Genomic DNA, 144179 nt, shown 5'->3' with positions numbered 1-144179 from the left:
ACTACAATCTCAATCCTCCATAAGCATCCATAGTGCAAAAAGCTGCTGAGAGCTACACTATTTTGGAATTTGGAGAGGAGAGGAACAAGGGAGAAAGAGCTAAGAGCATGTTAGGAGGTATTTGGAGATGCCTCATCATATTTGCTTCTTTAGTTAAATATGCTTTCATGTTTTTAGTGTCTCTCTTGATATGCCTATTTAGATTAGTTTTTGATTGACTAACACTAACAATTTAACGATTTTCTTGTGTCTTTTGTGTTATTTATCTTAGACTAACCTTGTCCATTTTGCAGGGCATTAATATGTAATCCTTTCTCATATGAATAAAATGGTAGCTACCCCTAGGTAGCAGTTCGCCTAAAAAAATTTTTGAAAAAATTAACATTTAATTAAAATCCCCTTTCCATTTTAATTAAATTCAACATTTAATTAAAATCCCTTTTCCCATTTAATTAAATTTACATTTAATTAAAAATTCTGATTTCTCTCACCCCACTTGCATTTTACAACATATGCAAGTTGCATCTCCTTTTGGCTAATCCTATTTTCCTCCACCCACTTGCATTTTCCTACAAATGCAAGTTGCACCACAATTTTAAATAAATATATTATTTATTTGAAATCCTATTTATCCCCACCCACTTGAAACCTTTAATGGCTTCCCTTAAAGTCTTCAAGCCTTTAATGGCTTCCTTCTAGAGTCTTCTCAAACCTTTAATGGTTTCCCTAAAAGTCTTCTAAAGCCTTTAATGGTTTCCCTCAAAGTCTTCAAGCATTTAATGCTTTATCCCCCTTTTTCTCATTTAAATAAATTAAGATTTATTTAAATAAAATCCAAAATTTACATTCACATTTAAATAAATTAATATTTATTTAAATATCTATTCAAATGCAAGTTACATTCATTTTAGTTGAAATAAATCTTTTTATTTTAATTAAAATTTCCTATTTCTCCCACTTGCATTCTCCTACATTTTCCATTAACTTCCTAAGCATTCTTCTAGAACCTCTCAAACCCCAATTAATTAGTCTAATTCTTCTATCATGGCCACATCCCTAAATTTTGGGGAAGTCACTTCTAATTTTGGAAGAAAGTCTTCTAAATGCATTTAAAGTTTTATCTTTTCAACAAGTTAACTTTGTCGAGTTCCCCAAATTTGTAGGACTCTCACAAAAGTCTTGAAGGTTATCTAACTTCCAACAAGATAACCTCCAAGGTCTCCAAAGAGCTTTTAATGATCTTACAAAACTTCACATTTTCAACACATTGAGCTTTGCACAAGATTTTGTCCATTGGACAATATCTTTATTCATTGGATAAAAGCTTTATTCCATGAATTTGCCCACATGGGATTAACCATTAAGTCTTCTAAAGAATTTAATGCCTCCCCCCTCTCCTCTCAAGCAATCTCATGGTGACACTTGTCAATGGGATTGGGTTGAAAATCTCATATGGATTGATAACTTTCAATCTTGACCCTCCTTAAGGCAATTCAATCTTGGCCATCCAATTCTCCAATTCTTCTATAAATAGAGCACATTTCTCCTTCAATTCATATCTCAATCTTGTGCATCTAAATTATAGTCATTTTGTAGGTTAAGGAGCTCAGCTTGTCATCTTCAAGCATTCAAGCCATCTTCAAGCATCCAAGCCATTTAGCATTAGCATTAGCGTTTTAGCTTCATTTTAGTATATCATCTAGTTAATTGCATATCATCTCATAGTATTTTATACTCATCTAGCATCATCTAGTCTTCAATTTGGAATACATTTAACATCTTAATCATCTAGTCTTGCATCTTGCATCCTATCTCTATCTATCATCTCATCTTAGCTAAGATCTTGGTTGCATCCATTTTGATCTTAGCACATCACTAAAATCTCGTTCTCTAGGTTGTCATCTAAGAGATCAAGTGCTCTTCCAAGTGAGGGCCACCTTGAATCTTGAAGATCTTTAGATATAGAGGACAATGAGGTGATTTTATGATTTTTAAATCCACTAACTTGTGTATGATTTCTAACTCTAATACAATGCTTCATTGGTGTGTTTGAAGTGTTTTTCTCCTTGCAGGTTGAAGACCACATTTTTGGCATACAGATAGAGAAAGAAGTGATTAAAGTTTGAAAAGATAACGTTGGTTCAAGTAATAACAATGATAAATCATGAATTTGGACCAAGAACAAAACATTGTTAATGATGAAGTAGTAGATGCACAAAATCTCAAGACCAAAAACCCCATTTTAACCCTATCAGGGCCTCAAAATAATAAGGACAATCAGAACAACAATCATGCATGTAAGCCAAAAACTTCTTATCCTCCTCAAAGGAAATTCACTCCACTAGGTGAATCTTTGGAAATAACTTTGAGAAAACTCATCTCTAACAATTTCATTACTTTACCCAAAGCAAAAAATTATGAACCCAAGGTTAAACCTGCATGGTGGAATGATCAGGACTATTGTGAATGTCATAGAAGTAAAGGGCATAAGACCAATGATTGTCAGAGATTGAAACATGCCATATAAGATTTGATTGATAAAGGAGACATGTCCGTAGATGGTCATAAATCCAATGACTAACATGTGGCATTTAAGGATCCTCTTCTGAGTTATGAGAAAGGAAATTCCTCTAAATCAAGAAATGAGAAAGTGAACTATACAAACAGGTCTTATGACTATGTTATAAATCATATTTCTGAAAGTGATTCTCATGTGAATGTGATTACTATCAATAATAAACTTGATTGCAATGTGACAACATGACATGGAAAAGTCACTCTTCAAGGAACACCACCTAAGCCATCTTCCATGACTAATCAATACAATGTCCTTGATCAACTTAAGAAAACACCCGCTCATATATCTATCTTAGAGCTTTAATATTTGTCACCTACTCATAAAGAAATTTTGGAGAAAGCTCTACAAGAAACCAACGTATCCCGAGACCTTGATCCTACACAATTTCAAGCCATGGTAGGACACTTAACCACACCTCATTTCTTGTCTTTCACTGAACATGATGATCTTGCCATAACCCAACCTCATAATGCTCCTCTTCATATAGAAGTCCTTGTACATAAGTACCGAATAAAACGAGTCTTGATAGATGGAGGGATTGATTTGAATATATGTATTGTTAAATTAGTCCTTGCATTGGGGTTTTCAGAGAATGTTGTGGATCCAAAGAAAAATATCACAATCAAATCTTATGATGAGGAAGAGAGAGCATCAAAAGGTTATGTTGTTTTACCCATTAGAGTTGGACCGGTAGAAAAAGATGTGGTTTGCCAAGTACTTGATCTTGATCTAGCATATAATATACTCCTTGGACGACCTTGGATACATGCAATGCAAGCAGTTCCTTCCACATATCATCAATGCTTGAAATTTCCTTATAATGATCAAGATATTACAATTCAAGGAGATCCCAATCCTTTCCAATATTACAATACCATCAAGCAGAAACCTGAAATAGTTTTCCCGAATAACCGACCAGTTTCACCTCCTATATCAAAAAATGATCCAATTTCAGCACCTTCAACATCTAAAACAGATGAATCCACATCTAAAGCAGCTGAACCAAAGCTTAAGATCAAAGATCAAGGTATGGGAGAATATTGCATTGAGCAAGCCTTTTGTGTTTCACAACTCCCACTTTCACCTAAATCTTATGGCAAGCTAGTGTTGGGTAGACAAACATCTTTTTATTCTAGGAGACAGTTGAATGACACTTTTATTAGATGGGGGACATTATCGGAGGAGAGTGATGAAAAATATATTAAGGCATGGTTATATAAAGAAAAAGAAGACAAGGCAGATATATCATAACTAGACATTCAATTACCTCTTGAACAATATGGAAAAGGATTCACTATAATGCAAAAGATGGGATATGATCGCCATGGTCCCATTGGATTAAGAAAGAAAGGGATTGTGGAACCTATACAACCTCCTTCACAAGCTCTTAAACAAAAGGATTGGGATATAATGAATATATTGAAGAAGCTACACATAATTTGTATGAGCGGATTCAAGAATTACAAGAAAATAGTGAAACTGATTCTCATGAATGGGAGGTTCTTTCAGAGGTGTCTTCCAAAGAGAAGCAAATAGATGTAATTCATTCATACAATAGACCTAGCAATGAGGGACTTAGTTTAAGTTATAGATCATTAGAGAAAGAACCACAAAATGCTACAATTGACTCTCATGAGGAGGGTTGGATATCGGGTGAATCAGACAGCCTTGAGGTAGTTATCGATCTTGAACTCGAAGATATAGTCATTGACCTCTGAAACTTTTACATTCTTACTATCATGTTGTTTGATACCAACGAGCCTAATGACCTTCCCCTTCTGCACCCTAAACTTATAGATTAGGGGCATGAAGACCCACCTGAACTCCAAACCTTTCCAGATGACCACACTATCATAAACTTATTGAATTCCACAGGTCTTTTATATGTAGGAGTTAGTGATATAGATTTAACTGAGAAGCTTAATACTAAAACCACATCTGGAGAAAGTGCTAAGCCTTTCAGTCATAAAAATGCAAAAATGAATAATGGATCTGATGGTGAAAATCGTAATGTAGCCGTATCAGATCTTGAGAAAGTAAAAAGAAAAGACGTATTTTATGGTGAAAACCGTAATGCGACAGTATTAGATCTTGAAAAAGTAAAAAGAAAAGACATATCTGACAGTGAAAACCTCTCTGAGGCACCAAAGGATGAGAGGCTTGACATTCTTCCCCAACCCGAATATCAAGAAAGATCTTCAGTCATCATAGAACCAACAATACCTATCAACATTGGAACATAGGACAATCCTAAGAATCTTCATTTGACAGCATCATTATCACCAAAAGAGAAGGAAAATTTTATCAAGTTTTTCAGAGAAAACCAAATCAATTTTGCTTGGTCGTATGCAGATATGCCTAGTTTAGATCCTGATTTAATCATGCATCATTTATCCATAGCTCCTCGAGTTAAGCCTGTAAAGCAAAAGTTGAGAAAAATGCACCCACATATAGCTCTATTGGTCAAAGTTGAGTTGAAGAAGCTGCTAGATGTAGGATTTATTAGATCTATTGATTATGCTGAATGGATTTCAAATATAGTACCTATTTCAAAGACAGATAAGAGCATCAGAGTCTACATAGATTTCTGAGACTTGAACAAAGCATGTCCAAAGGATGATTTTCCTTTGCCTAATATAGATATCATTGTGGACTTAACTCCAGGACATGCTATGTTCTCTTTGATGGATGGCTTTTCTGGTTATAATCAGATAAGGATAGCCCTGGAAGACCAATACAAGACAACATTTACCTATCCCTGGGGGACCTACTGTTGGAATGTTATGCCATTTAGATTGAAAAATGCAGGAGCTACATATCATAGAGCAATGAAAACAATCTTTCATGACATGATGCACACATTTATTGAAGATTATGTTGACGATATTATGGGAAAATCATATACTAGAGAGGAGCATCTTAGCATTTTGCAAAATATTTTTAATTGGATGGAGAAGTTTAATGTACGTTTGAATCCTAAAAAGTGTGTTTTTGGAGTGACATCTGGTAAGCTCCTGGGATACATTGTGTCAGTAAATGGAATAGAGGTAGAACCCGAGAAAGTGAAAGCTATTATGGAGATGCCACCTCCCAAGAATATCAGTCAATTGCGCTATTTACAAGGAAAATTGCAATCCATTTGGAGATTCACATCTAGTTGATAAATGTCATCCTTTCTCACATCTCTTGCACAAAAATATACCTTTCAAATGGGATGACAAGTGTGAAGAAGCTTTCCAAAGGTTGAAGGAGTATCTAATGAATCCACCTATTCTTATGCCTCCTATTGAAGGAAAACCCCTCTTATTATACATATCAGTTACTCAAGCATCCCTTGATGCTCTTCTAGCTCAAGAATATCATGAGGGGAAAGAAAGAGCAATCTATTATATCAGTCGAACTCTTGTTGGCTATGAAATAAACTATAGTGCAATTGAGCGAGCATGTTTGGTCGTAGTTTTTGCCTCCAAAAAATTGTGTCATTATATGTTAACTCATACTATAAAGCTAGTAGCCAAGAGAGATCCTTTAAAGTATTTGCTCAGTAAGGCAGACTAGACAAGGAGATTAGCAAAATGGGTGCTCATTCTTAGTGAGTTTGACATACAAGATGTGCACCATAAATCTATCAAAGGACATGTGATTGCAGACTAGTTAGCAAAGACACCTTTATCAGATTTTCAACGAGTATGTTCAGAATTTCCAGATGCTTCAATTTTAACTATCATTGAAAATACATGGAAATTATATTTTGATGGATCATATACTCAACATGGATCGGGAGTTGGGATATTATTTGTTACACCACAAGGAGATGCCATACCTAAGTCATACCAATTATCATTTCCTTGTACAAACAATATGGCTGAGTATGAAGCATTAGTGACTGGAATAAAGATGGCAGTGGAGTGGAAGATAACAAATCTCAATGTTTATGGAGATTCTTAGTTGGCTATCAATCAAGTGAATGGTGACTATCAGACAAAGGATGAAAAGTTAATGCCATATAAATGTATGGTAGATGACTTTAAAAAGTATTTTATCTCTATTCACTTTGAACAAGTGCCTTGGTTAGAAAGCAAAGCACTTGATGCTATGGCAACCATTACTTCCTTGTTGGAGATACCTGAGAAGCATGAGCGATATGAATTTTTAGTTGAACAATTATATACTCCTACATATGAAGATTCACAATCCCAAGTCATATGTCATTTGGTTGGACCTGATTCTCCCATATATGACAACATATATACCTATTTAAAATCTAATACCATGTCACCTAACTTATCCAATACCCAAAAACAGACCTTTATTCGCAAGGCCTCCCGTTACACTATTATAGCCGACACCCTATATCGAAGAGGTCTTGATGGTACTCTTCTTAGGTGTTTGGAGCATGACGAATATCAACCCGCCTTGCGAGAAGTTCATGAAGGCATTTGTGGAACTCACTTTAGTGGTCCAACTTTAGCTAAGAAACTCATTCTTGCAGGATATTATTGGTCGACAATGGAGACAGATTCATATCAATTTGTGAGAAGACACAAGAAATTTTAAATACATGATAATCAAATACATGCACCAGCACAAGAATTGCAACCTTTTGCAACTCCATTACCCTTTTTTCAGTGGGGACTTGACCTCATGGGTAAAATCCATCCACCATCCTCTAATGGCCATAAGTTCATTATCACTGCTACAGAATACTTTACCAAATGGATTGAAGTTGTGCCCCTCACTAATATCAATGGTAAACGAATTGCTTCATTCATTTTGAATTAAATTATCTACTGTTATGGTATTCCTCAAACCATTATCACTGATAATGGTAGACCTTTTAAAAACAAAGATGTTGAAGAGCTCTATAGCAGATTTCATATCCAACACAGTTTCTCAACACCTTACTACCCACAAGACAATGGTCAGGCTGAGGCCTCAAACAAAATCATTTTGAAAATTCTAAAGAAAATGGTCAATGAAGTTGGTCATGACTGGCATATACAATTAAATCCTACCTTATGGGCCTATAGAACCAGTATTCGCACAACCACTGGCGCAACGCCTTATTTCCTAGTTTATGGATCTGAAGCCCTCTTACCCATTGATGTTGAGTTGCCATCACTGCGAGTTTCATTAAAGGGGTTGATACCAAATGATGATTACCGTGTATCCAAATTGCAAGAATTAGAATTGTTAGATGAGAGGATACAAAAAGCATTTAATCATTTGATGGCTTACCAGCAGTGAATGTCAAGAAGTTATAACCATAAAGTTAAGCCTCGTGTTTTCCAAATGGGTGATCTTGTTCTTAAAGAGAATCCTCGTAATCAACAAGATAGAGAAAATAAAGAAAAGTTCGAACCCAATTAGTTGGGTCCCTTTATTGTTGTAGCGGCATACGAATCAGAAGTTTATCATCTCTCTACACCTGAAGGTGAAATGTTGGATGATCCAATCAATAGTATACATCTTCGTAAGTTTTATACTTAAGCATTTTCAAAAACCCTAATGCAAGGGGAAAATATAAATTAAAAAATTAAGAAAAATACAAAAAAAATAAAAAATCAAGAAAAGTACAAAAAATATTAAAAAATTACTATAAAAAGTGCAATAAAAGCAAGTAGTGAAAACCTAGTAATAGGGGTTGCTTGTGACAAATTAGCCTTTCCATCTATTTTGATTCTAGTACTCATAACCATTGTATATAGCCATAATAAATGCCTTCAGCTGCAATCTATCCATTGCATATCACACCTACCTCCTATCATGTCTTTTGAGCTTGTGCTTTCATATGCCTATGATCATAACCACTTCATTCATAAATAAAATTTTCACCCTATCCATTACGCACCTATCCAAATTTCTTCTATTCCTAATAAGGCAGTTCATTCTTATACTAGGGGCAAATCCTCGACCTAGTTATGGAATGGGATCTTTGAGTGCCACATGTCAGAGGATAACAATTTGGACTTTGATGAACGGATAACAAGTAGCAAGACAACATGCGTTTTAAACATTTTCAAGATATGAATCATTGATGATGAGTGTCAAAAATCATGAAATATCAACTACAACAATCAAACAAAACATTGACAATCTACAAATCATGACAAACTATTGAATGGGATGGTTATATATGTTTTGACATGAAAACATGCTTTTGGCATGGTTGATTCAATGTTTCTATCTTGATTTATGTTCATCGTGTTCCCTATGCTACTCCGAGATGTCTCAGACTAGAGGGGTTGTGATGGGGTATGGTTATTTTTCTTTGTTTGTTGCTTGTGGTTTATTCTTTAGTAATGTATACACTCGTCTAAGGACGTGATTGGCAAAAGATCATTGAGGACGTTATGAGTTATACATGAAAGGGGATAATCATTGTCTGTTTCTGCAAGGAATACTCAAGTCATCTTGGTCTCATTATACCTAGATGCTTGTATTAACTTGCTAAGTCAAAATCCATGTAAGAAATATTCAGTTCATCCTGGTGTAATTATACCTAGGTATTTGTATTATCTTACAACATTTTAAAAGCTCAATGATGAAATACAACACTTCTACAATGTGTTGAAAAGATGACAAAATCAATCAAGTAGGTTTTGCATTTTGCATTATTCATATAGGTGTTGCATTTCATTTATTTAGTCATGCATAAAGATCAATGGTTGTTTAGAGGTGTGATTGAGTATACTTGGACAAATAAAAAACAAAACATTTGCATTCATTTCAGTATTCTTAGGGTTCATTCCATCAATTTAGAATTAATTACATTTATCATTTAGAGTCTTTTAGGTTCATTCATTTATTACATCATTATAAGCATTCCATAAATACATCATCATAAAATCATATTATATCACATGTATATATTTGCATTTCATCATATAGTAAATCAAATCACATATGCATCACATCCCCATTATGAGCATTTCATTAATAAAATATGAAAATAAACATATAAGAATGATACATCCATCATAAGTATGCATCATAGGAAACATTCTAAATCACTGCATATAACATCATGACAGATACACATCATAGTTTTGCATATAGAAATCATCATCATATGGAATAACATAATATCATCAACATCATAAACATAGATCATAAGAAGTAAAAGCATATAGGTCATCAAAGATCATCATCATAATAAGCATGCAAGACAAATAGAAACCACATATAGAGTCCATAAAAGTTGGTCTGCATATCATGAATCATAAAATGTCCAAGTATACAATGATATCTAAATCTAAAAGTGTACAACTCCCAAAAGATGTAATAAAGAAATCAAGTCTCAATAAATCAAGTAGCACTACCACTAGAGGTTGTGGGTCTCTGAGTTCATGTGCTTGCTCCACCAGATGGTCCTACCCCTAGATCTGAATCTCTGCACGGTGGCCCCATGACACCATCACTTTATGTTTGAGCTCGTCTAGATGGTCATTGAGAAGTTGATACAAAATTGCATGCTCTCTGACTAGGGAACCACACTCTCATATAAACCACACCAGTGAGGTATCTCCTTCCTAGCGCGAATCATCTATCTAATAGTATCCCCATGCACCCCATGTGTCCCAACCTACTTCACAACCTCTAACATGCTCTTAGCATGCCTATATCTCTCAATGGCACAGTCTCTCTCGAACGTCAAGGCCTGCATCTGAATCTGTAGCTGATCAACCTGTGCCTGTAACTGACCAACCTAATCTCTCAAAGTATCCCTATCACCCTGTGGTTGTTGTGCCTCTGCCTCCTGAACCTGTGGTTCTTTTATGGGTTGTGATCTAACAATCCTCTGCCTAATCAGAGGTACATCATCCTCTGAATCATATCCCCCATAACCACCAACACCTCCAATATCCTGCACAATATGCAACAGACCACCTGGTACTTTGTGCCTCGGCCTGTATCTCTAACTCTGCCTTGGCTTGCATCATCACCCCTCCCTCGGCCCTCCACAACACCTATATCTCTACCTCTGCCTTGGCCCCCTACATCACTTGAATCTCTGCCCCCATCTCTCCCACCTCTGCCATGAGCCATAGGAAGTCCTCTAACTCCAACTCCAAAAGGTCCACCTCGTACTCGAGCTCTGCCTCCCCTAGGACCTCCTCTCCTACCTCCTCTCTCATCATCTCCTCCCTCTCCATCTCCACCCTAACATCACCTCTTCCTCAGTTGTCTCTCTCCATCATCATCATCATCATCATCATCATCATCATCATCATCATCATCATCTGAATCACCTAACTCGGTGGTGGCTCCGCAGGATCAATCAGTCTAGGGAAAGGATGCTCTATAAAAATATCGAGCATACTCCTCTGTCATACCAGCATCCAATATGTGTGGTCATAGATCATATGCAGTATGAGGCATGGCAATAAACTCTGCATAAGCAACATCAAAAGACAACAATAGTCCCCACTCTAATCTGTCCTTGTATGTTCGAGCATACAAGGCAACTCCCTGTGGCATACCCTGAATCCTCCCAAACTACCTGTAAATACGGTCAATCAACTACCGCTCAATGATATAAGAGATCCTATAGATGAGGTATAAGCTGTGGTAAATCACTAGAAGTACTCTGGCATCATCCAACCATGGCTCACAAGTGACATATGGTCGCCACACAACAGTGTCCATAGTATCCAACATATATCTCCAGTACTCAAGCTTACCTAGCTTGGGCTAGGTAACGACACCTAGATACAAGAAAATGAAAGGTTGTTCATCTCCTCGGACCCGATCATGAATAGGTCGTGCGATAGCTATGTGCTCCCAGCACCATATCTATAATAGTGTAACACCTGAAGCCAATCTAGTAGCGCCATCATAGACCACTTGATGTAGATCATGGTACAAATGTGCTAACATACAAACTCCCCATGCATATTGTGTCCTGTGTTGTATCATCAGTAGTAGAATGTGACCCCAACCAATTGAAAGACCACGGGAACTCCTGTTAGGATAGATAAATCGTTCAATCAAACTAGCCAATATGGAAGGCAAAGGCTCATATTACATCAGCATGTCCTCCCATCGAACCTCGAACCATCAATGCTCTAACCACCAAAAACCGTCCTCAAAGTTGTTGTCCCACCCATCTCATGATGATCATACTGGACGAACTCACTAGTAATAGGGATGCAGAGAATCCTATATACATCCTCTAAGGTCACACTGATCTCTCCAGTAGGAAGGTGAAAAGAGTTATGGTCACTATGCCACCTCTCTGCGAGTGTTGTCAATAACCCCCTTTTTGTCCTGATCTCAGGCATATGTCGGAGGTGTCTCAATCCACAAGCATCTATGTGCCTATTCGCTGCAATGTCTGAATCGAGTATCAAATGTCTCATGGATGGGAATCTCTCCCAACACTGGAGGACATCCAAATCCTCCTGGAATAACACACATTGTTATCTAAGTCAGTTATCTATCAATCAATCAAACTATCAATGGCAAATAGTTGCCTAGTCTATCAACTCTTCATCAGAGACTAGATCGGTCTCTTTGAGTAAATAAACAAATCATCCATCATGATTTTTAATCAAATCCAATTATTCACACTGCCTTAGCAAAAGCGCTAAAGTTCTAAACGAAGGTGCTAAAAAATACAACATTTGCGTGAAAGCGCTACAAGAATGAATAAAAGTGCTATAACAATTCACAAATGCGCTAAAAAACATGAATGCGATATTTTAATTTACAGATGCGAAACAACATTTGTCAAATGTGTGATAACTAACAAACACACTATTTCAATCAACAAAAGTGATAAAAGAATTCACATTTGCGCTAAAACAAACAAAAGAGTAAATTTTTTTCACAAAAGCGCAAAAACTTTTAACAAAAGCGGAAAAACAATATATGCACGAAAACAAATCCTAAATGCGTTAAAATCGAAATAAAAAACGAAAAATTTAAAAGAAAATTTTGATTTTAGCAAAAAATTACCTAAAAAATTTATCAAAAAATTCACAAAGCAAGGATTTCAGATACTCATCAGTGGCCCATAATCAGGAGGTCTCTAGAATCTCCTATCGCGCTCAAATCGGTGCCTGTGAAGTGGGACAACCATTGTGATAGCTGGCAACACTCTACTGGACTCTTCTTCTCTCTCTAATTTCAAAAAGCTCCAAGTGTGCAAATGAAGTGGAGATGGGCCCAAGTTACCTTTTATAGCCTAATTTTGACCTAATGGAGGAAATTTATTTTTTTCATAAAGCAAGAGGCATTTTAATTTTAAATTCTCACAAATTAATTGAGCACTTTTATGGATTTCGTGAGATTGATTGCTCATACAAATTTATCCAAATTTTTTGCAAATCAACCTCTCGAGGGGGCACATACCATCGAAAATTTTATCAACATCAGGGGCAAAGTTGAGACTTGATTTTAATTCTAATTTTTCTTTGAAACATTGGTGTTCCAATATTGTCTCAAAGAGGAGCAAAATGTATACACTCAACAATGACTATGATATATTAGATGAATATCTATTATTTATTTAATAGCTATTCTTCTATTAAATAAATAGATTGAAAATTTAATTTATTTAATTCATTATCTTTTTCTTCTATTCTTCAATTAATTAATTAATCTTTCATTATTCTTCTAAGAGTCTTCTTTAATTAAATAATTCAAAATTATTTAATTATTTGCCTTTTCCACCTCACTTTCTTCCACATCAGCTTATCTTATGTGGCTAAATAAATTAATTTCTTTTATTTATTAAATTAGCCATATTTAATTATTAACTTCTGGGTCAGTGCAAGAAGATGAGTCCACTTTTTGGCCAAAAAGTGGAAGTGTTTTCCCTGATTTTCAGATTTTGTCTCATTTGAGCTTAAATTTTGAAACACTTAGAGATTGAATCTTGGAAAACGTCAGTAATATAAAAGATAGCCCTCTGAGTGTACTTTCCAAATATGTAATTTATTTTAATACCCACATAATAAAAAATAAATTTTTGATTGGAGTTTTGAAAACTATGTTTTAAAAATGTCTGTTTCAGGACCATACCATGCATGTGTACGACCCACACTTTTTGACACAATTAAAATTATTTTCTCAAACTGTTTTGGGAAATGGTTTGTAACACACTAAAGATTGATGAGCATATTTTTCTGTATTTTTTTTTCTAATATTTGTTTTTAAATTAATTTTTTAATGGCCGTAATTATCTTTTTAAAAATTTGACGTGTACGACCCACATAATTTGATGTAAACTTAACATTTTTTTATTTTTATTTTTTTTAAATACAAAAGAATTTTTTGTAGATTGATGACATATAATTTTTTTTCCGAAATTCTTTAAAATAAAAAAGTTATTAAATTAACAAAATTAGTTAATATTTCAAATTTATGGACCCGATTTAGTATAAATTAAATGAAAAATAGTTAAAATAATCAATTTTTAAATAAATTTATATATTTAGAATCTAGACAATATAACTTGAAATGGCTTTTAATTTCGTATAAAAATTCTATAATTAGAGGCACATAAACTATTTCAGAAGTTCGTATTTGTGCTTTCATTCATGGAGATTTGAATTTGCAGGTCCATGTCTCAGGTGTGGCCATCTCAGGCCTATCCCAGGCCTAATCTCGAGCCAAGTGGTGGATTGTGGAATCAAATTCCACAAAACGGGCCCCCGTTTTCAAACAAGGGCGGCTAGTGGAAAAAAAAGGAAAAATACGATTTAGAAATGGGGGCCAGTTTTTAAAAAATGGCCCCCCGTTTTTAAAAATGGGCCCCTGTTTCTAAAAAATGGGCCCCCATTTTGTTCTAAAACGGCCCCCCGTTTTAGAACAAAATGGGGGCCCGTTTATTTTTGCTTCGGACCCCTATTACCTTTCGGCTCAAGAGCTCGAAGCATAAACGGACCCCCATTTTTTGAAAATGGGCCCCTGTTTATAAGAGCACGTTTTCCAACGCGCGGACTTCCGCAAATTTGTGACTCATTACCTTGCACTTGCCCTTCTATTTCTTAGTCAAGAGGAGGAAGACACTTAGTTGTCCTCTTACTCCCTATATTCTCTCCACTACTCCTACATCTTTGGAGGAGGTTGTGTCCACCTCATCCTAGTCAAACTCCACTTGTCTTGCATATCCTAAATCATCTCCAACTATCCTATATTCTTGGGGTTCCTAATTGCGGTCAACTCTAGCTAGCTGCCACTTGGATTTCTCTCCCACCTTTTTCCTCCATCTTGTATGTGTAGGAGGAACATCTTCCAGCTTTTTCTCTCACATTCCAACCAATTACTCATAGCCATTAAAATATCAAGATTCACTCACAATTGTTGATCTTTGCCATAGGATTTTGCTCATGAAAATATATAAAAAGAGCATTTCTCCAACAATTTGGAGCTAATCATCATCTTGCACTCTAGTTATCTTTAGAGCATTTGCAACATTTTGTCCATTCATCTATTATCATCTTGAAAGCAAAAAATCAGTGCAATCTAAGAGCAATATCAGGAAGCAAGATCAAAAGTGATAAGACACAATGAAACGACAATTAGAGGTTTATTGTTCTTAATATTTCCCGTTTACTTTGTTTCATTCGTAATCTAGGATTTACTATAGGATTTTACTATTGTGGTAGCTTAACAGTCTTGCAGGTTTCTCCTTGATTTTTCTAGGTTAAAGATCCATCTGCATGGTATGGGAAGGCTCCCCATTGTTGTGGGTAGAGCCGCCCATAGTCATGGGTGGGCTCCCCACCTGTGGGCTCACCCTGTGGCAGTGGTAATGGATCCCCACAGTCGTGGGCTTTCCCATGGCTGTGGGTCGAGCATGGGTGAGCTCCCATGGAGCCCCATAAAAACACACATAAAACATATATTTTAAATATGAATTTATATTTCCGTTTATATATATATATAACAGACAAAAAATTCACAATAAACTTCCAGGTATAGATAATATAAACTTTTTGGATCCATGATTCCAAATGCACAGATTTGCAATTAAATTTGATCTAACCCCCAAATTTCCAAATTTTCAAAACAAAGGCCACAGATTGAATCTTTTCCAAATATTAAATTTAATCCCGGAATTAACATTTGAGAGTCTAGAAACCCACAAATCCCCCATAATCGGACAATTCCTTCTAAATTTTCTCATTACAGTAAATCAAACAAGTTGATTTTCATTCAGATTGAAATGAATTTTACATGCAAAAATAAAAGGAATCTAAAAACCCTACCTCTTTTCGCTATCTAGAAATCATACAGAGGTAGAAGCAATAATCCTCAAGAAAATCTACGGCTTCGCAAGGCACAAACCAGAAAGCTTCAATTCAGAAAAATTCAAGCAAAATCTCCCAATTCTCTTCCTTTGTATTCACTTATCAAATTTTCCCAAATTCATTTTCAAAACCATATTTTCCCCAAATTCCTCTACGAAAACCCCCTATTCTGAATTCATACTCCCAACAAATTCTTCACAGGAAAGCCAAAAAACTTTCTCCCCTTTTCCCCAAAAAGTAGAAGATATCCTATTTCCCCAAAAGTAACTCCCCATACAAAAAGCATGCAAGATTCATCGATTAATTTCGTTAATTAATTTATTTTTGTAACTCCCCACACATGCAAATTTGAATTTTGAAAACAACTAAATATTAATTACCTTTAAAATTAATTTTCCATGCGCACAATAAAGTCCATAATAAATATTTAATTCCCTTTTAAATAATTATTTTCAAAACGGGTAGAATAGATTAAATCACTTAGCTAATGCAATTGGCTTAATATAATATTATGAAATTTTAATTTCATTAATTAATTAATCATTAATACTCAATTACCTTTATATATATTAATATTAATACCTTCTCGCAAATAAAACATTAAACTAAACACAGGGGTAACAGACTAAGACTAACGTGAAAACGCGATGCCTTCTGCCGCTGCCCTAAGGCCGACTGTGTCTGCCGCCGTCGCTGCCCTAAGGCAGTCTATTGCAGCGAAACCAGCTGTCCAGCTCCCTGTTCCCCCTTTAACGGTTGGTGAGGTTGCTTTGCCTGGCTCTGCGGGGGTTTCGCCTGGTGTCGTGAATGGGGGTTCTGTGGGGGTTTCGTCTGGAGCTGTGAATGGGGGCTCTGTGAGGGTTTCCTCTAAGGTTGGAGATACGGTGCTTCCTGCGCCCTCTGTTGCTGATCGGGATGCCTATGGCTGTTACTGTATGCAAACCTTTAGTTTTCAAGGTGTCTGATGATACTGATATGGAGATCATCCACACTTCCTCTGTGTTTGAAGCTCATGGTCTGATTTGCAAGTTTCAGGGTTTCTGGCCAAGCCTTCCTCAGCTGCACACTTGGATTTCTCAAAGCTGGGAACTGATCATAAAAGGTTCAGTTAACATCTTTCCTTCTGCCAAGGGTTTTTTCATTGCCAAATTTGAATATGAAGAGGATAGATCGAAAATCTTAGGTATTAATCCTTTCAGCTGGGAAGACAAATTTATTTTGATGGTTAAACCCTGGTTCCCAGGTTTTAACCCATCTACAGATTCATTTAATGAGAATCCTATTTGGGTTAGGCTCCCTAACCTTCCCCTTCATCTATGGACGAACTCTCTGCTAGAGGAAGTGGGGGATGCTTTAGGCGAATTCTTAATGATTGATAAGGATTCTTTCCAGATTTATCACTCTACTTATGCTTGGATTTTGGTTAACATTGATGTCTCTAAAGGGCTTCCCGCTGAGTTAGAGATTAAATCTTCCTTGGGATCTTGGGTCCAACCACTCGACTTTGAAAGTATCCCCTTTAGATGTTGAAAGTGCTCCCAGACTGGACATGTTGTTGCACGGTGTGAAACAAATAAAAAGAAAAAAAGATCTGCTACTTGGTGGAAGGGTGCATCCTCTGAACACTATTTTGTTAAAAAGCAAAGCTTCTCCCAGGTGGTGGCACAAGTTCCTCAGGCTGATGTGTCTCTGGTTGCTGCCTCTGTTCCTCAGGAATGTGTGGATGCTTGCACCCCAACTAATCGTTTGAAAAATGTTGGATCTTCTTCTTTAATGGATGACCCTCCCGCATCCCAGATTGCTGTTGGATCTTCTGTTGTCCCTACCTCTGTTGTTCCTGCCTCTCTGGATGCTGGCTTTGTTCCTCCTGATGATGGGAGGTCCTCTATTCTGGATCCATCCTCTTGGCAAAAGGTTGCTGCTAGGGTTGAGGAGGGATGGAATACTGTTAAAAGTAAAAAATTGAAATTGTCCCAGTCCTCTTTTGATATGACCCTTCGATCCCACAAGGGTAGGACAAACTCTTGATCCTTCCTGGTTGGGTTAGGGCTGCTGGTTTTTTGCAGCCTGTTGGTGTTTGGTGGGGGTATTTGTTGTTCCCCTTCTTTTGATTGGCTGTGCCGAGTCTCTATTGTGTTCTGTTTCTTTGAGTGGACTTTCAAGTTTATCTTTCGGTTCGGGTTACAGGTCCTTCTAAAACCTGTCTTGTAAAGGGTTTCTGGTCCCTTAAAAACTTGTTTTTCCTTAATCAAAAACAGACTAAGAATAACAACACAAAGGGTTAACATGATTAACACTGACAGGAACAAACAACCAAAGTACAAGGATACCTGACAAGGATGTTGTTCCCATGGGAATGTGGTACGACAAGGGTCTGACCGATTATTCCAGTTTTTCCACTTTACCATTGGGTCATAGAGCACGCTCAGACCTGAAGGTTCAGGTGGAGTCGATGCCCGATACCTGCAACTGCATAAACAAATTATCGAACATGTACATATAAACCATATAATATTATAATGTGAAAAGGGAATGGAAGCGACGTAGCTTGCTCGTAAAGAGCAGTGCAACACTTTTCCCTTTCACCCAAGCATATCAACATGCATAGAAATTAAATTAAACAAGCACATATATATATATATATATATATATATATATATATATATATATATATATATATATATATATATATATATATATATATATATATATAATCCATCTCAGTAATAAACTGACTAACTGATCATAGCTATTCGTCATTTAAACACACCATGATCATCATCATATAAATCAACATCCAACGATCCATAAAGTATATATCGAAATAGCCACATAAACTACAACAAAGGTCATCCAGAGTTAAATCAAGTCTGATAAAGGGAGGGGCATTACACTATGTATCTTTAATCAAAATTTATTATCTATCTCGCCACTATGATGTTAATGTGGAAGGTCAAATTCCTAATCTATTGACACCTAATAGAGATTTTTTCACTGTTAGATACATCATTCTTTGTTTCTTTTATGTTTGGTGGCACTTAAGAGAGGTTTTCACTAAGGCCTTGATATTTTTTTAATCTTTGTTTTTGTTGTTTTTCTTTTTTCATGACTAGGTAACTCAACCTATTCCTAGAAGTATGTTGTCACATCTAGGTTAATATCAAAACTATTCTTGTGATCATTGGCTAGTAGTCTTTGTGGAGTCCTATGAATTCAATTATGACTTCATTATTTTTAAATGTGTCAAGAGACATGAGTCTTTTTTATCCTAAGAGATGAGTTCAAGGTGAATGATGGATATTTTGATGGTGTAAGTAGATATTCATAGAAGAGGTCAATAAAATCATTGAAGAAGTCATTGATGCTTTATGTCACATTCAACAATGGAATAGGGTTCTTTTATAATTGTAGAGGTGTTAATCATATTGTAAGATTCCTCATTGATGAACATGTTTCTCATTCCATGACTATTATAATTAAATATGATGAAAATTGGCTCAAGGATACTTTTCTAATGTATTTCCATGTATTGTCCTTTATAGCCCATGATTTTACATATGGAAAGCATGGTTAAATATGTTATACTAAGAAAGAATAATGCAATCTTTATCCTTATAGGGCTAGGAACTAATATCACATTCAAAATTCTTCTTAGCTACGAAGCCATGCTATACGAATATTGTAGAACATTAGTTGTTTATCGGATTGAGGAACATTCCATGAAATTGTTGGGATAGAGGAAGCTTGTTAATATGAAAGGTACTATGAAGATCATATTCCCCATAGATAGTGTTAATGATCTTACTTGGAATTTGGGAGCAAAATCAAAAGATGATAATGCTAAAGAGGTAAGATGATCAGCGTGTGATAAGATAGTACTGAGGTAGAAGTGAAATCTTATTTACCAAACAACATTAGGATCTATTATAGGGACCTTCCAACATTTTGTAGTACTAAAGGGTTCAAGGTCAACAACAATCGTGATTTTTGTTTCTCCATAATGGAAATTTAAGCACTATTTATAAGCGGTGGGGGGGGGATGACCTACATGACGTGGCTCTATGGCCAAACAAGGACAATGATATAACATAATTCAATGTCAATAGCATGACACTATATTTGTTACATCATGAGACCAAATTGAATAGAGAGCTATATGGTACCACTAAACCCTCATTTTGCATTAGCATATGCCTTCATGGTGATATTTTTTGTTCCAATTCATCTTCACAATATCTCAATTAATTTACCAACTTCAAGGTACAAAGATTCAATTGAGACACATTATCAATCAAGACTCATTTGAATTCTTGTTTACTGATAATGAATTAGATATCAAGAGTTTTCTTATGTGAGGGGTCAATGAGAAGCATATTGTGTTGGCTAAATGTGAGTTAAATAAGAGTTGGATGATTGGTCTACCAAGGCTTGTAATTAATCATAATTGACGTCATTCAGAACTCATAACTCCTATAACACATGTCCCAATATCTTGTTATGAACAATATATGTTTTGAGTAGCTCCAAGATGTATATCTAAGTTAAAGTTTTCTTAAGTTGATCAAGAAGATTGTATTGGGTGGCTTGTGTGGAGGATGTGGTGGCCCCTTGGATGATAACCCAACCATACCTAATGGTGACTACCTAATTTGAGAATTTAATTTTAATTATGGTAACTCATAGATTATCTTATTTAATATAGCCAATAATAGATTCCTTTTAAGTGGATGGTTTCTTAGAGTTGACATTATGGATGCAGTTATAATGGGATAAACCTTGGATGGATGTTGAGAGCTACTTTTTATCATGTTTGGGAAGGTTCTAGCACATGCTTATTTTCTCATTGGGTGAGGAGAATAGATTTCCTTCTATTCCAATCTCATTCTAGTCAATGAGATCCTAAATATAGTTCTTTAGATTAAATACATTTAACTATGTCATGGTCCTTAATACAATGACATTCATGATACTCATTGTCTTTATACCACGAAGGTTTTTCTTGGTTCTCATCAAAAGGTTTACCATTTAGAAATTTAGCCATGTTCACCTACATGAGTTTTTGAAATACCATCTCCATGTGTTCCAGTACATTTTGGATTTACAAGAAGTTTTGTGCTATGCCCTTAATCCTAGACTATACTTGGGGTTATGAGTAGTGGACTTATGAGTACCTTAACTCCTAATTAAGTCATGTTATCATTAGTATGTTGCTATTTACTCATTTAGATCAGCGTAGGTGATATCCTATGCATAAGTAGGGTATATATATAGGAGGTAATGAGTCTTATCTCATCATGAGATGGTGATTTTTTGTTCTCATTGGAGATATTTGGAGATTTTTCCCCTCAATGTGACTTATTATTTCTAGCTATTATACAAAATTTGCATCATATTGCAATTATCTTCTTCATTTGTTAAAGTTATTTCATAACAAGGGGTACCGGAGCATGATCTTAGCCAAGTCATATTTCAATTTTGGAGGTTGTTTTGGAAATCGCATATATTTCAGATTTGGGCGAGCTTTTTTCCTAATTTTTGTAGGATCTTTTAAGAACGTATTGAAGCATATTCAGTATAAATTTTAGAGGAAATGGAGCAGAATTGGGTAGTTTAGTGTAGAATTATGGTTTCTACTCATTTTTTTTGTGAATCATATATCTCCTAAATTTGAGTAATTTTTTTTTTTAATTTGACAAGTGTTTTTTAGGAGGTCATTGAAGAGTGTATAGTAAACATTTTAGATAAATTAGAATAGAAGCAAATGACTTACTGCAAAATTAGTGTTTCCAATAATTTCACTCTCAAGGCTACAACTCTATTAATTTCATGGAGATTTCCATTGGTAAGTGTTATTTTTGTCCTATCAAGTTATAGTAAAAGTTTTATATTATCTTGATTTTATTTGTGATTCATTGAAAAAGTATCATTTTCTATCATGATGCAACCTTCTACAAGAGGCAAAATGAATTTTCCACACTAGGAAATCTCTTGATACGAATGAGGGAATGGTTGAGGATATTATTCCCAATGAGGAAATCAACAAGGGTAAGGAAGAAGTTTCATCAATGACGTGGGATATTTATCAATTGCAAGGAGATATATCAGAGATACAAAGCATGTTAAATAATTATATAAATGGACCAAGAAATGATGTCTCAAGTAACGAATGCTAATCTTCTAAGTTAGCTAATCTTGCTCCAAATTCTAATATTCATTTGGGATGTCGAAATTTGATAGCAAGGATCCACTAACCAAATGGAGATTTGTTTTGATGTGTGTTGATCTCTAAAGTTTACACTAAAGAAACCATAGTCTGGAAGTTTTACAAACATAGAATTGTGATCTGTAAAACAACCTTTGAGTTTTAAAGAAGTCGGCTCTTTTGATATCCGAAGTTTGAAAAGGAAAAGAAATACTTCTACAAAACTAAAATTTAACAGAGATATTAGTCTAAGGTAATAAGCCAAAATTTAAATTAGTTTCCTATTCCACACAACATAATATAATCCATAATGACTAAACCAAATTCATGGAGATTCTAAAGAGTGTATGCATGATTTTTAATCCTAATTTATATTGCAACATTATGAAACACAAAGTCAAAACTAAGAAAACAAAGAACAAATATTTCTAGATAAACTAAGCACAAAGCACCATAGGCTCTTCATTCTTGGGGGAGAACAAATTACAAAAAGCTATTGAGGCTCAATTTGAGATATTCAAATCCCTCTATGAGAAGCACACACTAGAACTCACTGGAAGAGATGTTCATAGGGCTGTTACTGTAATGTAGATAGAAATTGGTGAGCATGCAACCTTCAACATCAATTAGAACTAGAACTATTGATTACTCTTCCTCATATAGTAGCATGTGTTGAATTAAAGAACCAATGGCATGTCTTCAAATAAGTGTCAAATCCTCCCTCTCTCCCAAGGAGTGATGTGTTGCCACATGTCTTGGTGGCTTCTTCCCACGACGATCCCACTTGTCAATCGTTTTGATTACTTCAACCAATAGCACAACGTTATGGTGTACTCTCTCTAACGGGCTCCCAAAATTTGAGCTCGTGTGACAAGTGCCACACTGTGAAGTGACCTTCGCTTAAAAGCTTCCTTAGCTTTTTACTTTTTGAGAGTACACACTAGGTTGACATGCAGCTTGAATTTTAATATTATTTTTAAATGCATGCACACACACATTATTATTTAAAAACAATATTAATATGGGGTAGATTAAGGATGGAAAAGAGGCATGACAGATTTGTATGGTAAATCATGTAATCAGCAAAACTTAAATAGGCTACAGGAAGTATTACATCACTCTTCTACAATTTTCACCCCATATGGGGTTTCTTTGAGTTAAACTTGTATCAATCTTATCATTTTCATGATATATGTGCTCTTCTATCTGTTAAAGCAATAATGTTGATTTGTACTTAACCTCATTTTTGGACTCACATTTTTATGCAATTTTCTTTCAAGAATAACAAGTAGATCAATCTACCATTTACTAGACAATTACAAATTCATGTTGATAAGACAAAGATTGAAATATCCACTTTGTTCATGAATCATAGAAACTATGTTAGCTAGTGTTCCATGTGGATGCACACCTAAAAAAAACTTGATGTTTATGTTATGCAAACCTCTGACTTGGGGGAAACATCCCCCATCATTTTGCCACTACCAGCATGTACCTAGGGGTGTTTTTGAAATCTTCCCTTGTTTAGGAGACTACAAGGAGACTCTAAAACATCTCAAGGACCCTTACGGGACTTGATCACATCTCCTAAATGCACTAGAAGTTTCTAGGTGTCCCTTGCATCATTCAATTCATAAAGTGCACTTTTTCAATCAATGTTTGTGCCAATAACTCTAAACCCAATGGTTTATGGTCTCCACCCACACCCTAAATAGTCACAAAAAGTTTTCTGAAGAGTGAAAATTTGGTTAAAAAAAGTAAGGACTTGATGTTACAAAAACATAGTGATAAAATTGTGCTCTATGAAGCTTTGTGTGGATTTGAAAGCCTTACTTTGGGCTTCGCAATGCTACCCCAGGACCCCATGAGGGGTGTTGCCCCTCAACCCCATTGTGGGCACACTACCCCTTGACCCTCACACCACAACATTCTACCACTATCCCCAAATCTAGGCCCTTGGTCCCCCATACTCATGCCCCCCAATCCCAAGACTCAATGAAACATAGATAATTACATCATATGTTTTATCCTTATTAAGTATAGTACTAGTGGAAAACAAAGAGCAAATGCAAAGGAATCATGTTGGTAAAACTACCAATGGAAGATCTATGAGGTTTATGGATCAACATTTGCAATTAAAACCACCATAAATTTCAAAAATTATTTATGTAAATAGAAAAATCTTAATACGTTAAAAATTCAAAGTTTTAATATGCCAATCAATAAACATTCAAAGTTGTAATATGCCAATCAATAAACACTCTTCCCATGTCACAATCTTCCAATTTCCACCACCCATGAGAATGAGATATTAGAAGTGATTATTGGAAACTAACAAAGACAAAAAGTGATATTGGAATTGCATGGAATGCTTTTATTATTTCTCAATGATTATACATCTTAAAAACACCACAAATGTAAAAAAGATAAGGCATTTCACAAGTCGGACCGTTTATAGCACTCACTCCTTGAGACATGTTAGCTGTCCAAGGTTTGGATAGCCAAGATTTAATGCTAACTGTAGTGGGTTCCATTCAACTGAAGCAATCACAAAAAGTTTTCTAAAGAATGGAGAATTGATTGAAAAAAGTTAAGGACTTGATGTTACAATAAACATAGTGATAAAATTGTAAAAAAGGTGTGCTCCATGAAGGCTTGTGTGGTTTTGAAGGCCTTAATTTGGACTTGGTGGTGCTATCCCTAAACTAGAAAAGGGGCACTTACCCCTAGAACCCCACCCACTGCCCCAAAGCCGTGTTGGCATGTGTTCGTCATTGATGTCAAAAGGTGAGTGTGTTTGTTGATGTTAAAAGGTGAGGTAAGTTTGTTTGTCAAAGGTGTTTGAGGTCATTGCCAAACTTGTGTGTGCGTCCACAGAGGTTGAAATGCATGACAAGCATGTCTAATGCAATTAAGATATGAAGTATCAAGATTGGATAAACAAGGTTTAATTGTCAATAACAGGAAGTTGCTTTGAGAGCAGTTTAGCAGTTGAATGCGTTGGTAAGTTGCTTGCAAATAGTTTTGATGGATGATCAAGTGCATTGTTTATATCCATGGTATATTTCCTTGAAGTTCTAATGTTGAAAAAGTAGACAGGGTTCAATGACTAAGGGTTTGCAATGTGTGTTTTAGTTTTTGTCTTTATGGTGACAGGATGGTGACAGGAAATCAACAGCAACAAGAACTTCATGAAAGACAGTCAAACAACATAACATTAAATATTAATGTTATTAATCATTTAAATGACTTCTAAGATCGAAGCACAATCTTTCAAAGGCATGAGAATGATTAGTTTTGAAACTACCAACGGCCATTTCCCGTGACAAAACTGTTTGGACTAACTGTTTTTGTTTGCAACGATGGACTTGGAGATTTAAATGAAAGAATAAACGGTGAGTAAGGATCGTTGTCGTATTCAGGATTAAGAGTTTCATTCTCTGTTCTCCTGATGTTAATGGAGAAATAAGCAAATTGTCGATGTTCAAATTGTTGATGAAGATGATAATATTAAAGACATATAAATGAAATGTGAGCAGATGCGTTAGGTGAAATAAGACATGAACTTTGATGTTAAAGTATGCAGATTGTAGAAGTTTTGTTTGGCAGAGAGTTAGTTTGATGATTTGAATAGGCAAAGTTATGAGAGAAAGAATGATGGATGGTGTATGGAATAGATTTGATGGATGAAAGGATAAATGTTGTGAGGTGTGTGTGTGTAGAGACAATAGATATTGTTTCGAGTATGTGCATAATAGAACAAGAGAGCAAATAGAAGGGGTCAGATGATTCACTCAAATACAAAGAGCCATATACATCAGTAACTATGATTCTATGATTGTAGATAGTATCATAGAAAGAAAAGATATTTATGTCCCGAGAATGAAACATTGTATTTTTCATAGGTCATAAATGTTCTTTGATGTCATTGTATCTTTTGTATTTGGAGAAGAGTGAGGGATGTGATTGTGAGTTACAGAATTCATCTGTAACCAGTGATGTTAATGTAAGCAGAGTAGTACTCTGTGTGCTTCAGTCTATTACATACTAGGAGTTGGTGCTCCTAAACTTGTAAGGAGTTGGTGCTCCTAGAGTTGGTAGTCTGAATGTAACTAGTGAGGTTGCTAGTGAGGCATTTTGTTGGTTGGTGCTCCTAAGGTTGGTGCCCTGAATGTAACTAGTGAGGTTCATGGCCAATGAGGCTTAATGGAGATTATCTTTATAGTGGTTTTTTCCCTTTTAGGGTTTTCCACTCAAACATCTGTGTTATGTGTTGTGATGTGATTCATGCATTTTCAAAGTTAATTTATGCTGATGTATGTTTTAGTTTTAATGATTACAAGTATAGAGATTTGAATGAATTAAAAGTTAAAGTTATTGACCACTAATTCACACCCACCTCCCCTCTCAGTGGTCTGGGGTATTCCAACAAGTGGTATTAGAGTTGTAGGTTCCTAGCAGAAGTCTAACCGACTTAGGTTGATCTTGGAAAAGGAATACCATAGGTAAGAAGTGTAGAAATAAAATTTCATCTAAAAGGGTGAAAGGTCTGCGTAAAAAGAAAGAGTTGTCTAAGATTTCTAATGATCTTGATTCCAAAGAATGTCATACAGAAATGTTTGATGTAAAAAGAGATGAATCTCAATTCATGGAGATTGCAAATGATTATCAAAATGATCGAGAAACTGATGTAGAGGAAGGAGTTGTTGATCTTGAAGCAGAACTTGTCGTTGTCCTAGTTGAGGTCAAGAATCTTAGACAAGATAATCAAAAACTCAAGATACAATTTCAAGAAAGCATTAAGTCTAATGAGGTGTTGATTGAAAGTCTTAAAGAATCTAAGAGAATAATTGGTGAACAATAGTACCAAGTCAAGGGAGCATAGAAAATGAAAGAGGAGATTTCTTTGTTAATAGAACAAGCCTTGAAACAAAGAATTGTTAAAAGTAAGACTTAGAGAATCAAGCAAATTAATTAACAGACTGAAAACAGAGATTGAAGAGAATGAGAGGATAGCAGAAGTAGCAAAATCTGAGTTGGAAGTCAAAAAAAATGAATGCCAAAAACTTGAGGCAGAAACAGTAACTCTAAGAAAAGATCTTGAAGATCACAAGATTCAGGTAGAGAAGAATCAAAAGTTTGAACAAAGCACCAACAAGTTAAGTGAAATGTTAAACAAACAAAAATTTGACAAGGATACTACTAGCTTAGGCTATGAAAATGGACAGAGTTCTATGGTCAGAGAAACTCCTAGGAAGACGATAGGTTTAAGTTATCATGTTGTTGCTCCTACGAGTGAGAACGAGGAGAAATCAGAAGATACGATTGTTGAAGGTGAGTGTTCCAAATTTATCAACAAAGAAAGAAGAAGTAGAGTCAACACTTCCACAGGATCTCCACCTATTTGGCAAGATCAATCGGTGAGGTACAATTATTCTTTTCTTGGTTATTGTTATGGACATAACGTAATTGATTGTAGAAGGAGGTCTAAGAGGAGTCAATTTGCATCCACTAAAATATGAATGTAGTTTGTCACAAGTGTAACAACTTTTGTCACCAAGAAAGAGAAAGTAGAACTCATACAAGATATAATAATGCATGAAACAAACATAGAAGTGTCTTTGGATTGTCAAGGAATTATTTTGTTCCTTTGGTTGGTCACAAGGTCATATGCTATAGATGCAATAACTTTGGGCATAAAGCATAATATTGCAGGAGTAATTTAATGGAATCATCTAGATATAACAAAAAGACAGGCACTCTCATCAAGCAAAACCAAGAATCTATGAAAGTTTGGAGAAGGAGACAAGAACAAGAGAAGAAAGAATCTATGCTTGTACATAATGCACAAGAGGCATCACTGAGTGCATAAAGAAACTCATGGGGTCAAGGGAGATTATCATTGCTTTTTCATTCAAACCCTTTGAAAAGACAAAGTAGTTGTAAGAAATAATGGATAGACAGTTGAAGGTTTGTATTTGACATTGTCAAATCAATGTTTGATAGCAACAGAGATTCCAATACAAGGTCTGAATACCAGTCTGCATGATCACAAGGAATATCTTCATAAGTGTGTAACAGTAAGACTTTCCATGATGAGAAGTCTTAGATTGGTTCTATGAAAACTTTACAACCCTAGACACATTTGGTAAAGTGACAATGTAAGATAGTGCAGGAGGTGTATCATGTGATGATTTCATTATTCTCATCTCATATGCAATGATATAGTGCAGGCGGTGACGTTTGACAAAGTGATCAAGAGATCTAAGGGAATCTTGAAAATCACAAGGAGTCTATAGCAAACCATTCATTGACCTACATTGTAAGGTAATAGGATTCTAAACAAGGACCTGTAGTCCTTCACAAGGAGAACTGCAGAGTCAGTAAGGAATATTTAGTTTTGAAAGAGATTTTATAACTCATTGAAGGGTGACAGTGTTATGACAGTCATGAAGCCTAGTGGGACACGGTAGGAACAGTTCTTTTGAGTAGCAGAAGGGGCCTTGATAAGACAAAAGAGACAGAGCATTTGAATTAGGACATTGAAGATAACTTTCTCCGTCAAGTCAATTTTTGTACCATGTTAATGCCTTTTTGCAGTTGGATTTGGTGTATTAGCAGAGCATGAGCCAGTGATGTTGGTATAGTGTAATGAATTTCTTAGAGTGTGTTGATATCAGATGTATGAGTCTGCACTTCCATTAATCATTGAGTATATGTATACTTTGACAACAAGAGAGAAGTATCATCTCTTGGTTGACAAGGACTATAGAGTGGTTGTTGAAATCTAGAGGAAGATGAGTAGTGAATAAGCATAATGAAGACAGGATACTATCATGCTTACAATTTAAGAACATCAGGCTGTGAACAATGATATGAAGCATGAAAATTTCATAAAGAGGCAATCCCAAAGGTCATGGTAATGAAGAAGCACAACACCATAGGGTAGTTTCCTCAATAGTCATAGGTCAATATGATCATCATCATGAAAAAGGGCAGATGTAAAAACAAAATGAGCCTCACATATTAAGACAGTCAAGACAACAAAGAGTACTTTTGTTGGCACTGCAAGAAGACAATCAAGTAACTAGAAAAGTTTGTTTTCAGGCTAAAAACATCATGAATATCATAAGTCTCAGAAGATTACACAAACTAACAGTCAAAACAACTGACTATAAGTTATTACATGTAAAGTGACAGACTATTGTAAAGTGACAATATCAGTAGCAGAATATATCAAGATTTGTGGCATGGACATCATGGGGTTATTGCAATGACATCATATGTTGCAATGTATAGTTTTTGGATCAGTATTGGATCCAAAACAGTCAGTCAATGTTGTAGCAGTATACAAATATAACAAAGCATGTCACTGCCAGGACATTGACAGTGTTACTATTTACTAGTGTTGCAGGATTTAGTATGGTATTGTGTTGACTTCAATGGAAGAGTTAGGTGTTGTGATCTTTGGTGTAAGACTATGCTTAAGCCATTATCAAATGTTGGCATCTCAAGGTTATAGCTACTGTCATTAGTGAGTACGGGGAGCAATCATTATCAAATAATTGTTCATTCTCTTGTTAATCTTTTTGATCAAGGAGCAGATCCAGTACTCAATGTGTTTTTTATCTCTTTCACAGGTAATACATCAGTGCTAATGCTACAACATAGGGGGAGATGAACGTGTTAGGATGGATTGTAGATTCAGATCAGAGTTGGAGTAAAAGAATAGGTTGGTTTCACAGTGACATCTTCACATGGGCATCTCAAACCTCATCCATTGGATTGGTCTCTCAGATCTTAGACAGATATGGTGATGCAGGATGTTTGTGTTGACCGTTTGTTGTGAAGAAGTCAATCACAATCATTCTTAACTTGAAGCCAAGAGGAGAAGAAGAAAAGAAAGGGTATATTGAAGCTAAAATGACATTATTCATGGGACCTTGTGACAAAGACCAGTAGAAGGTATTATGACAGATAAAAGGCTATGATAGTCAACATGCAAGAAACAAAAGATCATTGCAGGAGGGGCATCGTTTTTTCATCTTTGTTTGCCTGAAATCTCATACTTCTTCCCATTGTCATTGATGTAAAAAGAGAAGATGAGAGCAATAGTTGTTTGAATAGAGAAATTGATGTTGTGTTTTTGTTTGTAAGAACAAAGATTGCAAGAAGTTTGATTGAAGTTTGTTGGGGAAGTTGCAGATTGCCCAGAGATTGAAGTTGCAAAGGTTTTTGTAGAAGTGTTTGGTGAAGTACAACAGATATCCTGCAGACAAGTGAATGTTTTTCAAATGTGACAATGCAGAGAAAATGCAACACGCAGAGCTAGAGTCATGCACAGAGAGCAGTGTGTTTGGATTGTTTGCAAAAGACCAATCTATTCAGTCAGAGAGAGCTTATGATTTTCATTTCTCCATCTTTGTTGCAAGTATAGTGATGATTGTGCAATGTTGGTTGAGTTGCAGCACTATTTGTTTTGTTGTTTACGACTTGACAGAGTGCCCTTTGTCCTTGATGTCAAAGGGGGAGAAAGGAGTGCTTGATTTTGACATCAAGGCCAAGGGGGAGTTTGTTGGCATGTGTTTGTTGATGTCAAAAGGTGAGGTGAGTTTGTTTGTCAAAGGTAAACAAAGTTGTATGTGCGTCCACAGAGGTTGAAATGCATAACAAGCATGACTAATGCAATTAAGATGTGAAGTATCAGGATTGGATAAACAAGGTTTAGTTGTCAGGAAGAAGAAGTTGCTTTGAGAGAAGTTGAGCAATTGAATGTGTTGGTAAGTTGTTTGGAAATAGTTTTGATGGATGATCAAGTGCAATGTTTGTATCTGTGGTATATTTCCTTGAAGTTCTAAAGTTGAAAAAGTAGACAGGGGTCAGTTACTAAGGGTTTGTAATGTGTGTTTTAGTTTCTGTCTTTATGGTAACAAAATGGTGACATGAATCAACAACAACATGAACTTCACGAAAGACAATTAAACAACATAACATTAAATAATAATGTTATTAATAATTTAAATGACTTCTAAGATCAAAGCACAATCTTTCAAAGGCATGAGAATGATTAGTTTTTGCACTACCAAGAGCCATTTCCCGTGACAAAACTGTTTGGACTAACTATTTTTGTTTGCAACGATGAACTTGGAGATTTCAATGAAAGAACAAACGGTGTGTAAGGGTTGTTTTCGTATTGAGGATTAAAAGACAGAGTTTCATTCTCTGTTTACCGATGGTAATGAAGAAATAAGCAAGTTGTCGATGTTCATATTGTTGATGAAGATGATAATCATACAGACATATACATGATTTGTGAGCAGATGCTTTTGGTGAAATAAGACATGAACTTTGATGTTAAAGCATGCAGGTTGCAGAGGTTTTGTTTGTTAGAGAGTTAGTTTGATGATTTGAATAGGCAGAGTTATGAGAGAACGAATGATGGATGATATATGGAATAGATTTGACAGATGAAAGAATAAATGTTGTGAGGTGTTTGTGTGTAGAGACAAAAGATATTGTTCTGAGTATATGCATAATAAAACAAGAGAGCAGATAAAAGGGGTCAAATGATTAACTCAAATACATAGAGCCATATACATCGGTAAGTATGATTCTATGATTGCAGATAGTATCACAGAAAAGAAAGATATTTTTGTTTAGAGAATGAAACATTGTATTTTGCAAAGGTCATAAGTGTTCTTTGATGTCATTGTATATTTTGTGTTTGGAGAGAGGAGTGAGGGATGTGATTGCGAGTTATAGATTTCATCTGTAACCAATGATGTTAACGTAAGCAGAGTAGTACTCTGTGTGTTTCAGTCTTTTGCATACTTGGAGTTGATGCTCCTAAACTTGTAAGAAGTTGGTGCTCTTAGAGTTGGTACTCTGAATGTAACCAGTGAGGTTGCCAATGAGGCATTTTGTTGTAAGGGGTTGGTGCTCCTAGTGTTGGTGCTCTGAATTGAACCAGTGAGGTTCATGGCCAGTGAGACTTAATGGAAATTATCTTTATAGTAGTTTTTTCCCTTTTAGGGTTTCCCACTCAAACATATGTATTATGTGTTGTGATGTGATTCATGAGTTCTCAAAGTTGATTTATGTTGATGTATTGTTTTGGTTTTAATGATTATAAGTATAGAGACTTTGAATGAGTTAAAAGTTGAAGTTATTGACCACTGATTCACCTCCCCCCCGCCACCCCTCCTCTCAGTGGTCTGGGGTATTCCAACAAGTTGTCCCAAATCTAGACTCTTGGTCCCACTATCTCCACATCCCCCCATCTAGAGACTCAATATGGAACAAAGGTAATAACATCACATATGTTTTAGCCTTTTATGTTATTCAATTAAGCATAGTAGTTGTGGGAATCTGTTAGAACATAATGTTATTAGGGATCACATCCTTATAACATTTATATATAATGTTCTAATATAAAGTTATAAAACCTTATATATTATATGCTTTATAAGCATATCCCATTTGAAATAATTATAATCTAATAACTATTAGATTATTAATTATTTATGAGTGGGGGTTATTGAAAAGGTGTGACTAGTGAAATCACCCTTCCTCCTATATTTAAGGAGGTTCTCTCTCATTTGAGAGGTGTGAGAATTTGGAGCTTTATGGTGAATTGTATAACAATGCATATGAGGTATTATTGGCCATGTGAAAGTATTGGAGGAGCGTCCCCAAGTTCATGTCTATTTTATGATAGACTATATTTGTAAATGTTTTAATTAAATGATGTTTTATGGGGTTTTTTACTCGAAAGGGTTTTCCCCATGTATATCTTGTGTAATATGTACATTTTGCATGTATGTTTCATATTTCATTTACTTTATAATCTTGTTTATAATGATTAGTATCCTAAGATCCTAATTTCTAACATGGTATCAGAGCAGGTTAGGCTAGTACTAATCATTTTTACAGGTTATACTAGAAGACATATAAAATTTGATGGAAATCTTATTTATGCTTATCAACAAATTTTTGGTAATATCTCTTCCTTTCTACTATGTATTTTTTAGAGAAGTGCATCTCATATTATATTAAAAAAATAATTATCTTCATTGACCAATGTGATTACAATAAAAAGTTGGCCTCATAAAAGTTGACATTTGAGCATACATCATAAGAGGTAAATTTTTTTTTTTTTCAAAATTTGGCTTTGAGATTTTTTATTTCATCAACATCATAAATTAATTACATTAATAAATAAACCATTATTTCAATTACTATTAAAATCAAATTTATATTAAGTGGATACTTGATAATTGACAAGACTTTTTAATAGATTGCATCATATATAATATATGTGGATATCTAAATAATGATTATGATATCCCTATTTATATATTCATTCCTTTACAATACCATATAATACATTATAGTATAGTGTAAAAAATAACATTTTAAAGTCATTGTGTATGCTTGATACCTACTCATGTTTTGAGATAACAAGGTGAAGAAACCATTAGCCTTCTAGATTAGCTTTCTAGATTCCTTACTAACTATATATATACAAAAATATATCTCAAATAAGACTATCATGATTCTTTCCAACAAGACTAGATTTATTTTCAAGTGGATCTAAAGTATATACAATTTAATAATACGATATCTAACTATATCTCCATGATAATTTTTTTAATAACCTTAGGAAAATCCATCCCACAACTTCTTCTCTTGCTAAAAGATCTTCACTTGACTGATTTTTTAGATTAAATCATTTAAAAAATTCATAAATGAGTTACACCATCTCAAATCAAGTACATGAACACAACCATTTTAAATTCATCATATATCAAATAGTTTAATGTTTCCATCAGTCTTATTGATTTTATACATTTTTTGAGATATGTTCTCTTTAATAGATCAAAACCCTATACAAAATCTAAATCTAAATGATGTGCCTTTTGTGAAAAGGTAACTATCCTTTAATATTGACAGTGAATTGTTATGGGGCAACCACAATGATCAATTAATATTGAACTAGTTATCATAAAAAGCATTGATCCAGAGCATCTATCACAAACCATAAAACCTTCATTCAAGGTTAGACTTTAAACTTGAATCAAGAGGCATATAAAAAGATAAAAAATTCTTCTCAACTCCAAATTAATTTAAAATGTTATATTACATCCCTAAAAACCTTCTTTCAAAATTTTAGATCATAATATTCACCATAACATGAGAGAACAAATTCTTTATTGCCATGGAATACCCTAGTTCAGGGTTTCATCCTTTAAAAACTATTTTCACCAAAATAACCACACAAACTTCAATTCTTAACCAAATTAAGACAAAAATAAATAGAAAGAAGATTCAGAGAAATTTCCAACACATATAGCCTTTCTTCATTACTATTACTCATGTGACCACACCAAATGCTGCAACCGGATTGTTGTTGCCTTCACCAATCTGCCTTTCACCATGAACTGTAACAAACAGTCATCAATAACATTTACAATATTGATATTAAATACAATCGCTTCGGTCAGAACTTATATTACGCAGTTACACAATTCCTCTCAAAATTTGAACCAAATCCAACAGTTAAATCAAAAGTTATGATCATTTTCCCAAAAATGGGTAACCCTTGGTAGGGTTTTGACAATTATTGTAAAGATAAACATATCTTGCCAAATACTCCACAAAAATGCATAAGAAATGATTCATCTGAAATATATTTCATTAATATATCATTCAATAACTTCTACATATAAAAATTACACCAAATGGGATCCTTCATGGGTCCATGACAGCCACAGATTCCTTAAAACCTCATGACAATTTGAGGGTTTGATGGATAATCTTTGTCAAATCCCCTTCAAACTGATCTACCCTCTTGATTTCGACCAAACATGGTTTTATAAATCATTTCCAACTCCTTTATAACTACTCTAACCACCTCATGACCAATGGATTTTATTTTGACACTTTTGTTGCACCTTTTGGCAATGTTGCAACTTTACAATTTTTACAATTTTTGTATTTTTGACATAAATGACTCTAACCCTTACATGGACACTTTTAACACTTCAAGATGGACCAAATATGATATCTTTGGACAAAATGGCTCACTTAGAAGCAAAGAGATGTAACTCTTAATGTGCCATGTGAAAGCACGAGCTTTTTATCTATAAGTTAGACACGTCATAGAGAGTCATATGTACTTTATGAATAAACATGTAAAAGCTTTTTATGGAAATGCTTCATTAGTCCAACCTGAAATCTACATTTTATTTTATTTTTAAAAATGCACAAGGGAAGTGAACTGTTTGAAAGAATTCAATTCAAATATATTAAGACTGCAATTGTAGCTGGATATGCACAGAATAAATAATTTGATTTCATGGAAGATTAGGTATATATATGAAGAATAGTCTTACTGGGGCTTATTTCACAATGTTATAAGAGATGGTGTAGACTTGCCCTTTCCTATATCATCCATTATAAGTGTTGATATTTCATAATTCCCTTATAATTGTTCTTTATAATATCTTTGATAGTCATTTAGTATGAGTGGATGTAGTAATGTCTCTTTTGTCATTTTATGCTATCTTTTATAAATAACTTGTTAGTGAGACATGAACAAATAAACAAGCACTTCATAACTAATGGTGTTGATCCTTCCATATGAATTTTTAATACAGTTGATTCATCTAGTCTTAGTTCATATTTTCATGTGACCCTCCCAAAGTACCTGTTATTATTTATATTAGTCCTTTAAGTGCATCACAAAAGTCACATGTGAACTAGTAGGAATAAAGGAATGAACATCATGATTTATCTCAAATTTAAGTTTTATAGGTATTTGATGGAGGATATGCCTTATGTTAACATTAAGAATATTCTTGATTATAGTATGTTTGATAAGCAAATTCCTTGATATCAAACTATCACAATGATAAACAGGAAATCATCTATCTATCTATAAATGTAGGGTAAAATATTTTCTTATGAAATGTACAAGCTAGTAAATATGCATAAGTAAATTTAAAAATTTCTCATTAGCATCCTTTTTTGGAGATCCAAGTGATTTGTTATTCTATTCTATATTTGATCCATTTTTTTCCAATCATACTATTTATAATGGGTGACTATCGCCCTTATAAACTGTCTGGGGAGCAAACCTAGAAAGGATAGCTCACCCATTGCCTAATTTTTTATGGATCATTACTATATGTAGTAGCATGGCTATTTTTGTATTTTAAACAAGACAACAAATTATTCATTCCTATTCTCATGAAAATATATGTCGATCTCCTTTCTACCAATCATTGGACTATATTTTATATTTATAAGGAATATTATATGATCTTTGGCAAATGACAAAAATAATATTGTGTTCTTTCTTTGCACCAAAGATCAAGTTTAATCGATTACTATGTTACTAACTATATTGTTTCTTTTATGACGAGGTTATGTGTTATTATGCAAATTGGTGCAAGCGTTATTATATGGATGATGCAATACTTTAATGAGAAGACTATCTTCTATCTGTCTTTGAATCAAATGGGCAAAATATGAATGTAGCTCTTGAAGAATCAATATGGCCTTGAAGATTTATGGAAGAGTTCCATTTGGATACATATGAAAGTACCATATTACTTGAAGTTACTTTACTCTTTCTAGAGAATATCATTTCTAAAGATCAAAATGAACATTGGAGATCATGGGCACGTCACTCAAGTGAAAGCATTCTATAATAAAGGTACCTTGAAGATCATGGGCACCTCACTCAAGTGAAAATATTCTATAATAAAGGCATCTTGAAGATCATGGGCACCTCACTCAAGTGAAATCATTCTATAATAAAGACACTTTGAAGATCATGAGCACATACTATATATTATAATTTTAGCCATCACTTTGAAATCCTCTATGCAGTGATTGGCTTTGAGGTGATGCCATTAAGGGGGAGTGTACATGACACCACCTAGTGGTTAAATCCTAGATTTAAGACCTAATAGGCATAAGACCTTTAGGCATTATATGCTCCAAATTCAATAATGCTTGGCCTTAGGTGATGCCATTGAGGGGGAGTGTGCATGCCAATGACACCACCTAGTGGCTAAATCCTAGTTTTTTAAATCCTACGGGTAGGCATATGTCCTAATAGGTATGAAATAAGACCTATATAGGCATTAGTAAGTCATTTAAGCCTGCAGATAAGCATATGTAAGTCCTTTTTGTTTTTAATTACTATAGGTAGGCATTAGTAAGTCCTATAGGCACATTTGTGCTTAAGTCCTACGAGCATTTGTAAATTCTTCTCCTTGTAAATCTTCCACTTGTAAAAGCATTGTATTAAGACCTACGGGCACTATGTAATGAACCTGGGGAGAGGCTAATTTGAGGGGACCGCAGTTCCAATATAATTTTTTTAAGACCTCACAGCATCATTTTTAAAACACTGGGATTATAAATTATGACAAGATGACTTTCATGTAGTCCGGAATGCATGATCTTCATGTTGGCATATATTTGTGTCCCTATTTATCACTGTCAAAGAAGACCTACGTTACTGGGGTGCTTCATTTTTTCTTCTATGGAAATTGGCATGTGATCCCCTATTAACATTAAGGGGGAGTGTTATAACATAATGTTATTAGGGATCACATCCTTACAACATTTATATATAATGTTCTAATATAAGGTTATAAAACCTTATATATTATATGATTTATAAGCATATCCCATTTGAAATAATTATAATCTAATAACTATTAGATTATTAATTATTTATGAGTGGGGGTTATTGAAAAGGTGTGACTAGGGAAGTCACCCTTCCTCCTATATTTAAGGAGGTTCTCTCTCATTTGAGAGGTGTGAGAATTTGGAGCTTTATGGTGAGTTGTATAACTATGCATATGAGGTATTATTGGCCATGTGGAAGTATTGGAGGAGTGTCCCCAGGTTCATGGCTATTTTATGATAGACTATATTTGTAAGTGTTTTAATTAAATGATGCTTTATGGGGTTTTTTACCCGAAAGGGTTTTCCCCATGTATATCTTGTGTAATGTGTACATTTTGCATGTATGTTTCATATTTCATTTACTTTATAATCTTGTTTATAATGATTAGTATCCTAAGATCCTAATTTTTAATAGAATCAAAGTGCAAATGAAAAGGAATGGTGTTGGGTGAAACTACCAATGGAATATCCATGTAGTTTATGTATAAGCATCTGCAGTTAAAACCACCATAGATTACAAAAATCATTTATGTAAATCACATCTCTTATTAGATTAGAATTTCAATGTTGAAGGATAAAATAGATAAAATGCTCATCAATAGACACTCTTCCCGGATCACAATCTTCCAAGTTCAACCACCCTATGTGAATGAGATATTGGAAGTGATTACTATAAACTAACAAAGACAAAAAGCGATGTTGCAAATGCATGGAATGTTTCTATTATTGCTCAAGCGTTGTCTTAGAAATGCCCACAGATGCAAAGAGACAAGGCATACCACAAGTAAGAGCATTTGAGGCACTCATTCCTTGACACTGCATGCTATCGGTCCAAATATTGATAGCCAAAATTTGTTTTCTAAATAGCTGGCACATTAGGAATTAAACCTGCAGTGTGTTACTGTGAATCAAAAAGCAACAATCATTCACAAACAAAGAAAATCTCCTCTGTTACCACAAGATGCTATAGCAAAGTTATACTCAAATCCAGAACAATATGATAAGCTTCAACGAATGAGCAATACTTAATTATCCATCCAAGTCAGAATAATTCTAAAATTTCAAATAGCTATTTAGAATCTAACATGAACATGACAAGAACCAGAATACTCATGCTTACATTCAAGTTGAATCCAGAGCTTGTAGACCACTCAAACATGACTCGCAGATAGATGCAACAATTCTGTGTTGGCGATCTTTGAATTGCATGGCAAGGTTTACATCCCAGTTTTGATCTTCACTGTATTGAATCCATGATTCATAATAAAGAGAGAAAGCGTTACATGCAAATGTATAATGGATAAAGAACTAGTACTGGATATGAAATGATACATAAAATTGGAGCACATTCCTAACCTCGTCAATTCATCAGATTGGTCTATTGATTCCAACATAGGTTGCAAGACTGATAGGATACCTTCCAGTACAGCTGCTTCATTCTCTTTGCTTATCTGCGAGTCTTATATTATCTTATTTTATTAGACAAAAAACCATTTCTAATCTAACATAAGTGAAAATAACAAGAAAGGCAAATGAAATCTCACAACAGCATATCTCAGATTTTGTTGTTGCAGTCTTAAATCATCCTCATCCAAGAAAGCAGTACGGAGGGCAGCTAGCAATCGGGAAGGCAAGCCGTATTTATTTCGTTTGCTCTTGGACAGCCATGTTCCACGAACCATGTGACAGATCTGATCACACACATCGCCAAGCAAGTGATTGTCTAGATCCAGTTGCTGGGGTAAGTCAAGATCTGAAATTGAAGCAGCTCTTTGTTAATAGATTGTCAGAGGTATCATAAAACCTTGTATCAAAAGGCTTGTCTACAGCAAATAGGATTAGTAGGTTGTTTCAGAAAGTTCTCTCCTTTATCTGGGAAAATTTTAGCAGAACGTAAAGAAAATCATTAAATCAGACACTGAATCAACGAATGATTCATTATCTTTGTATGGCATGCAAAAACATTGTTAATAGAATATTGTAGATTCAAGGAAGGATGGAACGAGAAAAAATGTCGAAAGATATGGGTGGGAAGGAAGAGATAACAAAGTTGAACAAGCTTGGAATATGCATAGAAATATCAGTAAATGTACCTGGATCAATGAACCATCTGCAAAAATATCTGTATACAATTGAGAAGGTATATTGATCAACAGGGAGAGGAGGCCTTAAGCGAACCATTATGAACACCACCCACTTCCATCACTTGGCATTGACAGACTGGCCAAATACAGAAGCCCTGGAAGCAGCAGACAACCATGGTCCAATCCACCTCCACTATTGATGGCTGGAAAAGCAAAATGGACAGAAAATTCGTGAAGAGGGAAACATTTTGGAATAACTCCAAAGCGCTTCCTGCATCTCTGCTTTGGAAACTAGATAAGTTTTCCCATGTAATCATTATGTCATCTATATTTTTTCATATATGACCAGATTTTGCAAAACAACATAGATGGATCAAAAAACTATTTTCCTTGAAGAATGCACCAAAGGACAATGAAAAACAGACTGGATAGTTGGAATTTGAAAATTATCAAAAAAGATCAAAAAGTTAACATGCAAGCATCGCCATGAAAGCCACATCAAATTTTTGTGAAGACTTGCTATCCTATTAATAGCCTGATAATAGATTTGGTTTGCTTCACTTCTGTAGCGTTGAGTTGAAAGGACTACTATGAACAACTGTAATGGCTGGAAAAGCAAAATGGACAGAAAAATCATGAAGAGGGAAACCTTTTGGAATAACTCAAAAGTTCTTCCTGCATCTCTGCTTTGAAAACTAGATAAGTTTTCCCATCTAATCATTATGTCATCTATATTATTTCATGTGACCAGATTTTGTAAAAAAACAACATAGATGGATCCAAACCAATGTGCCAAAGGACAATGGAAAAAATGACTGGATAGTTGGAATTTAAAAAATTATCAAAAAATATCAAAAAGTTAACAATCAAACATCGTCATGAAAGCCACATCAATTTTTTGTGAAGGAAGACTTGCTATCCTATTGATAGCCTGATAATTGATTTGGTTTGCTTCATTTTTGTAACGTTGAGTTGAAAGGACTACTATGAACAAATGTAATGGCTGGAAAAGCAAAATGGACAGAAAAATCATGACGAGGGAAACCTTTTGGAATAACTCAAAAGCTCTTCCTGCATCTCTGCTTTGAGAACTAGATAATTTTTCCCATCTAATCATTATGTCATCTATATTATTTCATACATGACCATATTTTGCAAACAAACAACATAGATGGATCAAAAACCTATTTTCCTTGAATAATGCACCAAAGGACAATGGAAAAACTGACGGGATAGTTGGAATTTAAAAAATTATCAAAAAACAATCAAAAAGTTAACATGCAATCATCGCCATGAAAGCCACATCAATTTTTTGTGAAGGAAGACTCGCTATCCTATTGATAGCCTGATAATTGATCTGGTTTGCTTCGCTTTTGTAGCATTGAGTTGAAAGGACTACAACGAAAAACTGTAAAGGCTGGAAAAGCAAAATAGACAGAAAAATCATGAGGGAAACCTTTTGGAATAACTCCAAAGATCTTCCTGCATCTCTACTTTGGAAACTAGATAAGTTTTCCCATCTAATCATTATGTCATCTATGTCATTTCATATATGACCAGATTTTGCAAAAAAACAACATAGATGGATCAAAAAACTATTTTCATTGAATAATGCACCAAAGGACAATGGAAAACTCACTGGACAGTTGGAATTTGAAAAATTATCAAAAGAGATCAAAAAAATAACATGCAATCATTGCCATGAAAGCCACATCATTCTTTTGTGAAGGAAGACTTGCTATCCTATTGATAGCCTGATAATTGATTTGGTTTGCTTCAACTTCTGTAGCGTTGAGTTGAAAGGACTACTATGAACAACTTTAATGACATGTAGGCATTTAGACATAAATTGATGTCAAAGTTTTTAATTTTGTAATAGGATTAATTGGACATGTTTGGGAATTGCATTCATCAAGAATGTAATGCTCTGAAAGAAATAAGACCCTAAAATATAGAAAAGATGCAAAAAGCTAAAAATACTTCATTATATGGCATCTAATGTTCTAAACCCAAAGTGGCAAAATGCTGAATTTACGAGATTATGCACCCTGCTCACAATAGAGAAGTGATGAAGGGTTATTATTATTCTGAGAAATTCTTTAGGTTATTTTTATGAAATATAAGTCATATTTTTCACATTAACAAAGTGAGCTTCACGCAATTGACACATTGTACTATAGGTGTGATCAAGAGGCTCAATAGGTTTTTCAACTCACAAGAACTGTCTTAAGTTGCAGGCATCTATTCCACAATTACACTAACAAGTAGCTGGTTCATCTTTGTGAGAGGAATTGAACCACTCATGAGAAACAACTTTATACACTTGTAGAGGAATTGACCACTATCAAAGACGGAAAATACCCAAGCATACATTCACCACACCCTTCCGCTTTAAGGAAGGTACGACAACCAATCCAGAGATGATTCTGTATGTATAGATGAGGAAATTCAAACAGATGGTCTTCTCAAGTTACATCCAGTTATACAAACTGCAAATGAGCCAGAGCATGTGAGCAATAAAATAATTGAGGTAACTTGACAGATGACTTAAATGAAGCATTTGAATAAGGAAAACTAATGATGGCATAGACTGGTTTCTATTATTGCTTCATGATGTAATTCTGAGTAGCTTTGAATTCCAAATTCTTAGCACATATCAATTAATACAAGATAATATGAAACTTATAAAATTTCAGAACATATATATCAATATAAATTCATCATTGGTCCTTAAGAGTAAGACTATTCTCTAGAATTTTTGTACCTGATGTTTGCTATTGATATTGATAATTTGATACATTTTATTCATGGTAGTAATTGTCAGCTATTCGTATTTATTTGAAATTTTGAAATTAAATATGTATCATTATAAGACATAGCATACCCTGACATACTAGAATTTTGAAAAATGAAGTGCCCATACCCAGACTTGTGCCTGTACCCACCCACATTAGCAATTATGATTGCCCAAAATAACCTATAGATTAGGGTATGATTTGATTTTAGTGAAACAACTATCAAACCACGTTCTCAGTCCATATTTAGCATTTACAGTTGAAAGTTTTTAATGCTTTGCTATTGTTTACATGTATATAATGAGACAAATGTAGCCATCGTAGGCTCTCATTGCAGTGCAGCTTGTATGTCATGTTTGAATGGGTCATTAAAGTTTGGAATCTAGAGATGAATGTTTGCCATCGAACTTAAATAACATACCAGTAAGATTCTCATAATGTTATTCATCTATTGAATGTTTGTAGTTCTAATATAATCTTTTTGACCACTTGGGCCTGAGTCCATGAGTTGACCCAGTCACTTACATCAATTTGATATAAATAACAGTTGACCTTAACACTTCACTCTTGGGTAGGTGTTAAAAAGCTTTTAATTATGTTTTTAACAAATGTTTGATCCTACATGTTGAAAAAACACCAGGTACACCTCTTGTTTCAGGTTCAAGTCAGTTTTACTTTTGATCAGTGGTACATGACTCGCTGCAACATGCCCAAACTCAATGAGTTCTATGGCACACAGTGTGAAACAAGTCCCAGAGACTCATGGCCTGGGTACCCAGCAAGTCTAGTCTAACTTACCGAATCTGCCAAATTCACTTATTCCAGCAAATCTATAGCTGAGACTCAGTCAATCAAGTGTGAACTTTTTTTTAAAAATGAATCAAATTTTGAAAACACTCAAACCTAACAGTTTATGGCACCAAACATAGTTAGGACCTAATCATTGTTCTATGGCTTCGTTGCTGCCATTTTTTAAGGGTTTGGATAACTCTTGGAGCTTGGTTAAAAGCAATAAATTATGAAAATGGCATACACCATGAAGATCAGTATGGTCTCAAAGGCTTTAATCTAGGCTTGGTTTGTGATTTCAAAGGTTGCCTCTGGACCCCATAAGGGGCACTACCCCTCAACTCCATTGGAGGCTGCCACCCCTAAAACCTCTCTCTAGCTTTTAAAATATATAAATAAAAATCATTTAGGCCATGCCAGATTGAAAAGCAATTTTTTTGCTCTTTCAACTATTTCACAGCTAAATCCCAAGTAATTGAATTACATGTATACTTTTGATTTTCTGAGTCAATCCCTATCCTAAGTAGAGCTCCTATCGCTGTAGCAGCACATACAGCCTTGTCTGAGACACAAGTACAGGATTTCACATAGATCTAATGATGCAGGCTGAGGATAAAAGCTCCTCTCTACCATAATTCATGACTCCATATTGTGATTTTTGTTTATGGCACCATGGATTTCATAATCAATGAATTTTTGTATGCCTACAACACTTGAGAATATTTATATATTTAAAAATGATGTTTCTTTTCAATTCAAATCTGTTTTCCTTAGTTCTACTCATTTGATCAATAAATACTTGTTTATGTGATTAATGTAGCTTCTAATTGATAAGTTTATTATGTCATTAAACTTGATTTATTGAAGGGTGAATGGTTAAAGCTTCAAATCCTTAAATAAGATCTATATTTCATGATTTTTCAATCTGTAGATTCTAAGTGCTGAGTTTAACTCCAAGTCAAAATCAGTTTGCTGAGTCCAAGTCTTGTAACTATGGCCCCAATCCTTAGGGAATCCAATTCTGAAAATCCCAAAAGATCAAGCTATCATTGGAACTTGGACATGCTCAGTTAGTCTATTTTTGGAAATGCTCCAAATGTTGGGATGTAATTGTAAGCTGTAAATGTCACATCTGTTTCCAAGTCAATTTTGGAAACACCCCCACTTTCCCAGGCTGTTTACAGTACATTTAGCCTAACCAAATGGATCAAACTCTGCAAATATAAGTGAAAAAAATCCTACTCCGCCCTGACCTAAAACCCCAAGCTCTTTCTTAAACCAAACCCTCCCCTCTCTAAGCCTTAGAACAGTCACATTACAGAAACAAAAAAAAAAATCAAGTATTTTGATCCTTCAATGTATCTCATTCATGTTGCTTTAAATACCTCGAGGCTCAGTACTACTGCTGCAACTACCTCACAAATGCTCCCTCATTGTTCCCCCGTTCATTGCAATCTTTTACTGCAACAAAGACAAATGTAGTCTGCAAATTTGAAGTTCCAAATTGATTCTTGATCATCACTCCTACGGAGAAATATGATGACTTTTTTGAGAATCTCTTGACTATGATAGTATGGTGTATTTTGAACATATAACAACAATTTATAAACCTTTAATAATATTTTCATTTCTGTTTTTTAATTTTTTGGTTATGATTTTGGAACTTCAACTCAAAAAACATGCATATTATGTTCATCTTTATTTATCTATATCAATGATTTTTGTATAGATGGTTAAACACTTTCTTACCAGTGTCCTTGTAAGTTAGATCCTGCAGGGTCATTATATGCTTTCTTTTGATATTCTGGAGATAATATTTGATTCGTAGATTTTCTACTCTCTAAACTAGACATCATATTGCAGTTTGAAAATGAATTGTTAAGTAATAAAAAATTTAAAACCTGGATTATTATGTTAAGTTAAACTGTCATTGTGGATTGCTGTTGTAAGATATGATCCCCATTCCAATATTACAAATAAGGATGCAACGAACAAGATACAAAAAATTGAACACACATTTAATGTGTAGACTTATTTTTAACTTAGAACTATGTATGTTGAAGAGCATCCTATCTAGCATCATCTGCCATGAGCAACAAACACATTATATATCCAACCCAAGCAGAAAAGGAAAATCTACCAATAGGTATCGTGTCATAAACATTGTCTCCTCGTAGCAAAAAGCCATAGAAAGTGACTAGATGAGAACTAGGAAGAGGTCCATAGCTCAGGAAACACTGCTGCCCATATTTGCATGGGCGTGATACATACAACTTCAATGTATCTGATTTTGGATCTACTCTGCCATAGTGCATGACGTGTGGATATAGCTGTCAGTGTGATACCCTAAAGTCAGTAATAACAAATAAGACATTTTCATCTAAAGCAAATTCTAAAATAAATTGCAACAAATAACTCACTGAATGATTCAGAAGACCTGCCACAGGCACCAAGCATGTTTTTAACTTGTTATCTGGAAAGGAAACCTTCATGCTATTTGAGTACCAAAGTTCACAAGCCCATAGGAAATGGTCCCATGTACAAAACTCTGGAGGAAATATTTCTGGATTTCTTGTGAATAATGTGGAACATAGGTTTTCATACTGTGCACGGAGATGCTGTAGCAGCGAAAAGAACTGATTTAGAATTTAAAGATTGGCGGGAAATCAAAATTGTAGAAGTTAAATCTTAATGAGTTTCCTATTTACTCCTGAACTGATAGGAAAAAGATCTACAACTTCAGAACTAGATTATTCTGAATGACCTCTTTTGCCTGTACAATCTCTTCCAGCAGAAGAGTACCCTCCAAGGCAGTCAGAGCCTGAATGCCAAAACTCAATCCTATCAAACAAGAAAATGTTAGAACATATAACTGAACTTTGCTTCATTACTTTAAACATACAAGAATGATTCAAAAAATCCTGAATACAATACCTGTATTAAATGATTTTGGGAGTGATGCAAAATATGGCCGAAATTCAGATTGTAACCTGTGGCGTTCTCTCATGCTCCACAAGAGTGTAGTTGTTTCAGAAGCAAGCTCATCAGTATTCTCCAGCACTTGTCTCTGAGACAATATATATTACAATTTTGCTTTTCAATCACAAAAAGCATAAAACATAGTTGGATTTTCATATATTCCAGTGAAACTATGTTCAGTGGCATGTCACTTTTCCATACAACTAAAATACCTCCATACATACTGAAAAGAGAAAAATACTAACAACTAAAATATAGGAAACGTTGGAAAACACCTTCATGCCACTATTTCAGAGAGTGCTACAAATAAATAAATGCACACTGTAGATAGGCCTTCTGACCAATAGACTCAAGTTATTCTGCTGAAAAGAGAATTTTACTACAGTAGATGTGGAACAACATTTGTAAAATCAAAATACTAATGCAAGGAAATAAACACTGCAAGGGCATAAGACAATGTATATTTTTAATCGAGATGACCTACTTAGTCTGAAATGAAATCCCCATCTTGTATGGAATCAAACCAGGATACCTGGTAACCTGCTTATGTCTATAAGAAGAGCCCTCGACATTCATTCTCTTACATATGTGTGTGTGAGGGTTCCCATGGCCACAGAACCCCTAATTACTATAGCATCGTTTGATAACTTGATGCCAGAAAACAACATCAAATACAAATGGAATAAATTTGTTAATTATCCCAAGGCCCAAAAACTTCAGATGTCATGAATGGTTTTGGACTTTGTTTGAAAGAAGTAGTTCATTAAAAGAGAAACCACAGGCACACAATAACTGGAATTCATCTTACCATGTCAGATCTTAAAACACTGTCCTCACAGATAATCAGCAACTTGGGAATTTCCAGTGCAATGTCCCCAACATTTAAGTCTGCTGTTGCTATTGTTCCTCGCCCATATCCTTCAAAATCTGTTTCAAAATATCTACAATAACTAAGATCCTTCAAACTTAGTTCTCAGACATCTAAGATTACTAGCCTGTAAATGTAGATGACAGTAGACAATTACATGGTGATCATATGAAGACAAATATAAGGGAGAAGACTTTAGAGGCATCAAATACATGATCTTGATACACCAGCAAGACCCACACCAAATACGATACAAAATATGTTATAGTTCTTAAGAGATAAACGGCTTGTCAACTTCACATATGGGTAAAGAAATGCAACATCTGAGAAAAGAATACTAAATCTATCTTCCAATATAGTAGCCACTATCATCTTGAAGAAATGAGAAATTATGACATTGAGAATTTCTCAATAATACCACAAACCTGATTAAGATAGGGGTCAAAAAGTATTATTAGTACAGCATTGAAGTGTTTTTGTTTGGTTTAAAAGAATCACCAGTTACTCTTCTAAATACAGCTGGGTGCAAAGTTTATGCATACCATTCTGAAGAAAGAACTAGTCATTCATTGACAAATTTTCACTGTTAAAAAAGTGCACTGTAAGTACTTAAACATGAGCTATCATCAGTAAAATTATGACATAGTTTGCTCCACTCTCCCACCTCCTCTGTGATTGTAAATTTTTAACATGGTTAAGTTGAAGAACCGTGGAATGATGTCAGTAACCTTTCCCAATATAATTGAATCAAAATTTTGCTGAGAATGGTAGATGCAAATTACAGTTACAAAGAAATTTACTGAGAAAAGTACTGAAATCAAATAGTTTTAATTACATCTATGAAACCCAATGATGGGACCACAAATGTTAAAACAGTCTCAGGCATCAATAGCAATTGAATTTTAGGATAATTGAGCTTGTTAGAATTAAAATTTCCCCATGCTATTTATTGTTTTTGATTAAGGAAAAAAAAGGTTTTGAGGGGACCCAAAACCCCAAACAACAGGTTTTGAGGGGACCTGAAACCCCACAGGTTTTGAAGGGACCCGAAACCCTCAGATTTTACCAGGATTTGGAACCCACACTACCAAAAAGAGTAATCTTCAAAAAACCAGCAGCCCAACCACAGTCAAGACTGAAAAGACCAGCCTCTAATACATGCACAAGGGTTTTACTGAGGCTCCTTTAATCTTCAACTGATACCATGAGTGTTTCCAGGCACCCATCACCTTCAAAGACACCATATTACAACAGATAGGCATACATTCACAATCTGGACACATGGGGTTTTGCAAGGCTCCCCTAACCTTTAGCTTGGGATTTAAACTGGCCCCCAAAACCAGCAGAGAAGGGTTTTCCCAGGTTCCCTTAACCTGCAACAAAGACCTTAGGTCGCCAAAAGAAAAACCTGTCCTTAACCAAAAACAAAGACAACACCTGGCCAGGTTGGGCCCTTGAAAACTACTAGCATCCAGCCTGCCTGTGGGTTTTACAAGGCTCCCACAATCTGAAACAGGAAACAAGAGAATAAACAAAGAACACCAGCCAAAAGGGGGATTTTGAAAGGCATCCCAAACCTTCAAGATGGGTTTTAAAATGGATCCCATAACTAGCAGGAAGAAGCCCATCACCAACCAGCATCTAATCAGAACCCACCTTCCAGCACAGCACCTCTCCACCTCTATAGGACAGGGAACCACCTCAATAGGAGCTGAAAGGAAAAAGACCATCAGCAGAAAGAACCAAGCTTCTAACCACAAAACAAAAACCAGCAGCCAACAAGTATTCTCATAATGCTTTGCTGGAAAGCAGGGTTTTAAAAAGGCTCCCAAAACCTTGAACAAAAAGAAAGGCCAACACCAGATAGACTCTATGCCAACAAGCTTCTCCAGAATCTCCACCACTATAGGAGAAGAGGGAAAGAAACCCAGCAGCAAAGAGAAAAACACAAGAGCACATCCGGCCTCGAAAAACAGGGTATCCAAAGCCCCCTTCAAAAGCCATCCCACAAGATTCAGCCCACAACTCTTCCCCTCAATAGAAGAATGGTCCACCTCAATAGGACAGACTGAGAAAAATAAAAGATGGCTGCCTCCCAAACAGAGAACCCTTGAAGCAGGAAAACCCTCATCAACAATTGAAGATAAACTTCCATAGCACAGCCTAAAGGGATAGAAAAACCTCTGAAAAACCTTTGCATAGGCAAATCAGGAACAAGGAATTCCTGAAAAGCCCTCAAAAAGAACAACGTGAAGAGCTCCCATTTCGGGCTTAAGAAGCTCACACACAACCCACTAAAAACAAGAGGGGCTAGTGCAAAGCCAAAAAAGCCATCCACCTAAGACTCCACCTGGGTCCCAGACCTCCCCCCCTCTCCAAGCCAGACCCCCAACGTCGTCCAGAGAGACAGCAATGAGGGCCACTCCATCTTTAGCACTGACCGATCGCACGTCCCCATCAACCGGAGGCAGAGCCTTGTCCGCAGCGACGGCAATCAAAGCATAGATCGCAGTGAGGAGAACACTTGTACACCCCCTGCAGCACACCTTGTGCATCCCACGAAACCGTTCCTACCTATCACCGCAAGGAAATCCTTCCGCAAAGCCATCTTTGCCATGGAGGGAACAAATGCAAACCCCTTGGGTCAAACTCACTTCCTCACACAAACCGAACAGAGCAACGACATAGGGCACGAGAAGGAAGGAGCAGAAAGCAGTGAAGAATAGTCTACGGCACCACACATCCACCTCCGCAAACACCGCGTCTGCAACCCATGCCTCGCTGCCATCATCTTCATCGCAATCGGCCTGCTCCTTGCTTGGGGAAACCCTAGATCCTCCGCGAACTCCTCTCTCGCCTTTCCTGCCTCTCCCGCTATTTATTGTTGATTCTTATTAAAATATTAGTTATAATATTAATGTTCATCTTATTAGATTGTTTCTATTTTTGTTCTAGATTAGATAACTTAGAATCTTTCTTTTTGTTTTGCTTTATTAGTTGTCGTTTCTTTATAGAAACATCTTTCTGTATCTATTTAAAGAGCTTTACTCTCATATAAAATCATATTATTGAATAATATCAATCTGATAATTTAACAACATGGTATCAGAGCTCATGTTCGAGCCTGGGCAGTTGTATTTTTCGAAATTATTCTCTTGGCCTTCTAAAATTTCAAAAGAAATTTTGAAGAGCTTTGGAGATCAATTTCTTTTGGTTTTTCATGGGTTTTAATGACTCTGAAAATCGCAGGTCTTATTTGTTGAAGAAATCGAAGTTTGTTTTTTTACAGGCCACATGCCTCTTCTGTTACTTTTGAGCGCAATCTAAAGCACGTTTTCTTCTTTTTTGGCCGCGATTTTGAGTTTTGTGGTTGCGTTTCTTCTGGTTCTGGCTTACATGCGTGGTTTTTGGACATTTTAAGACACGTTTTTTTGCAAATCGTCCTCAGATTCGCGTCTCCTTGTACCTGCGATTTCATGTATTTCTGAGCACGATTTTTTGTGCTTTGTGGCCGCGATTTTCAGAAGAGTTCTGTGCGTTTTTTCATTCTTCATCCTGGACACGTTTTTTTTTTTGTCTCCTTTTGCTACGATTTCATGGTTTGTCTGCAAGCGGCTAGGCGTCTAGGGTTTCTGCAACATCGGCTAGGGTTTCGTGTTAAAGTTCAAATAAGAAAGGTAAGACATAGCAATCTAAAACTTAGAAAATCTTACAAGAACAAGATACACAAAATTTTATCCTCGGAAAACCCTCCACCTGAGGGTGAAAAACCCAGCCACACCAAAATTCAAACTTTATTGAAGGTACAAATTTGATACAATGCTCTCAAGCTTAATCAAGGAATGATTTAAGCAAGATTGTTAACACTTAACAATCAGCACTATAAGCCAATAACATCTCAAAGCAACTGAAAGCTTCTACACTACAGTCAACATGGATGATCACATATTAATATAGACTCTCTCTTGAGACCTTCACCCCCCCTAAAGCACAAACAACAACATGCCTTTTAAAGAGAAGACAAGGCTCGAAATATCTCCTGTCAAAGGTAGATGGAAGGCCAAAAGACACCATAAGCTTATCAACAGTTACATATATGTCGTTACATAAGCCACATAGACAATCTTTATATCGGATGAAATGCGAAGAGGAAAGAAACCGCTACCAGCATGCATGAGGCTCCCACGAAGCCGCAAGTCAAACATGCAGGTCAGTGACAGTTATTAAGGAAGCCGTTACACATCAGCTTCTCTTGAAGAGTAGGAAGAAACCATCGCAATCATAATGAAATCTCCTGCTGCTAAAACATTAACACTCCCTCTTAGCAAAGGAGACATCATTTACAGATTTTCAAGTCATGGAGTCTCTCAACATGACAAGCACAATGGCTACACCCATGTGTGTAAAAAACAAAACTTTATCACGGATTCTCTCAATGTGATAGCATCATGGACTCACTCAACATGATGTTCTCCATGGCTACTCCCATGTATGAAATAAACACAAGCTCTCATCACGGAGTCACTCAACGTGATGTTGTCATGGAGTCTCTCGACATGACATCCACTATGGCTACTCCCATGAGTGGAAAGAGCAACAAGTGTTTTCACCTCAAATTTCTCCATCAAAGAGAAAAATGCATTACAAGGGCTTTCACCTCAAATTTCTCCGTCACGGAGAAAAATGCATTACAAGGGCTTGCACCTCAAATTTCTCCGTCACAAAGAAAAATGCATTACAAGGGCTTGCACCTCAAATTTCTCCGTCACAAAGAAAAATGCATTACAAGGGCTTGCACCTCAAATTTCTCTGTCACAAAGAAAAAATGCATTACAAAGGCTTGCACCTCAAACTTCTCTCGTAGAGAAGAATGCATTAACAAAATCTTCATGATGATGTGGCTCCTTCTGAAGCTGAAATGTCAGACTCCCTCTGAAGCTAAAAAGTCAAGCTTTTTCTGAAGCTGAAATGTCAGGCTCCCTCTCACTAGGAGAGCCCTCTTGTCTCAATTTTAATATCTTCAGTGTTGTAGCAGTCAAGAAGTATGTTGGAGCATACCCCAATTCCAAATCTCCCATCAGTAGAGTGACCAACACTGCCAGCAGTATGAAACATAATAATAGCTCAGATGATGCTCAAATATAGCATTCAGTTGGAAGTTCACAAACACATGCTATGCACCTAGAACATGTGTAGCCTCCACCTATAATAACAAGCGTAAATAGAAATAATGATTCACTATTCCAATGTTATGAAAATTCATGAACATCATTCAACCATAAAAGAAACTTATCTCTTTATTGTCGGTTCCCATTGAGTTAGTCCTGTAGCTGAGTTTTATCTTCTCATAAAACTCCTCCAGCACTGTTCTTTATATCAGGAATCTTTTGGTATGCATTAAGGTCTGCTCAAATACACCACATACTAAGTGTTCTCTCCTTTGAACAAAACAAAGATTGCAGATTATAGCAATGACAATAATGTGATAAATGATCACAGCAAATACAAGTTGATAGGATGCAGATGCCAGATAAGAGCAACGACACAGAGAAGCCATGATCTTGTCCTTCCAAAACAATAAAGTGGGCCTCACACGATGTGATACCCAGATCAGTCGCACTGTAGAGATCCCGTTGAGTTTTGCAAGGCCGCTCAAGAAATCCGAAATAGGAAGAAATGAAGTCGCAGCTTAGAGAAAGGTGTAGTCTTCAGAAAAACATAGTTTGAATAACACCAAACAATAAAAAAGCAACCCTCCCAGGATCTTGAGACCTGTGAGGGAGACGGCCTCAAATCTTGCTCTGATACCATGTTAAAGTTAGAATAAGAAAGGTAAGACACGACAATCTGAAACTTAGAAAATCTTACAAGAACAAGATACACATAATTTTATCCTGGGAAAACCCTCCACCTGAGGGTGAAAAACCTAGCCACACCAAAAATCTTTATTGAAGGTACAAATTTGATACAATGCTCTCAAGCTTAATCAGGGAATGATTTAAGCAAGATTGTTAACACTTAACAATCGGCACTATAAGTCGATAACATCTTAGAACAACTGAAAGCTTCTACACTACAGTCATCACAGATGATCACATATTAATATAGACTCTCTCTTGAGAACTTCACCCCCCCTAAAGCACAAACAACAACATGCCTTTAAAAGAGAAGACAAGGCTTGAAATAGCTTGTCGGAGGTTGATGGAAGGCCAAAAGACACCATAAGCTTATCAGCAGTTACATATATGTCGTTACATAAGCCACGTAGACAATCTTTATATCAGATGAAATGCGAAGAGGAAAGAAACCGCTGCTAGCACGCATGAGGCTCCCACGAAGCCGCAAGTCAAACATGCAGGTGGGTGATAGTTATTAAGGAAGTCGTTACACATCAGCTTCTCTTTAAGTGTAGGAAGTAACCATCGCAATCATAATGAAATCTCCTACTGCTAAAACATTAACATTTTGACCCTTCATTTCCAGGCAAAAAATTATTTTGATTGCAGATTCTTGGTGGGTTTTTCGAGTAGTTTTTTGGGTTGTCTTCAGATTTTTCTAGTTACCTCAGGATTCGTGCATCGTTTGTTTTGTGCCAACGGATTTGTCTTGAATTTTGTGCCAGTTTTTCTGAGGTGATTTTCTGATTTTTAATGGTAGCTTGAAAAGATTTTGAGCAAGTTTTGACAATTTTCTAGGAAAATAAAAAATTGCAAAGAGTTTTCAAAATTTTGTTCTTAAAAAATTTTACAAAAATTTTGCTTTCTGGGAAGTTTTTCGAGAATTTTTTTCTAAAAAAATCTTACAATTTCTGAGCCTCTTTTTTAGATGATTTTTGAAAAATCGGGTATTGTGCCAGCTGATTGTACAGAGTTTTGCCATTTGATCATGAAGTTACCTCGTTTTTCGTGCTTTGGAAAACAGGAGGGATGGCAACTTTGTCCAGTGTTATGTTGGAAAGTTCGCAGAGGTTCAATGGAAAGAATTACAACACGTGGAAGCAAAGGATGCTTACCATCTTTGAGTACTGGTGTCTAGATGCACTTGTTCTATGTATAGAAGCTTGTCCCACTGCTGTTAAAAGAAGGATCGAGACAAGTATGATGGAGGTAATAGGGAAGCAGTTATGCTTCTCAAATTGTCTGTCACCGATGAGATGTTACCAAAAATACCTTTTGGTAAGTCTGCTGCGGAGATCTAGAAGCATCTAAAAGATCTTCATGAAACCTTGGACAAGAGAAGGGCTTTCTTCCTAAAGAATATGCCCTTTTCTATTATGATGGATGACCAAGTGTCTTTGCAGAAGCACTTGATGAAAATAAAAAATATTCATGATCAACTGGAGGCCATTAGTCGTAAGATGGAGGAGGAGGATATGGTGGTGATCACTTTGAAGAGTTTGCCACATTCCTACGAGCACTTCACCAAAACACTCTGTTGGATATTGTTGAGAAGTTTGCTAGAATGATGTTTTGTCATCGATGTCAACATATTCTTCTGTGTATTCTAGTGTTGTAGTCAGATTAAATGAGTTGGTTTGGCCAGTATGTTGCAGATGAGTTGTTGTGGTTTAATGGGTTTTGAGATGCTTATCTCTAGTTGATTCAGCAGAAGTTTCAGTGGTCAGCATGATATTTTGATCGAGTTGTGTGATCCGAAATTATGGGTGATATTCAATATTTTGGATTGTGCTCCGCATTGCTTAGGAATTGCAATATCTTGTTTTGCAGTTTTGGCAGAGTGTTTGGGACATTCAGGTGTGTCCTCAATTCTGATGGTTCGTGATTTGGAAGTCCACAAGTGAATCTTTCAGTTTGAAAGTCAGTTGAGTTGATGTTCTTGAGGTTCGATATAATGATGATAAAGATTCTAATAAGTGGTGATGTTGCGGTTATTTCTATGATGATTCACATTGCTTGTGAATGTTTCTAGATCGAGTCCTATCCGTGTTGATGGTCCGCATTGATTGTTGTGCGCGTTATTGATCATTTTCTTGATTCGGTGGTGTTCTTTGTGTTATGCAACATTCATGATGATTGTGGCGTGTGCGGATGTTCAAGGCATAATTCTTGGAGGTGTTTCATGTTCGCAATGGTGATTTGGGTGCAGACTATATCTTAGCCAACATTATGTGCATTGGAGTTCGGATTAAGCTGACTTGGTATTACACGTTTCATTTGTGTTATGCGTTTTTGGGCCGACAAGTAGAAGATCTAATTTCATGTTGCAGATATATAAGAGCGATTGATATGGTCATTTATGGTATCAGTAGTTATGCGGTGAGAGTTGGTAATCGAGTGTGCGTAGTTCCTTGTGCGCAGGTGAAAGATTGGTGCTCTAGATTGCAGCAGAACAACATATCAGAGCAGAGCGTGTTGCAAAGTGTGCAGTTTGATATATGAGCTTAACGAAACTATTTCTAGGCATTTGTAGATGCAATTTATTAGTTCAACCACTTTAGATATCTATTGTAATAGATTTGTAAGGCAGTGAGTCTTCTGGAGTTGCAGCCCTCATTGTATCTTGAGCAGTGAGCTCTAGGCAGTGTGCCTGAATGCATGTGCATTCTTCATTGTAAAATTTATATACTTATAACAGAGTATATTAATATTGTGGGTCTCAATCCCACCGTGGTTTTTCCCTTAACCGAGTTTCCACGTAAAAATCTTGGTGTTGTGCTGTTATGAGTACTTGCTTTATGTTTATGCATATATCCTTTCTTCATATGTGTTGTGGTTATACGATCAATTTAATAAAGTTAAAAATTGCAGAACACTGATTCAGCCCCCCCCCTCAACCCCCCCCCCTCTCAATGTTCCTTGATTCAACAATTGGTATCAGAGCCTAGTTCCTCGAAAGGAGTCTAACAACTTGAGGGAGGTCCGGGAAGGTATGTGAATGGAGTCTAGTATTCTGAAACATCAACTTATTGTTGCTCTTGATGATCTTGATCAGTCTAAAGCTCAGGTCCGGGAATTGAAAGGGAGTATGAAGGATACTAAGAATTTCATTTAGTCTCTGAAGGATCAGTTGAACAAGTCTAGAGAAAATAGGAAGGAACTTTTTGATTAGCTAAAGCAGAAAGAGAGCCTAAGTATGGATGAAGAAGCTTCGAAGGAGAAGACAGAAGAATGTGAAAAGCTTGTTGAAGACAATGCTGTCCTAAGGCATGGGGTGGAGTCTATAGTGATGAAATTGACAAAGGAGATTGAGGCTAAAAAGAAGAATGAAGAGAATCTTACTCAATCCTTGAATGATAAATCTGATGAATGTTGTAGACTTAACTATGAGTATGATCAATTGAAGCTTGAATTGTTACAATCTAAGAACAATGAACAAGAGCTTGAAAGGCAGAATATTATTCTTAGGGATGAACTTGCTACTGCTAATGAGTACAACGAAGTTCAAGATTAGCTCAGTCAGACTTGATGAGATGCTTGAAAGCCAGAAGGATGCAGATGACAAGAGAGGTCTTGGATTTGAGAAAGGTGAAAGCTCCGGATTTGGTCAAGACAATTCTAAAACAGTACAACAGAAGAACAATTCAAGAAGGCCTCCGATAAGGCAACCTAATGCTCATAAGTTCAATGGTAACTATTTTGTTTGCAATAAATTTGGTCATATGGCTAGTCAATGCAGAAAAAGAGTGAATCATAATGGTCCATCCTTCTCCGGTCAATGTTTCAAATGCAATAAGTATGGTCATAAGGCAATTGAATGCAAAAGTGTGATGAACAGTTTTCAAAATAGAAGGAATGTTAGATGCTATGCTTGTGGTACATTTGGACATGTTGCTAATCAATGCAAACCAAGAGGAAATCAGATGAACTTCATACCTATGCAGGGAAATGTTGTTTGCTATGCTTGCAACAAATCCGATCACATTGCTAAGTACTGCAGATGTAGAAATGTGAATAGGAGAGGTCTAGTAGACAAGAACAAGAATGTTAAGGCAGATGAGAAGGGAAAAGCGAAAGTTGAAGAGATCAGAGATCAGATGAAGAAGACATGGGTTAAGAAGAGCGATAATGATGCAAGGAGTGGGTCCACACTTGATTCTAATGCTGGAACTACATCCGGTAACTAAGCTAATGCATCCGGCCTTGAGGGAAGCAATCATAAAGATCCTATAAACCCCCTATTCGAGATCTATGCTTGATTCTGACAAGTTGCAGAAGTTGAATTTGATAATCTCTATCTCTCTGAAGGATTTATGTAAGTGTTTGAGCAGATTTGAAGATCCACAGAAGATTCTTTTGCAATTCAGGGTTTCTGGAAGGTTTAGGGCAAAATGTATTTAATGTATCAGAAAGTTAAGTGTGCGGAAGATATAGAGGTACTCTTACCTCTCATTTCTCTTTGCTTTCTGAATAGATGCATCTGAGCAAGTCCTGCAAGAGATTTCAAAGTATTCAAGACTGTGAAGGTGATTTGGTGGAGGAACCCTAATCAAGCATATAAGGTATTTATTTGGAAAGATTGTGAATTTGATACTTTTGAGTAAGATCTTCGGCTGCATAGATAGTTTAAGAAGTCAGAAATCGCTTGAAAGATATGGAAGGAAGTAGAGCACTATGCGCAAAATATTGGATTTCAACTAAGGCAGTCCGGGAAGCAAGAAAAGTGATATACTAGTTGCAGAAGATGTCAAGGAAGCTAGGCAGAAGTAAGAGCAAAGTTGAGGCAGTAAAGATTGAGGTAGCTCGTGTTGCTGAGCATATTTCTTTTGTTTTTGTAGAAGGAAAATTGGCATAGGTGGTGATGAGTCTGAGGCAGTGGATGTTGTTGAGGATATTCAGATCCTCAGGATCAATCTAGGGATGGAACTCCTATGAAGTTTGAGGTAGATTGAAAATAGATGGTGAAGCAGAGGAGATTAGAGCTATGGTACCTGTTTCGGATGCATGTGGTACTGCAGAGGCAGTAAGAGAGTTCTTGGAGGAGGACCGGCAAGAATCATTGAGTTGAAGGATCTTATCAGTTCGGTAAATGCTCATTTTGAGTCTCTTGTGTAGACTGTATTGGTTCAGATTAGGAAAGGAGTTAGTTGCAAATGGATTCAGTAAATTGATGAGTATGATTGCTAGCGATAGAGATTTGTTAGTCACTTGAATCTTCAAGGTACACTATCTGAAGATGGAATTGTTTTCAAAGTATGCTTATCATCTGAGGATATAGAGAAGCAGGTTATGCAGTTTGGAAATCAGTTAGCGGATCTATTCTGGAGTATCAGAAGTAGTTGGGATAGCAATTTGAGTTCTTTTGCAGATGTATTCAAGTTTGTGTAAATTTGTGGAGTCTGTTTATTCATAGTCATTCTGTGTGATTGATGTTAAAGGAGGAATAGTCAGTGTTATGGTTCAGATGTTCAAATTTCTGAGTTTGTCAAGAGAGAGAGAAAGCTATGTTGGAGATTGTTGAGCTGTATGCATGATCTAAGGGGGAGAGAATCATGATTTGCATATGTCTTTTTGCATTGATGTCATGTGAAAAACCCTATGGGGGAGAGAGCTATGTTGAGTTGTGTGCATAATCTCAGGGGGAGATTGTTGGTTATTGATTTCTTTCTTTGTATTGATTGTTTTTCACATTCATATGTTGCCATCAATGCCAAAGGGGGAGACTGTTGGATATTGTTGAGAAGTTTGTTGGAATGATGTTTTGTCATTGATGTCAACATATTCTTCTATGTATTCCAGTGTTGCAGTCAGATTAAATGAGTTGGTTTCGCCAGTATTGCAGATGAGTTGTTGCGGTTTAATGGGTTTTGAGATGCTTATCTCTAGTTGATTCAGCAAAATTTTCAATGGTCCACATGATATTTTGATTGAGTTGTGTGATCCGGTATTATGGTTGATATTCAGTTGTTCGTGTTATTCGGTATTTTGTATTGTGCTTTGCATTGCTCCGGAATTGCAATATCTTGTTATGCGGTTTTGGCAGAGTGTTTGGGACGTTCAGGTGTGTCCTCAATTCTGATGGTTCGTGATTTGGAAGTCCGCAAGTGAATCTTTCAGTTGAGATTCAGTTGAGTTGATGTTCTTGAGGTTCAGTATTGTTGGTGTCTGTTTTATTATCTACCAAACATTAGAATAAAGTACCCAAAGATAATTTATCCTCTCTTGAAAAATCACCGCTTATTCTAAGATTGCTAGAAGATCATATGGCAATTCCAAGGTTTCTTTTGTCAGGTCTTGACATGTGGGTAAGCTCAATGGGCGTTGTGATTTGTTGGTAATACACAAAGGGACTTACGCTTGAACGAGTTGTCAACAACTTTGAGACTTAGATAGATTTGTCAATTAAAGTTTTCTCTCTTTTTTTCTTTTTTGGGGATTTTCGGGGTTTAAGACTTTCAAAAAAAAAAAAAGACCAAAAGGATAAGGGTTGAGAATTCTACTCTAATCCTATGAATTCCAGAGATGGTATTGATTCGGTGAACTCAATAACCACACTTTGCTTCAGCTCACTTAGGACAACTACACAAAGTGGATGCAATCTTCAAGGGATGTGCTTATGATTGGAAGTTTAAGAATACACAAAATGAAAAGCTCAGACTAACTTTGCACAGTAAATGAAAAATCACCCATTCACCAAAAGTATGAGCGGAGATACACCATAAACCAATACTTATCAGATCTTTCATTCAATCTAATAACATGAAATAAATTCTAACTAATGTGTTGAAGAAATTGAAAACCTTGCTTAATCACTCAAACAATAGGGATTACAAAGCCTTAAGAGAAAGCACACATGTAATATATTATCTGGAAATGACCTTCATGCAACAATATTTCAAAAACCTCACACTCTCCAAATGAGAGGAGGCAACCTTATATAGTAGTCCAAAAATTTTGAACGGTCGAGATCGAACAATGATCAAGGGCTCAGATTAAAAGTTCAAAACCCTAATTAGGGTTTCCCCAAACTCTAACAGTTAAAATGAACAAGGAGACAAGTGGCACAGCTGTTATTCTCACTGAGGTGAGTGTCCAGTTTCCTTCTTTGTAGATTCGATATACCTGGACACAAGAAGTCGCACCTCCTCTATGGTGACACTTGGCAAGTTGCTAATTTGGAAGTCGACCATATCCACATCATCAGTACAGGTGGCGAGAGTGTCTTCCTAGCCAGTTGCTTGTGTCAAGAAATTTTCATCTATGCATATGAAGCTTGAAACTCTGGAGAGATCCTCCCTGAGAATTGGCCCTGAAACTTTGAAGAAGTTTCCTTGAACTTTGGCCCTCAAATTCTCTGCACGCAGATGCTTCTCTCGCACCTCATCTTGTTGCAATATCTCATCTGCCACAAAAAAGACCTTGTCTTGAATATCTCTGATGATCTTTTCAAATTCTGAACACTTAGCCTCGGATTTTCTCAAAGATTCAACCCTTGTAACCAAGGTAAAGTACCAAGTACTGAAATCATATAGGTCATCGGGCTGGATGACTTTTTTGTCTATAAGATCCTGCTGAGAAAGTCCTCTGATTGTTTTCAAACATGGAATGATTCTTTTCTGAATATCCTTGATATCTTCCCAAGCTTAGGCTGTGTCTTGAATTCTGCTCAATAAGGAAGATGTGGAGTCATGTGCTGATATCAGGTTCTCAATGAGTATGTCAGCACGTTCTGAGGCATCAGCAGTCCATTCTTTAGCTTCTCTGAAAGTTGTCTTCATGTCCTCATAATCCTTTAATGATTCTTGCGGAAGAGGTATGGGCAGAGCAACAGGTACCTCCTCCCAATCTATAGGTTTTGTCAAATGTTGAACATATCTCTTCCATTGCTCATTTTCATCTTCAACCTTCTTTCTTTTTTCCTTTTCCTTGGCTAGTCTTGCCTTGAGGGCGTTGCAAGAATCATCAAAATCTCGGATCTCTTGGGCCTGAGTAGGCTTACCCAAATCCATTGTAGTGATCTCATAATCTTCTGGAGCAATATTATCCCGAGTTTTACCTTCTTTGGGTACAGCTACTTGCACTGATCTGAATCCTGCACTCTCTTTGAATTAAAGAGAACCTCTTAGCTAGTTTAGGCGGTCTTATCTCAACTGGTTTACTCACCATAGCCAGGAATGCCGCTATGTTCTCTTCTGAATGAGCTTCCTCAGGAGCCTTAGCCTTTATTCTTTCCCTCAACCAATCTGGATGGTTGACTGCTCCATGCCACTCTCATCAAACTTATCCTCTATTCTCTTTGGTCTCGTAACTATACCATCTAGGAATTCCCTTGACGACTCAGGTTCTTCAACTTATACATTCCTAACAGAATTTGGCTCTTGAGCTGGTTCTTCCATTATCTCTTCCACTGAAGGGGAAGGAGCTCTTACTTCATTTCCCCCTATATCAGCATTCATCCCTTGTTCATTAGTTGTAGCCTTGACTGGAGCAATGGATGCAGCACTTAAGGTCAAATGACCCTCATTAGATTTATACTTTCTGCTTGCATCTCCCACTATTTTCTTTCCTTTACCCCTCAAAGAATTTTCAGTGGGTTCTTTCCTTTTTCTGGATCCAACACTTGATGAAACGCCATGGTTTGAAGACATTGATTCATTGGTTCCCATGAGATCATATGTGAGATTGATACCTTTGGATTTAAGACCCTTTGTCTTCTTTGTTGCCCATGATTTCGAATATTCAATCACTGGTCTCATGAGGTCGCTCAAATCAGACCTCTCAGAATCTGACCAATCGACCAAGGCAAGGGGCTCATTTCTCAATTTATCAAAGTGAGACTGCTCAAACTCGGGATCATCTTCAAGCTGATCTACTACTCGAAACACTTTTGTTACTCTAATCAAATTCAGGGGAAGTCTGGACCACAATCTCCTTCTGATTTCAAAACTATCAGCTGCATTAGCCCAATAGTCTTTGAGATCAGGTCTATGCTCGAATATCTCTCCATCAACCTTTTCCATCTGGTGAAATCCATATGCTTTTGCATCTGTATTATGGTATCAGAGCAGACAGAAAATTTTTGTTTTTTCTAAAAATTTTCAAATGAAATTTTTCATCACTGAACAAACAAATCTAGGGCCTATGATTTTTTCAAAATTCGAAATTCGAATTTTTTTTTTCTAAAGGGTTTTCTTCCTGTAGGTTTTTTCTACTGTTCTTTGTGTTTTTTGTGGCAGATTTCATTTTAACCAGACCTTCGTCCCGCGACGCCATTAATCTTTTGTGCGTGACACGATTTTTTCCACCTGCAAATTTTTTTCTGCCATTTTTGGACGGAAATCTGCATTTTCGATTAAGGTTTTTACCCTTCAAATCAAGTTCAATTTTTTTTTCGATTGCAAATTCTTGGTGGGTTTTTCGAGAGCTCGACTAGGTTGTTTTCCGAATTTTGTGGGTGCATTGTTTTCCGTGCCTCGAATTTCGTGCCAGCAGATTTCATTTCTGATTTCAGATTCTTTTTGGGTTTTTTGCAAGGATTTCTAGGTTGTCTTTGGATTTTTTGGGGTCAGCCGTAAAATTTTCTCGAAATCTGTGTTAGTCGTACTTCATCTGTTTTTTGAAGTCTATACCTGTATCTGCCTCTATTTTATGCATTGGAATTTGTGCCTGGACTTGTCTCAGTGCATTGAACCTCTTACCTCAGGTTTTGTGCACTTAGCATCTTATCAGTACCTCGTTTTTCGTGCCTCGAAAAGCATGAAGATGGCTTATGGGCATCGATGTTTGTTTCGGTTTTTAATATTTTTTTACCTGAAAAAAATTCTGATGGGTTTTAATATTTTTTTTCCCTTAAAAAAGTCTTTGGGTTTTAAATATTTTTTGTCCCTATAAAAAAAAAAGTCATGGGAGGGTTTATGATTTTTTCCTAAAAAAATGAACTTTGCTGCAGTCTGTTTTTAGTTGCACCTGGAGTTGTTGTGCGAACATCTGCACTAGTCTCTTGTTTGCAGTCTATTTTCAGGCATCTTGCTCATCTGCAATAGTTTGGAGGGTTTGCCGATGTTTTCCTCAAAATCATGACAATTGTTCTTGGTGTGTCTCTAGTTACAGGGAGGAATAGTTCTCCAACATCAGGTTGGACGGTTGGTGTTGTTTTGGGTATCTCCAGAAGTTTTGCAGCTTCTGGGAGGGTTGGTGGCAGACTCATCTCAAGTGGCAGGGTTAGTGGCAGGCTCTTGTCTTCTGTTGCAGCGTGTTCTAAGAAGAAGGGGGCAACCTTCTCTGTTTCTCTTGGTAGTTAGAACGATGACCATTAAGGGAGGGTATTAGAATAATATCTTTCTCTTTGTGTTATTAATGGTCATTTAAGTTGTTTCTAATTTCGCCTCTAGTTAACGATTGTTTCTTTTAGAAACATCGTCTTTGTAACTCTATTTAAAGGAGTTGTCTCCTTGATTAATTGAACAACATCGATTCTTTGAAATCCATATGCTTTTGCATCTATATTAGTCTAGGCCATACATTCGCTTCTTGAATTCCCTCAGGTTGATATGTCCCAAGTTAGTGTCTCCGACCAGCTTCCACTTAGACCTCATCTTGGATTCCCGAGGGGAATCTTTATCTACCTGAAATTTCATCCTGGTTGTGAGATATTCCAAAAACCTGCAAAACAATCAAACCAACTTAAGTTAAATTCCATACTTTTAAGCGTAGTTTGTGAGTTTGATTGCTAAGTAATCTGTGGTTTTCACTTTCTTTTCAACACTTAGTCACAAAATGGGATTTTCCACACCTGACCATTAAGGTTTGATTCACTTCAAAATCAGATTTTGAAACATTAAGTTCAAGAAATTCTATTCAATATTTACTTCAACTCGCTCCGGAGGGCAGAAAATAAGAAAGAGAAGAATATTAATCTATGAAATTTACTCTTCTTTTTCAAACAAAACCATGTTAAAACCTTGATGAACTTTCACCTTTGAAGAATGAAAAAAAAAATGAGAGAAGATGCTGCCACACTCAGAAAATCAGTGGGTTTTGCCTTCCGACCAGTCAGAAATTCTCACCGAGTATAATTTGATGAACAAAAGGTTAAAAACTCAGGCTTATACTTATAAGTTCTTCAAAAACACCTTCAATCTGCAAAAAGCACCTCAAAATAACCTTCAACCTGCACAAGAAATCATAAACTTGCTCTCAATATGCTTAGAACTTCGAACTTCATATGTGAGAATGAAGGAATGGACAATGTATTTGTAATGAAGTTCGAATCTGTATTTAGAAACACAAAGGACCTTTGAAATTTGTTTCCAACTTGTCATTTAGTCTTTTGGATCTGCAAGGAACGTTTCTAATTTAGTCTTTAGTGAACTTGTCATCACCTAAGTAAGTTCGAACTTCATCTTGCAAGTTTCTAAATTCATTCCCAGTCTATAATTTGAACTTGATCTTCAAATCTTCAAATCCAAAAACTTTCTATTTTGGTCTTAATTCGAATTCCTCTTCTTGGTTCACTGAGTGCAAGTTTCTAAATCGATTTTTAGTTCATAATTTGGACTAAATCTGCAATATTCTCCTTTCAAAAACTTTCTAATCCTCTTTCAGTTCGAACTTCATGAAGATCTTTCTGACATCGCTTAGCATATATCCTTCTCCTGGGCAGACTTTCCTTGACTTATTTCTCCTTGCTAGGGCGGACTTTGTTCAACTTGTGCTCTTTCCCCATCATCTATAGGGCGGACTTGACCTGATAAATGACCCTTTGGAGGGTGGACTTCAATATCTGCCTGCACTTTCAACTTCATGGTAGGGCGAACTTCAGCTTATTGGTGACATTCTTTTGCAAGGCAAGGCAGACTTTCTTAACATTAGGCACCATTCATGTTGATCAAGGGTGAACTTCACTTGACTTAGGCATCATCTTCATATCCTTGGGCGAACTTGAATTGCTTCTCTCCTTCTTCTCCTTGCACATGGCGGACTTTGTGAGTTTCTTTCTCCATCCTAGGGCGGACTTCATCAAATTTAGGAACTACTGGTTGCAAAGTAGGGCGGATTTGCTTAACATTAGGCACCATGTGCAATGATAGGGCTGACTTCATTAATCTTGGGCACCACTTACCATCTCCTTCAAGGCGGACTTTATCAACCTTAGGCACCATGTGCAATGATAGGGCGGACTTCATTAATCACATGACCCACCTCACCTTTCCCAAGGCGGACTTTGCTAACTTTGTGCACCAACACTAAGGCGGACTTGGTGAAATTTAGGCACCAAATGATATGCCTTAGGGCGGACTTGGCTAAACTTATTCTCTTTCCTCATCATCTATAGGGCGAACTTGGCTAGATGTACGATCATTTGGAGGGCGGACTTTCTTGATTGTCAGGAACAACATGATCAAAACTCGAAATCTCCATAACTTGTGCAATTTTTACCGAATCACCTTGAAATTTGAAAACTGTGCTTCAATCATTCACTGAATTCCTGGAGATTCCTAAAATTTAGGAGATTAGCTTTTTGGGTCAAAACTTGGATTTTAGGAGGAATTTGTCGATCATTTTGGTGTATCTCAGTGTGAACAGTGCAAACCCTAGATCCACTTTCTAAAAATAGAAAAAGCAAGGTTCCCTAAAAAATAGCCATTTTGGGGATCCTGCTCAAAATGTCAAAAATGAAACTTCCTAAAAAATAGGAAAAAGAAAAAAAGCAAAACTTTTCAAAAATAGAAAGTTGTCTAAATTAGCTCACATCAATTGCGATCTTCGTCCTTTGGGCATTCTAGACACAATGACGACGTCTAGACTCTATTCTAATCATGGCTTGAACACACTGACTCATAATGTTCAAAACCCAAGTCGCTCAAAACTGACAAACTTGGCAATAGTGATGTAGGAAGGTCACAAGGCTCTAACAAAAACCCTAGAAAGCAAGAAAAAGGGAGGGTCCCCATTTGCAAAGGGGTGATGTGTGAAAAAGGTCACAACAGGTATAATGATGATAAAGATTCTAGTAAGTGGTGATGTTGCGGTTGTTTTTGTGATGATTCACATTGCTTGTGGATGTTTCTAGATGGGGTCCTATCCATGTTGATGGTTCGCATTGATCATTGTGCACGATATTGATCATTTTCTTGATCCGGTAGTGTTCTTCGTGTTATGCGATATTCATGATGATTGTGGCGTGTGCGGATGTTCGAGGCGTAGTTCTTGGAGGAGTTTCATGTTTGCGATGGTGATTTGGGTCCAGACTATGTCTTAGCCGACATTGTTTTGGTCCGCATGTGCATTGGAGTTCGAATTGAGCAAACTTGGTATTACACGTTTCATTTGTGTGCTATGCGTTTTTCGACCGACATGTAGATCTAATTCCATGTTGTGGATATATAAGAGCAATTGATATGGTCATTTTCGGTATCAATAGTTATGCAGTGAGAGTTGGTATTCAAGTGTGCGCAGTTCCTCGTGCGCAAGTGAAAGATTGGTGCTCCAGATTGCAGCAGAACAACATATCAGAGTAGAGCGTGTTGCAGAGTGTGCAGTTTGATGTATGAGCTTAACCGGAACTATTTCCAAGCATTTGTAGATGCTATTTATTATTAGTTCAACCACTTCAGATATCTATTGTAGTAGATTTGTAAGGTAGTGAGTCTTCCGAAGTTGCAGCCCTTATTGTATCTTGAGCAGTGAGCTCTAGGCAATGTGCCTGAATGCATGTGCATTCCCCATTGTAATATTTCTATACTTTTAACAGAGTATATTAATATTATGGGTCTCAATCCCACCGTGATTTTTCCCTTAACCGAGTTTCCATGTAAAAATTTTGGTGTTGTGTTATGAGTACTTGTTTTATGTTTATGCATATTTCCTTTCTTCATATGTGCTATGTGGTTATATGATCAGTTTAATAAAGTTAAAAATTGTGTAACACTGATTCACCCCCCCCTCTCAGTGTTCCTTGATTCCAACACACTCAACATTACATCCACCAAGGTTGACTTGAAGTTCGATGAGTTGTGCAACAAGCTATTGCAGCAGGATAGGTGGAGGAAGCAGTTTGGGAGCAGCAATGAGTCTCCTAGTGTTGAACAAGCATTTACTGCCAAGGACACTGGCAAAGGCCAGTCCACTCAGCAGAAAGGACGAGGCGATTCAGAGGAGAGCTCCAAGAAGTCTATTACTTGCCATTACTGTGGGAAGATTGGTCATATACAAAGGTATTGCAAAAAGCGGTTGGCTGATGAGAAGACCAACCAAGAAGCATCTCAGCAAAGTGCTCACGTGGCAAAGCAAACTGAGCAGAAGTCTGCATACTATGCATTTTGATGACCAGCACAATATGATTAGACTTAGTTTTTGTTTGTACAATGACTATTACAAAAGGGTATTAAAATATTAGTTATAATATTAATGGTCATCTTATTAGATTGTTTCTATTTCTATTCTAGATTAGATAACTTAGAATCTTTCTTTTTGTTTTGCTTTATTTTTGTTTCTTTATAGAAACATCTCTTTGTATCTATTAAAAGAGCTTTGCTCTCATGTAAAATCATATTATTGAATAATATCAATCTGATAATTTAACAGTAGTTCTTTGGAGAGATCCAACATTAAGCCCATTCCTAAGGATTGCATATATATAAGTTGGTCATTCCATGAACTGTTTCTAGTTCTACTAATCTTGTACTACAAAATACATATATTATTACATAGCCACTACAAAACCTATTAGAGTGTTTTTGTTTGCTTTAATTGAATCAACAATTACTCTTGTAGATACAACCGATGCAAAGTTTATGCATACCATTCTGGAGAAAGAACCAGCCATTCATTGACAAATTTTGACTATAAACGAAGTGCATTGTAAGTACTTAAACATGGGCTACTCTCAGTAAACGTGTTGCCTAGTTTGCTCTATTCTCACACTTCATTTGTGTTTGTAGATTTTTAACATGGTTAAATAGAAGGACCATGAAATATGTCGGTAACCTTTTCTAATATAATTGCATAAAGTTTTGCTGAGGATGGTAGATGCATAGTAAAGTTACAAAGAAATTGCAGTCACATAAATCTGTCCATTTAATTAAATGAATATTTACTATTTATTTGATTAATAAACCCACTAGCCAACAGTTAATTAAATTAACATTTAATTAAATCATCTTCAATTATTTTCCTATTAATTAAATAAATTATTCGATTAATTTTCAATTAATTCATTAAAACCACACCTCTAAATCAATTAAATGAATAAATCCTATTTATTTAATTTAACCCCTTTCCTCTTTTAAATAAATATTAAAATATTTATTTAAATCACTAAACAAATCCCCCCCACTTGCATTCTCCTACAAATGCAAGTTGCAACCATAATTGAAAGAAATTAATTTTCTTTTAATTAAAATTCTATTTTCCCTCACCCACCAAACCCACTTGCAATCCTAAATCCCCTTATAGACCCTTCTAACGACTTTATCATTCCTAATTAGCCTAATCCATCTCCTAAATATTGTCACATTCCTAAGCAAATTGAAGTCACTTCTCAAAGCCTTCAAAATCTTTGAAAAACATTTAATGCTTTATGTGTTCAACAAGCTAACCCCTAAAGTCTTCCAAACCACTAATGACTCTTACATGACCATTAATGGCTCGTACATAACCATTTATGGTTAAATCCACTTGCCCCCATGGTTAGAGACTTTACCTCTAACTCAACCCTCATTTGACTCATGGGTCTCTTCAAGCATTTGTTTCTTTGACCATGGTTATCCTCACTAACTCTTGCACAAGAGTTTATCCATTGGATAAAGACATTATTTATTGGATAATGGCTTTATTCTTTCAACTCAACATTAACCTTACCTCCCAAGTTAACCCTCAAGTCATGTCAAGCATTTAATGCTTATTCCCTCCCCTCTCAACCCATCTCTTGTTGACATTTGTCATCCTGAGATTGGATTGAAAGCCCTCACATGGATCATAAACCCATCAATCCTGGCCCTTGTTGAGATTACTCAATCTCAACCCTCCATTGCCCCATTTTACCTATAAATAGAGCTCATTTCTTCATAATCCAGATCTTGAAATCTTGTATGCATCTAATTTATAGTGAAATTTAGAGAGCATTTAGCATAATCATCTACATTTGTCTTTTTGAGCTAAAATTAACATTAGACAATTAGATAATATCTCATTTTAACTTGTTCACATTTGCATTCTCATAAGCTTTCATTCTACAATCTTGAACCTCCATAAGACATCCAGAATAGTGCAAAAAGCTACTGAGAGCTACACTCATTTGGGAACTTGGAGAGGAGAGGAACAAGGGACGAGTAGCAACAAACATGGTGGAGGGCATGTGGAGATGTCTTATTGCATTTCTTATCTTATGTTTTGTGTCTCTCTTGATATGCTTGCTTAGGATAGTATTTGATTTGTGATTTCTAACACTAACACTCGGTTTGTTGCTTGTGTGTTTTGTGTTTGTCTTGACAATATCCTAACAATCCTTTTTTGCAGAGCATCAGAAATATACTAAAAACTGGGCTGAAATAGAATAGTTTTAGTTACATCTATGAGACCCAATGATGGGACCACAAATGTAAAAAAAAGCCTCGAGCATCAATAGCAATTGAATATTAGGATAATTTAGCTTATTCAAATTAAAATTTCCCTAGATAGGTCCAACATGGAATCCATTCCCCCCTCTCTCGTTTGTGTGTGTGTGTGGTCCAACATGAAGTCAATCCCCCCCCCCCTCTCTCTCTCTCTCTCTCTCTCTCTCTCATGGGTGTGTGTGTGTGCGTGTGTGTTGGTCACTCCATGAACTGTTTCTACAGATTCTGTACTACAAAATACATATATTATTATATAGCCACTTCCCATCTCTCCTTAGAGGCTAGCCATCCAATTGTCTCATATCCAAGTGTAAGGAGTTCATATTAATCCCATGAGCTGTACACTAAGTTACCAAATTGGAATCAAGGACGGATACAAATACGTGGGAATGATATGCTAGTATGGAAAAAAATTGGGGTTAGTACATCCATATAAATATCACACATATATGTATATGTATACACACACACACACGTGTGTGTGGGTCACTCCATGAACTGTTTCTACAGGTTTTGTACTACAAAATACATATATTATTATATAGCCACTTCCCATCTCTCCTTAGAGGCTACCCATCCAATTGTCTCATATCTAAGTGTAAGGAGTTCATATTAAGTCCATAGATTGTCCCACATGGACTGTACACTAAGTTACCAAATTGGAATCAAGGATGGGTTCAAATACGTGGGAGCAATATGCTAGTATGGAAAAAAAATTGGGGTTAGTACATCCATTAAAAAAAACATATAAAAATCACACACACAAACACACATATGTGTACATACATATATGTATATGTATATGCACGCACATATATTATGTACATATATATACATACTTATACACTGTTTGCTGCTATCTTTGATAAATTAAGTATAGGAAATAATAATACAAATGATAATGCATACTAGACACGGTAGTAAAATATATCTTTATTTGCACATGCAATTATTACAGAGAAGAAGACCAAAGATGGTCGGCCAAGGATTACAATTGACCTGACAATTCCATACTACTTCCTTGGTGGTACATAACATATTTAAAGGACCCGATAGTTACCGAGAGGAACACAACCGTCAACCAACCGACACATTAACTACCCGAGAGTGACAACACACTTAATACAAAACAATTAATACATTGGTAGATAACAAATATTATCAAATATAACGATAGGCATTTTATGCTGACTACATCATCCCTCCCAAAAGAAAAAGTCATCTTCCAAACGACAAGTAAACATCAAGTAATATCTGGAAAGACTAATGACAAGAGTGTAGGCACTGACTTGTACTGGACAACCCCAACTTGTAGTGTATCCACCAAATCAAATGGGGGTCTGGGGGCAACACCCCTTGTGGCTGCTGCCAATACCAAAGTTAGACCTTCAAAACCACATGGAATCTCATGGTGTGCATCAATTTTCTGTTTTTTTAAGACATCAAAAGCAATTTTAATGAAGCTAGAAAATGAAGATTTGGTAGTGTTTAACGAACATATGATGTCAACTTTCTGATCAAGTTGTACTCTCCACTTTAGAATTGATGGTCGTACTAAAGGTTGCCATACGAAATTTGCATGATTGCCATATCAATCCCATGACCTGTCGTTGTCGTACTAAATAACTAAGAAGTCCTATGGTGCAAATGAGACAATGTACGGATTGCCCTTGAAGATGTTGTACGATATGCCACGAACTAGGAAGACACATACATTGCCAAACCACGAGCTAGGAAGATGTTCCTATACAATGTGGAAAATCTTTTCTGTGACTTGTACCCATCCGGTAGAATAAGGTTGTCGTACGGCCAAGCAGTTCCATATGGTGAATTCAAATTGCCAACACCAGCGTAATCTTGACGAAGACAACAACACCGTAAGTGCTAAATAAAAATGCTCGGTCATACAGTGTGAGGAAATGGATGTCGTATAGGAAATTGTCGTACGTGAGAACATGCCAAGCAATGTCGTACAGGTAAAGTAATGTGTTGTACGGTTGGAAGCTCAATGCATTGGCTTACAGTTTTGAGGTGCCATATGGGAAGGACTGCATGCCATACGTGGTGAGGCGAAGATGGCCATACAATAGGCGCAACATGTTGTCGAACAAGAAAAATGAAAGACTGTCGTATGGTGGCCAACTTAAGATGTTGTACGGTAGAAGATGGAACCACATGTGAGTAGTACAATGCCGCCGTATGGTGCAAAATTTGAATTTACATTTCCATGCCATATGCAGTGAAAACAACTATGTACTATGTGGATAATATATCCCAAGCTGTACTATAGAAGTTGGAGGTCGTACAGACAAAACAAGAGGCTCCCTTGTCAATGAAACTATCATACGAGGAAGAACCTGTTGTACACAATGTGCATTATTTTTCTCTCTCCAACTCCCCTTTCAATCTGATAATTTTCTGACTCCAATATTTTTTGCTTTCCATTTCCCATCCCTCCTAATTCCTTTTTCCTAATCCTGTGAATTTCCCGTGAAGTTGATTTCCCTTAACACTTATTTATAAGCTCCACATTAGATGTTTTTCTCTTCGTACTTTGAGATGTATCACTCACAATTTTACGTACTTTCCTTTGTTGCTCTTCACCGAGAGTTGTGGCTTCAAGGAAATTGCATGTTGGCGAAAATACCTTGTAGTCCACTTGCCAGTGGAATAGTCCATTCAAAGATCTTGTCTCATCGTCAGAGCAATCTTCCAACTCAAGCACCCCTTCGTCATTGGGTTCCGTGCCTTTACTCCCTTCGTTCATACCTAACTCTCCACCCTCAAACTCTAAGTCAGAGGATGCTAGTTCCTCACTCACCGCTTGGTTCCTCAAGTCGATGGCGTGCTTCCTCCCATCACTCTCGATCGAGAGTGTGATCCACTTCCAATTATGATTTGCCTTCGCAGTAATCAACCATCCCCTCCCAAGGAGTGTATCATACGCCTTCTTCTGTAACGAGATGACTACAAAGTCCAAGAAAAATTGTTGTGTCCCAATCATTACTTTTTGTGCCACCAATGTTCCCAACGGTTCGATGCCGTGTTGGTCAGCACCTACCAAGTGGAAGGTTAACGGCTAGAGTGTCGGCTTCCCCAAACATTTCCAAGTATCCTCCAACAGCACATTATCTCCCGAGCCCCAATCAACAATGGTGTTCGCCAACTTTTGGCCCATTATTTCCATCTCGACAACAGTGGGCTTCCTCCTGATGCTCGCCATAAACAACATTAGATCATTGGCTTTATTCCCTTCCGGTGATGGTTTTCCCATCAGTTCCTCCTCTTGTGGCTTACATTGTTTCTGGATTACTGTGTCATCATTGACTGTGTTGGCAATTGCAATTCTCAGTTGCGGCATAGTTTGAAGGTCTACCACCTTGATGGGTATAGTTGTCTGTAGCACCTGCCAAACTCTGTTCTTTTTTGACTCCCACATTGACATACCTACAGTTCCATTGGAGGTTACTCGTTCCTTCGCCAACACTAGTTCTACTTCGACTCTGGCTTCTCAAAGTCATTCCTTCTTCGTACAAGCATTTGAGTACATCGCCTTCTTCCTCTATGCTCTCGTGATTGCCAGAACTGCCTCATCTTGTTCCTCTACATCCAGCATATTAATACCCTTTTGTTTTGGGCAATCGGTGTCTTCATGATTCCCAGGTCCACACCATTTGCACAATAGTTGTACGTTGTCTTTTTTATTGTGGCAGTCTCTCGCAAAGTGTCCCGATTCACTACATTGTGGGCACTATATGATAGGATGTCCTTTGGAGTCATACTATATTTGATTGCGCCCTCAATAACTGCCTAGTTATGCATTATGTTGTTCTGATGGAGTGGACTCTCCCTATGTGAAGAGTACTTGTGTACTTCTCGTCTTCAAATTGTATGGGCACTCCTTGATTGAATGCCCCAGCACTTGGCGAATCTCACAAAACATATTTCTAGGACAATTACCTTTTGTGTGCTCCTCACGTTTGCATTCAATATACCATAGTTTATTACTTTCTTTATTGGTTCCTTTCTCAGCCTTCAATTCTTTCATCATTCTCAACATTTCTTGTCGAAGGGCTTGTACGGTTTTGGATTCATCATCACTACTACCTTCGATGCTCTCGCCATCATCAATCTTCCTCTTCCCTCGGGAGGAGATTTTGTTTTCACTCTCGATGTCCATCGCCCGATTGTAAGCATCAGCGTATGAGGACGGAGGCACTACTTTCGTCTTCTTGCACAGCAAGGGTATCAATCCCTTAGGGAACCACCTCTTCTTCAACCCATCAGCTGTCTAGTTCTCCATCTTGTTCAACAATTCTTTGAGCCTACGGTTGTAAGCGCGTACACTCTCATTTTTCCCTTGCTTGGTATTATAGATTTCAGCAACTATCTCGATGTCATCCCTCAAGAGTTTGAACTCCTCTTTGAATGCCTCATTTAGTTCACTCCACTCGGCCTTGTCCTTAGCATCTAGGTTTGTGTATCAGTCAATAGAAATTCCCTGAAGGGTGGCGGGAAATGCTTTCAACCAATAATCTTGGTCATCTTGGCCACTCACCTCCCATACTGTTATGCATGTCTTACAATGCTGTAAAGGATCCTCTGATCCATCCCCTATAAATTTAGGGAGTTTTTGCTTCTCCTAGGTGTTCATCATTGTTTTCACTCAGCAGGTACTGAGGAGTCTTCGGCTCAGGCACCCTTATTCTCAGTTCCTTGGCAAGGGACAAGTTCCCACAAATTGGTTTCTCGCCTGCTTACTCCCTTGTGTGCTGGACCTAAGGGGTTGTTACATTGCTTTCCCTACACTCTTGACCACGCATGCGTCCTTTACACGTCCACCTCCAACGTCCCCAACACTCCGAGTACTTCCAAGTGTGCCAAACCTGGGTGGATTGTTCCAACCGCCATGTTCTGGTGCTTTCCTTGCACTCTCGGCCATGTGTATGTCATGTACACGTCCACCTCCAACGTCCCAACACTCTAGGTACTTCCAGGCTCTGACTCATCCCTGTGCTCCCTTTGGCCAAGGGTCGGCAAATCACCTAATTGCTTCATCTTGACCATCCTGTGGCCTCTTCTCACCTTTATTGGGGTCTATGAGCATGAATCACTCAAGGTTGACCCGATTTCTTTTAAGGCAACGACTCCAAAATGTTTGCTACTATCTCTGATAAATTAAGTATAGAAAATAATAATACAAATGATAATGCATACTAGACACGGTAGTAAAATATATCTTTATCTACACATGTAATTATTACAAAGAAGAAGACCAGAGATGGTCGGCCAAGGATTACAATTGACCTGACTATTCCATACTAATTCCTTGGCGGTACACAACATATTTAAAGGACCCAACGGTTGTCGAGAGTAACACAACCGTCAACCAATTGACACATTAACTACTCGAGAGTGAAAACCCACTTAATACAAACAATTAATGCATTGGTAGATGACAAATATTATCAAATTAAACAATAGGCATTTTATGCCAACTACATACACACAATCTAAAAACAAAATTAAAGTTCAAAATACCACATCTCATGCATATGCTAAACAAAAATAATATAAATCTTAAAAGCTTGAATTATAATATATTAATGTACTTCAAATATTTAATATCTAACATAAAATTAAAATTTATAATATATATAAATGATAAATAATTACATATATATTTAAGTACAGTATGTATGATAATATATATAAAGCTAAAATGCTATGTTACACCAAGTTTTCAAGATAAGGAGAACAAGGACTAAGGGATTTGTTTTGGGGATGGATTTTTTTTAGAGCATTTAAGGGAATGGTAGGGGACAGCAAAAGGCATGACTATAGAAAAAATAAGAAAATTTCAAATATTCATAGGATAACATTGATAAGGCATTCATCATATACATTACAAATCCTTAATGCATAACATTAGAGTTGAATTTGTTGGACATAAGCCACACCCAAACCGACAATGGACTGGCCACAAGGGGGCCAGTAGCTCAATGGCAAAGTGATCCAGCAAAAAATGGAAGGTCCTAGGTTCAAGTCCTACTGGTCCATTAAGAGCTCAACAAATCAATCACAACCTAGACAAAACTCTCCACACCCACTTCCATGACTAGAGTCTTGGCATTTTTCACTTAATACAAGGCATCAATTAACTTTAAGAACACCAACTATCCACTTGAAACCACTAGGAAGTTGGCCAATGTGCTATTCCTAGCATCTATCCACCTATCATACAAAATAGTGCAACTATGTTTCATCAAATTCCCTTTTGATTTCCTACAATGAACTCGGTGTTTTTCACAACTTTGTCCAACAAGGGCGCACTTAAAACATATAGACTAGATGCCCTATCCCCTTCTCCAACAACAGTTAATGCATTTGACCAATACCTCCCAAAACGAGCTTCTTGCAACATGGAATGATGTGCTATCATAATACCAAAAAATAACACATGCCATCAACATCTTATAATGCTTCTCCTAATTCCACGCAATATATTCAAGCAAATGTCGCACACTAGGAGTATTACAATGATCAAAGTACTCCTATGACTATGTCTAAGTAGAACTATCTCCAATGAATAAGCTCAATATTCATGGGCCAAGACATGAGCCCACTACATTAGTCTCTAAGTCAGGAGGAGAATTCATCATAGCTACGATTGCCAAAGTTCCTTTATTTTTCAATTTCTACTCATACAAAGAAAGGACAACCTTATCTCTTCTACTATCTTCAATTCCAACATATCACACATTGCACATCTCGGCTGGCCTCAAAAAATGAGTACCACCATTCCTAGCTTTGAACTCAATGTGATATGCCTCCAAGCAAGGACCCTGGTCTTGCACCACTACAATTAATTTGCAAATGGCATCTCTATCTACATAGTTAGAAACCTAAGCAAAATGAAAAAAACAAATCCACACTTCAACTTTAAAAATTGCCAACCCTGGTTATAAAAGAAGAGAAGAAGAAAAAAAGAAACAAAAAGTTAAAGATTAAAACCCTAGAAATACTAGAACAAAGCAACACTAAATTAAAAAACAGAAACAAAGAGTTACATACCTTCCATATGCAGTCAATAAACCTGCCAAATTGGTCAAAGAAACAAATCAAAATCAACTAAAATATCGAAAGTAACTCGTTGGCTCTATATAATGTCCCCTTCTTAGGCCTAGTCAGTTTGGTGACAATTAGCCTATTTCCTAAGATCATGTAGGTTAATCGGTGATGGTAAGGGGTGTTTGTTGCTATATCTAATAAATTAAGTTCAAGAAATAATAATACAAATGATAATGCATACTAGACACAGCAGTAAAATATATCTTTATTTGCACATGCAATTATTACGGAGAAGTAGACCAGAGATGGTTGGCCAAGGATTGCAATTGACCTAACTATTGCATACTAACTTACTTGGGGGTCCACAGCATATTTAAAGGACTTGACGGTTGCCGAGAGGAACACAACCGTCAACCGACATATTAACTACCCGAGAGTGACAACCCGCTTAATATGAACAATTAATACAATGGCATATAACAAATATTATCAAACATAACAATAGGCATTTTATGCCAACTACAAGGGGACTCCAAAGATCTAGAGAGCACAAGTTCAATCTTTTTTGGTTTCTATTGATGGCAATGAGCTCACTTAGCGGTATGGATCACAGTGACACTTTCAAAAGTGTTTTCGAGCTCATGGGATGTTCTCCAAACTTCTTAGAGAGCATGTTTATTTTTGCTAAGTCTTTGCAATGGCACCAGTTATCATTCCATTGCTTCAGTTTCATCATGGCATGATCAAAATCAAATTCCGAAGTCTTGGCAGTGCTTCACACAACTCAACAGGAATATTTAAAATATACACTTAAGCTTCTAATGTCTAGTGATAAAACATTTGCTTGAGTTATATTTTATTGAAGTTGCTTATGTCACCTCAAAAGTGGATGCCTAGGGTAAAAGGTGAGGGCTTGCACCTGAAAAGTCATTTTATAATTCAAAAAAGGGTTTAGGTAAAAGGTGAGGGCTTGTGTTAGAGGCTGTAACTTATTTCATTGATGGTCATACATGCTTCCTGGAGATCTGGCATGAGGGTTCTAGGTTGAAGCGCCTAGTTTTTGGGTCTCTTTCATCTTCTCATGTTGCGCCTAGATTTTGGCTACCATTCCTAGGCCATTTTGCATTGGACAAGCGGAGTTTGGTGGCATTTTGAATTTATCTAAGCTTGCCACTGCTATTTTCAGCGCTATTTTCTATGATGTGCATGACTGAAATTATTATCAGACTGTTGTAACGTATTCCCAGCATGTTTCATTGGTGTTTGGAGCTGATTTGTCATGGAATATCAGATTTATATTATTTGGGAATGAAAAAGAGTGAAATGGGTGAACTTTTGGGCTAATGTTGCTGTCCCAGACCTGCAGCCACTCTATCAGGACATATCAGACCTGCAGCACTCATTATTGCCTCTTATCCAAGGTATTTTCTTGTGGGCATTCCATAATCTCAATTATCTCATGCTTGGGCTACTCTTTGGAAGTGATTTCATCAGTGCTTTTGAATTAGCACTTGTATCAGCACTTTATAACAGTGATATTTCATTAATAATGTATTTATGTTGAGCTTGCATATTGTCAAATTTCAAAAAAAAATTGAGGGCGGTTATTACACTCTACCTACTCTACAAATGATTTTAAGGGTTGTTGATATCATCCATTTTAAACAAATGTATGGTTAGAGCAGTCCTCCATTTTGTCAAGAAGCCATTTTAAATAATCCCATTGAAACTTATTTTATGTGTGGTGCCAAGTTTTTGCTCCCCAATTGATATATTTTGCTTGTAGATCATTTATGTATAAAGCCTAGCAAATTCCACCAATTTTTTGTTTTAATATTATTTTGTATTTGCATTTTATCTCAATATAGCTCCCTTCCAAAACCCTAAAGGATCATATTTCCCTAGGAACATCAAATCTCCCCTCATGTTCTCTTTTATACCATAATGCTTTTATCTTTAACACTTGTTAATAAATGTTACAATTTACTTCATGTTGTGACCTTTTGACACATCGCCCCATTGCAAACGGGGACCCCCTCTTTCCTGCTTTTTGCATCATCTTAGGTGGAAAATTTGAGCTTTCAATGCCCGAGTCTCAAGTTTTGATGTGATCATGCCTAAAGTGCTATTAGGGTTTTGAGTTTTGAGTAGGATCAAGTGTGTAAAATGTTAGACTGTCTAGGTGATCCTAAAATTTTCTCTATGTCTGGATTTTGAGTATGATTGAGTTTAAATGTGTCTAAGTCGGTGATTTTTTTGCGCCTAAGCGTCAAGAGGTTCTTTAGGAGTCATTTGCTTGCTCCTAGGAAGTGATTCAAGTCAAAATTGCAATTTATCCCAATGAAATCCCTATTTTCTCGCTCAAATTCAGATAAATTTGACTAAGTCTCGATGCACAGTGATGAAATTTGACATGTCCAATTGTTTTTGAGTGTGGAAATCATCAAATTCTCGATGGGAAACCTTAAATTGAGGTCTAGAGGTCGGTTATCCCAATGGAGGACGTTTTTCCCCAAGTTTTTGAGCAAATTTCCGATGACACATGATTTTCCCCACTCAAAATCCTGATAAGGGTCGTTTTTCCCCAACTTTCCTGACATTTGTCCTAATGGACCACGTTTTTCCACCACGAGGCTCAAAATTTGCCTAAGTATTGGAAAATGTCCTGATGACCCACGTTTTTCCCCAGGAATGAAGTATGAAGTTTTATGCAGATGAAATTGACTATCCTGATGGAAGTCGATTTTCCCCAAGTCAGTTCATGAGCAAGTTTAATAAAATTAAGTGTGGATGAGTGGTGAATTTCCCCAAAATGTGTTTTGTGACCGAAATTGATGTGGATAATTAATAATTATCCAAATGGGGATCGATTTTCCCCAAAAGGTGGATTTTTTACTTAATGAGCAAAACGAAGAGATTTTATGCATCTAGATGGGGGTCAATTTTCCCCAAAAGGCTATTGTGATGAGTTATGATGATTTGTAATGTGGATTTTATCCAGACATGGGGCCATTTTCCCCAATTCGCCAAAATTTAATGAAGTTGAATGATTTTAAATGAAAGTGTGGCTAAATTCAATCATTTTTGCCTTAACAATAATTGTTTAATGATTGAAAACAATTATTTAATGCCTGGAAGCAATTATTTAATGATTAAAATATTTTTCCAGGCAAGCTTTTATCCCACATTGCTTGCATGGTGAAGTTTCAAAGAAAAAACTAGTTTAAAAGGAGCCTCCCAGCATTATAATAATATTATATTTGCTGATGTGACTGATTGAAGGTATATTTAGGAGGCTGATTGGTGTTCCCAGCTTGGCAGTTTTGCCTAAGTGTCCATTGGACACCATTTTTGAGAGCTAAGTTACAGATTTGAAGGATTTGTTTACCCAATCAAACTTGGGCGCCATCATTGGGGACCATTGCTGCAAGTTTTGGTGGCAGATTTGGCCACATTTGGTGGTTTGGAGGGTAGCGCCATTCTTGGGAGGCCACAATTTTACTTGTGTGGCTAGTAGCTTCACTTTGTGGGGGCAATTTCATTGTTTGTTGAGCTCTATTGTTGCTCGGAGGCTGCCATTTCACTCAGACCTGAGTTGGACGCCATTGCTGGAGGTTGTGTTGACACCATTGTTGGCCGAAGTGTGCATTTCCAAGTTCAACTTTTCACTTCCAGCCACTCCCATACTTGGGCAATTTTGTTTGGGAGCCATTTTGGAGTGATTTGAGGGCATTTTCTGAGGACTCCATTATTGTTACAGTCTGAAACTCCATAGTTGCAGGTTGTCTTCAGACTTGAATTTTTATTATCAGCCCTCTACTTGCACCCAAATTTGGCCACTTTGACCTTGGAGAGGTAAAATTCATCAAATGTGAACATTCCCTATGACTGCAACCTCTTCAAATGACTGATTTATGATAGTTGCAGGTTGTCTTTGGACTTTGGGCAGCCGTTGTTGACCTTGAAAAGGTGTTCTCAGACATATAAAACTGAAAAACAGACCTTTCGCTCACCTTTTTCAAGTGAAATTTGACTTCCAGTATACTCTTTTAACCCCATTTTGACAATTTTCTTAGTATACTGAGTTGTCTTCGGACTTGGTTTTTATAATCAGACCTCATACAAGTCTGAAAATCAGGGTTTTATGAGGGTTTTGTAACCTATTCTTATCAAATTCTCATTCTATTTTCAGAATTCATAATGAACAATGCTAGAATTTCTGATTTTCATTCCTGAATTTGACTAAATCATTTGAAATCAGAATTTATACAATTCTGAAAATAAGTTATTTAAATATTTTTCCATGATTTTAACTTCGAATTTCCTGCAGGTGTCGTATCTAAATCAGGGATCGGTGCGAGAAAAGATCAATTGAAGATAGTCCAAGAGGAACCCTATCCGGATTCACAGTTATCCTCCCAATGGAAGAAAATCACAAATACAAACATGGAATTCCTGGACATGGAGCAGATGCGGCAGAGAATGTTCGGAATGAGGAATCAGCTTCCTTCTCCCCTTTCCGCTAATATAATGAGGAGTGGCATATACCAAGCCGCCGAATTACCTCAATCCATACAGTGTAGTGAACTTGTTCTGGAGTGTGCAAGGCATTATGACCCAATTTCCAGGATGATTCGATCACCCAAAGGGGCTACTCTTGCCTACCTCGCTAAATATGCAATTGCGGAAGTATTTGGAATTCCCAGGAGTGCGGATATGAAAGAGAGAACCAAGGATGAGTATGAAGCCAAATATAAGAAGAAAGCGGATGTGTGTATGACAATTGTGAACAAAGAATGGATGATTGAGCCAAGGCCTCACCATTCTAAGGCACCTAAAAGACTTATATGTACGGATTTTAACGATGAATACAGTGACCTAATATTCCTGCTCAATCGAGTGATGGGGATGCCCCAGGGTGCCTTGTTCGAAGGCTGGAAGTTCTATTTTATCCAAGATTGTATAAGAGGAACAATGGTCAATCGGACCAAGATTATAAGCGACTTGGTCATTCGGCATGACTTCCTATCTTGTATACATACTTGCAAGATGTGTTACATACAAGGGATTGAAATGAGAAGGCAAAGTCAGGAATGGACCATGACGATACAAAAGTTATGAATGTTATCCACAACTTCATATGCATAAAATTGAAGACTACAAAAGAGTGAATGATGCTTTCACCACGTACATTACAAGAATGTTGCAAGGCGAGATTCACAAATGGTTGTCCAAGGAGGCAACCCAACTAATAGAGAAATATGGATTGTGGTACATACAATTTCGCACCTTCAAATACCTACGGATTAAGGGAATCATTTTCGCACCTTACAAACTTCCTAGGTATCAAACTAATAAGATGATCCTACTTGAGGTGGTGAGACAATTTCTGGAATTTGATTTCATCCAGAAGGAGAAGCACAGAACAGGGATAACTTTCCCTATTGCAATAGGAAAGACTTTAGAGGTGTGCCACATTGCCGCTGCAACTAGTTCGGTGATTGATGAGCTTGCATTTTATCACCTTGGAACTTACAAAAGCAGAGACAGATTTGATCCACATAAGAGTGTTGTAAAGATCGGGGGAGAAAGATTCACACATAAGATTGACATTGAGGATTACTAGGCTAATCTCATGGATGAGCATGCAATAAGGAAGAGGATGTGGTCCAAAATGTATGTTGATTTCATGAGGAAATGTGAACATTTTTCCATTCCAGATCAAATAGTTGATGATAGTGATCATACTCATCCGCAGTATGAGAATGAAGTGAACAAGCCTATCTTTTTGCCTAGTTGGTCACAACCAGAGGTGGTGGATTTGAATGTGCTTGTGAGAGAAGTGAATGATTTTTCCAAGGAATGGGTGGACAAATTTATGAACTAGTTAAGAGAGATGGGCATCGCCTTCACCTATGAGAAAATGAGACGAGGAGTCTTCTCTTGAGGACAATCAAAGGACAATCAGCAATGCAAAGATACATGATGATGAGGAGCGCCATGCTCCTAAATGAAGGAAGGGTATGCCTGCAAAATCCAAAATGAGGGGGAAGAAGATAGTTAATCAACAATCAAAGAAGAAGAAACATTAACCTAGCACTCATTTATCCACCCCTAGTTCCCCATCAGTGAAGGAGATAGATATGCTAGAGAGGAGCAAATAGTTTGAACAATGCTCTAATACAATGATTTTGCCAAAGAATATTCAGGAGTTACATGCTACAACAACATTGGCACCACAGCATGACGATGAAGAGCAGCCAGGATCTTCCATTGTCCAATTGGAGGTTAGTTTAGGCAACAATGTGTTTGACTTGACCAAGGACAAGGAGGAAGATGATGATGTTATCTCAGCATTGAGGGGACTTGATCGGGAGATGTGTCTTGAGGATGGGATGGAGATTTCCATCATTCCTGATTGGTTGCTGCAGAGCATGGAGAAAAGAAAGAAAATGATAGAGACGCAGCCTATTGAGAGTATTGATGATGTCTTAGCAAAGGCCAACAAAGAAAAAGAATCAAAGAAGGCTAAGATATTTTCTAATATAGCTAGAGATGGAATAGGTGTACAATTGCACAAGTGGCTATCCCCATGGGTGATGTGACCAAGGATGTGGCCACTCCCATGGATTATCAAATTACTTCGATTACCCTTGGACGAACTACAAAGACGCAGGAGTTCCAGGAACTCGATGATACAGTCCAGGCAATCAGGACACGATTGGATAGGAAGATTGAGAAGAAGAATATGTATAAAGGGGAGAATATGAGACTTGAGTATATCGTAGGGATGAGGCATGAGGATCCCACTTTTGTCTCGCCTATCGTGGTTGATCGTGGATTTCACTTTGATCATGAGGCAGCGAGGAATACAAATGCAAAAATTGGAAAATGGATTGAAGATCTGACAAGGCAGGCAGATGATTTCCTAACTCAGTTTGTCCAGGCATTTGATAGATCGTCAATGCTCACATTCAAGATACAATATTTGGAAGGAGTTTGGGATGAGTTCCAGCCAATATAGGAGAAGACCATTCCCCACCTCATTGTGTTGAAGTGAGTTCCGATGCCCACGTTGATCCATGAAGGAGTTGTGCATGAAGGAGATATTTATGATTTCCAGGGTTGGTATTGTTCATTGGCCATGCAGAAGTCTACCTATGAGCATGAAAGGAAAGATTGTGCAGAGATGGAAGGATCGATCCAAGAGATCTAATCTAAAATCCTTACATCCCTTGAAGAATTGTTAGGGGTGGATGTTAGTGCTTCCAGCGGTCTACACTTAGAAGAGTTGAGAGAAAAGATGAAGTTCATGTACTTCAGCCAGTTGGATTCTTTGAAGAAGAATCAAATTGATGATTTGGTTTCCCTAGTAATACATGTCCATAGTTCGCAGAAGCTTATGCCGGATTGGGAGAATGTTTTGGATGCTTGTTCTGATGCGTTGGATGTGATAGATGCACAGCACGAGGCTTTGCCTAGCATCACCATGGAGTTAGATTCAGTTTTGGCCAGATTCTTGGAAGAGAGAGGAATACAAGCTGGAATCTTCTAGAAGATTCCTTATTTGATGACTAGGCGTCATTCCATTGGATCACATGTTGGTGATTCCTTTTTTGATGTAAACCCTAATTAGGGCAACTTTAGGGTTGTGTTGGCATGATCTTGGCCCTTGATTTTAAATGAATCTTGGCCATTCATTTCTTTTGAGCCTCTATATATACCCCATTGCCTCTCATTTGTAAGAGAGAGATTTTTGAGAATTGTCGTCTATATGTTGCAGATTTGAATAACAATCGTTGAAGTTTTGTGATTTTGTTTACGTGATGTATGCATTTGTGGTTCTCATTGCCTCCAAGTTAGATTAGAATTTGTTTCAAGCATTTTAGATTGAATGAAAGAGTTGTTGAATGCATTTGTGTGGAATTCATTTAATCCATACCACTGGCATCTTGCTGATTGTAAGTTTGCCTTGCATGGTCAACTGGAATTTTATTGAACTTAACTTCAAATTGTTGCACGTTCATTGTTATGCATTGCTTTGATGGTATCAATGTTTGATGGTGATAATTTGAACATCTATGAGATATACCTTAGATGATTACACTAAGCTTGTGTCAAATTGTTCATTGATGGTGAGACCTTGCCTAGTAGGATTCCATTGAATCGTTCATTGCCTCTTGCATTCTAGATTTTAGATTAGAAATTCCTAATCCCTATTCTTTTTGTCCCTTTTTAAAAGTCTTTGTTGGATTAGATCAAGAGCTATATTGCAAAATCTCATGTCATCGGCATAGCCTATTCCAAATCCATGATAAGACTAATTGATCTGAATGATTGTGTAAGTCCCCAAGTGAAAACAGCATATCACATCAAGCCATTGAGTTACCCACATGTCAAGAACTGACCATAGAAACATTGGAATCGTCTTAGTCGATTAGATATTTAGCATTTGAGGTGATTTTGTTCAAGAGAGGGTAAAATACTTTGGTAATTTATTCTATGTTCATATGTGCATAAAACACACATCAACACTACGTCAAATCCCAACTCCCTCAAGGTTCTTTTTAGTGCCTTACAATCCTTATCATTTTATCAATTTGTCAAAATGCTGTCTTTTTTCCTTTTCTTGGGTCTAGTTCTTTTACACATGCCCAAACATCCCTAAATTGTATTCATAGTCTTTCACTATTCATAGGACATCTATATGTGGTGTATGTTCTCTATTTCTCTATTTCTTATATTCTTTTTTACAATATTGTCTTCAGGATTTGTCATTGTCTTGGGTTTAAAAGGATTTTCCCTTTTGTTGGGGTATTCCTTTGAATGATCCAAGTATGCTCTCCTTGTTTACTTCCTTGCATTTGAATCATTGTATAGATTTGAATATTGATCAGATTTGAGTTTTTTTGCATTCCTTGGGTGGTCGTGATATTATTTTCAGTATGCATTTTATCCTAATCAAGCTCCTTATACCTTGTAGGATAATGCTTCCATAGGTACCTTGTCTATTTTTTCTGTTCTTTTTTTGTCTTTACTGCTTGGTCATAATTTTTTCTATTTACTTCCTCTCTACCCAAATCCTCTAAGGATATTTTCATTGTCTTGCATTTTTCGCCATTCCATGTATTTGTTAAAAAGGTTTTAACACTTAACGTAATCCTAGGTGTGGTCAAAACTAATAGAATAATATTTTATATTTTATATTTCCTAGATACACTAGAAGCTGAACAGTAATCTATAAGATAAACTAAACGGTCACTTCATATTAATAATATGTAAATTGTATCCCATTTTGGATTAATAGAATATGAGAATCATTGAAAACTTGCTTCTTGCTTAAAATCCCATCCATTTTTGTCTGCATTTCATTCCCAGGCCAACACTGGTATCAGAGCTAGGTTGGAGGAAAAGGATGAAGAAGAAGTTGCAGATGTTTCAGAGTATTTGTTCATATAAGAAGTGCAGGTTTATATAGTAAAGATCTTAGCATATTCATTCATATTTTGAATGTTCATACTTTTGTGTGCAATGTCTAACTTTTTGTGCAGAAAAGTATATTGCCTGCTGTATAAGTGCAGATTTATTCCAAAAAGGTGCATATTTATTCAAAGGGGGATTGGAGGTCTTGTAACCATCCCATGTAGCAGTTATTTTCTGTTTCCTGTACATTAACCTAGCACTCTTTATCTCCCATATATTCCTACTTCTGCTTGCAAATCACATCCATTTCCCTGCAATATCTGTGCAGCTTGCAAAACTCTGCCCATTTGAATCTAAAGTCATAATATTTTGCAAATTACATGATCGCTAGCATATTCAAAACTTGTAATCCCAGACATTGAACAGAGCCTTCCATTATTGATATTTTTTTCATGGTCACAGTTTGTTGTTTGCCATTTGTGCCTACCTACAATACTCACGTGCCACATGCAACAATTCATGTGTTCTAGAATGAAATATTCTCCTAAATTTTGCATGCTCATATTTCCCATGTGCTCTTCTATAAATTATGCACACTGCTTGCAGAATTTTGCAGCCCTAATCTAAAATAGCAGAGTGAAAAGTGCATCCATAAATCACATCCCTATCCTGTGTCCATTTCTCTGCATTTCCTTGGATTTTACATTCATACTCAAGTACTGATAATACTTTTCCACTTGAGTTTGTATGTTAAAAACCCAAAAGAGTGGCTTACAAACTCTTCTTATCAAGTTGAAAACACAAAAGGGCAGCTTAATAGAGAATAGTGATGAAAACTAGAGAGCTCATCATTGAGTTGTGCATAGGTTCATAAATGTTGTTCTCTTTCTAGAGGGGCTTTACAACAACTCTCCACTCTCGACTTATAGAGAACATCAAGACTGAAACTTCAAGTTCTTCGAGCATAATACTTGAAGATTTCTCACATTGTCTATTAAGAATTTGTTATTGCAATATATTGCAAATTATAGCATATTGCCACTTATCACTACAACATCTCTATAAGTAATGTTCAACTCAGCATTTAAACAACTAAAATTGCACGCTTCATTATGGTTTTCCATGACCATGCATGCAGCCAGATCATCATATGCCTTTATTTTTTAAACATTTTTGCCTACCACAGGAGAAGTTTGTAATGTGTTGACACATGCATCATTTGAGAGCATTGTGGATGGTAAATGGTTCACATTTTCAACTTGACAAACAAAAGTCATTTAGTGAATGGTTCAGCGCACTTTTGGGTTACTTGTGGCTACAATCAACCTAACTTATGCATTTTTCAGACCACATGGTGTAGCTGCAGCACACTTTTGTGTTACTCATGTGTGCAATCAGCTTGGGTTCTCCAGTTTTCACTCATTTTGGAAATAGAAGCGAACAAGGCAAAAGTTGAACTGTCTTCTTCTGCAGATTTATTCACCACTCAAAACATAAAATGGTGATCAATTCACAAATATCACAGCCAAAGGGTTTAGTATTCTACAAAAATGAGATAAAACACCGTGGATGGCTGACTTCACTTTACAAAATAAATCCAAGTCTTTACCAAGTCAATATCCTGGTTCTTTAAAATTCTATAAACTACAGAACGTGACATGCTAGGCAAAACCTTTGGTAGAAAACCGGAGCTTAGTATAAAGAAAATGAAGTGCAAAACACAGAGGAAAGGTTGCCCAATAAGCAACACAGAATTGGTTCCCCAACCACCCCTATAGATTAAGAGGGGATGTAACACTATTGTACATAATCCTACGTGTACTCATATCAGGTAGAATAATGTTTTATATTTTTATATTTTCTAGATACACCAGCCACTGAACAGTCATTTCACAATATGCCCATTGTATCACATTTTGAATTAAAAAAAATATCAAATTCATTTAATACTTGCTTCTTGTTTAATTTCCTGTCCACTTTATTTTGTTAATGTTTTATCTGCATGCCATTTTTGGGCCTACAAAGGTACATTTTTTCATTGGGTTTCTTTTGCACATGACCAAAGATTCCAGAATTAATTCATTAATCTTCTACTATTAATAAGAAATCTGGTTGTGAGTTTATTCCATAGTGTGTTGGTTAATGGTGGTGTTGTTGTTGTGCCCACCAAGGTTCAAAGCCCCGTTGGGCCAGTGTGATGTAATGTCCCCACTTCTCTAGTTGCTATCCAGATGCATAAATTCACCTGCCACCCATCTCCACAAGTGAAGTTCAGTGTTTGGAGATGATTGGTTAGCCAAAGAGGACCCATATTTAGTCATTTTCTTGCTTTGGTGAGCTTTATAATGTAACTTCATATTATAAAGATATAAAATTACTTTTTCTAAAAATAGAAAAAGTTAATTTTTTAAACAACTTATAAACATCACCTTGCACAATTCCCTAGGCGATAAATTCATTTTAAAAGATGGTCAATTATCCATAAGGAAGCAACCCTCAAGGTGTAGCATTATGAGGGGAAAGATTCCATTGGAATCTTTAAAAGATGCCAAGAGAGGGGTTCGATTTAGGGCAAAGGCATAAAAGAGACTTGTATGTGCATTTTGCTCATTGTGTTTTATGATTTTTGGGGAAAACATCTTCTTTGCAGGTCTGCAACGTACATTGCAGGTTTCTGGTGTGGATTTGGAGACGAAGACCTCCATTTCTGGGTGGAAGGACGAAAACCCTTTCACATTCTATCAATTTGGAGTGCTGGGAATGCATTTATTTGGCCAATAAGGGTCATAATCAGGGGTCTATTGACAGCTACAGCATTATTTCAATCTGATATTCAGATGTGGGCAGAATTGAGAAGTGTTGCACTGAAATTTCCAGCCGTACCATCCCAGCTAGGCCGTACCATTGCACCTTGCCTGGGGTTTTCAATAAAATAAAATAAAGGGTTTGCAGCTGGTCTTTTTGTACAAAAATTATTGTCAGCAATAGGAATTGGTAATAAAATCATTTCTTCAGGTTTATCTCAGCATTGGAGAGAGATATGAGCAAATCAGTGGGGAAATTTGACCAATTTTAGTGAAGTCTCCTGGGAGCCTGAGGGAATCAGCAACAGTCTTATCCATTTTTGCAAGAATTGTTTTTGATAATTATTGTTAGAGCAAATAAACCTCATTGGAGGCCTGGATCTGCTTTGGACATCATTATTTTGCTAAATATCAATAAAAAACTTCATTCCAAGTTAGGCGTGGGGCTTCCTAGTATGCTATTTATCCCTCTTGGTAGAGAATCCTTCAAAGATTTGTTTTTATATTTGCTGTTATTAAATTCAGAATTCTGGAATTATATTTCAGTTATTTATCGTCTTGAATTCCAGATTCAAAATTCATTCAAAGTCAAAAAACACAAAAAAATTAGAAAAAACATCAAAAAACCAACAAATTCCATCGCTGGTCAAAGTCAAAAATTGAAACAAAATCAGCAGATTGGTTAAGATTCTAGTTTGGAATCTTTCATGTGATCACAGGCTTGTGCCTTCGCTGATCCAATGTGCTTGAGGGTTTGAGCCTCAGCGTTGATAATTGGGGATGAGGCCCCCTGTTTTTGACCTCCCGGTTCATAGCTCCAGGTCAAAAGCGTTTCACATGGTACCGGAGAGCGTGTCATGCCAGTGTCACCAATCGCGTTAAAAAGTTTACCCAGCATTTTTTTTTTTAAAATAACAAATCTGGATGTATTGTATGTTCTCCTTCTCCATCTCTTTAAATCTTTTCTTCAATATTGCCTCAGCAACTTGATAATTACTAGGGTCATGAGGATGTTCCCTTTCACCAGTGCCTTCCCTTAAATGACCCAAGCACCGTCTCCTTGTTTACTTCCCTGCATTTGAATATTTATATAGATTGGATATCGATAACATTTTAAATCAATTGGAAAATACAACTATGTGAAACAACATATTCTACTACTCAGTATTTTATTTCAAACATACAACTCTGCAGCACAAGTTTGGCAAGAGTCCTACCAAAGGCAAACAATATGCAGATGAAAAGAAGCACCTCAATTGTTGATTGTAAGAGATAAGGTAAATATTCCCGATTTTCAAACTCTTACATAAACCAGATAAGGTGGCTCATAGATTAGATTTTCCAAGAAATGTCAGTTCAATCCAGTATTTTATGCAAGTGCATCAAAGAAACCATTATCCATATTCAGTGTTGGAGTGCCTGATTATGTGAATTTCAAATAAAAATTGAAGCAACTGCTTGCCAGCCAACAAAAATTTAATGTCCCCTTTTCAGTCTGTAATGTCCCCTTAATAAAAATCTTATGGTTTTGGGACTGGTAACTTAGAACTTTAATTTCAAAAGGCTTCTTTCTATTAAAACACTTAGATTGTTGACCAAACTTGTATAAGGATTATGATTCCTATGCTCAACCAGCTTACTCGTGGAACTGATATGCATACGGTATGTAATTGCAATGAATTACTGATATATAGAATAGATCTGAATATGCTGATATGTTTTGAATGCAATATAACCTGATGTACAAGATATGACTTGCTTTTTCTATATGAAGCTTATTATATGCAAGATTAATAGATTATATCAATATCGATGTATGGAACAATTGCTATCTCTGGTATCTTCTTGAGATATATGTAAAATATATTGTCAACTAATTTTCTGACGTATAATACTCTATAAGTCTGTTTGTGCCTCTCCCCCTATCCCACACTACACTTACTTCACTTTATATCCTCGTGCTTCCTGAAGAAGTGCATCCTTTGTAAGACTGATATCCTCTTAGAAAGGTCATGACTTTTAATTCAAAAACTAATCGTTGTTTTGAGGAAATTATTTCCTTTTCCTTGATTGCTTTCTAGTATTTAACAAATCGTAGCCTTAATATAATGTGTTATAATTGTTGTTGCTTCTTTACCATTAATGAATCTGAATACTTGTAGTACTTTCAATCTCCATTTTCTTTGATTGTTCATGAAGTCAGCTTGAGCAAACATGAAGGAACTCGCCATTCTTGAAGAAGGATCGCTGCACATACCATTGACCAACTTGCTAATATAAATCGCTAAAAATTATTATCGCTTTATTCACATCTTTAGCAATAACTTCAATCTCTGCTAATGAAGTCAATCCTAGTATCATAGGTTGTGAATTCACCCAGTATTGATGTCCCTGTCTTCCTTTTCTCTGTAGTCAGGCTTGCTAAAAATATGAAGCCGGTAATATATTCAGACTTATAATCGCGGATCATGATGAGGTCCGCCATCTTCACTTAGTCACTAAGCACTAATTATTATTACTGTCCATTTGTATGTGTAATCTATCTTAATGAATCCATACTAGATATAAACTGTAATGTTTGTTTGGCAATTCTCATATTGATCTTACAATTTGGCTGGCATATATCCATGATATCCGTTTTGTTGAGACATGGACCAGCTAGGACTCGAACCTAGGACCTTCCATACGCTGCTGGAGTGCTCTACCACTGAGCTACTGGCCCCTCTTGGACCAGTCCATCGTCGGTCCGAGTGTGGCTTATTTCCAACACCAACGCCCCCCCTTAAGCCACACCTCTTGTGTGCTTGGGGCTCCTAGCCTAGACCTGGCTCTGATACCATGTTGAGACATGGACCAGCTAGGACTCGAACCTAGGACCTTCCATACGCTGCTGGAGTGCTCTACCACTGAGCTACTGGCCCCTCTTGGACCAGTCCATCGTCGGTCCAGGTGTGGCTTATTTCCAACACCAACACGTTTGCATATTTACGTCTTCATTTAATCATATTGTCATCATATCCAATTGTTTGGGATTAATACGTATTATCATAGTTAAACTACTCACCAAAAATAAAAACTCGCCAAGGCCCGAAAAAAAAAAACTCAGCAAAAACTCGACAACTTAAAAATTTGTTTAAATTTAATTAGAAATGCATTTTTTTGCAAAATTCAATGAGGAGATGCATCCAATGAGTCAATAAATGAGTACACAAAAGAAACAAGATGAGTCTAGATATATATGATTGATTTAAATGCAAATTGGGTACAAATGGCATCCTCTTGTGGACTGTTGATGGCTGATAGACTAAAACAAAGTGAAATAGCAAATTGTTTTTGTAAAACTAAAAGTAAATACTACATCAAAACATTTTACATCTTCCTCTTCCCAACTCTTGTGAAAACTAGGTGAGAGATAGAACTAGAGGGTCTAGTCCTAGGAGTCCGATGTGGCTCATCCACCTCGCTAAAATGAGTTTGAGGGTAGCACCCCTTGCGGGGGTCTAGGGGTGAGAGAGAGGGGTAGAGAGATAGGTCTAAATCTTGGGGGAGAGAGGAGAGAGTGGGATAGAGTGGTAGAGAGAGGGAATAGAGGAAGAGTGATAGGGAGATAGATAGGTCTAGAATTTGGGGCAGATAAAGTGAGTGAGATAGAGAGAGCGAGAGAATGTTGATAGGAGCCTACTGATTAATGAACATTGACGAAGTTTGAAAATATAGAAGATCTTCTAAAACCTAGAATTTGCATTATAATTCCTAGAGATCTGAAACCACTCTCAAACATCCTGCCAATATATACATGAAATATAACTTAAAGTAGGAAAAAGACATATTGAAATGTGACACGTTATATTTCATGTATATATTCTGATGAAGAGAATGAGACTGACTTGAAAAAAAAAATTAGATAATTTTTTTATGTGTTTGGGCCTCTTTTTTTTATGCAGCCGAGTTTATGCCAGAGACTTGGCGAGTTTTTGTGGCGAGTCAATGGCGAAATTACTCGCCTCAACACTTTGTTGATTGTTGAATATCAATCGTATACAAATCGGATAAACTGTGCGATTTTATCTCTTTAGAGACTTCACAAAATTGGGGAATACTAGTGATGTAATGTCCAATTTTGGGTACATTATAGTCATTCCAACATTCTTGGCAAGTTGCAAAATTCTCTAGCCAATCCTTAATCCAGATTTCACAGATGTGCAGATTGATGCAGATTTGAAAGAGATTGTGTGAGAAATTTATATTATTTTCTTCCAGTTTGAGTGTGCTCCTCAGATTGTTGATCAAAGATTGTTTGGAAATTTTTAAGCAAATATTTTTACCAGTACCAGGCACTTCCAGCATATATTGCCACTGGGGTTTTGTGTGGATAAAGGCTTCAAAGCCATCATTGAAGTAAGCTGCAGCCCTTATAATCCTAGTCGCAGCCCCTATTCTTATTGCAGCAGCTCCTTGGAATTACTGCCATCACTGTGAGAGTTGCAGCTCTAGATAAGGGGGCAATCTTGGCATGTAAGGCAAGTTCTTGGGATTTAGTGTCGATCCTGGGGTTTTGGAGAAGGGTGCAGCCCTATTTGGAGCATTTTGTATCATATTGAAGCTAGCTGCCCAGCTACACAAGATCCTTGGGCATAGTTGCAGGGTCAATTGCTGATTGAAGGGATATTTTTGGTGTTGTATCGAGGGTTTCTATTGCTGTTCACATTCCCATAATCTTGGTACTCATTATATTTTCAGTCTATTGTGTGGTTAAAAATAAAAGCTCTCTTTGCTAATGTACTTCCAATTTCTGATCAGCAATACTGAAGTTCATTGTATATGATGTCAACATCAAATAAAGAGGCCAAAGTTTGATAAAATGTCCCTATGATATTATTGAATATTGTGATGTTTAAATAGTTAGTTTATGATTTAAATCCATTGTTGTAGCTGTTCTAATTCATTGAATTCAGAAAACACTCTATGATAAGTTAGGGACATTAAATTGTTGTCATAAATTGTTCATGGAATGTCCGCAAGCTAGAAATCAGAAACTTTGCAAGTTTTGGTTCAAAATTTGTGTTAGGGACATTACAAAACAATTGATACAAGATAAAAGGCTATAGAAGATCTAAATGAACTATTGGCTAAAAATCAAACAAACTTGATTAAAACAAATCATCTGGAAATCAATCCTTCAATAGGATTATACACTCAACTGCTATACAGACTACAGATAGAGTGTAAAAAATTGGAATTGCACAAGTTGTTTTAATTGAAATAGACATCATGGCTCTATGAAAACAGAACATGCTCCTAAAGTAGCTTGGCTCCTTTCCATTCAGTAAAGAAGAATGTAGTGGAACTCACCAGCTATATTCAGCTTGCTTTTGACACCTTCTGTACTTGCCCATTCCAGCAATTCTCTTTCTGTCTCTCCAGTAGATATAAGACCACCTATATTTTCTCCATCTAAATTTGCAAAGAAGTTTATCTTATTTACTGTTGCAGTTTGCAATGCATGCAATATATCTATGTTTTCACCACTATTAGCGCAAAGGTCATTTGTAATAGAGTAGATCAAATATAGGGCTTCCATCTCATTCCGTGGACTAAATGGACCAAAATCATCATCTTCCATGAAGTACCATTCTGCCTGCATGAACCATAACTAACTGTTACAAAATCCTAACAATTAAGCAGAATATTAAACACAATGTGCATGTCATTATACAGGCAAGCAACACCCAACACTTTTTGCTTAAGACATTGCAACCTTACTCCTACATCCCATATTCCATACCTCATTCAATTGCAGTATACGGGCTGCCCTAATTATTTGCTCCAAAAGTGTGTCCTCTTCTGGTTTTGGAGATACAAGATCTTTATCATGTAGATGAAATATTAGATTAATGCTCCTCTCTGACAAAATTGCCTGCTTGAGTGCATTGATAATATTATCAATTCCAATATTAAATAATCACAACACTTAACAGAATTTGTAGATGGTAAAAATGTGCAAGTAATAGACCATCCATAATCTGCTCCCAGTATATTTCCCAATAGAATTTAATTTAAAGAAGCTGACCATGGAGGATGAGGAGAATTAATTCTATATGTTTATCTACACTGTGTAAATAGTTAGAGTCTTGGGAAAAGGTTTCGATTGAATACCTTCCTATAAACAATGACTAACTAGAACCAGACTCATCAGATAATCTAGATCATGGTAATAAAACTTGGTAAGTACTCAACACACTCACAAATACTTACAAGTTTTCAGCTGGTGAGTAACTTACCCACAACACTTTGAGCCATGTCTGCTGAAAAACTCGCAAGTTACATGGTGAGGCTCGTGTGGGCATGTCAAGTCAAACAGAGAGACTAGGCTGATGCAAAAATAGAAAACACAAAAAAAAGAAAAATAGTTTGAAGTTAAATCATATATCTGACTTTTGTTATCATTTTTGCCTTAAGAAAATTATATTTCAGCTGCATGGAGTGATTGATAGGTGAGTAGAAGGATTTATCTACAGTTGAAGTGTGATTTGATAGATATTTACTTGGTTTATTGTTGGCTTTCTTTTTTTCTTTTTTGTATTTTATGTTTCCTATTTCAAAACCCTGCTGCATAGTAATGTTTGTTTTTAATGTCTAGATTATCTAAAATTTGCAAGGCATTAAGCAAGGTGCAAAGGACCCCAAATGGGTGTATTGCACACCAGGTGCAATCAAGGCTACATGACCCACAATTATCATGGATTTAATATGAGAAGAGGTATCAATCGCCTCAAATAACAACTTTTTCAAATCATTGATCAAGATGTCAAGTTGTGTGATCAAGTGGAGAAAGAAATGCAATGAGAAATGAATGCCCTACTTTCTAGCTATGAATAGTAGATAACAGAAAGGAAGAGATGAGCTTTCCTTGAAGGCACTTTTTGGAACCAAGAGAAGCACCACAAGGCCAGGATGGCTGCAGCAAACTTTTGGTACCATAATAATATGCCATTCAATGCGACAAGAAGCCCATATTAGAATGCATTGACCATTTCGGGTATAATGTTAAGACACCAACTTTGCATGATTTCAATAGGCCACTATTACAGAACTGTCAAAAATACACATCTAATAGTAGAAGAGAAAATAAAAACATGGCAGATATAGGACTACAGCATTTTATCTATAGATGGAAGGAATAGGAATGATTAATTTTCTAGTGGCATATTGGTGTTTCTAAAGTCCATTGATGTCTTGCAATTAATCATGAATGCAAAGACTTTGTACAAATTGTTGGAGGTGATGGTCCAAGAGGTAGGGTGGAGAATGTTGTTCAAGTTGTCACCAATAATGAATGGTCACAGGGAGATTTCTTTAGGAGAAGCCTCCCTCCAGTTTCTAGAGTCCTTGTGTTGCCCATTGCTTGATTTAATGCTCGCGGATATTGGAAAGATTGGATGGGTTAAAACAGTGGTTGAAAATACTAGAAACGTCACAAAATTTAGCTACAACCATAATTGGGTGCTTAGTTTGATAAGAACACACACCAAAGGAAAGAATCTTGTGCAATCAGGCAGACATGATTTGCCACAAGATTCATTACATTGTAAAGCATTGTAAGAACACCACCTTCTCTCAAGCAAATGTTCGTAAACATTCAATGGTTGACGCCTCAATATTGTAAGAGGGCAGAAGAAAAGGTCATCAGGATAGTCTTTGATAATGTGCTTGCCAAGAGAATAGGAGAGCCACTCAAAGTAACTTGCAAACTAATGATTTATGAATTTTTTATTTTCTCTCATTTTATCCTTTATTTTGGTTTTGGTTTTTTTCTATTAATTAAAATAAAATCCAAATTTTGAGGCAGTAAAGCCTTTGGTCAAGGTATTGCATTCACTTGATGGGGATAAAATGTTGATGGATTATGTCGATGAGGTAGTAAATACTAAATACAGACATAAGACTTTATTGCATTATTATAGTGAAACAAGAAAAAATATAGAGTCATTTGGTGAATTAATGATCGTGGACAGACCTACCAACTCCACCAGCCAATACACAACAAGGAGTACTACTTAACCTCAATTTTTTATTATCCAACTCTGTTATAAAGCTGAAAAGAAGGTTATGGCAGTCCTCACCACATCCATTGAGAGGATGAACCTAATGAAATCCTGAGATACAAATCTAGATGAGTTGCAGACCCACAAGGCTAGTGGGGGGGCTCTTTTAATCATCTCTATGCATTCAAAGGAGAGCAATCATTCAACCAAGCAGAGAAAAAAACAAGTCCTTATTGTCGGCTCCTTTGATAAATGCAACTTGAGCTTTAATATTACAAACAAAACTTTACTTGATAATTAACTGTTAAAAAAATTTAAATATCTTATTTGTAAATTTGTGGTGGAAAGAATATGGTACTCAGAGACCAAATCTTGAGAGGCTAGACACTAGTGTTTTTTGCCATCCCTATTGCACTTTTGGGTGTGAGCTCAACTGGAGCATGCTTGAGCCTTTGAGATAATTCACACCAAGAAGAGGAATAGATTGACCCAGAAGCACCTCAATGGCCTTGTCTTTCTTCAACAACCTTTGCCTTCATGCTTAACGTGGAAGGAAAGGAGTCTCATAATGCAATTGACTTGGAGGACATTGGTCCATATTTGGATTGGATTGCCAAAGTTGTGAATGTCATGTTCATTAATGAATGTCCCATTGAATTACAGAGATGCAGCAAAAACAATGGAAGCAGAAGCATTGGGAGACAGCATACTTGATTATTCATTTCACTCCTAACAAAGATGATTCAGATTTACCTTCTAGTTTGAGGCTGAATACTACTGGGGTAGGGAGGAAGTTGTAGACTATATTTCTAAAATATTTAAAATTTTGTATTTTGAGCCTTTGATGGAAATGACATGTAATCACTGACTTGTGACAAATTGGTAATCAAAATAGACTTACACATTCTCTAAATCCATTCATTATGTTTCTCATGCATCACTTTAGATTATTTTGCGTATTTATGTATTTTATTTTATTTGCCAAGTTTCTTTCCAAGTCAAATCCGAATCAAATTTTTGGGCAAGTTTTGAAATAAGTCTATATATTCCCATGTGGTCGACAAGAGAACTTAAACCATATTCTCTAGACAGTAGCTTAGCTTGATAGTTGAAGATTGGTATTAGTCATAGTTTTAGAGTATCTTCTCTTGGTATGTCAATTGGAGGGCATTAATATTTCTGGATCCCTAATTTTTGTAGACCATCTGCACCGATTTTATGTTATGTGTATTTAGGTTTCTTCTCATTTCTTCATCTAAAAAGTCAGAAGTGAGATCACTTTTGTAGAATACAAAAAGGAATTTTATTGTGGTAGGGAATTTCAGGTTTCTAGATGATACTCAGATTTGTGTTTGTCTTAATCTCTGGCTTCTCTTGGGAATAAATAGTAAATGTTAATTTTTGAGAAAAATTCCACATCATTCCTTCTTTGTTGCATACAAAGAGTACCATCATACACTAATCATCTTGATGTAACTTTTTTGACATACTAACAGTATCAATTTTCTTTACAAAAAGGAAATACATTTTGAACCTCAAAGAAATGATACCTATTATTAAATATGCATCATTCCAGTGTTAAAGAGCAGGCAGAAGATTACAATCACAACTGATCAAATACACAGGAATTTGTGGTTTTTCTCACTTCATACAAAAAAAAGACAATATACAGACCTATAAATGCTCACAATAAATATAAATTTCTTCTAAGAGCATCTTCTTTAATGGAATGGAAGTAGAGAAGAATGCTTTGAAAGGTATTCAAGGCAAAATGATATTACAACATTTTGAAAACTGAAGAGAATTGTATGAATGGATTAAATTTAGTTTCATGTAGATTTGGAATCCAACCTGCAAACTAAAAACTAATCTGCCTTCTCAGCAACAACAAAATAGGTGAATTTAACAAAACGAAATGATGAAAAAAGCATGCCATGTGGGCATGACTAAAGTGTACCTTTTTCTTTCCAACCAATGGATCATCCTGATTGGGTTCAGGAAGTATCAATACAACTCCATTTTCTCTTTTCTCTTGTTCCAATACCTGATTAACGAATAAACTATAAAAGTCAATGCAATTAATTCTGATCACATCGTAGGTCTCCAAGTCAGTTACAAAACAAGGTTATTCAGTATAATGGAAATAGGCTTTATTAAAGAAACTGTAAAGCTCAATTATATGAAGTCTTTCCTATGATCAATCAAATCTTAAAGTCAACTGCATCATGTGCAATATATTTAAAAGTAATAGGCTAACAGAAAATTCACAGCACATCTAAATATAAGAGAGGAATAAATATTTGTGATTCTATAGTAAACATTGTAACTGTGAATCTGATCGTTCACTTGGTATATATAAAATAAAGTCAAGGAAGAAGCATAGTGATAGCAAACTTAAGGGGGCTTGGAGCCTCATTTCAATGATCACTGATACTGCATACAAGCAAAGAACCCTCTTCTAGAATAAGTCAAAATCGCACTACCATTTTGGCCAAAAGCCCTAGTTGGATTAAAGGCCCCAAACAAAGTTAATTACCAGATCATGGAGAACTGTAATGCAGTAATGATACATGATGCACGTGACAATTGTCAATGTTCAAGGATGCCCCTACCCCAGGAATCCCTGTTTAAAAAGATCTTGATCTTATTTGAAGAAAGAGAAATCACCCTCCATATGCATAAAGTCAGCCCCTCCACCAATAAATATATACAACCTATTATTAGTTCTAAGAAAGGGAATGCCAAACTTAAGTAAAAAGGTTGGAAAAGTAGTTCAAGCCATGGTAGAGTGCAAAAGCAAGCTTCAGTTGTCATAGATGATAAAAGGTTGAAGGGTAAGGCATCCTTCCACTCCAATAAAAGTAAAAATTTCTCTTGAAATGTTTGAACACCTGCAAGCAGAAAGAGGGTGCTGAAAAAGCCAATCCAAGTAGTGCAAATGGTGTAGCATTCCATCAAGAACCAAGTCGGTATCTGGACAAGACTTTCAAGAAAGTTTGGGAATAGCTAAAGGAGTAGCACTTACTCCAGAGGGACAATGAGGACAAGCAAATCTCTGCACCTCCCTTAGGTAAGTTGCACTGTAATCCAGAATTCTAGCCTTTGTTTTCTGATAAGAGATATTGAGATCTAGATATTGTGGTCACCAATATTTAGGCCCTATTGACTTATTTAATAAATGTTGAGATGAACTAGAATATATTATAGTTTTACAGCTTTGGCAAATGGACGCTTGGGAGACACCTTCATGTATGCCTTAAAGACATAGAACATCTCATTCAAAACCGATCTTTCAGATAGTTCAATGTGTTAATTTCTGGCCATCTACTATGGAATATTGAAACAAAATATGGTAAACTCACATGGAGTATTGGAAGAATAGGGATCAGGCATACAATGGTAAGGTTGGACAGATTTGTGGGTGGTTCTATGTTGTTAGTCTTGTGTGCTCAGCCAACTAGGGTTTAGGGTTTTAGGGCAAAACCCTAACAAATATACACAAACCCTAGCTATTACAAAGAGCTCCAAAGACCAAAAATGTGTCCATTCATCCTGCTAATGAAATGATAACAACTGCAATTCATGACATGACACAACCTTGAAATCAATGACAACATAATGCCAAAAATCTAGCCCTTTGTCATTGATGGCAACATCAATGAATTGTCCATGTCTGCAATCAATTAGAAACTGCAATAACACACTGTGCATCCAAATATTTTCCACATCATCTCTCTCCCCCTTTGACATCAATGGCAAAAGGATGTCTGGAGTTTCTTGAAAAAAAATTTGCTTGGCATGCTCCACCTAACTACAGCTTTCCCCTTGAATGGGATATCTCAAATTGTTTGTTTTGTCTTGCATTTCTCAGACTCTACCTCTCCCTCTTAAATTGTAGTATTTCAAGGATGAAGATGTGACAAGATAGGCTCCTCCCGAAACCATGCCACACCTTAAGTATTAAGAGATAGGAAGGAGATACCACTCCAAACTTCTCTTTGAGATACACAAATGTATCCTTTGGAAGAGGTTTGGTAAAAATGTTTGTAGCCTACTCTTTTGTAGCAACATATTCCAACTTGACTTGCTTCTCTACAACCTTTTCTCTTAAGAAATGATACTTGATGTTAATATGCTTTGTCCTTGAATGCATGACTAAATTATTTGATATGTTTATTGCACTTGTATTGTCACAAAGAATTGATCAAGAGCATACAACTTGTGGTTCAAAATCTATAAATCCTCAACTCATCAACTTGCCCAAACAATGTATTCAATAGAGTCGACATAACCTTGGAATTTTGTATTCTTTTACATGAAAATAGATCTCACGCACAATATTAGTCAAAAAAATCCCAGTAGTCGAATCCTCCCTATTGTTGCGAGTAGTCTTCTTCTGCTCCTTAGGAAGGACCGTTTTAGTGGCTACTTCTTAGAGAAAATTTGCAATTTTTTTAGTGGCTACTTTTTAGAGAAAAATTGCAAGTTGTAGATGAAACTTGCAGGAAAATTGTAAGTTTGGAGATTATGATTGATACTTGTCGTATGCCATTTTTACAAGCACTTCAATTCAATCTTCAAGTGAATATTCTGTTCAACCATTTTCAATTTTTTTTTCATTATTAGCATCATGAATGCATCTAGTTCCATGCTTCTAAGACCTAACTTCTAAATGTTCACTCTTCAAAGGTAACACCCTCTTTTGGGTAACAATTTACCTCCACAATGTCCATTTCAAAAGCATCCTGTTTCAACAATTTGTTCCACTGTTACACCATTTCTAGATTGCAAATATTATCACCAACTTTTCCACATCAGCAACATGTTGGTCTTCTCTTTTCCACTCTTTGTCTATTGCTACAAGTTTCATGTTCATGATATCAGTGGCAAGTCTTCTCTTCTCTTTCTACTTACCATCTTCACAAGATTCTTCAACAATTGCTTCAGTGTAATCGATATTTTGGATTGCCACAATCTTTTCTCTTCTTCCTCTAACCATTCTCTCCTCCAAACATTCAAAGTTAAAACTTTGCATTCTGTTAATCATAGTGGCCCGTGTAACTCTCTCTACCCACTACTTAGGCTATGAGCAACAATGCAATCTTCCTAAATGATATACCTCTCTTAGACATTTCGTAGGACTTTGCTTACAACTCTAGGACTCCACTTAACTTGAATTGTTCTACTCAAAAATCAGTCTATCTTAACTCAAAACACAGGAACTTAGCCCACTATGACACCAATCCCACAATAGAAATGCAAAGAACTCAAAAGGGTGTGCACACAAACACCAATGTAATTCACAAGGAAATAAGAATCAGAATCTTCCTACTGCATTGTCTAACTCCGTCCAAAATCAACCGCATATCAACATTGTTAATAGGTGTTTACAGGTTTTACTTGATCTACAAGAAATCTGCTACTCTTAAGAACAAAGGTGCTTTACTATTTCTACATAATATCTAGGCTTTCCTAAAGCTATTTTAAGGGGAAAAAAAGCTTCCATTTCCAACTGGTATGGCCCTGCATCTCGTATGCTTGGATGCACTTTTTGCAACACCCACACATCAAACATAAATATAAGGAAAGAAAGAAATTATATCAATGCACACAAATATACAAAATAGGGGAACGTACATGTATTTGCAATAGGGAAGAACTAGGGTAAGAAGACCCTAATTATGAAGGGTAGTTAAACACCGGGAACTAAAGAAGAGAAAACAGCACAAGAGAAAGTACACGTAAAGCAGCTAAATCCAAACCCAAGAGAACTAAGTAAAAATATAAACTGTGAGGGTAGGAACCCATTATAGAGTACAGAGCTGATGAAGATTGAAGCAAGATACGAAGACAGGAGACCAATGCTACCACATGTTTTTAGCAAGTCTCTGACCAAAGGAACCAATGGCATCATCTGCAAGTAAAGAATATTAGGCAAATGCAGTCTACATTCATGAAGCAATGGATATTAGTGCAGACAACCTTAAGTAGTTTCGTTCTGTTATAGTGCTAAGTTATAATACCAGTTTGAATTGCCCTTTAAAACTAAGAAGAGAAGTTGCAGTAGCCGCCTGCAATGGCTTAAAATGCAAAATATTTTTTTTCAAAGACAGGTATAAAGTAATTTGGTAAAAATTAGTTAGAAATAGGCAAAGATAATTAGAGACGTACTAGAACCTTGTGAGCTAATGTTTTAACTATCTCAATCAAACATCGATAGAATATTTTTACAAGTTAAATTCATTAATTCGGAAGCCTGAAACGATCGTATCAGAAAAAATATAAAGATTAACAAGGTTGAGAAGAATCTTACTGCAATAGCAATAGGATTTGAGTCTTCCATCGCTATTTCTGTTAAACCCTTCGTTTAAGTAAGATTATGTTGTTTACATATTCATATTCACAGTCAGATTATGCTGTTTACATATTCATATTCACAGTCATCCTTCATGTTTCTCGATGTTTTTATTTTAAAAAAATCCAAAAACATAGTTCAATGATATGGCATATAATTAGGCTGCCATAGAGGTGAAATGTCGCTTGAGTGTTTTTTTTTTTTCTTTTAAATTAACTACACTTAAAATTTGAAAGTAATTTATATATCAAGTTGATATTTAATAATAATTATATAGATAAGGACTTCGGCCCTAGCTCGCTTGGTTGTGGATCGCAATTTAAGGCGTGGATATGCTCCCCATGGTCTTGAGTTCGAGTCCCCGACTGTGTTAACTCTGTGTGTGTTGCTACCTTGTGAGCGGGTCGTACACACTGGGGGATTAGTCTCGCTTCGGCGAGGACACCTCCAGATTTTTAGGTAAGTATTGTCAAGGGGTGGTTTCAATTTATATTAACTTAAAAGTAAAGGTACAACAGTTCATGTATTACATACATCATCCTCTCCATACATTCATACAACCTCTCTATTTGCAAAGGGCATAAGAGATTCTTATAGTTCCCAATATATTGGGCAAAAAGAGACAAGGCTCCTCTTTTTATCCCATCCCTATACAAATTCAATGCCTTGAACATGGTTTGCTTCATCTAGACAACCTCAACATCAAAGATACCAACTATCAATCCACGACCTAGGAGCAAGGGGATGGTGTCAAGCATGGCTTTGACCACCACCTCATGTAAACCAACCACTAGTCGATGAGCAAAGGATAAGGCCCATACTAAGTTACCCATTAGTTGAACAACATTTTGAAGAACTTCTCATAAACAACATCATCATGCACGTGGTTGGCATTCCAAGCAGCCTTGCCCATAGTCTTAACCACCATCTCCACTATTGTAGCCTCTCCATTGATCTTGAAAACCTTTCATCTTGCTCTGCGATGGATTCCTCTTTGTACTCGCACTAAATCTTGAAACTACAAGACATTTTATCATTGTAGAGAAGCTCGCAACTCATCAACTTATAGCTCAGCCCACCAAGAAGAAACTTTTGGATTGTGAATGCCCCCATAAATTTCATCCATGGGATCACCACACTCATCGAGAGCCAAATTTAATGGCCCAACAACAAAGGGGCTTCACCTGGTAGGCAATATGATATCACGTGTGTTCATATTGGGGGGTTTAATATCCCCAAAAACCAAAGCAATATATTGTTGATATATTAAGGACGTAGGGTTTTTATAAATTGCCATCCTAAACACGAATATTCGAAGGTATTTTTTATTTGGACATAGGACTTCCACATGTGTCATCATTCGTGGATCGCGAGAGTCAAAAATTCAAAAGCATTAGCTTTAACAAGATTTTGCTAATGGTCATCCCTTCTGATGTGTGCCTCCACCTATCGATAAGACATTGTCTTTGTCAATAGGACCATATCGATAAGACATTGCTAAGTGTTGGTGACAAGGGGATAGATTTTAGTGTAGCCTTGCTTTTCAGTAAAGCGTTTTTGAGGGATTGCCAAAGTGAGATCTCTTGTCAATAACCTTTGAGACTTAGTGGGGACCATGTTTGATTGGTTTTCTCTTGTTGAGTTGGATGTCAATGGTTGTAGAGGTTAATCAGCGACTTGACAATACCAACGTGGACAGATCGATGAGATCGTGTGTTGTTTCAGTGAGACTTTGGAGTGGTCTTGGCGAAGAGTTGATTTCGATGTAACCTTAGGATTCGATGAGATAGTTTGAGCGGTTAACTGAAGTCATACTTCTTACCGATATCAATAAGACAGTTGATGAGTCTTGGCGACAAGCTAGGATTTCGGTGTAACATGTGAATTTGGTAAGATGCTTTAAGTTGGTAGCCGAAGTCACTTTCCTTGGCGATAAGACTATTTGAGTATAGTTTTGTTCGGTCTTGGCGATGTCAAGGATTTTGGTGTGACATTAGAGTTTGGTAAGATGCTTCAAGTTGGTAGCTGAAGTCACTCTTCTTACCGACAAGCTATGATATCGATAAGACAGTTAATGTGTTATGGTGAAAAGCTAGATTTCGGTGTAACATTAGTATTCGATAAGACATTTCAAGAAGGATGCTGAAAACATAGTCTTTGTCGATAAGACTATATCAATAAGACATTATTGAGTGTTGGTGAGAAGGGGATAGATTTCAATGTAGCCTTTATTTTTGGTAAAGCTTTTGTGAGAGATTGTCGAAGTGAGATCTCTTACCAACAACCTTTGAGATTTAGTGGGGACCATGTTTGACTAGTTTTCTCCTGCTAAGTTGGATGTCGATGGTTGTAGAGGTTAATCAACGACTTGATGATACCAACATGGACAGATCAATGAGATCGTGCACTTAGGAGAGGCTCTGACTCTATCTCACCGACTCACCTATGCACATGTAGATGGGCACTCAAAAAGAGAAATCTTGCATCCCAGTGACATTTAAACATCATCTTGTTGACTCGCTAATGCATGCATGGATGTACGCATCAAAAGAAATGACCATCAACAAAAAAAATCTTACACATCCCAACAACTCAGCGATAGAGGATGTTGCTAAACCATGACTATTATGTGGCGTCAATGTCATCAAATAGTGCAATTAGCTACATCCACCAAGGTTAACATGCAAGATGAGATTAGAACTTTGTCAGAACTTGTAATTTCATCGGCGAGTTTCGTTTTGTTGAGTATATTTCACTCAAAAGTAGGGGCAAAAAGTGATGAAATGGCTAACTAGCTGACAGAAATATATTGTGGCTAGTGTTAAATATACTAGCCGCAATATATTTATGTCAACTAGTTAGACACCACCAAAAAAGTGAGAACAATTTGAACATAGGCACAAATTGGCGTTGTGAAGGACAAGTTGGATGCAATGAGTGCATTTTTTAATTTAAGATATATTTATTTTGAGTCAAACAATGTTCATTAGAAGGCAGGAAGTAAACCTCATGGAAACCTGCAACTTGAAGCCCCTATCAAGATTTACAGTCAAAGAGGACCAAGGAACAATATTTAATTGTTTAATTTAGAAAAAATCTTATCCCCTCCATTTAACTATTATTCTCATTCATCTGTTTTAACTTAGTAATGTCAACCATGGAAAGCACTATTACATATGTGAAAAAAATTAGTAAACTAGGGTGAAGAACACATGAAGAACTGTCATTTGATCTATAACTAAGAGCTAGTGAATACTAATTATAATTTACAATATCTAATGTTCAATACCAATAGAAAAATACTAGGAAAAATGCCCATGAGTGAGTATGGAGATCTCAAATAGAACAAAAAAAATTATCATTTTTTTTTTACATAAGTACTGCCATAAGGGGCCAACTCCCATATTTTAAAAATTTGAAAACAAGAACATGGATATTAAGAGGGGAGACACCACGGGGACATAGGAGGGATCATTGATAAGAGAGGGGACATAGGGGTGATCAGTGATGTAGATAACCAATCCCCTTTCCAATCACTTTCAACCTTTCTACTATCTCTACAGGGAACAGATTGCCATTATCATTCATGAAGGCCTCAAACTCATCCAAGTTGTATTTCTGGCCTACCCCAACTTTGAATAACTTCCATGCTTTAGTCATTTTGGTCTTTCTACCTTCAACATTAAGATTAAAAAAAACCAAGCATGATCTTTGACTGTGGCACAATCTCAAGGGTCCCCAACGTAGTCTTCACACCTTGAGCATTCTCCTCCTTCACTATGCAAGGCACAATACCATAAGTGTCAAGGACATATCCCAAAATTTGGATAATGGGGGAGAAGAAGTTCTCATAAATAATTCCATCATGTACATGCTCGTTAGCCCAGAAATCCATCCCTAAGATGTTTATCATAGACATCTTCTCGTCATCATCCCCTTTGTTGAATAGGCAGGCAATATGCTCGTTCGGGATTCTCTAAGATTGTTTGTGCTCTCACACAAACACTTAACACCAAAGGAATTCACCATTTTCTGAACATAGTCTTGATGAAGGAATCACTGCTTTATAGCTTTCATATCCTAACGATAGAAACAAATCTCAAAACAAAGCTTTTTGGGATTTGTTTTTTAAATTATTGCCCAATTTTTCAATTTGCTACAGATTGTCGTCATTTTGTTAAAAAGGATGAAACCCTTTCATCCATCTGTCACTTGTTATGTTCAAACCTACATATTGTACCCTTTACTGCAAAAATAGATACGATTGGATAATTTAATCAATTACTTTTCAGTTCTGGCAGAAAATTAACTCATCGAGTTCCAATGTAATCTTTGTTTTATCCTTTTTGGGCCTCGTGGATGGCAGACTCTACTACCAAAATGGAGATTTGCAATCTTACAGAATGCAATTGCAGTTCCATGTGAATCCTATTGGCATTTGGCATAATTGATGCAAATGAGGTGATGCAGTTGAAGATGGATGACTGCACCAGTAAAGGATAGAAGTCTATTTGTGATGAAGAGATTGAGATTTTGTGATTATATGACTTGATCAGTTATTTGTGTTGTCATTGATGGCAACTGATGGCAACTGATGTTCCTGATGTTTTGTTTTGTCATCTAAATGATTTGGTTTACCAGAAGAGAGAGTTTACCGACAGAGAACTGAAGTCTGTGAAATAAGACTTTAACCAGTAAAGAAGAAATGTTTTGATTGAATCGATCGATCGACGATGATTGGTGATTTGCAGTTTGGATGATGAGCTTGTATCATGGAAAGGAGTATCTAACCGGAACCGGAACTTGTGAAGATTACCGAAATGTGTGTTTCAAATTTCTGATGAAGTTTTGCTAAGGTTTTAGCAGGGTTTAAGACTAGTGAAGAAATCATCAAACCGATAATGATTTATGTTATGACGGTGGTCGACGATGAGTCTACATGAAGGTGGTAACATGACACAACCCATGTGAAAATATTTCATTGTTGTTTTGGCGCGATTCAAGGAAGAATTTCTTGGGAATCAGCGATACGCTTAGTAGAGTGTTTTAAGGTTTTGACTTTGGTACATATCGGATTTTTCGTGATGGGTTATGATCAACCAACAATTGATATTGCATTGTAATTTGTTGTAATGATTTGTATATCGATCCGAGATGATCTCTTATGATTTGAATTGTAAATTCATGATGTAATTAGGGTTTAGTGGCCGACCTAATTGAGATGGCTATTTAGGATGACACAGTTGATGTTTATCGTGTCGATGGTCTTAGAGAATGAGTTGAGTCGTCCAAGTGAAGTGTGAGATCTGCCTGAGAGTTGTAGAGTGTTGAGTATAACTGGATCTGATCAAGCAAGCAGAGAAGTGCAAGTAACAGATCATTTTCTTACTGTTGTTCCCTAACAATTGCAACAGGTTAAATCCCTTAACTGGGTAGGTCCTAACAGGCCTTAAACATTTACGTCCCCTAACAAGGAAGCTCTCAAAATATTTTTAGATCATCTCACGAGGTTGATCCTAACAAATCATCAAGCTCCTAACCGGGTTGCTAGGCAAATCCCTTAACTAGGTGACTCCTAACAGGGTCTGCTCCTAACAGGGCATATTGTAAGCTCCTAACAGGGCTAATCTCCTAAAAGGGCATACTTCAAAAGAGTACAAATATTTGTGGTTGCCAACTCCCACCATGGTTTTTCCCTATTTGGGTTTCCACATCAAAAACTTATGGTATTCATGTGTGGAATGTTTTTCATGTGATGTTCTTGTTTATGTTTCATTTCATGCATTATTTCCAAGACACCGGTTATGATGTTTTATCAAAGGTTTAACAGAGGTTATCGGTACTGATAAGAGTTGATAGAGAAAAGTGACTGATCTGATAAGCTAAGTTGGTAAATGATCAAATCTACATGATTGCTTATGTGGTGAAAGAATTGATTGATGTGGTAAATGATTTGATTAATGTATTAAGAAAATTTGATAAAGAGGTTGTTAGATCTGATTAAAGAAGTTGAGATATTTGTTAAATGGTTTCAGATCTGATATAATTTTGATTTTGGGTTTAAAAGTTTCAATTAGTCTTAATACCGATCCCCCCCCCCCCTCTCAGTATTAACCGGATGCTCATAGGATTAACAAAGCCATGTCATTCTGTCCAAGTAACAAATGTTGATTTACACTTATTTGAAACTAAAAGATCTCATAAATCATGCCTCGGTAAGCCCAATTGGAATAACAAGGAAAAGAAACAGTTCCTAGGGGCAACTGCCAAGGAAAACAAACACTTTCATTGACTTAATTTTCCCATTTCCAAATTAACCCCTTCATGTGTAAATTTGACTTTCTTTTTTCATTTAATTATGGATGCACCAAGATGAAAATACACATCATTTCATAGCAATATTATAACCAGACTTCTGAATTTTTTATTATAATTTTATCCATTACTTAACCAACTGATAGATACATGTGGAAAATAATGCAGGTGGATCCAATTGTAGATATGGAATATATAATTGTTACCAGTGAAGAATTTTTTTTTTTGTTGGCACAGTCATTTGTCCAAAAGGTTGTACACTTGCTGACATCCATCATGAAATTGTGGATGATGAACTCATTGAATACCCTTTCGATTTTATCAGTGCACTTGGGCATCCATTAAATATAAAGGAAGAACAAAAAAGGAAAGCTACAACAACACTTATTAGCATTAAGAGGAAACATGACATAGCGTATGTTGGTACAGTTGAGTCAAATATAATGGAAAGTACACCAAACCCTCAAAACAATAGAGAGAGTGCAGAGGTAGGTATGCATAAACAACCAAGAGTTGGAGATGGGTTTGAGTCAATGGAACAAACCACAGTTGTTGATCCTAATGTGTTGGCATCTTAAAATAAGAAAGTGAATAGTTTAATGGAAGAATTTGTCAATGGGAAAATTACTCTCAAAGTATATTCAGAACAGGGAGAACCTAAAACAAAGATCCATTGTGAAAGTTGTGGCATTGATTATGGAACAGGGGAAGTATCCATGGTAGCACAAACAATTCGTAACTTTAGAAACAATCATATGAAAACAATGTGCCATCAACGTTACATTTTAATGGAAGGAAATGGTGAAAATCATTCAAGTAGCATAGAAAAGTAGACAACTATGGTTAGAGATCAATTTGAGATTGATCAAGCAATTAAACTTCTAGATGATTTCAACAAGACACAAGAGCCTAATTTGTTCAAGGTGGTGGAAGCAACACTTGCAGGGTATGAGGATTAGAAAAAAGTAAGAGTGAAATGTACACGATGCAATAAATGGTTTTGTTTGGTGCCAACAAATGTTAATATTATCAGTTCTCTAAATGAACACATGAAATCAAAGAAGCACACCACTGCTACAGATGAGGATTCATATATATGATTGTTTTTAAGGAGTGGCACAGCCAGGAGACCCAAGAAGCCTACCAATGATAAGTCCCAACAAAGTTTTTCTTTAGGGTCTTGGTCCCATCATCACCATCTCTATTACACAGGGGTTTAGATCCTTCTACTTCAGGTGTGTTAACTACCCAAGCTCAAATTTATTTTGAATATGATCTATTGTAATTTGTTCATTTTTTGTTTTATCATCTTATTAAAGATCATTCATCACCATTGATGTTGCAATCTTGGCGGTATTGGTATTCCTATATTAGCAGAAATGGAGAGAGATTAGACACAAACATCCTAATGGATGATCAAAGGGGTGGAAAATTATGTGCCATAGAGATGCATACCAAGTTGATGCTATGTTATGAGGGTAATGAATATTGTATTGATGGCACATATAGGCATATTCATTGAAAGAGGGCTTTTGAGACAATAATCCCATTTGAATAATTGACATGTAGCTTTTGTAAGATGATTCCAGAATGTGATGATTTTAGGATGCGTTTATATCATTAATCAAAATGTGCCAATAAAAGACATGGGAGGGATACAGGGAGAGGGAGAAGACTAGACTACTTGACTCAAAATAAACTCAGAATAGGTGCTAGGGTTTCAAATGCTAGCCAAAGATCAACAATGCGAGCTCTTTGGTGGGAAAAGACAAAGGTTGCTATATGTTTATGGTAAAAATGGAAACAACAATATTGAAAGATTGAATAGATTCAACCACAAAACCCTAGCCTAACAACAACAAAGATCCACCATAACATATGAAGATTACCTAAGACAATGTAAATCAACAAAATCACAAAGATTATACCATCACATGTCCACTAGGGTTTGGATCTCCATTCTTCCTATCTCCATTGATCTTGCTTGATATACTTGCTCTCAAATTTTATGTGTGCACAAGAGCTCAACAAAGAACGAAAATGTGGTTGATAGTTTGATTGCATATGAAAGTTCAAATGCTAGAATGCTTAGGAGTTGAATTAGGGGTTGATAATGAAGGAAGCATCTCCTTGTATAGAAGACACTATAAGAAATGGAGGGATAATATTGAGAGGTGTAAGAGATAAATGGTCGGCTAGGATTAGAGGGTAGGTAAAAGAAATAAGAAAATAATGAGAGGGTAGGTAGTGTAGGAATTAAGAGATGAATGACATGTGTCATGGGTAGAAAAGGATAATGAATTAATTAAATAAACAAAGATTTATTTAATTAATAGAGGAAGTGGGATCAATTAAATAAATAAGATATTTATTTAATTTAGGGGAAGGATAATTTAAATAAATAAAAGTATTTATTTAAATGAGAAATAAGGCTAGAAGAGGATAAATGAATTAATTAAATAAATAAAGATTTACTCAATTAATAGAAGAATTAGGCTGAAGTAATTATTTATTTAATTAGATAGGACAATTTTAGGTGTCTACATTTTGCCCCTCTTTGAGACAATGCAACTTGTCATGTTGTTTCAAAGAAGATAAGATGAACTGATACAAAGTTGCCCCAAGATGGGAATGATATGCCCCCTTGAGAGATTGGATGAAAATGTTCGAAAATATCGCAGACAATCTCTCGATAAGAAAGAAAGGCTAGAATGGACTAACATGATAGAATGACAGAGTCATGGGATAAAGAAGACTGACATGAGAGACTAGGGCTAGGGTAGTCTATAAGATAGACTATGAGGGAAAACATCCTCATTGTCATCCACACACCTAAGAGATCAGAGTGCAGAGAGAGCAGAGAGCAGTCAACAATGATGACCTTGGTGCATAGATTCGATCGCGTTCGCCAATATCAAAGGCCAGCAGATGCAAGAGAGCCAGTGAGTACCACAAAACCTCCTTGTATTTTGTTGCATTAATTGTTGTCATAAATGCATGCTAGGTAGTGCAATAAATGCGCTTTAGGTATGTTGTAAAAACTTGTCAAGCGGGGGAAAAAACGCCAAGGCGCATCTACGTTGGTTCCAGGTGTGTCTGGGTAGGCTAGGTGCATCTACGTTGGTACCATGCATGTCTATGATTTCAATAGCATATGTGTTCAATGCGAGCGCGTATGTGCATTTCAAGCACATTTGTGCAGGATGGGCACGTCTGTGCAAAGTAGACGCATGTCTGTGATTTAGACGTGTTTGTGCAGGGCAGGCGCGTATGTGAAGTATGCAAGCTTGTTTGCATCATGAATGGGCGTTTATGTCTTCAAGGTCAAATCGACAGTTCTATGATAAACATACATTGTCGATTGGATAAGTTGTTGAGAGGATACACTCAAGCAAGTCCTCTAGGGAAGACTAGGATAACAAATAGGGCTAGGATTGACAATTTTGTGATAGAACATATGTTGCCAATCAGGAAACTACTCAAGAGGATACACTTAACAAGAGGCCCTAGGATAGGATAGGTCGAGGCATTTTGTGGTGAATAGGGAGTACCAAAGAAATTGGCAATTTTGTGATAGAATATACGTTGTCAATTGGATTAGGCTAAAATTGACAATTATGTGATAGAACATATGTTGCCAATTGGATAAGCTACTCAAGAGGATACACTCAAGTAGGTGCCCTAAAAGAAAGCAACACTTTGTGATGAACAAGGAATGATACTAGGATAGAGTCCCATATGATAGATACAAGCTCTAGGATAAAAAGAAGCACTTTGTGATGAACATGGAGTACCACTAGGATAGAGCGCCATATGATAGATATAAGCACTAGGATAAAAAGAAGCACTTTGTGATGAACAACGAGTACCACTAGGATTGACACAATTGATTTTCTTGATTGCAGGAGGACTTACCTATGTTGGAGTCATGGGAGAGATTCCCTTTGACTCAGAGTTTACGACCAGAGCTGACGTTCGAGGATAGAGCAGTAGTTGAGGCTATGGGCCTGCGATATATTATGTATGTGCCTGAGTTTTGGGCGAACATGGGATTGTTGACTGCATTAGCTGAGTGATGGCACTCAGAGACATGTATGTTTCATTTACCAATGGGTGAGATGACAGTCACCTTAGAGGATGTATACATGATACTGAGGATACCGATTGATGGGGAGTTGGTTCCTTACGATCGAGACGAAGACAGGGATGCACTGAGATGAGTGTTTTAAGATCCAGGACTGGAGATGAGGGTTGGACATGTGGCTTGGGATAACATGACATAGACAGGTTTGGCGCTACCGACGGTGCTGGCAGGAGTGAATAGTGGATTCCTTTGTTCAGATAGGGCAACATGAGGGTTGGCTATGGGATGGGGGAGGACTCTGGAGACATTGGTGACTAAGCACACCAGGTTTGCATGGGGTCTGTGTCTGTCGGCACACTTGTATTATGAGTTGCATCCATTTGTGTATCACGAATCAATAGGATTGGGGTGTGGAGTGACCTTGCTACAGGTTTGGGCGTATGAGCATCTGTCGGTTACACGTCTGATACATTTTAGAGGTAGAGGACATGGGCACAACTATGTACACCTTTATGATATGATTACTTCTTAGCCACAGATTGGGAGGCTAGAGTATTGGCACAGGGTGATTGACGAGATAAACATGGTATGGAGGCCGTACTGGGACTGTGAGGAGTGGGAGGATGATGCAGTGGAGCTGCCATATGTATTCAGGAGAATGTATCTGATAGGGAGGACACCGTATTTTATTGAGAGGCAGTTGATAGACAAAGTATGCAGGCAATTCGATAGGATACAACAGATGCCACGGGGGTCGAGGATGTATGCATGGACTGTGAGGGATCAGGTGCATTTGGGGCCATTACTTTCTTATGATCAGGTTGTGACACAACTTCTAGAGATGGTTCCCATGCCTCAGGACATTTGGGTGGATGTGGAAGATGTAGGGATGGATGCAGAGTACACTGCATATTACGAAGAGCATCTATTTCCACGACTGACGGATCCAGGGGAGCCGATAGAGGGAGACGGTGGAGGTGATGGTAATGATAGTGGGGATGGTGGAGGTAGAGGCCGACGACGAAGGCGGGGCGCAGTGGTAGAGAGGAGGGTGGCTCAGAGGAGAGAGGGCAGAGAGGAGAGATAGATGCATGTAGTGAGGGGTAGAGGTGGATTATCGTTACAGGTGCTAGAAACATAGGTTCCCAGATAGGTACAGGGACAAGGATAGGGACAGGAGTAGCCATAGGGACAGGGTGAGGGGACAGAGGAGGAGGATGAGCTACTATCCTTGAGGGAGATCTACCAGGGATAGGCAGATGAGATCCAGGATCTAGAGAGGGATACATCTAGACTCAGGAGACAGCTGAGGGACTTTGAGCGGGAGAGGGATCAGGCTATTCAGCACTATAAGGAGGCTAAGACAACACTGAGGGCAGGGAGGCAGGCAACATAGGACACAGGGGCCGGATATGCCTATGTTCTGCGGGCAGGGGAGGAGATAGCCTACTGGAGAGACCTGTACTATGAAGTGGTGCCACTAGATCAGTGGCCTAGGAGATTCTGGAGACCATCGTGGATGACGAAAACCTCCAAAGGGAGAGATAAGAGACAAGCGTCTAGTGATGGGGTCATTGGTCCTCCACCACCACCAGATAGAGGGGTCAGGATAGATGATCCTGGGATGGGTCCTTCCAGGGCTCATACTCGATCGAGGGCAGCTGACTCCGAGGGAGGGAGTTCATCATATCCTTAGAGGGCTCCCTACGTATCAATTTTGTACCATTTTGTATGATGACACCTTCGGGTGATTGTAGCCATATGTATTTTGACATCATTGTACCATGACACATGATTTTTTGATATATATATATATATATATATATATATATATATATGAGATGATTCATCCTTGCAACAACTATATGCATGTGTACCTATGTGATGTTGCTTTTATGATGCTTATGACATGGACGGAAATATGTACATGATTGAATGCAATATTTTTGTTCCTTTGTGTTTTAAATGTTATGCAAATGTGAATGTGTGAAATGCAGATGAATATGATAATGCAAATAACTATTCACATGATGAGAATGTAAAATGTGCTAACATGTGTTGCGTGTAGGATGTGATGCAATTGTGATATCTATATGTATGTATGAAATGCTAATATGTGGTAATGCAGATGAAAACTATATGAAATGCAAATATTTTTGGCATGTCATTATACTCGGTCATGTGATAGCGGACTACATGGACTCAAGAAGTACGATGGAGGTCAATCAAGAAAGGGGGATGGAAGATAGAAGATATGGAAATGAAAGAACTTATTATGCTATTATCATCATTGAGCTTTATTATGGCGAGTAGGTTATGACAATCGAGGTATATGTTCAACCCAGAAAGTCATTGTACCTGTTTGCATGGAGATCAGACAGTCGCAAACAAGGAATGCCCCAGTTCACACTAGACTCTCAGTATCCTCACATCCTTGGACAAGTCATAGCATTACTAAGAGACAATCCACAGACAACAAAGAAAAATAGGTGACGATACCCCATCCTCGCCTTTCTAGTCAAAGACATCCTGGAGATAAAATATCTAGTCAGAGACATCCCGAAAAAGCTAAAAGACATGTCACCAAAAGATAAAATCAAAAGAAAACCAAGACTCGACACCAACATCCACTGTAGTCCTCAAGTTTAGTGTCTCTTGTCACTTGTATAAGTCTATTTGATCGTGGTCACAATTTTTTCATTCACAAAAGGATAGATAGCACTGAACCATAATGTTGTCTGAGTCTGTTGAAACATTTGATTTGTTGAAGCCCGTTGCTACTGTGTCTCATCTGAATTGACTGAATTCATGCAACTGATACTTTATTACGGATTGGAGATGCAAGTATTTTTTTGTTGTAGATGGTGCGCGGATAGACTAAAGAAAACTCAAAGAAACTGTACTCCTCGGAATGTGTGATGCTCTTAGTTCCACACTCATTACTAGACGTAGGTTTTTTCTTAGCCATAGATAGGAGCTAATTTATTATGGATGAAAAGGGGTGAAAATGAGGGATTATTATGAATGGATAACCAATATTAGGTAGATCAATAACAAGACATGATGGGAATGGGTAAGTTTATTATGGATGGATTGGCTATGAGTGTGTGCAAAGTGAAGGATGAGATGGAATCCTAAAGGAGGGAGGAGCAATGTCTCTACACCTGGTGCCAGTAACCCAGTTTTCACCATGGTACTTTCCCAGGGCGCCACCGAAGTGGTTTTCATCGTTGGACGAAATGTTTTTCTATTTTCCAATTTTTTTTTTGTCACAAGGCGCTTGTTTGCCAGGTTTTCACCCAGTAACGATTTTTTATGTTTATGATTTTTTTGTATTTTTTTTTTTTTTAGTTTTTGATTTTTTTGTATTTTTGATATTAGGATATTCTGAAGAGCTATGTGTAAAACCTATGAAGGTGCATGTTGTTGATAGGATCCTCCAAAGGTTCGCCCTCTATGGTTGAGAGCTTATATGCACTGGATCGATAGGCTATTGTGATGATATAAGGACCAAGCCAATTTGGTTCAAACTTGCCCTTCTTCTCTTTGTCTTGCTGATTTTTAAGATTTTCTTTGAGAACTAAGTCACCTACCTCAAATGTGTGAGGCTTTACCTTGTGATTGTAACTGCGACTCATTCGTTGTTGATAAGCCTTGAGATGGTTAAAAGCAATTTGTCTTCATTCATCCAATAGTTCTAGTTCTTGTAAGCGAGAGATCATGTGGTCTTCATCATTGATAGTGTTATGCAAAGAGACTCATAAAGATGGTAACTCGACCTCAATAGGCAAGATAGCTTTAGTGCCATAGACAAGTCAATAAGGTGTGGCTCCTGTAGGTGTGCGAACACTTGTGTGATAATCCCAAAGTGCGGGATTGAGTTGGATATGCCAATTTCAGCCAGCATCATTGACTGTCTTTTTGAGGATTTTAAGAATAGTTCTATTAGACGCCTCAACTTGACCATTACCTTGGGGGTAATAGGGAGTGGAGAAATGATGGGTAATATGGAATTGATCACAAAGTTCACAAACATCCTGATTTTTGAAGGGACGTCTATTGTCGGTGATGATGGAAAGAAGAATACCATATCGACAAATGATATAATTGAGAATGAATGTAGAAATCTATTTTCTAATGAATTGTGTAAGAGGCATGACTTCGATCCATTTTGTGAAATACTCTGTGGCAATGATAATGAATTTGTGGTCATTGGAAGAAGGAGGGTGAATCTTGCCTATGAGATCGAGTCCCCACTGACAAAAGGGCCAAGGAGTCGCAATCAGTTGAAGTTCTTGTGTTGGCGCGTGAATAAGGTCTCCATCAATTTGACATTGCTTACATTTATTGACAAACTGATATGAATCTTTTTCCATATTGGGCCAGTAATATCCAGTCCTGATGAGTTTCTTGGCTAAGGTAGGACCACTAAAATGTGGACCACATATTCCTTCATGAACTTCGCGTAACGCAATCTGAGCTTCGCCCCTTTCTAAACATCAAAGGAGAGTGCCATCTAGACCTTGACGGTATAGGATATCAACTAAAATGACATATCGGGAAGATTGGTGAATGAAAGTGCGACATTGGTTGTTGGATAAGTCAGGAGGAAGGGTGTTGTTATGAAGGTATGTGAAAATGGAACTGTATAACTGGGAATCAAGACCAAAAACACATATCATCTCAGTAGGAGTGATCTCATACAAGGGAACTAAAAGGTTATCCACCAAGAACTCATAGAGGGTTTCATTTTGTGGTAAATCGATCAATGAAGCAATAGTAGCCATGGCATCTGCGGCTTGATTCTGCTCTCTGGGTATCTGCTCAAAGGTTAACTTCATGAAATGTTGCTTGAAGTCATCTACCATTTTCTTGTAAGGCATTAATTTTTCATCCTTTGTTTGGTAGTCATCGGTTGCTTGACGAATTATAAGTTGAGAGTCCCCAAAAACCTGAAGTTCCTGGATCTTCCATTGAACTGCAATCAATAGTCTAGTTGTTAATGCCTCGTATTTTGCTATGTTATTAGTGCAAGGAAATGACAATTGGTATGACTTGAGAATGGAATCCCCTTGTGGTGTGATAAAGAGGATGCCAACTCCCACACCATGCTATGTGTATGAGCCATCAAAGTACAGTTTGCAAGGCTTTGTGTGTGATACCGCAAGGATGTATTCATCTAGAAATTATGAAATTAGAGGAGTATCATCTATCATCGGTGCATCTGCTAAATAATCTACGATATCTTGTCCCTTTATTGCTTTTCTGTCCACATATTCAATGTCAAATTCACTCAATAGCATCACCCATTTGGCTAGTATGCCAGTAAGCTTCACCTTATTGACAAGGTACTTTAATGGATCGATCCTTGCGACCAACTTAGTTTTATGAGTTAGCATGTAATGTTGTAATTTTTGTAAAGCAAAAACCACAGTGAGACACACACGCTCAATTGGTGTGTAGTTTAGCTCGTAACCAACCAAAGTACGACTGATGTAATATACTGCCTTTTCTTTGCCCTCAGCATCTTGTTGCACTAGGAGTGCCCCCAGTGTTGTTGATGTAGTTGATATGTAGAGTAACAGGGGTTGTTCTGGGACTAGTGGCATCAAGACTGGTGGATTCAGAAGATAATCTTTGAGTATCTGAAAAGCCTATTGACAGTTATCATCCCATTTGAATTTGATTTTTTTGTGTAGCAAGTGCTGAAAAGGATGACATTTATCTGCAAGCTGTGCTATGAATCTTCATATGGACTGGAGTCTTCCTTGTAAAGATCGAAGTTGACTGATATTTCTTGGTGGTGGCATTTCTCGGATCGCTTTGAATTTTGTTGGATCAACTTCAATTCCTTGTTTTGAAATAATGTATCCAAGGAGCTTCTCGGAGGTTACTCCAAAGACACATTTCTTAGGATTTAGTCTCACTTTGTATTTTTCCAACCGATCAAAAATGACTGAAAGGATGTCCAAATGTGTGTCTCTATCTAATGATTTTCCCAAGAGGTCATCATTATAATATTCTACAATTACGTGCATAAGATCATGCAAGATAGTAGTCATAGCTCGTTGGTATGTAGCGCCTGCATTCTTTAGCTCGAAGGGCATGACGTTCCAGCAGAAAGTTCCCCAGGGACAAGAAAATGTTGTTTTGTGCTGATCCTCAGATGCGATTTTTATTTGATTGTAGCCAGAGAATCTGTCCATCAAAGATAACATCGCATGACCTGCTATGAGATCTACATCAGGTCGATGTTTGGCAATGGAAAATCATCTTTAGGACAAGCTTTGTTGATGTCTCTGAAATTTGTACATATTCTAATGATGTGATCTGGCTTACTGACCAGTACTAGGTTGGAGATCCATTCAAGATAATCAATGGGTCGTATTAATCTGACATCTAACAATTTTTCAAGCTTTGCCTTGACTAATAATTCCACTTGTGGATGCATCTTTCTTAATTTCTGTTTCACTGGCTTTGCCCTCAGTTTAACTGTCAAATGATGCATTACCAAGTCCAGATCCAGTCCAGGCATATTGGCATATGACCATGCAAAATTGATTTGTCTCTCTATGAAGAAACTTATGAACTTTGGTCTTTCTCTCTCTATCAGAGATTGTGCCAGGATTATGTTATGTGGAATCTCTTATGTACCAATGTTTGTTTTGATTCCATCTTCAGGCACCTTAGAGAGGTTTTCACTCTTAGATACATCCTTTCTTTTTAATTTTTTGGAGGCAGATAGTGCCACAATGTGGTTTTCACCGTAAAACCCTTGATTTGTTTTTATTTTACATTTTTGCGATTGGAAGGCCTAACACCCTCACCAAAATATGCCACGCTGTTGAGTTCTATAGTGTATCTTTTCTTATGCTCCCCAAGCGGAAGATGGTCTCATATGCCTAAATAGTCGATAAAGGCTTCATCGTTTTGGAATGTGTTGAATTGTATAGGTCCTTCATGGTCCCAGTCAATAAGTTGGTGGTGAACAAGGGGAAGGCCCTCAATGTTTTCGAAATCAGCGGGTGTTAGGGTGCAAATACATTTATATTCAGGTATGTCAAGGTAGTTATCAAGCTCATCGTTGGCACTCTCCTCATCTGTCTCGATCGTGATTGAGTCCAAATTGTCATTACTAGAAGTGCATTCCAAAACTAGTGTCCTCATCCATTGTGATTTTGACCTATAACCTACAGACAAAGACTGTGTGGGATCCTCAGGGGTTGTTTCTTGACCAACTTTGAATTTTCTATGAAATTCCTCCTCTTTTGTGGGTTCACCTGGTTCTCAGAATGTCTCGGTGAGTTCATAATCACTAGAGGATTTGTCTGAACCCCATTCCCATCCATTAGAGTTAGTGGAATAGCGTCTCTCTTGTTGATCATTGGAAATCATGATTTGTAATGCTTCTTTTGATTTGTGAGTGTTTACCCTAGAAGAGATGAAACCAAGCCCTTTTGAGCGTTGATTTTTAAATGTCAATTCTGGTTGCAAAGGTTGAGTGATACCTTCTTTTCTTAAGCCAAGAGGACTTTTACCATCATACCCAATCTTTTGTAGGATCTTGAATCCTTTGCCATATTTTTCACATGGTATGTTGATGTGATCTTGTGTACCATCTTTAGGGTCTTTGTAAAGCATTTTGTACAAGTCTTCTTCTTCCATCTCACCCCTTTTGAAATATAGTAGGATCCCATTTTAGTGTAATGATAGATACCTGTTTAGAAGGATGTGGTCATCCATATTCTTTTGGTGAATTCATAACTTGTCACAAGCACATGGTTTGATTTAAAGTGTATTCACCCATGCCTTTGTCCTGATATTTCCCTTTAAGCTCACCTTGCTTTGATGTTGAAGGTTTTAATGATTCGGGGTCAATATATGCAGAGGATGAGATAGCTTCTCTATTAATTGGAAGTATTGTCTCTACTTTCGGCCTCAAGTTATTGCAATATATAAATGGATTAGGATCACCATTAACTATTACTTCAACTCTATTGTGAGGAAATTTAATGCATTGATGGTATGTAGATGGGACTTCTCTCATCTCATGAATCTATGGACGTCCTAGCAATATGTTGTATGTGAGATCGAGGTCTAGGACTTGACAAACCGCATCCTTCGTAATTGGCCCAACTCTAAGAGGTAAGGTGACTGTGGCTTTGGATGAACACTCTTCATCATCATATGCATTGATGGTAATTTTGTTTGTAGCATTCACAACTTTATCTGAATATCCCAATTGTATTATTGTGTTCAAAGTACATATATTGAGACTAGCTCCTCCATCTATCAGGACTCATTTTATTCGATGTTTGTGTAGGAAGGCTTCAATGTGTAAAGGTGCATTATGTGGTTGTCTCATGGAGGCATCATCAGCTTCAGTGAATGTAAGGAAGTGTGGAACGAAAAGGTATCCCACCATGGCTTGAAACTGGTCCACATTCAAATCAGTGGGGACAATAGTGTCTCTCAAAGTTTTGTCAAGAATGGCTTTATGTGTGGGGGATATGCGTAAAAGCTCTGGGATGGAGATAAGCGTGGGCGTCCTCCCTAACTATTCTACCAGATTGTACTCAGGTTTGGTTGATGAGGAAGCGGTGGTTTTAGATGGAGCACCTTTCAAAGTGACCTTACCTTGACGGGTTGTGACATTACATACAGAGGTAGATTCAGAAGAAGGTCCAATGCCTTTTACGACAGCTTTGGGTCTTTGGACAAAATTTTCAAGCGTTTTGTCCTTTATGATAATGGTAGAGACATAATTATTCATTTAAATGTGATTAATAGTTGAATAATAGTTATAGGATGCTCTGGTATAGTTGGTCTCATGTTCTTGATTGGATGAATGTCCTTCGATCTCAATGTCACCTCTATCAATAAGATCTTGTATGATGTTCTTCAGTTGATGACAATTTCCTGTTTTATGTCCCTTGCTCTTGTGATACTCACAATATTCATCATCATTCCACCAATTTGGTTTGACCTTTGGTTCATATGGAGGATTGTCAGGAATTATTATTATCTTGTTTGCCACTAGCTTCTTGAAAGTTGATTCAAGTGGTTCTACCAATGGGGTGTATTTCCTTCATGGTTTGGAAGTTGTTTGAGTATTCACTTGGTTGTCTGTAGAACTCGATCCAAAAAGAATGATTTTGGGTCTTACCGTGTTAGCATCAACAACACCATCATTTATTGTTTTCTTCTTTTTGTTCCAAAATCATGGCTTGTCCTTTCCTTTAAAGTCCTCTTTGTTTTCTTTGAATATCTTAATTACTCCTTGTTCAATTAATACCTCCTTTGTTGCTTAGCCTTTCTCAATGATGTCCTTGAAAGTGGACAAGCAAGCTTTCCTTGGATCATAACCAATTTCGCTATGGACATTCTATGTGAACATCTCTACCATTTGTTTTTGTGGAATTTCACAAGAGCACCTACTGGCTAAATTCCTCCATCTTTGTAAGAATGATGAAAATGAATCCCCATCCTTTTGCTTGGTGTTGCACAAAGTGGTGACTGATATGTCTATATCTATGTTATATGATAAAGGTTGGATAAAAGCTTCTGCTAGATCACCCCAAGACTTAATTCTAGGTGGAAGTTGGGAGAACCATTCCATAGCTCGATCACCTAAGATTTGTGGGAATAGTCTCATCAAGTACGTTTCTTCTAATGCTACCTCAATGCAAGCTGTGAAAAATAGTCTTATATGTGCCTTAGGGTCTCCTTTGCCTCTGTACTTATCAAACTTAGGTGTCACGAAGTGTCTAGGAAAAGGAGGCATTGGAATTCTTTTGTCAAATGGATAGGGACATATGTCTCTCATTGTGTAAGCTGGCTTCAGTGTATTTATGTCCTCCACTTTCTTTTGTAAGTCCTTTATTTGTTGTTCCAAATTGTTCTTAGGTGGAGATTGACTTCTTGGACCATATCCCATGCCTGAGCCACTGGGTGGAGGAGGAACATACTGCATGTATGGATGGTATTGATCATACACATGTTCATATGGAGGAGGTCTATAATGATGTTGTGTATAGGAACCACCTAGTATAGAGTCATAATAAGGAATGGAATATCTGCTTTGTCCATGTATATCATATTCTATAGGCATGTCATGAGTTTTTTCTAGTGTGTTGCCCCCAAATTTGACGCGTGGTTTCCTTGTGTCCAAATTTTGAGCATGCCTCTGGATATCCAATTGCTTTTGAGGTTAGTCCTTAGAACTGGTAAGCAATTGAGTGTATTTATCTACATAAGACTTCCATAATGGTCTGCGTAGACGGAGTTGTTCATGAGATGCTCTTTCATGAGTATCATAGGCTTGATCATGTGTATTTGGGACCTCAGGCTTTTGAAACAAAGATGATGGAGACTCAGGCACGAAAAGTGGTCCTCTAGTACCTCTACTATTAGGTCTCCTTTGATCCATGTTGAGTTGAGCTTCTTGCATAGGTCGATTTTCCATTATTTGAGACATGTCAAAATCATGAGGTATTTTAGCTCCACTTTGTGCCATCACTTGTAAGAAATATTGTCTATCTCTTCTCATGATTTCCTCAACCAATCTATTAAAACGGGGATCCATGATGGAGTCTTCCACTTTTGCTGAATGTACGAAAAAGTTGTATGTATTGTCATTGTGTGTATCATTGTTGTTTGTGTTATCCATGTTCTCAACATTTTGAATGTTTCTATAGATGTCCATGTCAGGTAATGTGGCATGATCAGAATTGAAAAAGATATCGTTGTCATTCTCATAGCCACTCATGTTTGCATACTCTTGAGCCTCTTTAGCTTCTCTCCTAGATTTTTGGGAACGGGTTTCAACCATGAACTAGGTCTTGACCAAGATGTGTGAGACTAGATGAAAATGGAAAGAGTATGGAAGACCAAGAGTTAGATGGAATGTAAATGAATTTGAGGTTTACTTGCAATGTCCAAAGTGTAAGACCGAGTATGTATGTAGTAGAGTAGGTGTGGCTTCCAAAGAGATGATAGTTTCTCTTGATGAGGCAAGTTGACCTTGACTCTAAGTAAGACCAAATTAGACCCAAAGGTGATAGACCTTGATGAGGAACCACTTAACAAAATGTTGTTGTATGTAGTGTGTTGAGAAAGCAAGACGAGGACAAGCAAATGACCTTTTGACTCAAGTTTAGACAAATGTGAATGTAATGTAAGGTGTAAAGCAATGATGAACTTTGTGAGACCCAGAAATAGGCTGAATGCTAGATGAAAACCCAGAGAAATGACCTAGGAAGCTTAATGAGTCTAAAACTGACTGCTCTTGTTTGCTGTACTGTAAGTTTTTTTTTCAATTCTGAACACAGACGTGCCTGTATGCTTCACAAATGCAGTTTTTCAACACAGATATTTTTGAACACTGCACTGACACATTTCTGAGATTTTGTGAATACAGTTTTGCTTGTGATAATACAGACGTGTTTCTGTCCTACACAGATGCTGTTAAATGACACAGACGTTGTTGAACATTGCACAAACGTGTTTCTAGAAACTAAGTGCATTTTTTCCAATTTTGTAAAGTTGTTGTTGTGACCAAATTTGAATTTTTGACTGTTTTTTCGTGACAAGAGGACACAATATTGATGAGGACTCAATGTTTGCAAGTGTTTGGACTCAAAATGACTCAAAAGAAAGTGTGTTGTTTGATGTAAAAGATGGTTTGCATACACTTGAAGACACAAAAGACACCATGTTTTGATGTTTGATCTTGAATATTTAAAAGAAGACAAGCACAATTCTTATGGTTGGCCAGGACAATAGTTGTTGATCCCACATGGGGTTTCCCCTGAGGCTATGCTATTCAGAGTGGATACTTAGATGCTTGACCCCACTGGCTCCACCCTCGGCACTCACTTCTCTGGGGCAGCCAAGCATCAATCCCCACGAAAACTCCCCGTGGCGAACTTTGTATCTCTACTAAGAACCGGATGTGTGTGAGCCGCTCCAAAGGTTCGACCTCTTGCCCCAACAACTATAAGGATTTTGGCTTTCTAAAACAAAAAGGTGCTAGTAAGGGTATCCACTCATGTGGCTATACATGCGACACTTTCAGCTCTGTAAATACAGAAGGCTCCCAGCCGGTAAGGGTTACGCCCTACAACTGATCAAATAATTTTGATCAAACGGGTTTATGGGGAGACATAGTGTCGGTATGAACTAATCAACACACGTTACCCATGGTTTTCACCATGGATATAGTTATTTATAGTGGTTCAGAAGAGGTGGGTTTTCCTCGCTACCACTTGGGTCGTTCTCTCCTCACTAGTAGTCTTAATGACCACACGGGGAGACAGGACCTCTAGAGATTAAACAAAAAGAGCCTATTGCTCAAGACACAAAAGACACTGGTTCAATTTTAGTGCACCAATTGAAGTGTTTGCTAGTCTATGGAAACAAAGAAAGCAATGAAAATCAAAAGAAGACCCTTGCCAAAATTCTGCAACAAAGATTTGTTAGTAGTTTTGCAATAATACCCCTCCTGCAAGCACACAAGTTAGGTAAATTTTAGATCCAAAAGACTTTGTGAAAAAAGGGGTCTTTGACAATGTGATTCGCTTCAAAGACAAGCTGCACCAATTTGTTAAGTAGATCACAAGGTATTCGCTCAAATAAACCAGATCTAAAACATTAAATGCAAGACAAAATGGTGAAAATGAAAACCCTAAATGAGGAAAAAATAAATAAATTGAAAACACATACGTGATTCTGCCCTACACAGACGCGATTCCATAACACAGACGCGTTTTTGCAAAAAAATGCAAAAACATAAAATCCTGTAGGACATAGACGCATTTAAAATGATCACAAACGCAATTAGATCTCACAGACGCGATTAAATCGCCCACATATGCACCTATAATGAAAGCCTGCAATCTGGAAAATGAAAATACTTTCTAAAACACAGACGTGATTCAGAGGTTCATAGACACGACAAAAAAGCAAAAACGCAATTCCAAAATGCGCAAATGCGAAAATATCAAAATGTTGGCGGAAATGTCAGATCTACAACTTCAAAAACATAAAATCTGCAACAAAAGATGTTAAATACAAAAGGGACAAGAGTCCCACCTGGTGTGCCAAAATGTTTATGGTAAAAATGAAAACAATAATATTGAAACACTGAATAGATTCAACCACAAAACCCTAGCCTAACAACAACGAAGATCCACCAGAACATATGAAGATTACCTAAGACAATGTAAATCAACAAAATCACAAAGATTATACCATCACATGTCCACTAGGCTTTGGATCTCCATTCTTCCTATCTCCATTGATCTTGCTTGATATATTTGCTCTCAGATTTTATGTGTGCACAAGAGCTCAACAAAGAACGGAAATATGGTTGATAGTTTGATCGCATATGAAAGTTCGAATGCTAGAATGCTTAGGAGTTGAATTAGGGGTTGATAATGAAGGAAGCTTCTCCTTATATAGAATACACTATAAGAAATGGGGGGATAAGATTGAGAGGTGTAAAAGATAAATGGTCGGCTAGGATTAGAGGGTAGGTAAAAGAAATAAGAAAATAATGAGAGGGTAGGTAGTGTAGGAATTAAGAGATGAATGACATGTGTCATGGGTAGAAAAGGTTAGTTAATTAATTAAATAAATGAAGATTTGTTTAATTAATAGAGGAAGTGGGATCAATTAAATAAATAAGATATTTATTTAATTTAGAGGAAGGATAATTTAAATAAATAAAAGTATTTATTTAAATGAGAAATAAGGCTAGAAGAGGATAAATGAATGAATTAAATAAATAAAGATTTACTCAATTAATAGAAGAATTAGGTTGAAGTAATTAAATAAATAAAATGTTTATTTAATTAGATAGGACAATTTTAGGTGTCTACACTATACACTCTGTTAGAATTAGATCCCTAAAGGAGAAGTTGTTTGAATCAATTGAAATGAAGGATGTATTTAGGTTTTCCAAGGATGTGTGTGAGGCACATAAACAAGGAAAATTACAAGGTGAAGATGCAGTTTGGGATTTTGTCAAGGCTTTCACAACCCGATGCATCCAAAGGCAAGCAGAAGGTATAGTACATCCACTAAATCCCTTTATGAGATGATCAAGTTATGGGGAGGTCCTAGATTACATAGCTTTATTATATTGAATTTGAATGGTCCTTCAATTTATACAACTTTGAGGCAAGTTAGAGTCATTGGCATACATCCTGGGTGAGCACAACTACATTTTTGAGGTAGCAGGAAAAGTGTATGCTTCTTATAAAACCAAATATGGTATAGATGGTCCAATTCCTGTCTAGCTTGTTGAAGATGAATCTGTTGTGAGAAAGTATGTTAGGTGGGTAGAAAAAAGTGATACATTGGTGGTTTTTGTGGTAATAAAGAAGAACATCAATGCTAATCACATTTCTTGGTGACAGTTGGTGAGAGAGTTGCAGACTTTGATATCATAACAGATTCTTTTAATTACAATGTTATTGGCCAATATGTGCATATTATTATTGCAAACCCTTTTCATGAAAAGCTTCCTCATTTGGTTGTGGTTGCTCATCCAACATGCAATAGGTTCAATGTAAATTTTGTTCAACAATGGGAAAGAATAGAATTTTTGTGGAAGAGACATGTGGAAAATAATTTGGGACCTATTGTTGGTCATTCCTCATATGGGGATAGCAGAAGAAGATAACTTATGTTGATGGACTATTGTTCAACAAAAAGTATTTGATATCAAATCCCTTGGGAAGGGTGGAGACTAAGTGGGTTGTCCAATGGTTGCAATGTAACAGGATTGCATGACCAGGACTACATCCATAACGACAAAAAGCTATAGTGATTCTTTGTTTAGCGGTTGATGAGATTTGATTTTAGGAGAAGAGATGATAAGTTTTAATCATGTTAGGATGGTTTATAACACTTTTAAAGTGGATGATCACAAGCTTAAAAGTGAATATATATAGAGGATAGATCAACAAAATTGGGATTCGACACAACGAATTGCTTCTAGATATGTTCAGAGCTGTTTGAAAGAGATGGGAAGCACATCCACTAGAAAGGTAGAGAAGACACTAGGTACAAAGACATATCTAATGATTTTTGCCGACTACATTGATATTTTTATGTCTCAGAGTTTGACTCTTTGGGAAAGAGTGTGAAACGCTTCACGAGTTCATTATTTCTTCATGTTATGATTATGTTGGCTCCGAAAAGAATCTAATAATAATGTCAACATAAATTTCATTAGAAGAGAGGCATATCAAGATGTGAAAATTTCTTGTCCTTTTGTAGTTTTTTTGTTGATATTGTTTCGAGATCAATACTCTCACTTGCCATGTGTTTTGCTCTTGACTGGGTCAAATATATGTGAGAACTTCTTTAGCAAAGTTGGTGGGATAGTTGAACAGAAAAGGCCTATGATTTCACTGACCTACTTCATGTCGTTAGAAACCTAAATAGAGTTGCAGAAGAAGAATAAAATCCCCAAGGGATTCATTTTAATACATCTCATAAGTAGCAAAAAGGTATCTGGAATATATTGCACCAAAAAAGGATATTAAACGTTAACATATTATCATAGTATGATTCAATATCTACAGATAATAAAATTATAGAAGCCCTCAAGATAGGATTGAAGGATGCACAATATGTAGATGGTAGAAATGGATTGAATACAAGATTCAATCTTCCAACACCCAACAATGAAGTACCTGCAACAAACATGCATGCAACATAACAATATATCTCTAAACTAATACGCATGCATGCTATCAAACTCTACTCCATTGCACTCCTATTCTTCAAGATTTCGCATTTAATATTATTGCTCTCAGAAGCACTTATGCAAAAGGCTATGAGGAAATGGAGATTTGGGAATGCAATATGAAAGCGGATATCAGAAAACAAGAGATGCAAGAGATAATCAATGCTTGAAATGCAAAGATAGCGGATATGTGCTCAAGATGTCAAGATAATAATGGAAGAATGAGAGAGAGGCTTGGTTTATATAGATTTTCTCAAGGAGAAATTAGGCATCGGGGTGAATATGGGATAATGAGAGATTAGTGGTATAGGAAGGATGAGTGGTAAGGAAAGAGGATAAGTCGTAACAATAAGTGGTAAGTGGTAAGTGGTCGGAGGGAATATTAAAGGGGTTTTTTATTAAATAAATGGAGAAAATGTATATAAGGTGAATGAATGAAGGTGGATAAATGAATACAATGCAATATTTATTTAATAAATTTAGTGGATGAATAATATGAATGATAATAATACGATGAAGAATGGAATAATGCATATATTATGATATTTGAAAAAGAAAATATGAATAATGGATAATAATTAAATGATGAAATGGATCACGGATCTACTCGATGGTTGGAGAAAACGGGTGAACATGCCCCATCCCCGCCTTTCAAGTCAAAGACACCCTGGAGATAAAATCTCTAGTCAAAGACATCCCAGAAAAGCTAAAAGACATGTCACCAAAAAAACAAAATCATAAACAATCAAAAGAAAATAAGCAAACAAACAAACAATATGTTTCATGTCGAATGATTTTTGTTCACAACTAATGTATTTGGGTTTATAAGTTGATCAAATGTTGTTATGTTTGCTCAATCGTAGTCTCGTCATGTCATGATTTCGTTGAAGTTCCAAAGTTGCATGCTTGTATGAAGTGTTTGTATCATCTCAATGTTTATTACATGTTTTTGGATTTTTATGATTTTAGAGTTTTGTTAAGACTTTTTACAAAAAAAAATAAGGATTTTTTCAAGACATTTTACAATTTTTTTTCAAGACATTTTATGATTTTTATGATTTTTTCAAGACATTTTATGATTTTTTCAGGACATTTTATGATTTTTAAGATATTTTCAGGACATTTTATGATTTTTATGATTTTTTGAGGCCATTTTATGATTTTTAATATTTTTTTCAAGATATTTTATGATTTTTAAGATTTTTTCAAGACATTTTATGATTTTTATGATTTTTTCAAGACATTTTATGATTTTAATGATTTTTTTCAGGACTTTTTAGAAGATAGTTCATCCGACCGTGAGATGCCAAATATCCCAACCCATTGCTAAAGTTAAAGAGATGCCCCAGTGAGGGATACGACTAGCTTAGCCTATAAGAGCAACGTCTGTGCAAGTTATGCAAAACAATCCACAAGCTATGATGGGGGTGGGAAGGCTATTATGGAATGGGAAAGCAGATATAGATAAGGCATGATCAAGTAGAGTACCAAAGGAAAGAGGCCAAATCTCTACACATGGTGCCAATTTCCTGGTTTTCACCATGGTACTTGTCCAACGCGCCTATTTGCTAGGTTTTCACCAATGTACGGATTTATTTTTCTTTACTTTTTTTTTCACTTTTTTGTGTCACAGGGCGCCTATTTACCAGGTTTTCACCAAAGTGACAATATTTTTCTCATTTTTTGTATTTTTTAAGGATCTTTTTCTCATTTTTTTGTATTTTTTCAAGATATTTTAAAGAAACTCTCTGAAATACTCAGGCATAGAAGCTGTGAAGGTGAATGCTATTGATTGGATATTCAAGTTGTTCATCCTCTGAAGTTTCCAGTTGATATGCTCCTGATCCATAAGTAGCAGTGATAATGTATGGACCTATCTGTAGCGTCGTAAATTGTACGCACTCGCTAGGGTGGTACAATTTCGCACCTAGTTTAGCACCCGCCTTAGTGCATTTTGCATTCTGCATTGCATTTCTCCTTAAGCACTTAATTAATCAAATTAATTAGGTCTAAGGTCTTACTTCATCATGCTCTACATCATAAAGTTGGGCCCTTTCACTAAAGCGCGCCCTTCGCATTTTATTCCTCCAATACACCACTTAATCAAAAACCCTAATTAAGTCCTATTTCGAACTTGGGGGCTTGGTTTCGGGGTCAAAACATCTCGAAATCACCTGTAACTTCGGGATTCTCTCTAAAATCATCATATCCGACGGCCCTGAAAATTTGGTGAAAAGTTGTCGGGACCATGGCGCCCATGCAACATGGTCCCGGACATTTTTCCCGAAATTTTGGGAGCACGATCCAATCATAAAATAAAGCTTAACCCCAAGAAATTGGCGGGATATTCAATCTCTAGGTCGGCCAAAATACGAATTTACGACCTAGGGTTTCATACATAAAAGCTCTCTTTCCTCATTTGAAGGGATCCGATTTTTGTTTCCAGGAACTTGATATGCAGCGAAAGAGCAGATCTTTGAAGACTTCAACAAAACTCAACATCATTCTATTAAGCATCTATCAAATTCATTCATTCATCCAATTAGGGCTTGGAAGACATTGAAGAACAATAGGAGATTACCGACTGAAGATTGGCTTGTACTCCTCCCTTGAGGGTTGGGTATGATTTCATATTGTTTTCATGTCCTTACATAAGCTTTGATATATCATGTATTCATGCTTTAGATCACATTGCATCTTGATTTAGAGCATTTGCATTATCATTTACAAGCAATTAGGGTTTACTTTCTAGGTTGCTCTAGTTTGCTTTCTTGCATTTTGGACCTTGCATACACACTAGGTCTGCACACACAATACATTTTACAAAACAACTTGGCTATTCGTGGAGGTGGAAATCACCGAAGCGGGGGTTTGACTAAGGCAAAACCCTATATAGCCGCCCTTCCCCTTTTTTTTAGATATTATTGCAGGTTTCGGGATTCGGACGACGCCGCGGGACACAGATCCGGAAAGAGGAGACAAAGACAGAACTCTGTGTGCAGTTGCAGCTCAGAAGACTGGGACAGGGGCGCTGGGCGCCCTGGTCCTGCCAGGACAGGGGCGCTGGGCGCCCTGGTCCTGCCAGGACAGGGGCGCTGGGCGCCCTGGTCCCTGGGACAGAGGCGCTGGGCGCCCTGGTCCTCCGGATAGACAGCTTTCCGGCAGTTTCCAGACAGTGTTTCAGGGTGCAGAACAGTGGTTTCCGGTGCAGTTTTCAGGACAGTGGCGCCCGCGCCCCCGTCCCGAACATTTTCAGTCCGATTTCGACTCCGGGTACATATCTGCGTTCTCATTTTATCCTTACATTTACAGCTGTTCATTGCTTAATCTCAATTCTGCAAATTGGTTACTAGTTCATACTTACACTTTGAGGTTAGGGTTTGAACTTGTATCATTTTAGCTTTCAATTTCAACAAGGGAATAGGAATCCTAATAGATATCCCGTGGCTCTCTCTTTCACCAAAAGAAGTAGCCAATTGTGCGATATCTCTAGGCTCTTTCGTATTCCGTAATGTGTGTCAAAAGTTAGGATTAGGGTACATTGTCCTAGTCTCGCTTTTTCCCCTACACATTTTGGTGAACCCGATGTGAATCTATCATTGCTTCCTCTTGCATTGCATTTGTTAGATCTAGATCTAGATTTAGTGTGTTTTTCATTAAAAGAAAAAAAAAAAAGAAAACTTGTGTTTCTTTGCATTGTGTGTTTCAATTTTATGCAATCTTTTCAAAATGTCAGATTTTTATTTGCAAAATGTTCATACTTTTGATGATTATTATGAGTATAGCCAAGATGAATTAGATGAAGCTTTAGATGAGTTTTTAAACCCTAAGGATGCTAAACCTTCATTTTACCAAAAACTCATAAACCTTGTTACTATGCCATTTAGGTGTGATGAGAAAGATAAGTTGAATGATTCCTCTCAAGGATACATTCCTATCCACTCTTCCCCTGAATCTAGTAACATGGTTGTTTTCAATAATCCCCTCTATGAGGAGATGTCTCCTTTTGAATCAAAAGACAAACCCTTTAACCGATATGATTATGCTTTGTTGGATGATGCCCTTGATGACTTTGTGGCTTTATCGAAACCTATAAACAAAAACAAGACCTCTAAGTTGGTTAACATGATAAATTTGAATGAATATAACAAGCCTCTCTTTGAAGTCCATGGTGCTTATCCTTCTCCCACCTTTCAAATTCCTAAGACTCCTCTCCTTACTGTCCAAGGGAGATATGATCATGATTCCTTTTGTACTCCGAATAAACCAATCATTACCGTACAAGGAAGACAACCTACAAGTCCTTACAATTATGCTAAGCAAATAACTAGAGAGAGTTATCATGCGGTTGCCCATACTTATCATACCAGAAATAATAAGCAACCTAATCCTCCTCCTGTTATTCCAGTTTCGCTTCCTAATCCTCAACCGATTCTTCCTCAAGCTCCCCGTATTTCGCAAGTTATGGGTAAGGAATATGATCTCATAGAACAGCTTAAAGCTACCCCTGCTAAGATATCCCTTTGGGATTTGATTCAAACTTCTTCCGCTTATCATGGAATGTTACAAGATGCCTTGAAAGATTTGAATGTTCCTCCACCGAATACATCTAGTAATATAGCATCTTTTGTTAACTCTGTGATGAATCCTAAACCTCAAATTGTGTTTACGCAAGATGAGTTGCCTACTAGTGAAGTCCAACAACAATATGATCCCTTGATGATTGTGGTTGTCATGAAAGACACTGCTATAAGACGAACACTAGTAGATAATGGCTCTGGCCTTAATGTGTGTAGCATCAATCTGTTGCATAAGATGAATGTGGATACATCTCTTATGGAGCCTGACTCTCGTTCTATTCGTGGCTTTGATAATGTGGCTAAGACTTCATTGGGTATCATCACCTTACCTCTCACAGTGGGACCTGTTACTTTGCCTACTCCTATCCATGTTATGCCGGGAAATTTAACATACAACTTGTTATTAGGGAGGCCTTGGATTCACAGCATGCAAGTTGTCCCCTCTACATTGCATAGACAAGTTAAATTCATCTACAACAATAAGACATATACTTTGATGGGAGATACTAATTTTCAAGCATGTCTACAAACATCTAAAGGAGATTTTTCTAAGCCATCCTCGTCTAGTGATGACTCTTTAAACAAGAAACCTATTGATGAGTCTTCGCTTTCCGATGATCAAAATCCTTGGGATGAATCTGGAATTCCTAAGAAAGATCCTTCTCGGCTTGAAACTACACAAAAAAAGGATTTTGATCCTGAGAAGGTTCTCATAGAAGATGATTGGGGATCTCTTGATTTTAATCCTACCTTTGTAGGTGAATATAAACTTCCTTCTAGAGAGCTTAAAGTTGAAAAGAAGGAAGAAACTGAAAATCACAAAGTTGAAAAGAAGGAAGAAACTAAAAATCAATCAACCCTGCCTGAGGCTATGAGTAATAACTTTGTAGCTGCTTCTCAAACTGCCTCTTCTCACATCTATAACTATGAAGAGTTTGATTCTTTGTCTTATGAAAAACCACCTTCTTTTCCTGAAATGGCTGATCGCTATGGTCGTGGTTTTCGCATTTTTGCTAAGCATGGGTATCATGGAAAAGGTTGTGGTGCTAATGAACAAGGGATTAGAGTTCCTCTAGAGACTAATTTTCACAATTATGCCTTTGGACTTGGTTATAATCCCTGCAGATGTACTAAGGCCTCTAAAAGACCATGCATTAGTGTTAATGCTATCTCTACATCTTTATCAATACAACACCCTGAGTATATGGATGAGGATTCTTCGGGTGATTGTGCTCTAGATATCTTCCCTACCGATGATGCTTTAGCTGAGTTCTTGGGAGCCTATGACACTCTTCCACGTTATCATCACAATAGGGGACTCCCTTATTGTTTGAACACTGAAGCTTATTTTGGAAAAGAGATTGATAATGATAAGATTGTGAAAGAATTCCCTCAGTTAAAGGATACTCCTCAACAAAGTAATCTCCTCATAAGTGATACCCTTGAGGTTAAGATGGATCCTTGCAATAAAGAAAAAATCATTAAAATTGGAAAATGTTTGGATGAAGAGGAACAGAAACAATATGAAGAACTATTGCACGAATTCCCTGAGATCTTTGCTTGGGCATATTCTGACATGCCTGGTATAGATCCTAAGATTGTTACTCATAATATCGTCTTAGTACCTGATGCTAAGCCCGTGAAACAAAAGATTCGAAAAATGAATCCTAAGATAGCTCTGCTTGTTAAAGCTGAGATTGAAAAGTTATTGGAAGCTGGATTTATCCGCCCTATTGACTATTCCCCCTGGATTTCAAACATTGTCGTTGTGGCTAAACCAGATAACAAAATAAGAATGTGTACCGACTTTCGGGATCTAAATAAGGCTTCTTTAAAAGATGATTTCCCTCTTCCAAACATTGACATGATAGTTGATTCTACGGCAGGACATGCCTTGTTATCCTTCATGGATGGTTTTTCAGGCTATAATCAAATTTTCATTAATCCTCAAGATCAATACAAAACCGCTTTCACCACTCCTTGGGGTACGTTTTGTTGGATAATGATGCCTTTTGGACTTAAAAACGCCGGTGCAACTTATCAACGAGCGATGACCCTTATCTTTCATGATTATATGCATAAGATTTTAGAGGATTATGTTGATGATATTTTGGCTAAATCCTTTCTTCGCATGGATCATGTTAAAGTCCTTCGTCAAATCTTCGAAAGAATTCGTAAATATCACATGCGCTTGAATCCCCGAAAATGTGTTTTTGGTGTGGATAGTGGAAAACTATTAGGATTCATAGTTTCGCATCGTGGGATTGAGGTGGACACTAAGAAAATAGATGCTATTGTTAACATGCCACCTCCTCGAAATGTCTCTCAACTTAAAAGCTTACAAGGAAAGATTCAAGCTATTCGTAGGTTTGTGTCTCAACTTGCGGATCGTACCTTTCCTTTTACTCAACTTCTTAAAAAGGATATCACTTTTCAGTGGAATGAGGATTGTCAACAAGCATTTGAAGATTTAAAAGTGTATTTGGCTAGTCCTCCTATTCTTCAACTTGCCGAACCTTCTAAACCCTTTATCCTGTATACAGCTGCTTCTTCTCATGCTCTCGCAGCATTGTTAGCACAACATGATAAAGATGGTAAGGAGTGTCCGGTGTATTACATAAGTCGTACTTTACTCGATTATGAGACCCGATATTCTGTGATAGAAAGACAATGCTTGGCCGTGGTGTTTGCGACTCAGAAATTGAGACATTATCTTTTAAATTCAGAAGTCCATGTCATGGTTAAGTTTGATCCGTTGAAGCATCTTTTCTCTAAAACTGATTTATCAGGACGTCTCGCTAAGTGGGTTATGATGTTAACTGAATTTGACCTTAAATTTGTTTCACAAAGAGCAATTAAAGGACAAGCGTTGACCGATCACTTAGTTGAGGCCCCTTCACCCTTCTCCTTCCCTAACCCTGAGTCCTTTCCTGATGACTTCATTCTTTCTATAGAGAAAGATGAAACTTGGGAGTTATTCTTTGATGGCTCTAAATGTCGTACGGGATCGAGGGCAGGTGTTGTTCTGATTTCTCCTACAAAGAAACCTATTCCCTTGTCATATCGTCTAAATTTCCTGTGTACCAATAACATTGCTGAGTATGAGGCTCTTATAGCAGGAATAAAAGCAGCCTTAGCTCTTAATATAAAACACATACATATCTATGGAGATTCGCAATTGATTATAAGACAAGTAACAGGAATATATCAAGCAAAACAAGACAAATTATCACAATATAAAGACCTTGCTATATCTTTATTACAAAATTTCGATTCTTATACCATGGAACCTGTTCCTCGAAAAGATAATTGACATGCGGATGCAATGGCATGTGTGGCTTCGTTAGTATCTTTAGAGGACCCTTTGGTCGATCTTAACTTCGTTATTCACAATCTTACTTCTCCAGCTATTGAAGATGATTCTAGCTTGGTAACATGTTGTGACTTTGTAGACTCAGATGAATGGTTCTCGCATATTGTAAGATATTTGACCGATGGTACCTTCCCTGATTCTGCTAATAGGAACACTAGGGCTAGAATCCGCAAGTTGTCTGCTAGATATATCATCCTTTCTAATGTCCTTTATCGAAGGGGTTATGATGGTCTTCTCCTTCGTTGTCTTAACAAGTCAGAAATCCCTATTGCCCTTGAAGAGGCACATTCGGGTGCCTGTGGGGGGCACTTTGGGGGCAAATCCCTGGTTCATAGGCTGCTTCGTATGGGATACTATTGGCAAACTATGCAGAAGGATTCCTTTTCATTTGTTAAGAAATGTCATCAATGTCAACAACACAATAACCTGATTCATGCTCCTGCCCAAGAACTTCGCTCTCAAGTAGCTTCTTGGCCCTTCTCCGCATGGGGTTTGGATCTTATTGGAAAAATCTCTCCTCCTTCATCTCAAGGACACACCTTCATTATAACCGCAACAGATTACTTTACGAAGTGGGTAGAGGCTATTCCCCTTCGCTCTACTACTGCTGAAGTGATTTGTCAATTTCTTCTAGAAAACATTATTTCTCGATTTGGGATACCTTCCACTATTATCTCAGATAATGGAACATCGTTTAAAAACAAGGATGTGAAGAAATTCCTCGAGAAGTATCATATCAAACATCGATTTTCTACACCGTATTACCCTCAGTCAAATGGTCAAGCTGAATCATCCAATAAGATAATTGAGCAAATTCTTCGTAAAACCGTAAATAAGCATGGTAAGGATTGGAGTAACTAGCTAATCTACGCTCTTTGGGCTTACCGAACAAGTGTACGAATTGCTACGGGAACTACTCCTTATAATCTTGTTTATGGTGCTGACGCTATTATGCCCTTAGAGTTAGAAATTCCATCACTTAGGGTTTCTCTTAAAGGTATAGTAGATGATGAATCCTATAGAGAACAACGACTTCAACAGCTTGAGATGCTTGATGAACAACGTATAAACGCTCTTGAGCATATTCAAGCGTATCACAAAACTCTACAGCGAAGCTATAATGATAAGGTTATTCAACGTTCCTTCTCAGTAGGTGATTTAGTCCTTTATGAGAATCAGCGCAATGTGAATGCCTTGTCGGCTGAAAAGGGAAAATTTAGTCCTAATTGGCTTGGACCATATATCGTCATTGAGGATTATGGATCAGGTGCTTACAAAATAGCGGATGTAGACGGTACGCCTCTTAAAGAACCTATCAATGCTATGCACTTGCGTAGATATTATGCTTAAATTCTTCACTTCTTATCTATCTTCTTCAACATTGGATAATATGTTAGTGTTTCTTAATTAAAAGCAAAATAGAATTAAATGTTATGATGTTTGATCTATATTGCTTCGTTCCTGACAAGCATTTCTTCTTACTTTATAGTTTGTCTTGAATTCATTAATGTAAATTGTAAAAGGTTTACATTTTCATAATGCTAGCATATTATACAGTGTCTTTATGTGTGTTAAGTAGAATCGTATCATGTTGTGTTTAAGTTCAAAATTAAATCACATTAGTTATATGATTCTTAGACTTAATGCATATTTCTTCCTTATCATCAATGATTAAATATTTTAATTAAGTCACACATGTATCAATTTAATCATGGAGCATTGAGAAATCAATCACATAGAAATTAAATCCTGAACATACATGTACATTTACCAAATGTATTAGATTTAATCAAAACAAAATATACATTGTTTTAGGCATTAAAGATAACACATTTGAGACAAAACGAGAAGCATGTATATATATATATGTGGATCGTGTATAAACATGGGTCACTGTATATCCAAAATGTGACCTCTCTCTTACATCATACAATCATCTCCTATCCCTAGGGCTAGTGGTTGGAGAGTGTCGACTGGATGCTCCCTCCTGATCTGGCCGTGGAGGTGGACCCATGGGTGTGTACCGCGATACAGATCGTGAGTGACTCCGAGAGGAACTCCTACAATCCCTATCCATGAGGATCGCACGATAGGTGGTAGCCTCGGTCTGGGCTGCTACTAGATCTCGCCGCACCTGCTGGAGGTCCTCTGATAGGACTCTCTCTCTCTGCCCTGCCTGATGGAGATCCTCTGATAGGACTCTCTCTCTCTGCCGTGCCTGATGGAGATCCTCCGATAGGACTCCCTCTCTCTGCTGCGCCTGACGGAGATCCTCTGATAGGATTCTCTCTCTCTCCCTCCATATATCTATCTGTAATCGGAATTGGAAAAACAAATCCTCATGCCGACCCGCGTTCCCCTGAGGCTTGTAGGCAATCTGTGAGGAACTAGGGATCTGTGCTATCATGGAGATGTCTGTCATTGCCTGCTGAATCAAGGAACGCCATTCCTGCACATTAGCTGTGGCCGTAGAACAGATTTTTTGTTAGTACCATTCTATATCATCAAAGCATTAATCAATCAATATAAACCTACTATACCTGGATCTCCCTCGCGCCAGTAGGGATCATGATATGGTAGCATCTGTGACTGGGAACCGCTAGGCTCTCCTCGCTCGAATACTCTATCCACGATGGGTGTAGGCTGGACGGTACTGGTGACAGGTCTCCGTATCGCCTCCTGTTCCCCCTGTTGGGGAATAAAAGGTGGATCCAGAGCTATGGTATCGTCTCCTGAATGGTGGGGAGCTGCATCCGACTCCTCCTCATCATCTCTATCATCCTCCTCGTCGTCATCCTCATCCTCATCCGCATCATCACCTGCATCCTCCTCGTCCTCCTCTCTATCTGCATCCTCCTCCTCGTCACTGGGTTGATCGCCTGTAGGTGGATCAGGATCTCCTGCCTCCTCGTGACCCTCTCCCTCATCTGGCTCCTCTGACCTGGATCCCTCATCCTCGTCTCGGTCTCCATGTCTCCATGGGCCTGGATAGCCTGTCGGATGATCTGGTGGAAAGATAGGACCTGGATATGATCTCATGAACCATGAAACATATCTACGCTGTGCTCCAGGCTCTGCAGAATAGTCAGTGACTACATCCTGATCTGATCCCTCCAAGTCTATCGTCTCGATATCATCCACCGTCGGTCTCGCTACTGCTCTAGGTCTGGGAAGGACCCGTGAGTGTCGAGTATAGATGGGCACATCGGCTGGGACACACTGCTCTAGTCCGAACTGCCTCCGTACTCGGTCAAAGTAGAAAGGGACTATGATGTGTGCATATCGCCCTCGCAGTAGGCGGTTCCTCTGTAGACATGCTAACTGTCTCTCCATACCATCCCATCTGTGCATCCGTAGGTAAGGTCTCCACACTGTCACCTCGGCTGTCAGTCTATCAATAGTCACTCTCCAATACAACAAATCCCCAAATCTCCACTCGCTGGTCAGTGGATAAGCAAACACCCTAGGTCGCTCGCTCGCTATACTCAGTGGATAGCCGACGGGCCTGGTGCATGTGAAGTGCTCTAAGATCCACACCTGCAGAAGTGTGCATGTCATCAAACTGCAACCCTGTCCGAATACATACTCCTCAAGGTCGTGATAGAGATGTGCAAGCATACTCCGACCCCATGCATAAACTCTCCTATGTCTCTCCATCCCTCTGATACACCATGTGAGGCCCCCATGCATGTGTGTCCCTCGCCCATTAGGGCAGACGGCTAGTGCTATGATGGCTATCATGAGGCATCTCAGAAGTGGAACCTCCCCTGTAGGATGTAAGAGCCAGCTGACCATGATACGACCTCTCGTCTCGCTCGGCATGACTCTCCCTATGCAGTACATCTGCTCCCTCTGATGATCCTCTGCTACCCGATCAGTCGCATATGTGACTGTCGCTCCTCTGATAGGAAGACGCAGTATACGGTACACATCCTCGAGTGTGACCGTCAGCTCTCCTACCGGAAGGTGAAAGGTACAGGTGTCAGGATCCCATCTCTCCATCAGTGCCATCAGCATCGCGAGATGAAATCGAATGGCCGACATAAGAATCATGTACCACAATCCTACTATCGATAAGGTGTCTCTCTCTGACTGAGTCAGCCGTGGAATCTGGTCTCGCAAAGTGCGAAGAATGTGTCCCGCTGTGTGCTCTCTCATATACGGGAGACCCTGCAAAACGAAAACATGACCAAAATCAGTACTCAATCATCGAAATCGCAAACGCAAACTGTTGAACATTGAGTGCTTGCCTTGTATCCCTCGCCAGGCCCTGATTAGGGACCATGGCGCCCTGTCAAGGACCATGGCGCCCTACAGGGACCATGGCGCCCCTGTCAGGGACCATGGCGCCCTGGGGGACCATGGCGCCCCTGTCAGGGACCATGGCGCCCTGGGGGGACCAGGGCGCCCTAGGTGGGCCCCGGTCGGCGTTCAAGGTCCGCATTCGATCACGGAAAAGTCAAACATGCGAGAAATCAAAAGTCAAACGTTCAGTCAACTCACCTCGTCTAGTGGCTCGTCGTCGATCACGGCCTGGCGCAGGATCTCGATCCTCGTGGGACGCTCCGGTCGTCGTGAAGGCATGGTGGTGGCTAGGTGGGCTCCGCTGAATAGTATCCTGAAATCGACAAAGTGACGAATACAAGTGTCACTTTCGAAGTATATACTCTCGTTTCCTTATTCTTACTTCTCGAAACCCTAATTTTCCTCTATCATTCATTTTATCATAACTTGAGTTTGGGAGATGCGATTTTCGAACCATTTGTTGCGTTGGAATCATATTTTCCTTCTCCTACTCTCGGGATGTTCCAAAAAGTGCTCTGATGAAGCCTATTTAGTGAACACCCCTCATCAACACTCTATTACACAATTTGTCGCAAGTAAACATGCTACCCTGTTTCACCTCCCTAAATAAGAAAGTCGAAACAGGGGGGGGCATATAGCTACTCACAGATTTCATCACTTTCCCTAGTAAGCATTAGGTGATTTTTGTGATCTAACGTTTGTTTTGTAGGGTGCGGTTCCTAACTGTGTACTGCAGATACCGCTAGGGGCTTCGTCCGACGACTTATGGATATATCCTTTTCAAATAATGTTTACTTTTTTGTACTTTAGCTTGCATATGCACGTAGTACTCATATGACCGCTAAAGTGGGGGCTAAATGTAGCGTCGTAAATTGTACGCACTCGCTAGGGTGGTACAATTTCGCACCTAGTTTAGCACCCGCCTTAGTGCATTTTGCATTCTGCATTGCATTTCTCCTTAAGCACTTAATTAATCAAATTAATTAGGTCTAAGGTCTTACTTCATCATGCTCTACATCATAAAGTTGGGCTCTTTCACTAAAGCGCGCCCTTCGCATTTTATTCCTCCAATACACCACTTAATCAAAAACCCTAATTAAGTCCTATTTCGAACTTGGGGGCTTGGTTTCGGGGTCAAAACATCTCGAAATCACCTGTAACTTCGGGATTCTCTCTAAAATCATCATATCCGACGGCCCTGAAAATTTGGTGAAAAGTTGTCGGGACCATGGCGCCCATGCAACATGGTCCCGGACATTTTTCCCGAAATTTTGGGAGCACGATCCAATCATAAAATAAAGCTTAACCCCAAGAAATTGGCGGGATATTCAATCTCTAGGTCGGCCAAAATACGAATTTACGACCTAGGGTTTCATACATAAAAGCTCTCTTTCCTCATTTGAAGGGATCCGATTTTTGTTTCCAGGAACTTGATATGCAGCGAAAGAGCAGATCTTTGAAGACTTCAACAACACTCAACATCATTCTATTTAGCATCTATCAAATTCATTCATTCATCCAATTAGGGCTTGGAAGACATTGAAGAACAATAGGAGATTACCGACTGAAGATTGGCTTGTACTCCTCCCTTGAGGGTTGGGTATGATTTCATATTGTTTTCATGTCCTTACATAAGCTTTGATATATCATGTATTCATGCTTTAGATCAAATTGCATCTTGATTTAGAGCATTTGCATTATCATTTACAAGCAATTAGGGTTTACTTTCTAGGTTGCTCTAGTTTGCTTTCTTGCATTTTGGACCTTGCATACACACTAGGTCTGCACACACAATACATTTTACAAAACAACTTGGCTATTCGTGGAGGTGGAAATCACCGAAGCGGGGGTTTGACTAAGGCAAAACCCTATATAGCTGCCCTTCCCCTTTTTTTCAGATATTATTGCAGGTTTCGGGATTCGGACGACGCCGCGGGACACAGATCCGGAAAGAGGAGACAAAGACAGAACTCTGTGTGCAGTTGCAGCTCAGAAGACTGGGACAGGGGCGCTGGGCGCCCTGGTCCTGCCAGGACAGGGGCGCTGGGCGCCCTGGTCCCTGGGACAGAGGCGCTGGGCGCCCTGGTCCTCCGGACAGACAGCTTTCCGGCAGTTTCCAGACAGTGTTTCAGGGTGCAGAACAGTGGTTTCCGGTGCAGTTTTCAGGACAGTGGCGCCCGCGCCCCCGTCCCGAACATTTTCAGTCCGATTTCGACTCCGGGTACATATCTGCGTTCTCATTTTATCCTTACATTTACAGCTGTTCATTGCTTAATCTCAATTCTGCAAATT

The 144179-nt window shown here is 37.2% G+C and overlaps 1 protein-coding gene across 5 annotated transcripts; it reads right to left on the bottom strand.

Annotated features, from left to right (window-relative positions):
* Window positions 1–34260: 34260 nt before the first annotated feature.
* On the bottom strand, window positions 34261–103590 carry LOC131038878 (uncharacterized). 5 transcript variants are annotated; one of them, XM_057971434.2, is made up of 13 exons: window positions 103432–103589; window positions 99076–99162; window positions 94859–94990; window positions 94426–94711; window positions 47203–47321; window positions 46350–46482; window positions 46180–46256; window positions 45836–46033; window positions 45556–45745; window positions 39292–39500; window positions 39104–39198; window positions 38868–38987; window positions 34261–34465 (listed from the first exon to the last, which is right to left on the bottom strand). In XM_057971434.2, exons 1-12 carry the CDS (start codon window positions 103459–103461, stop codon window positions 38870–38872), a joined length of 1674 nt encoding a protein of 557 aa, XP_057827417.1. In that variant the 5' UTR covers window positions 103462–103589; the 3' UTR covers window positions 34261–34465; window positions 38868–38869. The 5 variants fall into 5 exon arrangements, 4 of the variants coding, with proteins under 4 accessions (XP_057827417.1, XP_057827416.1, XP_057827419.1 ...); XM_057971433.2 differs by lacking the exon at window positions 34261–34465 and adding an exon at window positions 38200–38648; XM_057971436.2 differs by lacking the exon at window positions 34261–34465 and adding an exon at window positions 38200–38635.
* Between the last annotated feature and the right edge of the window lie 40589 nt (window positions 103591–144179).

The sequence above is a fragment of the Cryptomeria japonica genome, chromosome 9 (assembly GCF_030272615.1).
Source record: "Cryptomeria japonica chromosome 9, Sugi_1.0, whole genome shotgun sequence".
Lineage (NCBI taxonomy): Eukaryota > Viridiplantae > Streptophyta > Pinopsida > Cupressales > Cupressaceae > Cryptomeria > Cryptomeria japonica.
Note: the sequence above shows the minus strand (reverse complement) of the source record. Positions and strands in the feature narration are given on the sequence as shown.

What these genes read in the sequence shown, in the direction of transcription:
- LOC131038878 (XM_057971434.2), bottom strand. Translation starts at nt 103,461, where the DNA reads ATGGAAGACTCAAATCCTATTGCTATTGCA. An exon ending in CAAATCCTATTGCTATTGCA is followed by an intron (nt 99,163 to 103,431) that starts GTAAGATTCTTC and finishes TTCGTTAATCAG; the next exon opens with GTATTGGAACAAGAGAAAAG. An exon ending in CAGGTCTTCTGAATCATTCA is followed by an intron (nt 45,746 to 45,835) that starts GTGAGTTATTTG and finishes TCACACTGACAG; the next exon opens with CTATATCCACACGTCATGCA.